The sequence below is a fragment of the Dasypus novemcinctus genome, chromosome Y (genome assembly GCF_030445035.2).
Source record: "Dasypus novemcinctus isolate mDasNov1 chromosome Y, mDasNov1.1.hap2, whole genome shotgun sequence".
Classification (NCBI taxonomy): Eukaryota; Metazoa; Chordata; class Mammalia; order Cingulata; family Dasypodidae; genus Dasypus; species Dasypus novemcinctus.
The window spans coordinates 13,060,925-13,205,103 of NC_092216.1; the positions used below are offsets into that span (position 1 = coordinate 13,060,925).

The window sequence follows — 144,179 nt, forward strand, 5'->3', positions numbered from 1 at the left end:
ATCCTTTCCAGTCCCCTGTACCTCCCTTAGCACCTAAAGTAATAATTTCCTGACTTCTAACCCTATACATTAGTTTATTTCTCTTAGGAATTAATATGAATTGAATCCTATATCATTATACTTGGTTGTGTGTGATTTCTTTTGTTTAATAGTGTTAATTTGAAATTCTTCTATTTGTGTATACATTAGATTCCTCCAGTGTACTCCATTACGTTTTCCTTTCTATTGTTGATGGACATTTAATGTCAGTTTGCACATTGTGACCTTGGCTTATAGAAGAGAAAGATTATTAAACAGAATGCAAAAAATAGTAACTACATTTAAAAAGTTGAAAATTGGAACTTCATTAAAATTCAGAACTTTATTCATCAAAAGACAGCACTAATGGAGGAAAAGGGCAAGCCAAAACTATGAATATATATGTTGGAGTCTCATATACAAACTGTATAAAGTGGACTGCAAATACTGAGAAAATATCCAGGCAAATAGAAAAATAAATAAATAAGCAATTTACAAAAGCACATTTTAAATTATAAATAGCTATATGAATAAAAGATATACACCCCTCATTACTCATCAGGAAAGTGCACATCAAGATAACAGAAATATTACATACCTGCCAGATTTGCTTATATGAAAAAGACAGAAAATACCAAGTGTTAGCCATGATATGGAGCAATCAGAAATTTCATAATGTTGGTGGGAATACAGATTTGTGCAACCACTTTGGAAAACTGTGAGGAATAGCATTAATACAATTCTATTATGATTTTGTAATTCCACTCCCAAGGATATGTATTCAACTGTAATATGCATCCAAGGGAACCTATGTAATAGATTTTTTATCCACCATTATCCATTAATAAAATGATAAAACTGTGGAACATTTTATATTGTTCCTTTTCCATCTTGAATCTCTATTTTTCTACTTGCCAAATAATTTTATCATAATTAGTTCATTTTACAACTGAAACTTTATTGTACTGTTCTGTAACAAAAATAAGTGTATAAATTGAAATAAACTTTTTTCTCAGATCATAGATCTTTGTAATGTTAACTTTTACTCTAAAATGTAATTAACTTACCATTATACTTATTTTAAGTACACAATCAAAACAACATTAAGTGCAATCTAAGAGAAACAATGTAATATCACAATAGAATGAAGGGAAGAATCCCACATCGTCATCTCAGTTGATTTAGAAAAGGCATTTGACAAAATCCAGCACCCTTTACTGATAGGAACATTCATAGGACTAGGAATAGAAGAGAACTTCTTCAGTATGATAAAAACCTCTATGAAAAGGCCACAGTTAAAATGGTACTTAATGGTGAAAGCCTGAAAGCTTTTCTTCTAAAATAAGGAACAAGATAATGATGCCTGTTTTAACCAATACTGTTTGACATTGTACTATTAGTTCTGGCCAGAGCAAGTAGGCAAGGAACAGGCTACAAGGAACATTCACAATTGAGAGGAAACAATATTACTGTTTCTGTTCACAGTGACAGGATCTTATAAATCTATAAATCCCAGAAAATCTACAAGAAAGGTACTAGAGCTAGTAAATGAATTCAGCAAAGTGGCAGGGCCCAAGATCAAAGCACATAAATCAGTAGTTTTTCTATTTTCAAGCCAGAAACAATCCAAAAAGAAGAACAAAATTCCATTTACAGTAGCACCTAAAGAATAAAATATTTAGGAATAAATTTAACCAAGGTTGTAAAGGTCTTGTACATGGAAAACTGCAAAGCTTCTTTGTTGCAAGAAATCGAACAAGACCTAAATAAATGGAAAGTGGGCCTATACCCTGGATTTTAAGACTTAATATTGATAAGATGTCAGTAATATTCAAAGTGACTTAGAAGTTAAACTTAATCTCAAGAAAAAGCCAACAGTCTGTGCAAAATGGGAAAACTAATTTTCAAATCCATTTGGAATGGTCTTGAAAAGAACAAAGTTGGAGGGGGTCACACTTTCTGATTTTAAAACTTATTTTAAAACTATTGTAGTAAAAGCAATTTGGTACTGGTATAAGGAAAGATGTATAGGCCAGTAAATAGAATTGAAAGTTCAAAAACTCACCTATGGCCAACTGATTTTGACATGTGTGCTATGTCCATTCAGTGGGGAAAGAAATGTCTGTACAAAAAATGATGCTAGGAAAATTGCATCTCCATATCCAAAAAGAATGAAAATGATGCCTTCCTCCTCTTATGTACAAAAACTCACTCAAAATGGACCAATGACCTAAGACTCAGAGCTAACACTGCAACACTTTTAGAAGAGAGTAAAGTTACTCAAGGACCTTGTAATAGGCAATGGATTCTTAAACTTCATAACAAAATCAAGAACCACAAAAGAAAAAATAAATACATTGGCCTTCATGAAAATTAAAACCTTTGTTGCACAAAAGAACATTATCCAGAAAATGAAAAGACAACAAAATGGAAGAAAATATATCTGATAAGTGTTTAATATCCAGCATATAAAAGACTACCAATAACTCAGTACCAAAAAGACAACCCAATTAAAAATGGTCAAGGAACTTAAATAGCTAGTCCCCTGAGAAGATACACAAATGCACAATAAGCATATGAAAAGATTTTGGACATCGTTAACCAGTAGAAAAATGCAAATAAAAATCACGAGTTAGCCTTCACACCCACTAGAATGGCCATTAAAAAAAAAAAGAAAAAAAGGAAAATAACTGCTAGCAAGGATGTGGAAGTTTAAAATGGGGAAGCTGCCTTGGAAAACAGTTTTATGGTTCCTTAAAATGTTAAACATGGAAGTTACCATGTGACCTGGCAAATCCCAATCCTGGGTACCTACCCAAAAGAATGAAAAGGAGAGACTCAGAAAGTTTTACATTAATATTCTTCATAACCAAAAGGTGAAAGTAATACAAATATTCACCAACAAATGAGTGGATAAACAAAGTGTGATGTGTACATAAAATGGAATATTATTTAGCTGTAAAAAGGAATGATGCTGCCCAGCATGAAAGTGCAGCCTGCCTAAGAATGGTCCTGCCCACACGGAGAGCTGACACAACAAGATGACGCAACAAAAAATAGACACAGATTCCCGTGCTGCTGACAACAACAGAAGTGGACAAAGAAGAAGCAGCAGCAAATAGACACAGAGAATATGACAACTGGAGTGTGGGGGGGAGGGGAGAGAAAGAAATATTAAAAAAAAATAAAAAAAGGAATGATGAATGCTACAGCATGGATGAACCCTGGCCATAATGTTGAGTGCAAAAAGGTAGAAACAATAGGACAAATGTGTGATTCCTTTTATGTGAAATACCTAAATATGCAAATTCACAGACAAAAAGAAGATTAGACATTACATAAGTGGGAAGAGAGGAGAGTTAGTGCATAATAGGTACAGGGTTTCTGTCTGGGGTGATGGAAAAGTTTAAATATTTCATATTGATAACATTACAAATGTTACTAATCCCATTTGTATATTTAAAAGTGGTTGAGATTTGAGTTTTTAGGTAGTATATAGGCTACAACAATTAAGATACTGGGTGGGTGGAGGGGACTGAAAAGACTATGAGAATTAAAAGTAATTGGGTAAGAAAGTGGATGTGGCACCTGCCTAACACTTGGAAGTCCTGGGTTTGGGTCCTGGTGCTTCCTAAAGAAGATAAGCGGATGCCACACCTGCCACAATGAGCTGGATGCTGTATCCACCACAATGAGCCAATGATTAAATGGGCAGATGCTGTAGACCATCACATGCTACAGTTTGTGTGGAGCAAATGTGGCTCAGGCTGTTGGGCAATCACCTCTTCCATGGAAGGTTCTGGATTCAGCTACCAGTGCCTCCTTGGGAAGGTGAGCAAACAATGAGCAGACAAGTGAGAGAACCATGGGGGAAGAGATGTATAAAAAATAAAAAATAAATAATCTTAAAAAACAATTGGATCTCATAATGGAGAAAATGCACAAAAGAAAATTACTGGGACAAATGAAAAAAGTTGCAATGAAGGCCATCTGCTTTATGTCAGTGTTAAATTTCTTGATTTTGATTTTTGCACTTAATGTGGTTATGTAAGTGAATATCCTTGTTCTTATGAAATAAATCTGGAAATGTGTATTAAATGAGTGTGATGCTTAACTCTACCGCCATCTTCTATATATATATATTTTTTAATGTTTTAGTCTCACTAGAGTTTGGGGCTTAATAGGTTTTACGAATATCGTTTTCACATTTGTTGCTCCTTTCTGTGGTCTGCTTGGTTTCTGTTATTATCTGTGCTTTTATATTTTTCTCCTATAGTTTGCCTATAGCTTTTCTAACCTGTTGAGATATAGTATTTAGCGTATTAATTTAGGCCTTTTAAAGACATGTGGAACTAATAATTTTACTTCTAAGAATTGTATTGCTTTAACTTAATCCTACAAATTTTGATACATAATATTTTTGTTATCCTTATCACTTCATATCTAATTTCTATTGTGATATCTTCTTTGATACATGTGATTGTTTAAAGAGGTTTATGAGTATCTAGACATATGGGGATTTTCTAGTTATACGTATTTTTTAAATGGCTTCTAGCATGACTGCAGTTCTTCATCAATATTCATTGCATGATGTCAAGGCTTTAAACTTCTTAGAACTCATTTTATGGATCAGCATGCATTAGGTTTTGAAAATGTCATTAGACTCAATAGTGAGTCCAAAGAGCATGGATTCTGAAGCTGTAAGGTACAGTGTGTATATATGTTTATTAATTAAAATTTTTAGATTTAAAAAAAATTCTCTATTATTGATTTTTTAAGTTGTTTATTCTTCCAACTACTGAGAAACATGTCAAAATCTGTCTCTGTGGTTGTGCCTCTATGTCTAGTTCTCTAGAAGAACTTTACGAAGGTTAATATCCATAATATAAAATTGACTTATTTTAAGTGTACCCTTAAATGACATATTAAATGCAAAGAGTTGTGCAGGCAGTATCAGAACATTTCCATCATCCCACAAATATCTCATGTGCCCTTTTGCACCTGGTTTTCTTTTCTTTCCAATTCTTAATCCCATGCAAGGACTAATCTACTTTCTATTTTTGACAGTTCTGGCAAATTTAGCTTTAAGATTTTGAGGCTGTTATACATATAATACTACCCATTCTCCCTTTTACCACCTCATTATTGTTGGTCCTGGTTTGTGGTAGATCTCAGCCAATACCAGGATGATGGGCAACCAGAGTGTCAGCCTCATTCTGTATGACTCTTTCTAGGTGGGATTGAAGAGTCTCCTTCCACTGATCCCTGCTTACACCAAGAGGATGTAGTCTAGGATCAGATATTACATACAGTACCATGTCTCTACCTCCAGTTATTTGGAATATTTTCCCAGGTTTTGTCATTTATTTTGTTGATATTTTTGATGATGCAGTCCTCCTTTTTGTTGTTGTCATTGCTGTCTTTCTACTTATCAAACACTTTAAAGAAGTATAAGTTCTAAAATAAAGTTTGATTACATTCCTTTTGTCTTACTTTCTTCCATATCAGTCAGCCAAAGGGGTTCTGATGCAAAGTACCAGAACTCTGTTGACTTTTATAAAGGATATTTATTTGGGGTAGAAGTTTACAGTCACAAGGCCCTAAAGAGTCCAACTCAAGTTACTTCCTTAGCCAGTCAGTTGCCATGAGTTGAAGCAAGATGTCGGGCAACATCTGCAAAGGTTCAGCCTTCTTCTTCCTCTTAAAGCACCATGAGCCCAGCTTATTCTTCTCTCAGTTGTAGGCCAGAGGCTTCATAGATTTCTAGACTCAACTGCTTTGTTCTCTTCACAAGGTCAGTTGTAAACTGTCAGGTGAATGGCTCATCTCTTCCCATGACTGAAGGATCAAAGCTGACAAGTTCTGTCCTCTTTTGTGTCTGTGGAGCTCTCTCTGTTCTTCTGTGTATCATCTTCTGTATGTCTTCTTGATTGAATGTCCATTTTTATAGCCCACAAAGGAGGCAGGGACCCAACCCTGGCTACCCCCTGATGTTAAATGAAAGTTCTAACATAAAAACCTTTGTATTTAAAACAATGAAAGCATATCACACCCAAAGGAACAGACCCGTTTGCAAACATAATCAGTATCTTTTTTTGGCATTCATAAATAATATCAAACTGCCAGACCTTCCATTGAAATAATTCATCTCTAGAATGGAATATGACCATCCACTAAAGGAAGGGGCAACCCAGGAACAAGTGCAACTCTCTCTTTATTGAAATCCTTCATATGATCTTGGGAACAGTATTTCTACACTGCCCACTGGTTTTCCTCATATAGTCAGAAAATAGCCTACATCTATATATAGGTGAGGTTAACCTATAGCAAAGAGTCATGGAATAATGGTGGTAACAAAGGTGCTTCCTTTGTTTGCAAGCCCTTCTACTAGGTTTAAACCTTTGCACGTAAGATTTTTGTGTTAGCCTGCTTCTTTTTCCTAGACTGAATCTACTTTAGCTCCATTTTTGTCTCTATGAGAGCAAAGGTAGCTTCCATTCGAGTGAGACCAAGAAGGAGTAGGCTTCTCAGTTAAACTACTATCCTATCAATCATTTTCCTCACCTATCTTGGGAACCCAGTTTGCTCTGCTATTGTGTGTTTTTATTATTTAGCCCAGAGTCTTCTCTCAACTAGAGGACTGGAATGTGAAATTTAACTCAATGAACATTTTTTGATAACTTGCTATGTGAAATACACTAAAAAAGAAAAAAGAAAACCTATTGTGTTGTTTTATTTTTCTTACCACCTGCTGGCTCTGGATAGCTTGTTTCCAGAAAAATATGTACAATTAAGTACTTTATACTTAATACTCAAGTCTAAGCCCTCTCTCTGTTTTTTTTCTCAAATCAGGATAATTTTTAAGACTCTGAATCTCTTTCTTAATAAACTGAACTTTTTATCCAACTATTGGAAACAATTTGATTTCTTTAAATTTCTGCAGAAATTCCTTATCCATTTTATCTATTGATGTATTTTTATTTTTTATTTATTTTATTTCATGTCATGCCATGCCATGCCATGCCATGCCATGCCATGCCATTCCATTCCCAGGGCCGGGGATTGAACCCAGGACCTCATAGGTGAGAAGATGGCTCTCAAACTCTGAGTCATATAAGCTTCCCTTTGTTGTTGTTTTTGTTTGTTTTACTTGTTTGGTTTTTGCTTTTTCAGGAGACACCAGAAATAGGTAGGACCTCCTATGTGGGACGTGGGAGTTCAACTGCTTGAGTCACATCTCTTGCCCTTACCACTTTTAAAATTGGTGGTTAGTTGTAGAGTCTTTCCACTTTAAATTTAGCAGTCAGTTATAGCCCTAGAATCTATTCTGATTCTATTCTTTTTCCTGTTGTTATTATAGAGCATTTATTACAATTGTTCATAGCATTTTTAAATTGTAGTACTTTATGAAAAATAGTTATCTTTGTAAAAATTAATGAAATATTGTTAAAATAGTTCTATTGTCCATTATTTACACTGGGTTTATTTTTTCTCTTGTACATTCCTAATATTCCAATCTTCAGTTAGTATCATCATTTGTTATTATTCATAAAAGAACATTTAAATCATGTACTTTTTTCTTCTTCTTTATTTTCTTTTAAATGTTACATTAAAAAACCAGGAGGTCCTCATATACCTCCCACCCCACCACTCCACCCTCCCACATCAACAACCTCTTCCATCATCGAGGCACATCCCCTGCACCTGGCGAATGCATTCTGGAGCACTGCTGCACCACATAGACAGTGGTCTACATTGTAGTCCACACTATCCCCTAGTCCACCCAGTGAACCACAGCAGGACACAACATCCAGGATCCATCCTTGCAGCACCACCCAGGACAACTCCAAATCCTGAAAATGCCCCCACACCATATCTCTTTTTCCATCTCCCTACCATCAGCAGCCTCCGTGGCACCCTCTCTACATCACTATTACAATTTCTTCCCTTACCACAATAATTCCACGGAAGAACACCAGTAAGTCCACTCTAATCCATACTCTATTCCTCCATCCTGTGGACCCTGGGATGGTTATGTCCAGTCCCCTCTACATCAAAAAGGGCCTTAGATTCCCCATGGATGATGGATGCAGTTCTCCTGCTTGCATCTGTAGGCACTCTTGGCTCCCTGGTGTGGTGGTTGCCCATCTTCACCTCCCTGTGAGCTGGTCAGGGTAAGTCCAATAAACAGAGTGTAGGAGCTGAAAGACTGCTGAGACCCATGACCTAGCCATCACATGGACTGTCCAGAGATTCAGGTCTCCTGAGTATACACCAACCCAAAAGCCAACCACAGATCCAGTAAAAGTAACAGAAGATGCATGTATAGAAAGGTCATATCTGAGTTCAACTCCATCACATTCAGGAACACAAACTCCAAAGTAGGGCCAACTGACATAGCCCTGAACTCCAGAGCCATCTGCTATGACCATAGAAGCTGTGGTTCCCTGCAGCTCTCAGGAGAACCAGCACCTGGGTTTCCACCTACCTTGACTGTCTCTGGTACCCTGCAGAAGTGTGCATAAGCATCATCCCTCTGATGACCTCTGACTCTTTTTTGGAGACTGATAGCCGTATAAACTCACATGTCCTTTCCATTTCCCCCTTTTAATCAAGTCAAAAAGCAGTTTTTAACACCTGATATTACATGTAGGCTGAGATATTCTCCCAGTCTGATTTGACCCCTTTATTCAAGGTCTTTTTCTAGCTACATCAACAGCTGGTGCTTGGTAGTAATCCTTTGGTGCCAGGGAGGCTCATCCCTGGGAGTCATGTCCTATGCTGGGCAGAAGGTAATGCATCTACATGCTGAGTTTGCTTTAGAGAGTGGCCACATTTAAGCAATATGGAGACTCTCAGGAGGTAACTCTTAGGCATCCTGCAGCTCTAATTCTAGTTCATATTTCAGGCATACAGGCTCATATTCGGAGCCATCTGGGTCAAGGGCTCATTGGTGGACCATCCATCTTTGTTGATCTTTGCTATTGCACTTGCGGGACTTTTGCTATTCCACTGGGGAATGTGATAGAGCTTCCCTAACCAGTAACTCAGCACTCTCTTGGCTTTATAACACTTTTTAGATTGATAGTACTTAAATAGCTTATATTTTTAATTAAAATTTTTTGATAGGAAAATATATTTAATACATGTTACAGATTGTTGAAAAGGTTGACAGATTTAAACTTTGTCTTATTGGATTTGGGTTTTTTTGTAACAATACTAATTAGGCCATTCAGTTCAGTGTAGAAAACATTAAATATAAAATTATTGGTCAATATATTATATAATAATGACTTCAAAATCTAGGTTTCATGTGAAACTCTCAAATTTAATGTTCCCTAACCAATTTTGTTTTCCTTTGGATATCTGTCAGGGTACTTTCTAGCTGACTCCCAATTGAATCTTTTGAACCAAATTTTCTCTTAATACCCACTTTTCCCCCTTTTATTAGCATGATTTTTAAATGAGGTGGAAAGAACCATATTCTTGATCTATGGTACTCTTCTTTTTAAACTTCAACAAATACATTTTCCTAATCAGAAAGTATCTTAAAAGGTGCGTAAATTTTATTTCCTAAGTTTTATATGAGGAAAGGATAGAAATTATTTATGAACTTGTGACAAAGTTAATTCTTTAGCTTTCCTAGATTACATTTTACAAAATTGTGCTTGACCTATTTACTTTCTCAAATACTGCAATTTACTCTTAGCCTAATATCCACTCCTTTGAAATCACTGTTTTAATGAAAGAGCACTGGTATTCAGGAAACCAAAAGTCTAGAACTAGTTCTGTTTAAGTTTAATGCTTATTGTTAAGCTGTTAACTTCCAGATTTGTCTTTCATCTCTGAATTTGAAATGAGTTGAAATTGTTGATCTCTAAGGCATTCCAGTTCTAAACTTACTGTAATGCATGTTGTGTTTTAGATTTCATCTGACTTGATTCTTCCTTAGGCGATGCTGAATATTTTCTTTGACCCCTATCTAAAATATAGTGTAATATATAGATAATATGATATGTAATGTTTGTTTTTGGATATATAGGAGAACAGGAAAAGACATGATAGTTGGAAAACTTCTGTAGGTTATTATAAAGGCAAATAATATGCATTTTAAAAAATAATTCAAAATTCTGTGTTTTAGTGGAAAACTTTTATAAAGCCTCTTATATTTTTTAAAAGAGAAAGTTTAATTAGTATGAATTTTGTTGTATGGAATTATGAAATTTTACATTTGTTTGATATTACTTATAATCTTTGTGTGGATATGTAAAAAAATTTCAAATCAATAAATGGTTTTGAAAATATACCAAGATACTCTTTAGTGGAAAAAGCTTTTGACTATTGAGAGGGCTAATAACTTTTATTAGAATAATAAAGATTAACTTTTTGGCTGCATTGTGAGATCATAGTTCCAATATAGACTTGTTTTTTTGCTCATTTTTCCTTTGGCACAAATATATCATAAAGGTGCTTTATTAGGGTTTTCTAGGAAAATGGAACCAAGAAGAGATACCTGGTAATAGTATGAAATTTTATAAAATTATCTCATTCCACCATGGGTTGCAAAGGTCCAAATTCTGTAGGGCGGGACACAAACCAGGGACTGGGATGAAAGGCCATGATGAATTCCCAGGGTGCACTGTCTGAAATAGAGATGGGAATTCTCCAAATGCTGAAATAACTTTCCTGTTTAAGACCTTCAGCTGATCGGCGAATGGCAATCCCCTCAGTTGATTGTAGATATAATCAGCCATCTAGGCCATCAATTCACTGATGTCCTTATTTTACAGTTAGCCCAGTGCTTGCTTGACCAAACCACTGTGCACCATTACCTGCCCAAGTTGACACATTAGCCTAACCATCATAAGTGTAGACAGTTAAAATTATGTTTGGGTAAATGTATTTTAAAAAGTATATGTTGCTTTAGAATATTGATTGTTCTGACTTGTAGGGGTTTCATTTTAATGCTTTGCTCTTTTGTGATTTCAGCATCTTTGGGAAACTTAATGGTAATTTCCACGTTTGCCAGTTTTAAATATTAGGGATGTATGTTACTTACAAAGATTAGTACAATTAATCATTGAGATGCAGCAAGTCTACATAGTCTTACATTTGGAGTGAGAAAACTTGGGATGGAGAAGCCATGTCCATGTGCCTATTTTTATATTTCTGTTGTAGCATCAAAGTACTAGAAATGTGAGCTAAGTGTTTGAAAATACTATGAATCCATTTGGACCTCCTTTTTTCGTATTAAGGTCTGTAAAGCTTAATATACATTTACTGTGTGACAACTTAATCTGAATAACTCTCACACAAGGCATTTTGTCAATGTTCTACAGATTTTGTCTTCGGAATAATAACAATCTTGATGACTTTTGCCAAGCCCTTTCCCAGGAGTAGCAAATGCCTGTATATAGAGTACTGTAGCCCAGATGACTCAGGAGATGGGGCTTAACTTAGTGGTAGTCAGTCATTTGTACATAGCTCAAGTGAAGGATATATTAATGCATAGCCTTCTGCAGGTAAGCAACTGATATGTTTAGTTTAGGAACTATCCTCATCCCCAACTATTTTGGCTGCTAGTCTCAAAGTCAATCATTTTTTTTTAAAACGAACGAATAGGACAAATTGCAGCTGCTTCTCTTCCACAGCCACCTCAACAGCCATCTTCCATGCAAACAAGAATGAGTCCTTCTGCTATGAAAGTGTCTTTACCACCACTGGCAACAATTCCTGCATATATGCATATACCTAGTGTGGAGTACATCCAATTACTGTTACAGTATCCCCAAACCACCCATCTGTGCAGACTGGTAGAAGGGATTTACAAATCCTTCCACAAATTCCAAACAATATGCATATGTCTCCTGGTTCTGTTGATATTAGACAGATATCCCAGAGCTCCTTAGAAAGACAGACTTCTCAGAGTATGATATGGTGGCCTTCGACACAGGGCCCAGTTCATAATTGTGGTCAGTATCTTTTACCTTTTTATCAATATCAACAGAACTACCAATCTCCTCAGTACTCTCCCAAACAACACCAGAATCCTCCATCTCCTTATCAGTCACCACCTCCTTCTCAGTGTCCTCATCCTTCATCTCTCCACAGCATCTGGTGCAACCTTCCCAGTTGGACCACCCAAGTTCCCATGTTTTTATGCCAACTGGTCCTTCAATTACTCTATCCCATCCATATCAACAAGGACTGCCTAGCTATCAGAAACAGAGAAATCAACCAGTAGCCTATCTCCCATACACAGCATCTAGCTTATCAAAACAAGTCCATCAAGAAGATAGAAATCACAATTGAGCCCTCTCAGAGAACTGGGAGAGCAATTACTAGGATAACCCATCAGTTATCAACCATTTTCATGAAATCAGCTCCCATGGTATACAGCTATCATAGCACTTTCAGGTTCTCTTTCAAGAGGAGTATCTAGTCAACCAAAACCTCCTTTTAGTGTTAATCCTTTGTACACTATGTATGCAAAGCCAACTGGACCTCCATCTGTTCCGTCACCATGTCCTTGGGTAAAACCAGGGTCAACTACAGTTTTTAAAATTACTGTAGGCCAAACCATGACTTAAAATCTCTTAAATTTTGTGGGTCAAGAAGAGCATTCTGCAGTACCAGAACCTATTCAACCTGTTTCAATAACACCAGGCTCTGGGGAAGAAAAGGGAAATGATAAATATCAGAGTTCTAGTGCTGGCTCTAATGACTATCCCTATACACAAGGTAAAATTTAGCTGTTTTATGAAACTTAACCTTTGTTTTGAAGTGGCAATCTCCTATTCAAAATAAAGTAATTTAAATTAGCTATTTAATTTGTTTTCCATGTTCAGATTATTAAAAACTGGGTAATAGTGTTGCATTAAAAATAAAGTTAATGCTTCCATGTCATCCTCAGATTCATCTATAGTTACCTACATTTTACTTTTGAAAATGTCAAGAAGAATCCAAAAATACTTTTTTAGGAAAAATGAGGAAAAAATAAACAAATATATATTTTCAAAAGTATGAACTACAAAGGAAAAAGTAGATATTTAGAGGGGAGATTTAATATACTTTGAAATGAAAGAATTTGGGTCTTTTTGAGTATGGTATTTATAAATCATTTATATTTAAAAGGAGTAGAATTAATGATGAAGAACATTGTTAGATTAGTTAATAGTAGGCCTAACCAAATATACAGAAGTTTATTTTTGAAATGTCTGTTCAGATTCTTAAAAGATATCTGATAATTTGTTTCAAAATTTAAGGAGAACTTACTATTTTAATTCAATTATGGCTGATATTGAGCCTATTTATAATACATGTAGATATAGCTAAAGAGAATCTTGGAAATTTAGGTTTGTCAGAACAAGATGGATGTATGTGTGATATAAAAATTTTTTTTGAGGTACTGGAAATAGAACCTGGGATATCATAGGTAGGAAGCTGGTGCTCAACCACTGAGACACATCAGAATCCCTGAGTTGTGTTTTCATTTGCTTTGCTTATTGTTTGTTTTGTTTTGTTTTCTCTATTTTTATTTAAATGTTACATTAAAAAAATATGAGGTCTCCATATTTGGTCATCATGGGACATTCATTGCATTTGGTGAATACATTTTGGAACACTGCTGCAGCACATGGATAATGGTTTGCATTGTAGTTTACACTCTCCCCCAGTCCACCGAGTTCATGGCAGATTCTATGGTCATTGTTCATTTTTGTTTCCTCAGGAGGCACCAGAACCTGAACCTGGGACCTCCCGTGTGAAAGCCAGAGGCTCAACTGCTTGAGCCACATTTGCTCCCATGATACCATTTTGGTAGCAGTTATTAGAGCTATATGAAAGCAGAAGGAGAAGCAGAGTAGCATTAGAAAGTCATGGGAGTGAATACCAAGTAAAGGGACAGCGGATATATGAGTATTTTAAACGTTAATATTATACATAGAAATTTCCAGGTTACTTGTTTATTGCAATTCTTTGAAATCACGTTAGGTGTAATACTAGAGCTTTACTGTTACATTAACAAGCAAGAATGGAGAGGTTAACACAGCAACTGAAACTTGAGAAAAATGAACTAGAATTGTTGAAGGCAAAAGTTAGTGGTATGGAGCATGGCCTGCTGCAGAGAAGGCTCAGAAGTGTCATCTGTAACAATGCAATCCCAAAGGTAAGTGACTTTTGGGATATGTTGAGGGGAATGTCGGTGAAATGAGCTGTCTGGCCCTGTACGTATGTTCCTGACATAGTGCTTGAAACAATGACTTTAAGGGGCTTTTACCTTTATGAGCGCTTGTCAAAATAAATTGCTTTATTTTCACTTGTGTGAATTCTAGAGACTCATCAGTTTTTTCAGATGCTGACTATAATCAAGGTATAGCATTCCACTTACTATAAATTGCTTGCAATCTAAATAGAAATGAAAACTGAACCTGGGCCTAATAGTTTGCTATTCTCTTTAAATTCATTCTAAGTACATTTTGTATATTTAGTCAAACATTTATAACTTATTCTTCTAAGTCTTAATGCAGATCAGTTAGAAATAGACTAGTGTGAATTTGGAAAAGTATTAACCATAGACACGTTCTAAGACTGGTCAGTTTCCTTAATTGTTGAGTAACTGTAGAAACTAGATTATAGTGTTGGAAAGTAGGGATATTAAGGGGAATTAATCTGATGAAAAAATGAGGATGAAATGTGTTTTTTCTTTAGATTTTATTGTATACCTTTATATATATAAGATAAAATTTGTGTTTTAACCATTTTAAAGTATGTCATTCATTAGTATTAGTTATCTTTACAATGTTGTGCTGCCATCACCACCAAAATTTTTTATCACCCCAACAGCAACTCTACCCAATTAGCATTGATCTCCCTTCTTTAAGGTCTTGGCATCCTCAGCTTTACTTTCTGTCTCTGAATTTGCTTGTTCCTGTAATTTCATATATGTGGAATCATACAGTATTTAGCCTTTTCTGTCTGATTTCATTTAGCATAATGTTTTTGAGAATCATCCATATTGTAGCATGTATCAGAATGTCATTCTTTTTATGGCTAAGTACTATACCACTCATTTTGTTATATCTAGTCATATGTTGATAGATGTTTGGGTTGTTCCTACTTTGTGGCTATTGTAAATTTTACTGCTCTGAATGATGATAGACAGGTAACTTTCAGTCATTGCTTTCACTTCCTTTGTGTATCTGCCTAGGTATGGTATTGGTGGATCATCAGTAAAATCTATGTTAAACTTAGAGGAATAACCAAACTGTTTTCCATAGCTGTGCTATTTTACATCTACTGTTGGAACCTCCAATGCTTGAGGGTTCCAGTTCCTTCACATCCTGTCCAAAACTTTTTAATTAAAAAATAATAATAATCCTTAGTTAAAAAGTAGGCATTTCATTTTGATTGTTTTTTGAATGACTAATGATGTTGAGCATCCTTTCATCTGCCTATTGGCTATTTGTATGTATTTTTAGGAGAAATGTCTGTTCAAATCCTTTGTCCATTTTTTTACCAGGTTATCTTTCTGTTGTTGAGATTGAGGGAGTTCTTTATATATTCTGCATATTAAAACCTTATCAGATTTCTGATTTCCACATATTTTCTTTTATGTAGGTTGTACTTTCACCTTCTTGATAGTGTCCTTTAATGCATAAAAATTTATAATTTTAAGTTCAGTTTACTGTTTTAAAAATTATTGATGTGCTTGGTTTCATATCATCCAAGATCATTAAGATTATTCCCCCAGGATTTCTCCTATAAGTTTATAGGTTTAACTCTTTTATTTGTACCACTGGCAACAATTTTTATTTTAACTTTGTTGTAAGTTTTGAGTTTAGAAAATGTGAGACCTCCAACTTTGTTCTTTCTCAAGATAATTTCGAGTACTGGGACCCTTGCAATTCCATATGAATTTGAGGACTGGCTTACCCATTTCTGTAAAAAAAGGGTGCAGGGATTTTGATAGGGCTTAAATTGAATCTGTAGAGTGTCTACGTAAAATATCATTTTACCAATATTAACTTTTCTAATTCATGAACCCAGGATGCCTTGCCATTTATTTAGGTCACCTTTAAAGTCTTCAATTTTGGTTTCCTTTAATTTTGTATTTTTCAGTGCACAGATATTTTACCTCCTTGATTAAATTTATCCCTAGATTTTTTTAAGCTTATTTTTTTTATTTATTTCTCACCCCAGTCCCCCTCGTTATTTGCACTTGCTGTCTGTTCTCTGTGTCTATTGGATTTCTTGGGTGTCACTGGACACTGAGCCTGGGACCTCCATGTGGTAAGTGGACACCCAATAGCTTGAGGCATATCTGCATCCCACCTAGTTATTTTATTTTTTTAGAAGCAATTGGTATGTGGAATTGTTTCTTAATTTCCATTACAAATTGTTAATTGCTGGTATATAGAAACACAAATGATTTTTTACCTTGCAACTTTTCTGATTTCATTATTTAGTGCTAGTAGCTTTCTGGAAGACTCTTTAGAAATTTTTGATGTGCAAGATCATGTCATCTGCAAATAAAGAAAATGTTACCTCTTACTTTCAAATTAGGATTTTTTGTTGTTGTTTTTTTGTTGTCTAATTGTTCTGGCTAGAACTTCCAGTATAATATTGAATAATAGTGTTGAAAGCAAGCATATTTTTCTTGTTCCTGATCTTAAGGGAAAAACTTTTAGTTTTCACCTTTGTGTAGGAAATGAACTGTGAAATTTTTATAAATGCTATTTATCACATTGAGAAAATTCTCTTCTATTTCAGGTTTTCTAAGTTTTTTGTTGTTGTTTTTTATATTTTTTCAATCATGAAAGGATGCAGAATTTTACCAAGTACCTCTTGTTGACTGAAAGGTCCTGTTTTCTTATATTCTGTGATGTGGTATATTACCTTACTTTCTTTTGTTGAAGTACCTTTGCATTCTTTGGATAAATCCCACTTAGTCATGGTATATAATCCTTTTAATATGCTGTTGGATTATGTTTCTACTATTTTTTTGAGGATTTTTCCATCTGTATCTCTAAGGATTAGGATATTTAATTTTCTTTCCCATAGTGTCTTTATTTGGCTCTAGTAGACCTATGAGCAGGTCTCATAGAGTGACCTAAGAAGTTTTCTTTCCTCTTCATTCTTGGGGAGAGTGAAAAGGATTGTATTAATTCTTTTTAAAATGTTTGGTGTAATTACTCAGTGGAACTACCCAGTTTTGCACCTTTCTTTGTTGGGAGGTTTTGACGACTGAATCAATCTCTTTATTTTCTGTTAGTATGCTCAACTTTTTCTATTTCTTCTTGAATTAGTTTAGGTTATCTATATGATGATAGATATTTGTCCATACAATTATTCATAGCATTCTATTATAATCTTTTAATTTCTGTCAGGTTGGTAGTAATGTCCTTCCTTTCTTATCTGGGTTTTAATTATGTGTGCTTTCTCTCCTTTTTTGTCAGTCTAGCTGAAAGTTTGTTACTTTGGCTGGTCTATTCAAAGAACCAACTTGATTCTGTGTGTTTCTATTCTATTTTTCTTTGATCTCTGCTCTACTTGTTATTTCTATTCTTCTGCAAATTTTGGGTGTTGTTTGCTTTTTCTTTGGGTTCAATTTCTCCAAGATATGAAATTAGGAAACTGATCTGACATCTTTTTAATATAGATGTTTACATCTATCACGCTCCTCTAAAAACACTGCCTTTGCTACCTTTCTTAAATTTTGGTACATTGTGGTTTTATTTTTTTTATTTTTTTGTCTCTAATAATTGTCTGAGTTCCCTTCCCATTTCTTTTTTGACTCATTGTATTTTTAAGAGTGTGTTGTTAATATCCACATATTTGAATTTTCCAGTTTTCCTTCTGTTATTGATTCTAACTTCATTTCATTATAGTCAGAGAGATACTTCATATGATTTTAATGTTCCTCAATTTAATTAAGACTTGATTTTGGGTACCTAAAGAATAATTCATGTGTATTTGAAGGGAATGTACATTCCACTGTTGTTAGAAGATGTCATTGAAAGTGATGAATTGAAATCTCCAGCTATTATTATACAACTGTCTATTTTTTCTTTAAATTCTGTCATTATCTTCATATGTTTTGTCCCTCTGTTGCCAGGAGTATGTTATGATTATATCTTCTGAATGAATTGACCTTATTGAAATATATGTCCTTCTTTATCTTATTTAACAACTTTTGAATTTAGATCTATTTTGTCTGATAGTGGTAAAGCTACCTCAGCTCTCTTTCGGTTACTATTGAATGGGATATTTTTTGCATTCATTCACTCTCAACCAAATTGTGTCTTTGGAGCTGAATTTCTTCTATGTCTGTATGATTTGGTAATTCTTTTTATCACTGAAAAAATATTCCATTGTATGAATATACCACAGTTTGTTTATTCATCTATTAAAAGCCATCTTGGTTGCTTCTAATTTTTGGCAGTTAGTTTGCTAGGCACTGAAATGCATGTACGATAGGGTGGATTGGCATTTAACAATGGTAACTCATTCATTTAAAAGCTTTTAGTTTTAAGGCTGAAAGAATGTCTAAATTAAGTCACCATCAAGCATCACCATATCTCCAAAGAGCAACTGCTGATGATCCTGTGTTCCTCTATTGTATGGCAAGGCACATGCTAGCATCTGCTGCTCTCTTCCTAGTCTTCCAGATTTTATTGCTTCCAGCTCCTTGTTTCCATGACTTTCACTTTGTTTGACTGGATTTCATTCTCTCCTAAAGTACTCCAGTGAGAGGACCAAGACCCACTCTGAATGAGGTAGGTCACATCTAAAGAGCCTGTTCACTAAAAGATCCTACTTACATTGAGTTCACACTCACAGGAATGATTAACTTTAAGAACCTACCTTTCTGGAGTGCATACAGGTGCAAACCATCACAATGGCCATAGCATGTATGTATAGGTTTTTAAATTTATATAACTTTTTCACTCATATGAGCAATTAATTAGGGGTAGTACATCTGCAAGTTCTTATGTTTAGCTTTGTAAGAAACTGCCCAGTTGTCTTCCAAAATGGCACAATCATTTCACACCAGCAATAAATAAGAATTCTGTTGCTCCACATTCTCATCAGCAATAGACATTGTCAGTGTTTAGGACTTTGGCCATTTAATGGATCTATCATGATACTTTGTTGCTATTTTAATTTTCAATTCTTTAAGTACTTAACGATGTTAAACATCTTTTCATACACTTATTTGACATCTGTATGTCTTCCTTACTGAAATGTCTGTTCAGAAATCTTACCATTTTATGATTTGGTTATTTGTTTTCTTGTTGAATTTTAAAAATCTTCATATATTTTGGATAAAAGTCTTTAACATATATGTGCTTTACAAGTATTTGTCAAATACAGTTACTCTTCTAATTCTCTTTCGTCTTCCACAGAACAAAAAATTTTCATTTTGATGAAGACCAACTATGAATTTTATCTTTGTTGGAGTATGTTTCTGGAGTTGTATCCAAAAGGTCATTGCAAGCTGCAGGTTGCCTAGATCTTCTCTTTGGTATCTTCTAGAATTTTATAGTTTTTTGTTTTATCTTGAAATTTGTGGTCCATTTTGAGCTAATGTCTATGAAAATTGTAAAGTCTATCTTTTATTTGAGATGTTTTGACTGCATTAAAGTGATTAATTATGTATTTAGATTAATATCTATTATAATTGTAACTACTTTGTAATCTTGGAGAAAGCTCTTCTCTTCTCTTCTCTTCTCTTCTCTTCTCTTCTCTTCTCTTCTCTTCTCTTCTCTTCTCTTCTCTTCTCTTCTCTTCTCTTCTCTTCTCTTCTCTTCTCTTCTCTTCTCTTCTCTTCTCTTCTCTTCTCTTCTCTTCTCTTCTCTTCTCTTCTCTTCTCTTCTCTTCTCTTCTCTTCTCTTCTCTTCTCTTCTCTTCTCTTCTCTTCTCTTCTCTTCTCTTCTCTTCTCTTCTCTTCTCTTCTCTTCTCTTCTCTTCTCTTCTCTTCTCTTCTCTTCTCTTCTCTTCTCTTCCTCTTCTCTTCTCTTCTCTTCTCTTCTCTTCTCTTCTCTTCTCTTCTCTTCTCTTCTCTTCTCTTCTCTTCTCTTCTCTTCTCTTCTCTTCCTTTTATCCTGCACCTGGAATTGAACCCAGGACCTCATAAGTGGGTAACAGGTGCTCAACCACTGAGCCAAATTTGCTCCCTGAATTTGTGTGCTTGTTGTGTGTTTTTGTTTTTAGGAGGCACTGGGAACTGAAACTGAGGCCTCCCATGTAGGAAGCAGGCACTCAATCACTTAACCCATATCTGCTCCCCAGTTTTTGGTTTAAAATTGAACATTTTATATGATTACATTTTCTCTCCTGTCTTAGCCAATTAATTTCACTTCTTTTAAAAAAGATTTGTGTCTCCCCCAGAGCGTACAAAATCCGTTTATATCTAATCTTGGTCCACTTTCTAATAACATTATATCACCTCATCAGGAGAGTCGAAAACCTAACTGTAATCCCAATTCTTTTTTTTTTTTTAAAGATTTATTTATTTAATTCCCCCGCCTTCCCCCGGAGGTCTGTTCTCTGTGTCTATTTGCTGCGTCTTGTTTCTTTGTCCGCTTCTGTTGTCCTCAGCGGCATGGGAAGTGTGGGTGGCGCCATTCCTGGGCAGGCTGCATTTTCTTTCGCGCTGGGTGGCTCTCCTTACAGGTGCACTCCTTGCGCGTGGGGCTCCCCTACGCGGGGACACCCCTGTGTAGCACGGCACTCCTTGCGCGTATCAGCACTGCGCATGGGCCAGCTCCACATGGGTCAAGGAGGCTCAGGGGGGTTTGAACCATGGACCTTCCATGTGGTAGATCGACGCCCGAACCACTGGGCCAAGTCTGTTTCCCATGTAATCCCAATTCTTTTGTCTTGCCTCTTTTAAACACTCTTGTCATTCATTTCAGTTGTCTATAATTATAATCACCTAATATATTATTTTTAAGAAACTGCCATATATTAGATCTGTTAGAAGAAGAAATAATTTTTTTTAATTTTACCTTCATGTTCTTTCTCTAACATACTTCTTTTCTTAATGTATATCTGAGTTTTTAACCTATATCATTTTACTCTGATGAACTTATTTGACTATTTCTGACAAGACAGAGTCCCTCAATTTTTGTATGTCTGAGAAAGTCTTTATTGTTGCTTCAGTTTTTAAAAATTAATTTTCATTAGAAAAGTTCTAGGTTTACAGAAAGATCATGCAGAAAACAGAGTTCCTATATAACCACCCCCATTTTAGCAGTTTGCATTAGGCTGATACCAATATAAAATCTGTTGAAAGAATTTATTATAATTGTACAATTAACTATAGTTGACATTACTCAAGTAAAATATATATACCTCCTAAAACTTCTCCTTCTAACCACATTCAGATACTATATATCCTTGAGTAGTGTCACAATCACCAGTATAGATTACTAAAAAATGTTCCATCATTTCAAACAGAATCTCTGCAAGATTACTTCACCATTTCTTCCCCCATCCCGACCCCTGGTAACCTATATTCTAATTTCCGACTCTGAATTTGCTAATTATTTTATATGAATAAGATAATACAGTATTTGTTCTTTTGTGTCTCACTTACTTCACTCAACATGATATCCTCAGATTTATGCATATTGTTGCATGTAACAGAACTTCATTCCTTTTCAGAGATGAATAATATTCTGTTGTATATATGGGGTTTCAAATATTTTCTCCCATTGTATTGCATATTCTTATTTCCTTGATAAAGCCCCTTGCTGCACAAACATTTTTAATTTGCATGGAGCCCCATTGTCTATTTTTTCTTTCGTTGCTGTATTTTTGGAGAAAAGTCTGAAAACCACTGCATAACACCGGATCCTATAGATACTTCCCTACATTTTCTTCTAGGAGTTTTATAGTTCTGGTTTTCATATTCTGTTTAGTCTTTGATCCCTATGAGTTAATTTTTATATATGGTGTCACGTAGGCATCCACCTTCCTGATTTTGCACATGGATATCCTAATTTCCAGGATACATTTATTGGAAGAAACAGTTCTTTCTCACATGAATTGACTTGAAACCCTTATTAAAATTCATTTGGGAGAGCAGATGTGGCTCAAGCAGTTGGTGCCTGCTTCCCACATGGGAGTCCTATATTTGGTTTCTGCTGCCTCTAAAAAATGAAACAAAACAAAACAAACAAATAACGAACAACAAGGAGACAAATGAAAAAACCAACTCAGGGGAAATGATGTGGCTCAGTGATTGAGTGTCGGCTTCCCACTTACAAAGTCTGGGTTCAATCCCCCACCCCTGATACCTCAAAAGAAACAGATAAATTCATATGGCTGTGATGTGAAGGTTTACTTCTGAACTCTTTGTTTGATTCCGTCAATCTATAAATCTGTCCTTGTGTTTGACCAATGCAATATTATTTAAGTTTAAAATTGGGGTTTCCTCCAACTTCATTCTTTTTAAGAGATGGTTTAGGCTATGTGGGGCCTCTTACTCTTCCATGCAGAATTTCTTTATTAGAGAGATTGTGGATTTACAGAGCAACATGCATAAAACACAGCATTCCTATATACCACCTTACCACCAATAACATCGTGGATTAGTGTGGAACATTTGTTACAATGATAATAGCACATTTTTATAGTTGTACTATTAAAGTCCATGGTTTCACTGTTTGTGCAGTGCAGTTCCATGGATTTTTAAAAAATTGTATTATTAACTTACATACAATCTAACATTTCCCCTTTTAATCATATTTAAAACATATATTTCAGTTCTTTAACTTGCATTCACAATAGTGTTCTCTCATCAACAGGATCCTACCAAAACATTTCTGTCACTTTAAACACTTCACTTCAAACAGGAATCCTGTGCATTTTAAGCCTTAACTTCCCATGCCCATCCAAAGTGTACACTCAGTGGCTCTCAGTTTCATCGCAGCGATGGTCTATCATCAGTTAGGCCATTTTAGAATGTTTTGATAATTCCAAAAGGAAGAGTCCTGTTCCCCCTTATAACCCACAGTTGTTGACCTTTAGTATTGATAGAGTTTCTTTGCCTTTACCACTAAACTATCACAATATCATAACTGTATCAGTTAAAATAGTCTTTCCATGCACCCCCACATTCTTAACACCTTGTCATAGAAGAACGTGTTTACATTTGTACTGCTAACCACAATCATATCCACCACTGAAATCAGTTATACAGTCCGAAGATTATCCTCTACCTTTCTTTAAGTAGAAATTAACCCCTCTATGCTATTCCTTTCAGCCTCATTCACATTTATAAATCAACAGTGTTAGTTATACTGCATGTTACCGTCAACTCTAAACATTACCACACATCACAGCCCCTGCTTACTAACATTCTACTTAGATTGAACATCAGCTCCTCCTTCTAATCTCTTAGTAACCTGTACTCTGAAATTTAATTCCATGAGTTTACTCTTCATATTTAGTTATTAGTGAGACTATGATATTTGTCATTTTTGTCTGCCTTATTTCACTCAACATAATTTCCTGAACTTTTATCCATGTTGACCCATGCATCCTAAATACCTTTCTACTTAGAGTTGAGTAGTATTCCATTATCTGCATATATCACATTTTGCTTATCTATTAATCAGTGATGTACATTAAGGTTGCTTCCATATTTTGGAAGTTTTGAATTATGCCACTGTGAACAGCAGTGTGCAAATGTCTGTTCGGTTTTGCTTTCAGTTTTTCTGAATATATTTCTAGTAGCAGTATTGCTGGAGAATGTGGCATTTCTATATTTTGCTTCCTGAGGAACCTCCAAACTCTCTTCCATGAGGCTACACCATACTCTCTTCCCACCAGCAGTGAAGGAGTGTTCCTTTTATTCCACATCCCCTCTAGCACTTGTAGTTTTCAGGGCCTTTTTGTATTGTTTTACTCTGTTCTTGTTTTTAATAATGGCCATTTATAAGATATTGTAGTTTTGATCTGCATTTCCCTAATAGCAGTGATGTTGAGCATCTTTTCATGTGCTTTTTGGCTGTTTATATCTTCTTTGGAAAAAATGTATGTCTCAGTCTTTTGCACATTTTTAATTGGATTGCCTTTTTATCATTGAGTTGCATGAGCTCTTTATATAAAATGGAGATCAAACACTTATCAGATATGTGGTTTCGAAATGTTTTCTCACATTGAGTAGACTTCTTTTGCTCCTTAACAAACTCCTTTGAAGGACAAAAGTGTTTAATTTTGAGGAGGTCCCATTTATCTATTTTTTCCTTCAATGTTCTGGTTTTGGGTGTAAGGTCAAAGAAAACACTATCCATCGGGGATCTTGAAAATGTTTTCCTAAAATTTCTTCTAAGATTTTTATGGTTGTAGCGTTTATATTTAGGTCCTTGAGTTAATTTTTGTATAAGGTGTGATATAAGATATTGACATGTTGTTCTCCCAACACCATTTGTTGAAAGATTGTTCAGACACAGCTGGGTTTTCACAGCCTTGTTAAATAATCAATTGACCCTATATGTGAAGGTATATTTCTGAACTTTCATTTTAATTCCATTGATCAATCTTTCTATTTTGATGTCAGTACCATTCTATTTTCTCTACTATATGTAAGTAATATAGTTTCAAGTCAGGAAGTGAGACTCCTCCAACTTTCTTCTTCTCTTTTAAGATATTTTTGGCTTTTAGGGAACCCTTCCTTCCAAACAAATTTGATAATTGGCTTTTCCATTTCTACGTAAAATCTATCAGATAGGGCATTTTTAGGGCATTAGAATTGTTCTGCATGATCTTGCAGTAACAGATATAGGCCATTTTAAATTTCATCAAAAATTGTAAAAGCGTATGATCCAAAATGCAAGTCGTATTGTAAACTGATGGCCATGGCTAGTAGCAATTCTTCAATTGTAACAACTGTACCATCCACTGATCCATGTAAAGTGTTATTAATAGGGGAAAGGGAAAAGGGGAGGGCTTTGGTTATATGGCAATCCCCCTATATTATCTAGTGACTTTTTTTATAACCTAAAGCTTCTTTGAAGTTAAAATGGAAAAACACAAGATACTGGGGAAGTAAGTATATGGAAGAAAATGTCATTGTACACACAAGACAACAGATCTTACAGTGATGAAGGTCAATGTCTAAAAAGCATTTTTTATTAAGATATAAATTTTTAAATTTTGTCCTTATTTAAAAGGTTTATTTTATTTATTTCTTCCCCCTCCTCTTGTTGTTTGCACTTGCTGTCTGCTCTCTGTGTCTGTTCATTTTTGCTCTCTGTGTCTGCTTGCCTTTTTTAGGAGGCACCAGTAACCAAACTGGGACGTTGCATGTAGGAGAGAGGCACAATCACTTGAGCCACATCTTCTCCCTGGTGGTTGTATCCAAATTGTGTCTTTTCATTGCATTGTTGCACCCACTCACTGAACCAACCCCTTGCCTCAGCTCCCTGTATTGTTCATCTTCTTTAGGAGACATCAGGAACGGAACCTGGGGACTTCCCATTTGGTAGATGGTGGCCCAACTGCTTGAGCTACACCTGCTCCCTGTATTATTTTTAAAAGCATTACTATTATTTCATCTTAGTTTTCTTTGGCTGCTCTCTTGGCTTCATCTTTGGAGAAGATTTGGGTCACAGAAGGGTCACTACTGTGGCAGGTGTGGGGTATCAGTGATGGGGTACGCATGGAACGGGGTTCTCCTGGGGCATGCCTCTGAGGCATGTGAATGTGTTCAAGGGTTCATGAGGCATTGTCACAGTGGGTCGAGATCCACACGATAACCAAAAGAATATTGAATTCCCATCCTGGGGAGATGTGTAACATTCTCTAATGGGAAAGTGAGAATCCTACAAGTACAGGGGCAGGGACTAGTGAGAGAGGATTGATGGTTGTGCCAACCCCTTGATGTCGATGATTGTACTCATGGAACTCTTTTTTTGAAATTGAAATTGAAATTTAGCCGAGTATTATATGTTGCCTAAGAGTTACCTCCTGAGGGCCTCCTTGTTGTTCAAATGTGGCCTCCTTTTAAGTCAAACTCAGCATATAAATGCACTCTCTTCCCCACAATGTGGGGCATGACTCCCCAGGATGAGCTTCTCTGGTACCAAGGAGTTATTACCAAGCACCAACTTGCAAAACCTGGAAAAAGTCCTTGAACATAAGTGGGAAAGGGTAAATACAAGTGAGTTTTCATGGCTAAGAAATTTAACATGAGTTGGAAGGTCATTCCAGAGGTTATGTTTATGGACATTTTGGCAGGATTTCATTGACTGCCACAGTAACTAGTGCCCCAAATAGCAGGGCTCCTGAGGGCTCTAGAAAAATCCAAACACTATAGGCAGGGCAGACCATTCAGGAGTTTGGCACTCTGCCAGTGGGCCTTACTTTGGAATTTATGACCCCAAGTGTAACAGAATTGGACTTGTCTGGGTTTAACTCTTCTGCCCTTTCTATTTGAACTTATGGTTAGTACTATACTTGGTAAGTACATGTCCAAGAGATTTAAATCTTTGGACCATCCATGCGCCAGTTTGGCCCTGAATCTCAGGAGAGTTTCAGAACCTACTCTTCAGTTCAATGGACTTATCCAGGAAAAATAACAAGGTGGTTATGTTGGACAATATCCTTGCCAAAGAACAGAGAGAGTCTAACTGCAAGCAAGATGGTTCCGTCCATCTGCTCCATGGAATCTAAGTACCCTCTCAATTAGAGGCAGAGTGGGCATTACCATCCTCAAATCCTCAAGATTGGGGAGTGAACAACTGCCTAAAATAGAGTTGTTAGTCTACCATTACCTTGTTATTATAGTAGCAATGGAAGAGCTTTTATCATTAATGTGGAGGCAGTAGCCACTGGAGATTCTGAGGGAAAGAAGAGGGAAAAATGGATGTAATATGGGGGCATTTTTTGGACAGTGGAATTGTCCAGCTTGCCATTGAGGTGACAGATACAGGCTATTATATATCTTTCATAACTTACAAAATTGCGTGGGGCAGAATGTAAAGTATAATGTAAATTATAATCCACATCTAGCAGCAATGCTTCAAAACATTCATCAACTGAAACAAATGTACCACACTAATGAAAGATGTTTTAATGTGGGAGACTGTGGGAGGGGAAGGGGAAAACACATATGGAAAGTCCCTATTTTTTTTATGTAACATTTATATAATCTGAACTTTTTAAAAAAATGATATTGGAATTTTTATTGGCATTGCATTGTATCTGTAAATCAGATAGGATAAAATTGACATCTTAACATCATTTGGTGTTCCAACCCATGAATATAGACGGTCCTTCCATTTATTGAGGTCTTCTTTGATTTTTTTTTTCTTTTTTTTCCCCCAATTTCTACTCAATTTATTCATTTTTAAAAAATGTTACATTCAAAAAATATGAGGTCCCCATTCACCCCCACCACCCCCAGCCCACCACTCCCCCCACAGTAACACTCTCCCCCATCATCAGAACACATCCACTGCATCTGGCGAGTACATCTCTGGGCATCGCTGTACCCCATGGCCTGTGGTACACACCATAGCCCACACTCTCCCACGTTCCATCCAGTGGGCCATGGGAGGACATACAATGTCCGGCAGTTGTCCTTGCAGCACCACCGAGGACAACTCCAAGTCCCGAAAATGCCTCCACATCTCATCTCTTCCTCCCATTCCCCGCACCCAGCAGCCACCATGGTCACTTTTTCCACATTTTCTCGATTATTAACCACCATAGTTCATGAATAGGATATCATTAAGTCCACTGTAATCCTTACTGTATTCCTCCTTCCTGTGGACCTTCGCTTTGTTGTGTCCATTCCATATCTATGTCAAGAGGGGGTTTAGATTCCACATGGATACTGGATGCAATCCTCCTGCTTTCAGTTGTAGGCACTCTAGGCTCCAAGAGAAGCTTAATAATTAGGAAAAAAGAAAAGAAAAGATAGGATGTAGAATTCTTTGGTTTCTTTAAGCAATGTTTTTTAGTTTTCTATGGTCTTTTATGTTCTTGGTTAAATTTATCCTAAGGATTTTTTTCTTTTAGTATTGCTATTGTAAATAGGATTATTTTTATGACTTCTCATAATCTTCATTAGTGATAGACAGAAATGCTACTGATTTTTTGCTTGTTTAATCCTACCACTTTGCTGAAACCACCTCTTAGTCCTAGTAACTTTGTTGTGGATATTGTAGGATTTTCTAGGTGGAGGATCATATCATCAGCAAATGGTAGAAGTTTTACTTCTTGCTTTCCTATTCAGGTGAATTTTTTTTCTTTTCCATGTCTAACTGCTTTAGCTAGAGCTTCTAGCTAAATATTAAATGATAGAAGCTACAGTGAGCATTCTTTTCTTGTGCCCAGTCTCAACCAGAAAGCTTTTAGTCTTTCACTGTTGAGTAGAGTGTTTGCTTTGGGCTTTTCATATATGCCCTTTACCATGTTGAGAACATTTCCCTCTAATCTTTAGACTGTTTTTTCAAGAAAGATTGTATTTTGATGAAAGTCTTTTCATGGTCAGTCAAGATGATTGTGGTTTTCTTCTTCAGTTTATTTAGGTGATGATTTAAACTGATCAGTTGTCTTGTGCTGAATGATCCTTGTATCAAGGGATAAGGCCCACATGATCACAGTGTGAAATTCCTTTACTGTGCTTTGGGTTTCAGTTAGCAAGTGTTTTGCTGAGGATGTTTTGCATCTATATTCACTAGAGAAATTGGTCTGTGATTTTCTTTTTCATTGTAATTTCATCCGGTTTTCTAGTAGGGTGATGTTGGCTTCGTAGAATGACTCTGGTAGCATTCTCTCCTCTTCACTTTTTTGTAAGAGCTTGAGCAAGATTGCTCTTTTATCTTCTTTGAATGATTGATAGAATTTACCTGTGTCACTTATGGTCCTGGCTATTCATTTTGGGGAGGTTTTTGATGATTGTTTCAATCTCCTTACCTGTGATTAATTTGTTGAGTCTTCTGTTTCTTCTAGGGTCAGTGTAGTTTGTGTGTTTCTAGAAATTTGTCCATTTCATCCATATTGTCTTGTTTATTAGAGTACAGTTTCTCATAATATCCTCTTATGATCTCTTTTATTTCTGTCATGTCAGTTGTAATGCACGCTTTCTCATTTCTGCAGCTTTTGTCCTTTTTTCTTTGTCAGTCTAACTAACGGTTTGTCAATTTTATTGATCTTCTCAAAGAACTAGCTTTTGGTTATGTTGATTCTCTTTTTTTGGTGGTGTTCTCCTTTCTCTTTCCTCCAGTATTTATTTCCATTCTTCTTGTTGCTTCCAGGATTAGTTTGCTGTTGTTTTTTTTAGTTCCCCTAAGTATGCAGTCAGGTCTTCCAATTTAGTTCTTTCTTCTTTTTTAAGGTAGACAATGAAGGCTATAAATTACTCTTTCTATACTGCCTTTGCTGTATCCCAAAGATGAATTTTCATTCTTGTGACCAACATGTGACCTATTATGAAGAATGATCTATGTGCCCTTGAGAATAATGTATTCCCTGCTTTTTTGGGGTATATGGCTCTATAAATTTTTGTTAGGTCTAGTTCATTTATCATAATATTCATGTTCTCGGTTTCCTTATTTATCCTCTGTCCAGATGTTATATCAAAGTCTCCAACTATTATTGTTGAGATATCTATTTCTCCCTGCAGTTTGCCATTGTGTGCCTCACATATTTTAGGTGCATTGATATTTATTATTATTTCCTCTTGATGAGTTGTCCCTTTTACTGTTTATCTCTTATATTAGTTTTGCATTTAAAATCTAAGTGTCTGAAATTAGAATTGCTACTTGAGATGTTTTATTGTTTACTGTAGATGTTTAATATTATTGATGAATTGCAAGGAGAAATGGATTATGTTTGTAATCTGATCTTTACCTGGCATGATTGAGTTATGATTAGGGTGGTTATTCCCCACCCCTTGGTGGGTGGGGACTCAGATAAGAGGCATGGCAAAGAACAGAATTGAGGTTTTCTGATAGAGTTTTGATGTTGGAATTTGCTGCCAAAGACTTAAGCTGGTGCCCCAGGAAGTAAGCTCACAGAGGGAAGAGAAGCCAGCCCCAAGAAGAAAGGAACCTTGAACCCAGAGAAAAACAAGTCCCAGGAATGTAGGAACCCAACAAGCCTGAACCCTTACAGATGTCATCAGCCATCTTGCTCCAAATAGACTTTGGTGAAGAAAGTAACTTAAGCTTTATGACCTTATAACTATAAGCTCCTACCTCAAATAAATATCCATGATAAAAAGCAACCAACTTCTGGTGTTTTGCAGCAGCACCCCTTTGGCTGACTAATACAGAAGTTGGTACTGAGGAATGGAGAAGCTTTTGTAATTACCAAAATGCTGGAACAGTTTTATAAATGGGTAAGGGATATTTTTTGGAGGACTTTTAAGATGACTGATGGAAAAGGCCTAGCTCAGTTTGAAGAGACTGTTGATAGCACTATGACTGCTAAAGAGATTTTTTATGATGCCTTTGAAGTAAATGATAAAACAATTATTGGAAACTGGAGGAGAGGTGAGCCATGTGATAAGTTGCAGAGAACTTAGCAAGATTAATTCCTGGTGTTGTATGGAAGGGAAAATTTGAAAATGGCAAGGCTGAGCATTTAGGTGAAGAACTTTCCAAAGTAAACTCTGAGAATGCAGCTTGGCTTCTACTTGCTGCTTTTAGCAAAATGCTGCATGAGAGAGAATAAGCTAAGTAATGAATTGTTTGGCAAAAGGAAAACAGAGACTGATTCCAGAAGTTCTAAGCCTTTGGAAATCAAGCTACCAAATGAAAGTGGCCCATTTCAGTACTTAACTAAACTTGGAACTGTTAATTAAGATTGAAGGTGTAGTTACCTAGGAAAGACTTGTGGAAAGTCTTACTGTCTGATGGCTTGGACCCCTGCCTCCAGCTAGCTAAACCAACAGTCTGTTTCAGAGTGCTGGATGAACAAAACCACTGTCAGCCTGGAATAAAAAGGACACGGAAAGGAGAGCTTGAAGGAGAAATAGCTTTAAGAGGAAAACAATGGAAGCTGAGATCTGGCATTCAGACATCACTTTGGGCCAAGAGAGGAACCCGACCCTTGTGTACAGAGAGGGTGAGTTTGTTCCCTCTTAGTGGATGTTCCTGTCCAATGTTCTGGGAGAGTTTTGCTGCCCCAGGTACATAGAGGGTGGGACACATACCCCAAGGATTAGAGTCATTAAGGACAGCACCCCACAGTTCTGAGTGGAATGGACCTGTCCCACAAAGGTTAGGGGAGGCCAGGTGGTCAACCTGTTACTCTGAGAGGGTTGAGCCCGTATGCAAGGGTTAGGGAGGGCCAGGTGGTCAACTCATTGCTCTGAAAGGGTTGAGCTTGTATGCCAAAGTGTAGGGGGAATATTGTCTTCACATCATTGTACTACGGGAGTTAAGACACTAACCCAAGGATTGGATGAAGAGTGGCTGTCACCCCAACACTCTTGGAAGGCGAGGTCTGGAGCTTGGTTGACACCCAGATGCCTAATGAGGGTGGAACCAAGAAAATGGCCATTGGGCAAGCATGTGGAAAGGGTGGGTTCCTATAAGATCCCAAGGAGAAGAAACCATCATCTTAAGAATGACTCTCAGACTTTAAAATCAAATAGAGGATGTCCTGCAGGTCTACTGAACTGCAGAATAACTAACTCATGGTTCCCTTCCAATTTCTCCTTATTGTAATGAAAATGTTAACCTTTTTCTATCCAGTTGTATATTAGAAGCAGATTGTTTTGTAATTTCAGAGGTCTGTAGCAGATATGACTTGTCCCAGTACAAACTGTATTTCTTTAAATTGTGATATGATTTATTACTTGCATTATAACGATTTGGTTTTTTTTTTTAATATTTTATTGTCTTTTGGAATTCAAAGGGTGGAATGTAGTTTAATATTATTGATGTATTCCAAAGAGAAATATTGGGTTATGTTTGTAATCTTATCTGTACCTGGCATGATTGAGTTATGATTAGGGTGGTGATTCCCCACCTCTTGGTGGGTGGGGATTTATAGATAAAAGTCATGGCAAAGAACAGAGTTGAGGGTTTCTGATGTTGGCATTTTGATGTTGGAGTTTGGCACTGAAGACTTAAGCTGGAGCCCTGGGAAGAAAGCATGCAAAGAAAGAGAAGCCAGCCTCAGGGAGAAAGAAACTTGAACCCAGAGAAAAGCAAGCCTCAGGAATGTAGGAACCCAGGAAGCCTGAATCCTCACAGACACCAGCAGATATCTTGCTCCAAGTAGACTTTTGTTGGGGAAATAACTTACGCTTTATGACCTGGTATCTGTAAGCTCCTACTCCAAATATATACTCTTTATGAAAACCAACCAGTTACTGGTATCTTACTATTTGTGTGAAATATTCTTCTAACTTTTCACTTTCAGTCTAATTGTATCCTTGCGTCTAAGGTAAGTCTCCTGTAGACAATATACAGATGCCTTTTTTTTTTTTTTTTTAATCCATTCTCTCAGTCTGGGTCTTTTGACTAGGGACTTAAGTTCATTAATGTTCAATGTTATTGTGGTAAAGGTGTTACTTACTCCATCCATTTTATCCTTTGGCTTTCCATTGTTTTACATTACATGTCATCTTAGCCTCTAGTTTTCCTTATTTATGATCTTCACTTCTACATCCTTCTCTGAGTCTCTCACCTTTGTCTTATCTTTTCATTCTAAGCACTCCCTTTAGTATCCTTTGCAAGATTTCTGGTTGTCTTTTAGTGAAAAATATTCTGTTTTTATTTGTGAAGAATTTAAATTTACCCGTTTTTGAAGGACAGTTTTCCTGGTTGAAGAATTCTTGGCTAACTGTTTCTCACTTTCAGTACCTTAAATATGTCATATCACTGCCTTCTTACCTCCATGGTTTCTGATGGGCATTTTTGTTACTGAACTTGTATGAGATACATTGTTTTTCTCTTGCTGCTTTCAGAATCCTCTCTTTGTGTCTGCCATTTGACCTTGGGAATAATAGGTTTATTCAGATTTATTGTTTGGAATGTGTTGTCCTTCTTCGTTATTGATATTTATGTCTTTCATAAGTATTAGGAAATTTTCTGTCATTACTTCTCAGATATTCTTTCTGTTCCTTTCTCTTCTCCTTCTGGGAAACCTATAACATGTTTCACAGCGTCATTTAATCCGCTGAGTCCCTGCTCAGTTTTTTTTGTTTTGTTTTGTTTTGTTTTGTTTTTTTCTGTTCTTTCTCTTTCTATGTTCCTGTCTTTTCAAATTTAGGTTATCTTCTAACTCACGAATTCTGCCCTCTGTCAATTCAAATCTGCTGTTACATGGCTCTAATGAATGTATTTTAAAATTTCAGACAGGGAGATTTTCCTTCTATTAGATCTATTATTCCTTTCTTTTCAGGGTTTCAAGTTGTTTTTTATGCTCACCCAGTGTTGTCTTAATGTCCTTTATCCTTTTATCTAGTTTTCCTTCAACTCTTTGAATTGGTTTAGGGGATTTGTGTGAATATCATTGATTAATTTTCTTAAATCCTGTGTCTTGTCATGGTTTTTTATTTGTTCCTTTGACTGGGCCATATCTTTTTCTTATTATGGTTTGTAATATTTTGCTAATGTCTGTTGATCTGATTATGCTGGTGAATTTACTCTGATGATCAAATTCTTCCCTAATGCTTTTGTTTCATGAATGCTTTTTGATTTTTATCTCATCTTATTTCAAATCTTTAAAATTGTCCAACTTAGGTTAATAAAGTATGGCCAGGGACTCAACTAAATGGGGCACAGACGAAATCCAGGGGTCCAGTGATTTGGGCAAGATTCCAAAAAGTTTTTTTACCCTCTTTTTGCAGTTTCCCTGCCTGCCAATAAGTCAACATTTCCATGAAGGTGTCTTTCAACCTCTACTTGCTGGGTTGGGTAGGACAGAGATTTCAAGAGGTCTTGGCTGTCCGAATTCACTGAAAAGCAATCTCTCTGCCCTCCACCACAATTTCCTTCTGAGTAAGGAAGACACCTGTTTTTCTCTTAGTTGGCCATAGGTTTTACCAAGCCACTTTGCCTTGAGAGTGGGGATGGGTGCCATTCTCAGGTGTGGGGATGAGTAGTACATAGTTTTCATTTCAGCTTTTTGTCTCTCTGTCCTTTTAAAGAGAGTGGTATGCAAAAAGATGTTATGCCTATTTCTTTAGGAATCTGTATTATTTGTGTATGTAAAAGTATAATAGTACAAGACAGTAAATCAGAAATGCAGTTTAGGTGTTTGGTAAAATATTAAGTACTTAATTTTCAGAAATAGAAACCCAGGCAACTCTTGAATTACAGAGATATCTCCATGAAAATATTCCATATTTTTGATAAATTGCTATTTAACTTTCAGAGATAGGCTTTTTTCCTTTGGTTTTATTAGATGCTATGAGCAGAATTTTGGAAACTTATTGATAAGTGCTTAGTGGTTCTCTTGTGGTCTTTGGAAATACCTCATTGACGATGACATTTTTTAAAAAGTCATAAACAAATGGAATTATAAAGTCTACTATGATAATGCCTTATCCAGGCCCACTGTTCAGCTTCATTATTCATTTCTGTCTAAAATATCTCTACCAAAAATACATAGGAAGGAAACAGAAGAGCTCCTTCAGGTACTTGCTTTTTCTGATATGGAAAAAAAGTGTTTTTTCCACAGGATCCTGAGAAAGTAGTCTTACTATTTAGAGCTCTGAAATAAATCACTAAATCTTTATTATAAAAGCTGAGAAATATGTTTTAAACTATTAATAAACCACGTTAATATCACATGACTTGCCCATAGGAAAGGAATATGTAATTCCTAATTAATATTTCTAAATGACTTTTCTCCTTAGCATTTTAAGGTATTGTAATTACTATAGTGTTAATATTTTGTCTCGTATCACTTGTTTTTTTTATTTCTTTTTTATTGATTTATTAGAAGTATCAGGGATTGAACCTTGGACCTTGTACATGGGATGCAAGCACTCCACCACTGAGCTACATCTGCTCCCCACATAACTTTATTTTATTTTGATTCTGCTAGTTCATTGGACATCCACAGTTACTCTGATGATACTGCTTAATGGCATATTACAATGCTGTGACTTAAGAAACCCTTTTCCTTCACTATTTTCCTTCACTATTACTTAGCATTCAGTTAACAAACTAAATTTAACACTTAACAAGCTAAATGCTTTGGCACAGGTATTATTATTATAAGGCAGGTATTGTTGAGATCTGCCTTACAATTGACTTAACCTTTGGCAGTCTAATGAGAGTATTGCTAAAAGCTTCATTATCCAAGTATTTAAGTTCTACTCCTTGACTTTATTGTTTACTATACAAATACAGTAAAGAAATAAAGCACACCAAGGAAAATAAAAAATAAAGTGAACTTTTTATCATTTAAAATAATTTCTATGATGATAAAGTTGATTAAAGTGTGCATGTGCTACATTAATTTTTCTTTTGATCTAGAAAAAGAAGACAAGAGAATTTATATTCATGTATAAATTCTGACTCAATTTCTTGTTTTATGACCTAGGGAAAAATATGTAATCTCTTTGTGCCCAAGTTTCTTAACCTACAAATTGGGGGTGATATATGTACCTACGTACACGATTGTTGTGAAGAAAGAATAAACAAATCTGCCACATACTAAACATTCATTAAAATAACTGCTGTTGTAATCATCTTCTTTGGTAATGCCAGTTTAAAAGTTGGTGTTATAGTTTCCCTTGCCATAAAACTATATAAAATAAAACATTAGTGCTCTGTGATTAAAGAAGTATTATAGTTTTTTGTATCATAGAACACTGGTTAATATAGCCCACCTCTTTATATGCATAGTTTGTTTTTTATTTGTGTGTGGTCATTTGGATATCCCCATTTTTCCTGTCTACCTCTTTAGAAAACAGACATACAGGACTTCTTAAACATACCCTAACTTGAGGCCAGGTTCTTGGTAATATTGAATTGGAATACTTAAGATGAAAACAGTTCTTAAATATTGGGCTTGATAATGCCTTAGCCTCAATTGTAATTTTGGGTCCTTTTTTTACTAGACTGAGGAAATGACAAGATTGAGAGGTATGAACAGACAACTGCAGATAAATGTATTCTGAAAGAAGTTGATCTCCTTCTTTCTAGAGGTATAGACTCTATTATTTGGTAAACCATACATAATAATATGATATTACGCTGCTTTTTTGGTTTTACAGATTTAAGAGAGATGTTACATGAGGTTACAGTTCTGGTAGAAACTTTCACTTCCTGGTCCTATATTAGATTTGGAAGATTAAAAGTAGTTTTACTTGGGCAAATTAATCATTAAGTTCTTACCTTGTAGGCTGTGTTATTGTCCTGCATTTTTCTTTTTTTAGTTCTTGATTTTGAATATTTCATAAATGGGTGGGATTTCAATTTTTATAATGTGTGCTTGTAACGTAAAATATCTATAAAAACAGAGCTTACAAATCATACTAGATTTATGCATTTTAAACTCATTTCCTCATGTCATTTTTTATACTGAGAAATATATCTTACTCTTTTAGTATTCTCAGTTTATTATAGCAGTACGCTGCAGTAGAGGCACTCATATGATTTCTCTTACTCAGCTCACCATTTTAAGTGGTATTCTTTTATTTACTTACTAATATATAGTTTCTGATGTTCACAGCATTAAACCCTCATTAACAATGAACCATATTTAGACATATACATATACTGTTGCTTCTTTTGGTTGGATTGTTTGCTTACACAGTCATTTGTCTAATCCTAGACTTGTTTATCCTAGTTTTATAACTTAGTAATTTAATGTTTTATAAACTGACAAGAATGGTGAAGAAGCTATCCTTTCCATAGAAGTTAAAGGGCAAATGCTTCAGAAAGACTTGTAAATGCTTTGGAAAGTCATAAAAGCAAATCACTAAAATATATAGATGCTTCTGTAAATTGGGTATGGGTGAAAACAACTGAGAAAACTGTAGGGTTCTGCCAAAAGGTTGCTTTGTAAGAGTCCTTGATTTTTTTCTTGCCCTGCTATAGAAGAAATCAAAGCAGGAAACTCAATGCCATCACTTGTATGGATTATATAAGATAGACAATACAGAATTCTAGTCAGCAGAGACTTATTTAAAAAAAAAAGACATTCATTAAAAGAATGATATTTATGTTTTGTTATATTATAAGACAATTTTTTTCATTCTCAATTCTTGGTTTTAATTGATCCTTTTTTATAATAACCTACAATTACTTTAGAACCATCAAAAGACTATCTACTGTAACATAGCCCATTGCCAGTTTTAGGTAAGATTAAATAGAGCAAATTTGAATGTGAAAGTTTGGCAGACTAGTTAGGTATACTTAAAATTACTTTATAAATCTAATCTTGATACAGTCTGCTAACTATAACCGTCAAGAGCATTACTGTGAATAATGTGGAGATTATACAAACTGTAGAATGTGTGTGTGTGTGTGTATTCTTTGAAGCATAACAAAAACACTAATCCAAATACTTGATTAGAATATTTCAGTGAGACTTATGAGATCTAGAAATGTTTAGAAAATTATTGGAGTCATGGACCTGAAGGGTATTGGGAATGAAAGACAAAGAGAGTTTGGGATCAGGGAATCTGGGAGCATTGAAGCCTCAAGCTCATCAGGAAAGTTTATTAATCTCAGGGGCTTCTTTATATACTCCAAGCAATCATGAAAACCAGCAAATATCCTAGCTAACTATTCCCATTATGTTAACCTATATAACACAATGGATCAAAATCTACAATTATAATTCAAAGTACAAAATTTCCATGTTCTATTATATTGTTGAGAAAGCATACCCATAAATTGTGTTACCCAGGTTGTCCTGTTCTACCTAGTCCTCATTTCACCTGAATGTACACATCCCCTTGCTAGATTTATGACCTGCACATATAGCTATGGAGACAGCATGACTCGGTGATCAAGGAAATAAATTGCTTCCATGGAAACAACATGCCTTTGTTTCCCACATTTCCCCCTTTTTGTTTTAGTCAGGGTGGCTGTGCCTGTCTTATGTTGCCCTCCTCTGAGAGTCTTACCTGTAATTCACTACCAGCCAAGCACACTGACCATGGGGTACTCATTGCAAGGTTCTTGCAAGTTCCAAATTATTGGCTTGTCCCATAGCATTCACATGGTACAAACACCTTGTCCCAGGCAGGCAGCAACAATGAGCAACAAGATTAACACACAAAGTCCTATTCCTAATGCTGATTTAAAAAAAATGTTGAGACATCCACCAATTTACTGGATTAAACTTATTGAAATGAGAAATCAAATCATTAAAGATATCCTTATCAGCTACATAAATATGATTATGAGACATTTCCAATATCTTTTTCTGTAATTCTTCTATTTCTAATGACATATTATTCTTATTACCTATCAAATGATTTTTAATCTTTTCCCAGTCAAACATAGAATTATTATAAGCAAGTGGAGTAATACAAAAAGTACTCTTCTTCCAATCATATCTTAAACCTCTAAGTAAATTTAATTTATATACTTGATCTCCAAGATGTAAAAATGCTGATTATAGATCATTAACTCTATTGTTTAATTCATCAATATGTTCTTGACTATGCCATAAGTCACTAGCATTCTTATGCCAATCATGCACATATTGCTATGTTTGCACAGTCTCATGTAAGGCCATGGTAGCTGTAGCAGCAGCTGCAATAACACCAGTCAGTCCCAATATGCCAGCTACTAACAGTCCCACAAATCACTTTGAGTACTTCAGGATTTCTTGAGCCATATGGAACAGCAGTTGACTCTTATGTGAGGATTGCCAAATTTGGTTCAGTCGCAATGGAATCCACACTCCCTGCCACCTTTGAGCCATTGTAATGAACTCTCCATTCTGTAAAATAGTCTCAAACTGGTATACAATGCCCCACTTTTATAAAATAGAGCATTCTTAGTTATAGTTTTCCAACCACAAATATAATGATCTCTTGTGATTGAAAATGATGAGTTTGATTTAAATGTAAATATTGACCATTCTTACTCTTATTCTCAATCCATTCTGTTGTAGGTGCTATTCCCTGAAAAATTTTCCACAAATTCTTTTGATTATGCATAGATATAATATTACACCATGGAGAAGGGATTCATTTCCCTTTATATTTCCAAACACTATTATTTTTGGTAAAAATTAGTTTTTCATCCAAATCAAGGGATTCATGAAAGGGATATTGCATATTACTAATGTGCTGTCCTTTACTATTTAGACCATACCAAATAAATCTGCCATTATATTTGGTGGGGATCCCCATAGGGGCACTTTCCCACACTATCCCATAGGAATAGTTATAGGTAGGTTTTTTAATCCCCATGTAATTATAAGAAAGAAATAATGTTACTAAAGACATAGTACTATTTTTTTTTAAAGATAATCATAGTCCAATTTTTAAAAAACATACATGGAAGATGGTTACCAAAGCATAGGGGTCAATAATCAAATGGTATTATGAGATTATAGATTCTTTTTCCTTCCTCATGGGGCTTAATTGGTAACCTATCATCAGTTGGTCTAGGGAATATATGGGTCTTATTCAGATAAATGGGAATGGATGGATCTTTCCAGGTTAACACTGTAAGTAATGGGGGGTTAGGTATATAGGCCCAATAGGTGTAATTACCCACAGCTTTCTCATTACTTATGATCACCATCATAAGTTGTAGGAGACACCATTTCTTCATTCCACAGCTTAATCCTCTTCAAGGTAGCCAAATTTGCTTTCCATTTTCTGAAATGACAAGAGCATAGTCTCACCTCCATACTTTAATCCTGTCTCTTTTCCATTCATTGCTTAAAATATCTTTCCAGAATATTGGTTGATCTTCATTTCCAGTGTCCACTGTAGATTTTTGATATTTTCCAAAGTGACATTCCACAGGTGTAAATGAATTATAAACATTAAGAAAATTTAAAGTAAGTAAGGCTTTTGCCAATTGATCGTTTGGTGTTATACCATCATCTCCTCCTTTTTGTTTTAAAAGCATAGTTTTTAGGGTATGGTGGCAGTGTTCAAATATGGCTTGACTTGTAGGATTATAAGGAACTAGTAACATGCTCAATAGCATACGTAGAACAAAAGGAAGCAAAAGGCTTACTTGTGTAAGAAGGGCCATTATCAGTTTTAATTTTCAAGGGACATTCCATCACAGCTAAAGTAGACCACAAATGAGAATGAGTGTGATGAAAACATTCACCACTTTGTGCAGTAGCCCACAAAAATGAGAGTGTCAGTACAGACATGAACATATTGTAATTTACCAAATGAGGGTATGTAACATCCATCTGCCACAGTTGATTAGGAGCTAGGCTTCTGGGATTAGTTCCAGCCTGAAAGGGCACTGTGGCCAAGGGTCCATAAATGGGACAGCTATTAATAATCTCTTGAGCTTGATGTTTTGTCAATTGAGGAAATTTATGTTGGTCCCTTATTAGTAATATGAGTCAATGCATAATATTTAGTTGCATCCTGCAAACATCCCACTAACAGATCAGCTTGGGCATTTTGGGTAGCTAGAGCCCAGGAAGGGAAGAATGAGACCAGATATGAGTAATATATATGGGCTGACTTCTTTGCCAAATGAGGGCTTGAAGGTCAGCAAAAAGTAGAGACAATTCATCAGGAATAAAAATATGAGCTGTTTCAATATGAGCTACAGTTTAACACACATATTTAGAATCAGAGACAATATTCAAGGGCTCCTGAAATGTTTGTAAATCCTTAATGATGGTTGAAAACTCTGTGCATTGAGCAAATGAATACAGAATCGGCCAAACCTGTTCTTTTTGAGAGGTAACATTGCTGCTTTTCCATTACTACTACCATCAGTAAATACGGTGTGAGCATTTTCAATAGGAACAGTTTCACAATTTTTGGTAAAATCCAAGTGGTTCCTCATAAGAACATTAACAGTTTGGAAGTAGGATAATGATTATCAATAATGCCTTGAAAATTATGAATAGCAATTTGCCATTGAGGATTAGTTATATATGTGTTCAATTTCTTTATGAGAAAGATCACAAATAATTCTGTCTGGATCAGACCCCTTTAATTGTAATAATCTAACAGCATTTTGCTAAATAATTTTTGGAGATATGTCTGCAATCTCTTTTATTATTAGGTAAAAAAAAAATTCTAATATACCTTCTTGCCAAAATAAAGCTGTAGGAGATTGAGGGGTTGAGAAATAAGCAAATCAATAGATTTGCCAGGTTCTATTTGTGTTAATTGCCCTTGAGAGATTCGATCCTCTACCAATGCCAATTCTTTTTCAGCCTCTACAGACAATGGTCTAGGGCTTGAAAGATCTACATTCTTTCTGATAGTGACCAGGCTTTGCACATTTAAAACAATTTCCTTTCTCTCCTCCTTTGAGATACCGTAAAAGGCTGTGGCCAACACCACCATCTGATGAGCCATAGAGTCAATATCCTGAGAAGCCTTAATATAATCTTGAGTTGAACCTCCTGCTGCCTTCAAGGGTCAAATTGCCTTTTTACATTCACTGTTAGCATGATCAAAAGCAAGCATTTACAAAATTACCTCTCTTGCTTCTGGAATCTTTATTGTTTTCATCAAAATGTCAGTTAATTGGGCTACAAATTCCATTTATATTTCATTAACTCCCTGGATCACTTTGGCAAAAGATTGAGCAGGTTTTCCAGGTGTACAAATCCATTTCCAAGCTGCCAAACATGAATTGCACACTTGTGTTATGGCCTGATCATTGTATTGGGGCTGTCTTTGAATTCCAGACTAATCACCAATACCCAATAATTGTTCAGCAGAAAGAATGGGAGGAATCTGTATTGTGTTACAGTGCACAATCGTATTGGCTTCTGTCCACCAGGTTTTAAATTGCAAAAACTCAGCCAAGCTTAAAACAGTTCTAGCCAGCATGTCCCAATCCCAGGGGATAAGTTGGTCAGCTTGAGCCAGCCCAGGCACTAGGCCAAAAGTGTAAGGACTATTAGTTCCAAATTGTGCACAGCCTTGTTTAAGTTCTTCAGAATTTTAAATGGCAGGGGTTCATGATGAAAATTATATCCCCCTTGAGGGCTGTTTGCATCTGGGTGAACTTGTTGAATGGTTACTGGGAAAGCTGTTAGTAATCACATTGCTTCAGGATCTCCCTGTTGAGATCCTTGCAGCAAACAACACATTAAGGAGTAGATGGAACTGGATTAGGTACATTGTTAGTGTAGGGCCTGGTGTCAATGGTATCAGTAAATATTCCCAGGGCTGTCGGCATTGTAATCAGGGGGACCGTAGGGGTTACATTACAGAAATTAGGGTAAATGCTGGCTTTAGAAATATTCAATTTAGACATCTGCTTAGGCAGAAAGGGGTGTTTCTTTCTCATTGGGGGGCTCATCCTCATCCTTGTCCTCTATTTCCTCCCTGTCCTCACTCAGATGGCCCATGTCAAGGGGCTCCCTGTAAAAGATGGTAATTTCCTCCTCCCCCACTTCAGACTGCAGCAGATCTAAGGCTGCTACAATCAGTTGGCCTAAAGCCCACAGCAACAGTGGTATAGTCTCTCCTCTCTGGTATGCGCTATATAGTGCCTTCATTACCTGTTTCCAATGTTTAAAATTTAAAAGACTTTTTCCTTGTGGCTGAAACCAATAACAGTGTTTTTGTTCTACAGCAAGAAGTTCAAGGAAATCAGCAGTTTTCACTGAGACTCTGACAGTATCTAAGAGTCTTTAGAACCTGTGAATATTCTTCCAGACATCCTGTTGATTTCCCATACCCTGATGCTAGTGGACAGCAAAATTAAGATTCTTACCACTGTATTGTCAGACTCGAGTCACCTTTCGATGGATGCCTCAACCTTTCAAGAAAGTTTTCAGTTTCCGTGTTTCTGATACTGCCATCTCTGCTCCTGTCACTTCTTCAGGCCCCATGTTGGGCACCAGATGTCAGACTTGCAGACCCAAAGGGTTTTGGGAATGAAGGACAAAGAGAGATTGGGATCAGGGGATCTGAGAGCATTGGAGCCTCAAGCTCATTGGACAAGTTTATTAATCTCAGGGCCTTCTTTATATACCCCAAGCAATTGTGAGAACCAGCAACTATCCTAGCTAACCATTCCCATTACCTCAACCTGTGTAACAAATGGATCAAAATCTATGATTATCACTCAAAGTACAAAATTTCAGTGTTCTATTATATTGTTGAGAAAGCATACCCATAAATCTTGTTGCCCAGGTTGCCCTGTTCTACCTAGTCCTCATTCCACCTGAGTGTACACATATCCTTGCTAGATTTATGACCTGCACGTGTAGCTATGGAGACAGCATGACTCAGTGGTCAAGGAATAACTTGCTTCCATGGAAACAACATGCCTTTGTTTCCTACAGAACATAAACTATAAATTAAGTTTTGAACAAATAACGTATGTGACATCCATCTTAAAAATTAAAAAAAAAAATAGTATAATGGCTTTGAAGTTCTATTTAAGAATAGTTTTCATAAAATTGTTTTAAAATAAAAGAGCTTATCATTCTTAAACTTTCATAAGCTAAGAACTGTGTTTCGAATCATGTTTGGCAATAAACTCTTGATACTTTACTATTTCTAAATTCCATTGTAAGTGGTCCAAATATAGTAATATAACCAACTTCTATGCCTACACTCTGAAAAACTTTTTAAGTGTCCAGTCTGTACCTACCAATTAAGACAAAATTCTAGGCACTTTTTGGACATTTAAACTAGATATCATCATTGTATTATTTGATGAAAAGCAGCTATATTGTTGGCTTAGGTGAGGAAAACTCCTTGAAAAAATATAACAATCAGGAGGTTCAATAAATTTCAATAATCAGTATTGTACAATGTCCTCTATAAAGAAAAATAGTTCGGGAACACCTCTTAAGATAGAGGTGTTCATAACAATCAGATTAAGATGATAGATGGGTAGAAGTGAAGATAGGTCTCAAAACCAGAACTTCCATCAAAACTTACTTTGGAAGAATCATGGCAGGACATGTGATTGAAATGTCACCAGTTTAGTTGGTGAACATTTTAAATAGATAAACTTTTTAAGGCAAGATTAAATATTTATAATTGTTATAACTTCTAAAATAGGCCCAATATCTTTTATCATTGATAAGTAACATTTAAAATAGCCTTTTCTGGACCTAAGATTGTCTATATGCTGCAGTTATTTCACTTTTGCCTAGACTGTTTAGTTCTTTCAAAGTAGAACTCTAATAAGAATAATCTTTATGATTTAGTATTTGCCTTCATAATCAAATTAATAATGGGTACAGTTGAGGGTAAATTATGAAGAAGTAAAGGTAATCTTTCACCATTTCAATCTTAAATAGTTCTCTCTTACAAAACAGAGAAAACAGCTCAATCATCCTATCATTTCTCTTCTTTATTTACTTCCCCCAGTGCCTTGTATGCTTAGTTCTGAGTACTGGCTAAGGCAATGAAACTTGCAGTTGGATAAATATTTCTGGGTATAGTAAATTATAGACAAATAATAGTGCATTAGTATAACCAAAACTTTAACTCAGATTCAATGAGAGAAGGATGGATAATGAGCTTCTTCAATCTTTTTTTTTAAAGATACATAGATCACACAAAATGTGACATTTAAAAATATAGGAGGTTCCTGTATATCCCACTCCCCACTCTCTACTCCCTGCCCCCACTCCCACATCATCAACTTCTTTCATTGTAGTGGCACATTCATTGAATTTGATGAATACATTTTGGAATTTTGCTACACTGCATGGATTATTGTTTCCATTGTAGTTTACACTCTCTCCCAACACATTCAGTGAGTTATGGCATGACATATAATGTCCTGCATTGTGACTTGCCAGTGGGCCCCACTTTGGAATTTGTGTTCCTGAGTGTGATGGAGTTGGATTCAGATGTTACTTCTATACACATGCTTATTCTGTCACTTTTACTGAATCTGTCACTTTTACTGTGTTGGCGCTGGGGTTGGTATATATTCAGAAGACTTAAATCTCTGGACTGGCCATGTGCCAGCTGGGCCCTGAGCCTCAGCAGAGTTGCAAATCCTATCTCAGTTCATTGGACTTACCCAGGTCAGCTAATGGAGGTAAGGATGGTTGGCCACCACACCAGGGAACCAAGAGAGTCTATCTGCAAGCAGGAGAATCCCATCTATCAGCCATGTGGGATCTAAGCCCCCTCTCAATTTAGAGGTGGGGTGGACATTGCCATCCCAGGGTCCTCAGGATGGGGGAATAATATATGGATTAGAGTGGAATAAGTTTTATTCTACTAAAGAATTATTGTGAATGTAGCAATGGGAGAGTGCCCATAGGAGTTGCTGAGGCCCGGGAGAGGGAAGAAGAGTTGTGATAGGGGGGCATTTGGGGGGCAATAATTGCTTTTTTTTCATGTTTTATTTCTGTAGTTTATTTTTTATAAAGTTAAATAACAGAAGAAGGAATCCTTAATTTCTGATGCCATTTTTTACAGGCAACTTTGATCCAAAAGCCACAAATAATTTTTATGACAACATTGAACCTTGCCCAGTTGTACCACCTAAACCCTCTAAAAAGACTAGTAGTGATATGTCGCTGACATCATAGAAATAAAAAGTATTCTTTGGAATTTCTATTAAAGACATTCATGAATTTATTCAGTGCATGTACACATACACACAATCTCTCTACTGATTTTGACCTTAATTTAGAAATGATGAAATATCTCCAAATTACAATTTTAAAAGGCATCAAAATTGCAGAATTCATAAATATGTAATTTCAAGAATGTACAAAAACAGTACAGTATGTGCAGTAGGTATAACATTCATTGACAGGCCATACAAACAAAAAACTTTGTATAGTCAAAGGTTAGCATAAAGAATAAGTGTCACAGAACCATTGTTTTGAACAACTAGTTTTGGTAGCTGTTACATAGGAATGATTTCCAATTAAAGGGTATTCAACCTGCTTTATTTTTATGTCACCAGTGTTTAATAGACATTTTAGTATCTCAACTGGTGAATTTCATTTATCTTTTATTTTATGATGAATAATTGAATTTATATTTACTTTTGTCCCATGTGTATAATTTTTGTTATTGGACCATGTGTTTATAAGTATCACTGTCAGAACTGATCTGGAATATGCATTTTGTGTGATAATCCCTTTTGTTTTAACCAGCACAATATAGGCTACTTGAAACTATATGTAATAGAAGAATTATGTAGAAAAATCATATGAACGTTAACTTTCTAAAATTTCATCAGACTTCATTTTTAAACAAGCACCATGTAAAATTTAATTACCTGTTCTAAATTACTTAATGTATTTCAAGCTCAGAACAGACTCTTTCAAAGTATTTTGTTTATGAGTAGTAGTGCAAATTTTTTTCAATTGTTTAGTGCTACCATGGATGCTTTATCTAGTCTGCATTTAAAGTAGCTGATTTCCAAAAATGGTACAAAGCGGTATCTGAATGACTGTCAAGTAGTAGCTGTGTCACTGTGACATATATACATTTCCAGGCTAAAAGTAACTGAGTTGTTTATTACTGATTATTTTGAAGTTTTTGTTAAATGATATATACATCTATGAAATTCATTTACTTGAGCACCTGGAAAGGAAGCATTAGGTTGATTTTCAGCTAACAGGTTTAAAGGTAGTCATATCACCACATTTAAGGAATGCATTAAAACTTATAGCCTAGGAATAGACGACCAAGTTGATACAGGCATACCTCATTTTATTGTAATTCACTTTATTGTGCTCTCTAGTAGCATGTGTGCTCACTCATGTCTCTGTCATATTTTGGTAATTCTCACAATATTTAAAACTTCATTCTTACTCTCATCTATTATGGTGATCTGAGATCGCGGTGTTTAATGTTACTATTATAATTGTTTTGTGGCACCACAAGCCACACCCATAGAAGACAGCAAACTTAATTGATAAACATTGTGTATGTTCTGCCTGCTCTACTGACTGACCACTCCCTGTATCTCTCTCTTGGGCCTTCTTATTCCCTGAGACACAGCAATATTGATTTAGGCAAATCAATAACCCCACAATGGCCCCTAAGTGTTCGAATGACAGGAAGGGTCTCAAAACCTAGAAATGATTAAGCTTAGTGAGGAAGGCATGAAGAAAGCTGAGATAGGCTGAAAGCTAGGCAAATTGCCTCAAACAGCCAAGTTAGGAAGTCAAAGGAGAAGTTCTTGAAGAAAATGAAAAGTGTTGCTCCATTGGGCACCCAAACGATAAGAAAGCAGAACAGCCTTATTGCTGAAATGCTGAAAGTTTCAGTGATCTGGATAGAAGATCAAACCAGCCCCAACATCCCCTTAATCCAGAGCAAAGCCCTAATGCTCTTCAATTCTCTAAAGGCCAAGAGAGGTGAGGAAGCTGCATGAGAAAATTTGAAGCTAGCAGAGGTTGGTACATGAGGTTTAAGGAAGGAAGTCATCTCCATAACATAAAAGTGCAAGGTAGAGCAGCACGTGCTGATGTAGAAGCTGCAGCATGTTATCCAGAAGATCTAGCTAAAAATGATGAAGGCGACTATACTAAATAACAGATTTTCAGTGTAGACAAAGCAGCTTTGTATTGGAAGATGATGCCGTTCAGGACTTTTCTAGCTAGAGAGAAGTCAAAGTCAGGCTTCAAAGCTTCAAAGGACTGGCTGACTTTCTTGTAGGGGCTAATGCAGATAGTCACTTAAGTTGAAGTCAGTGCACATTAACCTCTCCACAAATCCTAGGGCCCTTAAGATTTTTGCCAAGTCTACTCTGCTAGTGCTCTAAAAGTGGAACAACAAAACCTGGATGACATCATATGCTTTACTGAATATTTTAGGACCAGTCTTGTGAACTACTTGGGTCAGAAAAAAAGATTCCCGTCTAAATATTAGTGCTCATCTTGTCAGATAATGCACTCAGTCCCCCAAGAGCTCTGATAGAGATGTACAATGAGATGAATGTTGTTTGCATGCCTGGTACTGCCCACATGATCAAGGAGCAATTTAGATATTCAAATCTTACTCTTTAAGAAATACATTTTGTGAAGTTAAAGCTGCCGTAGTGATTACTCTGGAAAGGATTTATCATCCTAGATTCCATTAAGAACATTCAGGATTCATGGGAGGAGGTAAAAATATCAACATTGGCAGGAGTTAAAGGATGGCTTTAAGAGGTTCAAGACTTCAGTGGAGTAAGTAATGGCAGATGTGGTAGAAATTGCAAGAGAACTAGAATTAGAAGCAAAGCCTGAAGATGTGACAGTTTCTGCAATTTCATCATAAAACTTTAACAGATAAGGAGCTTCTTACAGTTTTACAAAAAAAGTGCGTACTTGAGATGGAATCTTCTGGTGAAGATGCTGTGAACATTGTTGAATACTGCATAAAATTAGTTGATAAAGCAGCAGGAGGGTGGGAGGATTGACTCTAATTTTGAAAGACGTTCTGTGGGTAAAACGCTATCAAAGAAAAGCATCATATGCTACGGAGAATACTGCGTAAGGACGAGTCAATCAATGTTTGTTCTGAAAATCATAGGGCAATTAAGGATTATGCTAAATCTACGTAGTGCTCTATAAATGGAACATCTAAGTCTAGATGACTGCATATCTGTCACTACTGTCTAATTTAAGAAATGGCCATGGCTATGCCTGATCAGTCAGTGACCACTGACATAGAGGGAAGACTCCCTTCCCTGAACAAGGGGATTATGAATCACTGGAGGCTCAGGGGATGATGAGCACTTTTAGCAATAAAGAATATTTTAATTAAGGTTTGTATATTATTTTTAGACAATACTGTTGCACACTTAATAGACTTCAGTATACTGTAAGTATAACTTTATATGCACCCAGGGAAAGGAAAGGATTCATGTGTTTGCTTTATTGCATTATTCACTTTATTGTGGTGGGCTGGACCTGAACCTGCAATATCTTGGGGTATGCCTATAGTTAATATTTGAGGAAGAAAACAATGCTTAAATATCTTTAATGAATGCTGAATTCAGTAAACTCCTTATGATTCTTAGTCAAATAATCGAACAAATTTGTAGATAACTTAGTTACCTGATTACTATTCCCTTTTTTTGGCCAGAGTAGTTAAATTTATTTTTCAGCTTTCTCGTGGGTTCCTCTCGAAGACTTGGAACTTATAAATATGATTTTAATTGGCTTTTGTCTAGGTTCTTGACTATGCTGCATAAATGAATTTTAAGAGCACAATATGTGAGTTAGGCTCGTATAATTTATTCAGGTAGGGAGGGAAGAGAAATGGGAGAAAATAACAGCTCGGGACTGAAAAGTAATAATGTGGGCTGATTTACAGACTAAATTTCCCCATTATAGATTACAAATGCCCAGTTTTTACTTGCTTGCCCATCATGGCAGCAGAAAAATGGCAAGAGGGGGGCACAGAGGGCAGGAACCGCACCAGGACTGGCACTGGGACAGGGCAAAGGCAAGACAGCACAAGAGACAAAGAAGTCTTCTCGTTTTTTTTTAAATGTATTTTTAAAATTTATTTTTACAAGATAAGTAGACCTCACAAAATGTTAAATTCAAAAATATAAGAGGTCCCCGCATACCCCACCCTTCACCCCCCATTCCACCCACATCAACAACTTCTTTTATTAGTGTGGCACACTCATTGCATTTAATGAATACATTTTGGAGCCCTGCTACACAGCATGTATTATAGTTTGCATCATAGTTTTCCCTCTCCCCCAGTACATTCAATGGGTTATGGCAGGATATATAATGTCCTGTATCCATCCCTGTAATTTTAATCATGACAACTCCAAGTCTCAAAAATGCCACCATATCACACCTCCTTTTCTTTTCCTTCTCCCTGCCTTCAGCAACTCCCATGACCACCGTCTCCACATCAATGATATAATTTCTCCATTGCTAGAGTCACAATAATTCTATAGTAGAATACCAGTAAATCCTCTCATCCATATTTTATCCCTCTATCCTGAGGAGCCTGGAATGGTGATGCCCACTTCACCTCTCAATTGAGAAGGGGCTTCAATCCTACTTGGCTGGTGGGTGGTACTCTTGTGCCTAGAGCTGTAGGCTCTCTTGGTTCCTTGGTGTGGTGGTTGTCCATCCTCACCTCCTTATCAGCTGACCTGGGTAAGTCCAACAAACTGAAAAATAGTGGTACAACTCCCCTGAGCCTCAGGACCCAGCTGGAACATAGACAGTCCAGAAATTCAAGTCTCCTGGACTTATACCAACCCCAGCAGCTACCCCAGCTTCAATAAAAGGGGCAGAAGAGGTATGTTTAGAAAGGTCGTACCTGAGTCCAACTTCATCACACTAAGGAGTACAAATTCCGAAGTAGGGCCCACTGACTTGCCATGATCATAGGACCTGGGTGTCTCCATAGCCCTCAGGAGCACCACTAACTGGGGTTGTATCTACTTTGGCTATCTCTGAGATCCTGCTGAGATGCGCATCAGCACAACCCCTCTGATTATCTTCCGACTCATTTTGAAGTCTCTTAGTCATATAAACTCATTTGTCTTTACAATTTCTCCTTTTCATTTAAGGTCTTTATCTAGCAGTATCACCAGCCAGTTCTTGGTAATAATCCCTTGGCACCAGGGAGGCTCATCCTTGGGAGTCATGTCCCATGCTGGGGGGGAAGGTAATGCATTTAGTTGCTGACTTTGGCTTAGAGAGTGGCCACATTTGAGCAACATGGAGACTCTTGGGGGTAACTCTCAGGCACCCTGCAGCTCTAGGAAAAGTTGAAATTTTAATCACAACAGGCTCATAAGCATAGTCTTTAATATCAAAGGTCTATCATTGGACCATCCTTCTTCACTGGTCATTGCCGTTGCACTTGGGAGATTGTTGTTGTTCCACTGGGGAATGCAGAAGACTCCACAGGATGGGAACCTAGCACTCCCTTTGTTGCTGTGTGAATCTCTACCCCCATGCCTGCTTTTTAAATGATTGGTTATTTCACTCCTTTACTAACGGCATAGGAAGAGTCTCATCTGTTTGCTCTTTTGATTGATTAGCCCACCCACCAATCCACTAGGAGGAACCAGTGATAAAGTCCTTGAGAATATCCAGGCCTTCTCCTGGTTTCCAGAGGAAATCTCATTCCAAATGGAAGAATTTCATGAGGTTGTTCAGCTGCCATTGGAGGGTACAGAAAAACACATGGACTTCTTGACAGGCTCCAGATCATCTATGGATTTCCTATCTAGCTTGTTTCAATCTCTCTCACACACGCACACCCTGCCAAGAGTTTGCACCTTCATTTTTAAAGGGGTACTGAAAGATGATGGTCTTTCTTCTGTAGTTACTTCCTACTGGTTAGGGGCCATAGGCCCTACCTGACAAGGTATCATACCTTCCTGCTCTTCTATCTTGGTTGGGAAAGGAATATGGATCTGGCATTCTGGGTGAAACTGAATGAAGTTCCCATATGGCTAGCAAGAAGATGTTGATTCTGGAAGAAATCAACATGATTAGAATTTTGAGACTCTGTGGTCCCACTAAGAGGGTACTGGGCCACAAAAGTAGAAAAGGCCAGGTCTCCGTAAAGGCTGCACTCTCACAAAGTTGGTGGGAAACTGTATTTTTAAGGTAGTTATTTTGTGCTATTGGTTAACTCTAGGGAGGGATTGCAGTAGGCAATTGTACTTGGTGTAAGTTACCAATCCCAGTTCCTATGGTAGAGGAGATGAGTGAGAAGAGACATTGCCTTTTTAGTTTTAATATAGGAGATGAAAACAGAAAACTTTTTTATAAAGGATGTCTTATTTTCTCTCCCCCAGCAATAGGCATTTGGTCTAGAGTTAGAGGTTATTTAGATCATCTTTGATTTCTTTTATCAATGCTTTGTAGTTTTCTGTGTACAAGTTTTTTTTGTTTTTTTGTTTTTTGTTTTTTTAACATCCTCGGGCATTCCTAGGCATGATTCTTTTAGTTGTAATTATAAATGATTTTTTCCCTAATATCTTCTTCAGATTTTCATTACTTGTGTATATAAACATTACTGCCACTTGCCAAATTTATTTATTATATCTAGAAACTTTGTTATGAACTTTTTGAGGATTTTCTGTATATAGGATCATATCATCTGCAAATGGGATGGTTTTATTTCTTTCTTTCCAGTTTGGGTATCTTTATTTCTTTTCCTTGCCTAATTGCATTGTCAAGAACTTCCAGTACAATATTAAATACCAAAGTGACAGCAGTGGACATCTTTGTCATATTCCTGACAGCTTTCAGTCAAAAATCATTAAGTAGAATGTTAGCGCTAGGCTTTTCATTTACGCCCTTTATCATGTTGAAGATTTTTTCTTCTACTCCTGGTGTACTAAGTATTTTTATCAAGAAGTGGTGCTGCATTTTAGTGCCTTTTCTGCATCAATTGAGCTAATCAAGTGGTTTTCCTCTTTGTGTGTTGTATTACATTAACTGATTTTCCTATGTTGAACCAACCTTATATACCAGTGATAAATCTCAGTTGATCATGGTAGATAATTCTTTCAATAAGCTGTTGAATTTAATTTTCTAGAATCTTCTTGAGGATTTTTTCATCTACATTCATAAGAGATAGTGGTCTGTAATTTTATTTCCTTATGGTATTTTTACCTGACTTTGGTGTGAGTGTAAAGTTACTCTCATAGAGTGAGTTAGGGATTGTTCCCTCCTCTACAATTATTTGGAAACTCTGAGCAGAATTGGAATTAAATCTTCTTGAAATGTTTGGAATTTATAGAACTCTACTGTAAAGCCACCTGGACCTGCGCTGTTCCTACTGGGAGGTTTTGATGACTGATTGAATCCCTTTATAGTAATTCATTTGCTGAATTGTTCTATTTATTCTTGAGTCAGAGTTGGTAATTTTCATGTTTCCAAGAATTTGTCCATTTGATCTAGGTTATCTAATTTATTGGTGTACTTAGTTTTATTTATTTTTTGTCTTTATTTTTTAATATTACATTAAAAAAAGATGAGGTCCCCATATACTCCCCACCCCCCTTTCCGCCACTCCTCCCCCCATAGCAACAATCTCCTCCATCATCATGAGACATTCATTGCATTTGGTGAATACATCTCTGATCACTGCTGCACCTTATGGTCAATGGTCCACATCATAGCCCACACTCTCCCACAGTCCACCCAGCGGGCCATGGGAGGATGTACAGTGTCCAGTAACTGTCCCTGCATTACCACCCAGGACAACTCCTAGTCCTGAAAATGCCTCCACATCTCATCTCTTCCTCCCATTCTCCACACCCAGCAGCCACCACGGCTACTTTCCCCACACCAGTGCCATATTTTCTTCCATTACTAATCACAATTGTTCATGAATAGAATATCAGTAACTCCACTCTAATCCATATTCTATTCCTCCATCCTGTGGACCTTGGAATGGTTGTGTCCACTCCACATCTATATCAAGAGGGGCTTAGATCCACATGGATGCTGGATGCAATCCTCCTACTTTCAGTTGTAGGCACTCTTGGCTCCATGGTGTGGTGGTTTTAATATCATCTTATAGTTCTTTTTATTTCAGCATGGTCATTGGCAAAGTCCCCCTTTTCATCTTTGATTTCAGTGATTTCTATACTTTTCTTTTCTCTATCAATAGTTGGTCAATTTTATTGTACATTTTTAAAGAACCTACATTTGATTCTTTCACTTTTTTTTTTCTATTTCATTTATCTCCATGTTAATCTTTACTTACTAGGGTCCTTCTACTGACTCTGGGTTTAGTTTACTCTTCTTTTTTTTACTTGTTCCAGTTTTGAGATTAGATCCCTGATTTGAACTCTTTCTTCTTTTCTGATATAAGCATTGGGAGCTATAAATGGCCCTCTTAGAACTACCTTGTCTCCCATAAATATTGGTTGGTGTATTGTGTTTTCATTCACATTTGAATCTCAAGAAATTTCTTCATTTCACCTACAACATCTTCTATAACCCATTGATTGTTATGAGTATGTTGTTTGCTTTCCATGTATTTCTTAATTTTTAATTTCCCCCCTTTTTACTGATTTCTTACTTCAGTTCAGAGCCTATGCTTTGTATGACTTCAATACTTCTGAATTTATTGAGACTTGTTTTGTGTCCTGACACACGGTCTATCCAGGAGAATAATCCATGTGCTCATGACAGGAATGTGTATTCTGGTTTTTTTGATTTATTTGTTTTGAATTAAGTGTTCTGTATATATCTTTTATGGTTTAGTTAGATTAGAATATCTTTCAAATCTGTATTGATGTTCTGATTAGGTGTTCTCTTCATTATTGTGAGTGTTGTGTTAAAGTCTCCTATAATTAATGTAGTTTTTGTTTAACCTGTGAGATGGAGTCGTCCTCCTTTGTTTTGGATATAGATAGCCAATTCTCCCAGCACCATTTGTTGAGTAGACTGTTCTGGCCCAGCTGGATGGGCTTGAAAGCTTTGACAAAAGTCATTTGACTATAGATGTAAGCGTCGTTTTCTGAGTTCTCAGTTTGTTTCCATTGCTCAATATCTTTAGGCCAATTTCATGCTGTTTTTACCACTGTAGTTATGTATATGCTTTAGAGTTATGAAGTGACAGTCCTCCAATGTCATTCTTCTTTTTTAAGACATTTTGGCTATTCAGGGACCCTTACCCTTCCAAATAGTTTTGGTAATTGTTTTTCCAACACTGCAAAAAAGGCCATTGGGATTTTTATTTGGTTTGCATTGAATCGTAAATCAGGTAGGTTAGAAGTGACATCTTTTTTTTTTAATTTATTTATTCATTTTTAAAAAAATATTGCATTCAAAAACTATGAGGTCCCCATTCAGCCCCACTGCCCCCACCCCTCCACTCCCCCCACAGTAACACTCTCCCCCATCATCATGACGCATCCATTGCACCTGGTGAGTACATCTCTGGGCATTGCTGCACCCCATGGCCTGTGGTCCACACCATAGCCCACACTCTCCCACGTTCCATCCAGTGGGCCATGGGAGGACATACAATGTCCGGCAATTGTCCCTGCAGCACCATTCAGGACAACTCCAAGTCCCAAAAATGCCTCCACATCTCATCTCTTCCTCCCATTCCCCGCACCCAGCAGCCACCATGGCCACTTTTCCACACCAATGCCACATTTTCTCGATTATTAACCACAATAGTTAATGAATAGGATATCATTAAGTCCACTCTAATCCTTACTGTATTCCTCCTGCCTGTGGACCTTGGCTTGGTTGTGTTCATTCCACTAGAATTGACATCTTAATGATATTTAGTCTTCCTAAACACAGAATCTTTCATTTAGGTCTTCTTTGTTTTGTAGCTTTCTGAATATTGGTCTTTTATGTCCTTGGTTAAGTTTATTTCTAAATATGTGATAATTTTAGTCGCCATTGTAGATGAAACTTTTTCTGATTTCCTCAGATTGCTCATCAGTAGTGTATAGAAACATTACTGATTTGCATTTTAATCTGTATCTCACCATTCTGCAGAACTTGTCTATTAGTGCCAGTGACTAGCTCTTTGTCATTTTTTCAGTATTTTCCATATATAGGACCATATCATCATCAAAAGTTTTACTTCTTCCTGTCCTATTTAAAGGACTTTATTACTTTATCTTGCCTAATTGCTCTAGCTAGAACTGTATCATGATATAAAGTAAAGGTATCAGTGGCTTGTCTTGTTCCAGATCCCGGTGGGAACGCCTTCAGCCTTTTACTGTTGAGTATAATACTTGCTGTGGATTTTTCATATCTGAACTTCACTGTATTGAAAAAGTTTACTTCTGTTCCAAAATTTGGAAGCTTTTCATCAAGAAAGGCTGCTGTGGGTGTCATCAAGGCAGTGGAAAAGGAGGCTGCTGGAGCTGTCAAGTTCACCTAATCTACCAGAAAGCTCAGAAGGCTAAATGAATATTATCCACAACACCTGCCACTCCAGTCTTAATCAATGGTGAAAGAATGGCCTCAGAACTGTTTGTCTCAATTGACCATTTAAGTTTAATAGTAAAAACCTGGTTAAAGATAATGGGTCGTAAAACCTTCAGAAGGAACGTTTCATGGACCATTTGTTTTGGTGTGGCAGTTTTAAGTTATTAGATTTTAAAATCAGTACTTTTTAAATGGAAACAACCTAACAAAAATCTGTCACAGGTTTTGAGACCCATTAAAAGAAAGCTTAGTCAGAAAGAAAAAGGAAGGAAACTGTATTTTGTCAAATACCTTTTCTGCATCAATTGAGAGGATGATTTTTCTTCAATTTATTAATGTGATTTATTACACTAATTGATTTTCTTGTGTTGAACCACCCTTGCACATCTGCGTTTAAAAAAAGTACATTTGATTGAGGTGTATAATTCTTTTCATATAGTTTTGGATACGGTTTGCAAGTATTTTTTAAAGATTTGTTTTATTTTGTCAAGGGGTGCCTATGCAAAGTACCAGAAAAGGGGTGGCTTTTATAAAGAGGATTTATCTGGGGTAAAAGCTTATAGCTCCAAGGCCATGGAAAGTCTAAATCAAGGCCCAATAAGAGGTGCTTTCTCACCAAAGTCAGCTGTTGACCCCAGCATGTTGCCACACGTGAAGCAAGATGACCATTGATCTCTGGTGAGGTTTCAGCCTTTGGCTAAATGCTTACCTTCTCCTCTTGAGCCACTTCATGGTCCCATCCTCTTGGGACTTAATACTTAAGTGAGCTGTAGTCCTCTCTCTCACATGGCAGGGTCAAACATGGTGGCTTTCTTTTCCTGTGTCTCTCACTGTTTCCATTTATATCAGACCCAGCAAGGAGGTGGAGATTCAACCAGAGTCACACTTCACTGACTACTCCAATCAAAAGTAATCAAGTCAAAAGGCCCTCAACCACATTTAATGCAAGCAAATGGTATCACACCCAGAGGAAAAGATAAGTATACAAACCCAATCTTCTTCTTGGGGTTCATAAAATAATCTGAAACTGCCACAGCATTTACACATCTATATTCATTACAGAAATTGGTCTCTAATTTTCTTTTTTTAATAAATGGCTTTGGTATAGGGTAATGTTGGCTTCACAGAATGAGTTTGGTAGTGTTCCTTCCAGTCAGCTTTTGGAAGAGGTTGAGCAAGATTTTATTACCTCATCCTTGAAAGATTAGTAGAATTCACCTGTGAAGCATTTGGTCCTGGGGTTTTCAATTTTGGGAGGTTTTTGATGACTGTTTTAATCTCTTTATTCATGACTGTTTTGTTGAGGTCTCATCTATTTTGTTGATCTTCTTGAAGAAACCAGCTTTTGGTTTTTATAATTTTATGTGGGTTTTTCCCCCTCAATTTCATTTAGAGCAGGGATAATGCTCTAAATCTTTATTATTTCCTTTCTTCTGCTTGTTTTCCGATTAGTTTGCTGTTCTTTTTCTAGTTCGTCCAGGTATACAGTTAGAAGTCTTCAATTTTAACTCTTTCTTCTTTATTGAAGCATTACAATCTATACATGTCCCTCTCTGCATTGCTCTTAGATTTTGATACATTATCAAATAAAATGTATCCAATAATATTCATTACTCATCCCAAGATCTTTTCTAAATGCTCTTGCAATTTCTTTGACTCCCTGATTGTGTTGTTTAATCTCCAAATATTTGTGAGTTTTCCCTTTTCATTTCTAGTGTCATTCCATTATGATCAGAGAAAGTACTTTGTATAATGTCATTCTTTTTAAATTTTTTGAGGTCAGGCTATCCTGGAGAAAGATCCATGAGCACTTGAAAAGTTTGTTGATTCTGCTGTTTTTGGTATGTTGGCTATTCTACAATATGTTAAAAAGGAAAAAGGCATCTCTTAAAGATTCAGTGATTATAATCACTTGTTAACTTTTACCTCTTGGTTACACTATCAGCAAGGTCGGCCTAAGGCTAATGCAATTGTAGGGCTTTCCCTGTCTTTCTGTGGCTGTGTCTTGTTTTGGTCTCTTGCTTGTTCCTTGTTTGGAGCTCCCCTGTTTACAGGAGTTTGATTGCCTGTCCCCCGTTTCCCAAGACCTCTACCAGGTGTTGGAAACTTGCAAAGCTAAAGCCCCAGACTTTCTGCCTCATAGTTTCCTACATTCCAGTTTTTGTGGCTGTTTGATATTATTTATGAGTTCCTAAAAGAGCTATTGATTATGTTTTTTGGGGCATAACCTTTAACTGATTTAAATTCAGAGGGTTTATGTTTACTTGACGAAATCAAGATTAGGGCTTTGATTTGATCACATCTTTAGATTATTCAGGGTTGAGTCCCTGTTCTCTTGGTGGGCTATATAACACTCAATCAAGAGCACAGAAGAAGATACAAAGAGGAATAGAGAGAGCTCCATAGTCATGGAAGAGGGGAGAACTTGTCAGCTTTGATCCTGTGGCCCTCAGAAGAGAGATAAGCCATTCACCTGATAGTTTACTGCTGACCTTGTGAAGAGAATACAGCAGCCGAGCCCAGAAAGATATGAGCCCCGGAGAGAGACAAGCCTTATGCAGCCTACACCTGAGACCAAAAGAAGCTTGACCCATGGAGCCTGAAGAGAAAGAGGAAGTCTGAACCCACGCAGATATCGGCAGCCATCTTGCATCAACCTATGGCAACAGAGTTTGGTGAGGAAGTAACTTGAGGGGGACTCTTGAGGGCCTCAGAACTGTAAGTTCCCACCCCAAGTATTTAACTTTGTTAGAAGCCAACAGATTTCTGGTACTTTGCATCAGCACCCCTTTGGTGGCCAAATACAGTCTTTCCAGGGAAAACAGGGTCAAGGACTCACAAAGAAGCACAGACCAGCTCCAAAGGGAAAGCTTCAGGAGATGCTCTGTTGGCCTGCCCAGCAAAAGCAGACCTTCAGTTAACTGTCTCTTACCACCCTGAGCCTAGCATCCTAAGCCTCCTCTGATTCATCTTTTGTTCTGGACTGTTGAAACAGCTCATCTTCAGAACAGAGCCCCCATGATCTGAAATTGCTAATCGAAAGCCCTGATCAGCATCTCATCTGCCATGCCCACCCCTAATCTTAGCAAAGAGGATTTTTATTCCCTTCCTGTCACTAGCAAGCTAACCAGGGGCTGGACCCCATAGTGGCTAGTTGGACTTTTTCTTGTTAAGGTGTAAGTCTCCTTTAAATGTGCTAGATCAGGAAGCGGACTTGGCCCAGTGGTTAGGGCCACATGGGAGGTCCGCGGTTCAAACCCCAGGCCTCCTTGACCCGTGTGGAGCTGGCCCATGCGCAGTGCTGATGCACACAAGGAATGCCCTGTCACACAGGGGTGGCCCCGCGTAGGGGAGCCCCACGTGCAAGGAGTGCGCCCCAAAGGGAGAGCAGCCCGGCGCGAAGGAAAGTCCAGCCTGCCCAGGAATGGCGCTGCCCACACTTCCCGTGCCGCTGACGACATCAGAAGCGGACAAAGAAACAAGACGCAGCAAATAGACACAGAGAACAGACAACCGGCGGGGGGGGAGGGGGGGAATTAAATAAATAAATAAATCTTTAAAAAAAATAAAAATAAAATAAGTGTGCTAGATCAAAGTCCCTTATTAGATATATGATTTACAAATTATTTTTTCCCATTTTGTAGGTTGTCATTCTACTTTCTTGTGACTTCCTTAGCTATAGGCTGAAATTTTCTGTTATTTTGTAAGTTTATAAGCCTTTGTCATTTAGGGGAACTTATTGTACCTATTATAAGGTCCAGGGACTAAAACTGGATTCTTTTTACCTCTTGGAGAATGTTTCACATTAGTCATACCAGTATGATGTAGTATGAACCAGAATTCAGCCTTTTATTTTCAAGTCCCAGAAATGTTTAACCCCAAACTGTAACCAATATGGCTTCCCCGGTTTCCGCTTTATGGTCTATTTAGGTAGCTTTCCTTATATCTTATCTCTTGGTCAAGAGTGATGATTTCCAATAAGGTTTTACAGATGACTTATCATAGTATTCTGATGTGTCACAGATTCTAGAATGAATTTGATTTGGATTTTGTTAGCTGTCAGTAAGGACTGTCTTGAAAAGTAGGATTTATTAATTTACTCGAGTGAGGAAACCTTTTGAAACACAAGGCTAGAGAGTATGAAGACATTAAATAGATAGAGGATCATTTTTTAGTTTGAGGATTTCACAGTTTGATGAAATCTAGAGAACCAAGGTAAGATTCACAGCATTTTCTATTATCAGTTATAGAATTAAAGCTGATACCTGAAGGCATATTACTGCCAAAGATATAGGTAAGAATCTCAGCATAAAAATAGTCTTTTATGTGGAGTAAGTTTAGCTTGCTGAAAAATTCTCTATAGAATATTTATGTTTCACTTTTTATCATACTGGTGAAAAACTTTTTTATGGCCTGTCACTGTAATTTATGAACCATTCGTGGTATATTTATACTGTAGAATTTAAATTCTCAGAGAAAAAGGCATACAAAATCAGATGTTTAATGCAGCATGGATAGTAAATTAGGAAGAGACAAGGTGGGTTGAAATTATCGGGGAAGACTTATGGAGGAAACAATAAATTTAACATACCATGGAACTTTCTCATTTTTTTCCTTTTCCGTAATATTGCATAACTATTTACTGTCTGTGGATAATAAATCAGAAAGGTAATCTATATTTCTACCCAGATATTAAAATAAGAAAAATAAAGTATTTAGAAAAAAATAGAAACAAATATCCCTAAACTTTTTGTTTATATGCATTTTCAGTAAATGTGTTTGCTAATTGGCTTACATACTGCTAGGAAATCAACTTCATTGATTTTTTTGATAGTATAGTTTTTAATTTCAGTGTGGCTTATAATTGGAGAAAGATTTATCTGTTTTCTCTTTTCAGTCCTGACTTCCCTTAGAACAGTCCACCAACTTAATTCAGAATCCTCAGACACATGTTCTGCATGAAAACAGTGAAGGGACTCTGTGGAACTGAAATAGTTGCCCCTTTCTAAATCACCCAGCACTAACTCATTGTGAGCAGTGTGTGATGCCCCAGTACACCTGAATTCAGAAGAGTCTGCCCCAGTTGATGAGTCAGATGTTTCTGTTTTCTTTTTTCCGTTTTTTCAGTTCTACTCTCTCTCCTTACCATGAACGTGAACACAGTGATTCCTGTCTCACACTGCCTGGTGCCGTTTTTTTCTTTGAGATATAAAAATTTCTGCATAATATGCCTAAAAATGTTAAAAAAATGTTTCTGAATGCCTTGGATTTCTCTATAGATATAGGATACAGAAAGACTGAAGCTGAGGAACAGAAATAAAAGTGTTGAAACTATGTTTCCTTATTTCTATTGGTATATCAGTGCTGTCAGCTACTAATTATTTTTCTACAGGTCATTAGATCAGTGATGCATATGACATTTAGAAGCACGTATGATTCAATTCTAAGAGTCAAATTTTGAACACCCAGCCCAGCCTTTTATTTTATTTTCCTATTTATTTATTTATTTATTTATTTATTTATTTATTTATTTATTTATTTATTTATTTATTTATTTCTCTCCCTTCCCGCCCCCACCCCCGTTGTCAGTTCTCTGTGTCTATTTGCTGCGTCGTCGTCTTTGTCCACTTCTGTTGTTGTCAGCGGCACAGGAATCTGTGTTTCTTTTTGTTGTGTCATCTTGTTGTGTCAGCTCTGTGTGTGGGCGGCACCATTCTTAGGCAGGCTGCACTTTCTTTCGTGCTGTGTGGTTCTCCTTATGGTTCTCCTTACGGGGCCGCACTCCTTGTGCATGGGGCTCCCCTACCCGGGGGATACCCCTGTGTGGCACGGCACTCCTTGAGCGCATTAGCTCTGCATGGGTCAAGGAGGCCTGGGGTTTGCACTGCAGACCTCCCATGTGGTAGAGGGTTGCCCTAACCACTGGATCAAGTCCGTTTTCCCTACCCCAGCGTTTTAATGTTAGATTGCATAGAGAGAAGGAGGAGTGATCTGTATCTGCTTGTGCTCATTAAAGGAAGCATAGAGGCTTTTTTCCCCCTTTCTTAATGCATGGCAGAGTGAAAGGTAGAAAAGCATACTTGAAACTGGGGAAGAATTCATTCCTGGAAGAATGTGTACAAAGATACTACCAAGGGGCCCTAAAATTTTAAACTCGAATTCTGTATCATGGCCTGAAATGTTACAGTTTGTACAGACTAACTGTAAAATACCAGGACAGACTTACCTGGTAAAGTTCAGGCTAATGTGTCAACTGGGCCGGGTAATTGCCCAGATGTCTGGTCAAGCAAGCACTGGGCTAATTGCAATACAAGGACATTTATGGAATTAAGTCACCAGTGAGTTTACTGCATGGATGGCTAATTACATCTAGGATCAGCCAGAGAGACTGCCATCAGCAATGATTGATGTTTTATTCACTTAAATGTCTTAAAAAGGAAAGTGATTCCAGCATTTGGAGAAAATATTCTAGCTTCATTTCAGACAGCCAGTTATCTCCCAGGAACTCATTAAGGATTTCATCAGATTTCGTAGGAGAACAGTTTGCTGCCTACTTACAGAATTTGGACATGTACATCCCTACGGACACATGAAAGAATTTTATAAAATCTCTTACTATTTACAGATATCTCCTGTTGATTCTGTTAGCCTAGAGAACCCCAACTTATACACCTCACAACTCTAGAAAACAAAGACTACCTTTCCTTTGCCTTTTGATTTCTAATGAAGGTGAGTTAAATGCCCCCAGAGTACCTTTGTTTATTTATATTTTGCAAAAAATTAAGGGCATTTTCATGTGTAATTCTAAATACACATATATATTCATATATATGCATCTTATATATGATGTATTTATCACATATGTTTTCAAAAATGATTCATAGCTGGAATTAGGCATAAAATTCCTTTTGTTTTAAAGTACAGTCAGAAGTGATAAGTTCATCAAGCTTTATCAATACTGGTAACTAGTCCTGACTAGGCCATATAATGACTCTATTGTTTAAGTTACGGCATACTTTCATTAAGCCATGTTTTAAAATTAAGAAGCAAGTCCCTACAAAGTATGACTCACTTCATAAATGACATTTTTGTCAATCTGCACTTCGCTAATAACAGGGTATACCACCTGTGAACCCATTCAAAATCCAGTGGGAAATCTAGAGCTCATAAGAAATGTGTGCAGTCCCTAAGCAGTCTAATTATTTCTGCCTTCTAATTTTGGAAGAATTCTTATTTATAGCAGAGATAGAGCACTTTGTGTCACCATCATAATTTAACAGAAACACAATGGTATAAGCTGTTCAGTACAGATTTTTTTGCAAATTTGTTAATTCATTTGTGTGAGAAAAATGCAGTTGGTCCCTATTGTAAAGTTGCACACTGGGCTTTATTGAGGAAAGTAGGATAGTCAGAAAATGTAACTAAGGAGGACTACTTTGAAAATAAAAGTGTTTCACATTCAACATGATGCAGTTAGCCATAAAATTGAGTTTCTTGAGCTACAGTAACTTTAGGATATAGGTAATTGAACATAAATGAAATGATATGAAACTTACTGCACGATCTGTGAATAAAATCAATACTAGCTTACTTGGTTAAGGAATGGGGTTTGTCGAATATTATCATACCCGAGAATTGAATTTTGGAATATCTACTCCTTTGCTTATAAAGACCAGAATTCTTAGATTTTTCTAATCCTAGAGAATTCTACCTGTGATTATAACTTTAAGAATATAGTCTCTCTTACAAGAATATAGACTCACCCCACTCTAACCCCACTCTCAGTTGCACACTGCTTATATTCTAATTAAGTAGTGATTGCTGATATATCTGGAAAAATACTTGATAGGCAGTACTTAATAGCCTAATGTAACTAAGGATGGACTAGATCATCATATTTTTCATCAAAAATAATATTTTCACATTCCATCTACAGCTTTGAAAGTTTTCTCATGTGTGGAAAACTCCCTGAAATTATCCCCTGTCACAGAATATAAGCATATTATTTAATTATACTGATAAGACTGACTATGCCAAAGTTTGTTTCTGTTGTTGTTGTTGGTTGTTTTTTTTAGGAGGCACCAGGGATCAAACCAGGGCTCTCCATGTGGGAAGCAAGCACTCAACTGCCTGAGCCATATCCACTCCCCAAAGTATTCTTAAAAAAGGCTTTGCAATACCATTGTCTGTCAATTCTCTATGTTCAGTAAGTATCACTCCTATTGTGCTGTATCAAAAATAATTAAGTAGGTAAATCATGTAGGAAAAAATAATTTAGCCAAGAAAGTTTTATCTGATTCAGAGTGATATTCTGAAGTGACAGCAGTTATCTTGGCGATTGACACCTGAGAATGAAAGTAGCACATATGAAAAGAGTCTGCTACTCTATTACACCATTATAGATGACCTTAGAATCACTGCATGAAAATACATGAAGATTGATAAGCCTTTATTACATGAGAGATGCATGTTTTCTCTCTTTTAATGACAGACCTAGCCAATCATTGTTTCCACCTGCAGGGACAAATGAGAGAACAGTCTATTTATAAGTGTGGAGGATGGATAGTGCGCATCAGAGAGTAATTTTAAGGAAGTTTGCATGTGTTCATTTCCTGGGTAGAGTTTCATGTACCAATACAGTTTGAATTGAGTTTATAAAATAGGTAAAATTATTTGTTACTGATAATTTGGTATCAAATGTTGGCCAGATTGAACAAGAATTCACCCAATTTTGGGGATGACTTTTTAAAAGGATCTTGTCAGAAATGGTATATTCAGGCAATTAGCAAAAAAATTATAGGCCATCAATGGATCAGGTATTTAGTTGACTGTTCTTGTCGATCAGTTGGTACACTTATTTCTTAGAAGAATTTTCTTTTAAAAATACAGCTAGTGGGATGCATCTGGTAGCATATATATATATATATATATACACACACACATACACACACACACACCTATACATATATTATGACTATATGTTTTCCGTTATTTCCATTGTTTTTATACAGTTCTCAAGTAGAAGTGTTGTTTTGTTTTGTTTTTACATTTTCAAAGGATAAAAAAGAGGAAAATATCACAATGATTAGACGTTAGATTCTATGTGAGTACTAAGTGTGCCTTACTCTAAAGAGTAAGAGTGTTCCAAGCAAAATTTACTTGAAAGGTAGAATATATTATAACCTTATGGTTTTCATTCCATTTCAGTAAGTATTTACAAAAGAATAAACCATTATTGTTTGTTATCTTTATGTCTTTTACAGCAAGTTTTTCAAAGAAAATAATCACAGAGGGCATTCCTACCTGTTTTACCACAAAAGTAACCACAGAAAATAACAGTAGATAACTTAACCCTTCAACAACTAAATGCATTTTAATTCCAAATCATTTTCACTAGATTTTTAAAAATATGAAAAATTACAAATAATTGTGGACAATTTTATAATGATCATTATTACTCATTATTCCTCCCTCTTCCAAGATTAATTTACCAGCAATCTTGTTTTAGCTATACAATACATCCAAACCTTCCACTTCATCTTACCTTTTGATTATTTTGACATAATACTATATAACACCAAAAATTAATAATATTTAATACTAAGTACCTGGTGGTAAAAGTTCCTATCTTAGTTTGTTGGGGCTGCCATAACAAAGTACTGCAGTCCAGAAGACTTACAACAATAGCAATTTTCTTACAATTCTACATGCCAGCATTCCAACTCAAAAGGCTGGCAGGGCCATACTTCCTCTGAAGTCTCTAGAGGTGTGGTGGTGATTGGCAATCCATGATAATTCAGTTAGTGCCTCTGTCACAAAAGTCATCTCTCTCTTTCCTACTGATAGTGTCAAAATTCCCTCTCCCTGTAAGAACATCAGTTGAATTGGTGTAAGGTCCACCCTAGATCCACTTGTGTGTTAGTTTGTTTTTTAACAAATCAATTTTATCATTACACATCAATAAAGCATACAGTTCATCCAAAGTATGCAATCGCTGGCATTTGCTATAATCACATAGTTGTGCATTCATCACTTCATAATTAGGGCATTTTCGTTATTTCGATAGTAATAATAAACAAAAAACAGACAACAAACAAGAACATTCCTCACCTCTAAATCTGCTTATGCTTCCCCACTGTACATAGCTGTTGTTTCTGACTATTTTATCCAAACTATATAATCAATGGCTTTTATTAAATCACAGTGTTGTATAGTCATCATCACAAAAAATGTAGAACAAATTCATTACTCTAAAAGGAAAGACCCCAAGCGCCTTAGCATTCCTTCCTCAGACATACATAACCACTAATCTCCTTTATATTTATAAATTGATTTATATTTACATTTTATATAAATGGAATCATACAATATGTAGTACTCTGATCTCCTTCACTCAGTATAATGTTTTGGGGCTTTTTTTTGTCTGATATTAACATTGTGTACTATTAACTTACATTTGTTCAGCTTCAAAGAAAAACAGTCTTGCGTAGGTAATTCTACCCGTATTCATATTTCACACAGTATACTTAGTTCATAATACTGCCATCATACATATTTGTCCTTTTGTGTCTGGCTTGCTTCATTCAGCATAATATCCTCCAGGTTCATCCCTGTTGTCATACGTTTCTCAACTTCATTTCTTCTTACCACTGCGTGATATTCCATCTTGTGTATACTTCATAATTTGTTTATCCATTCTTCAGTTGCTTGATAACTGGGTTTGTTTTAGCTTTTGGCTATTGTGAATAATGCTGCTATGAACACAGTGTGAAGATTCATATCATTGCTATCAGTTCTATTGGGTATATACCAAGTAGTGATATTGCCGAGTCACATAGGAAATCTATATTCAACTTTCTTAGGAACTGCCAAACAGTCCTCCACAAAGCTGCACCGTTCTACTTTCCCACCAGCAGTGACTAAGCATTCCTTTCTCTCCACATCCTCTTTAAAATTTACAGTTTTCTCACTTTTTAATAGCGTCCAGTCCAATCGATATACCAGGATATCTTAATGAAGTTTTGATCTGCATTTCCCTAGTGGCTAGCGATGTTGAATATTTTTTTCATGGATTTCTTCTTCTTTGTATTTCTTCTTTGGACAGTTGTCTTTCCAAGTCTTTTACCCATTTTTTAAATAGATTTTTTTAGAAAGTTAAGATACATAGATAATGCAAAATTTTACATGAAAAAAATATGAGGATTCCATATACCCGCATTCCCACTTCCACCCCCACTCCTCCCACATCAGCAAATTCTTTCATCTCTGTGGGACGTTCATTGCATTTGATGATTACATTTAGCAGTGCTGTTACACAGCATGGATTATAGTTTACATTGTGTTTTACACTTTCTCACAATCCATTCAGTGGTTTTGGCAGGATTTATGATGTCTTGCTTCTGTCCATGAAACATCATTCAGGACAAATTCGAGTCCTGAAAATACCCTGTATCACATCTCTTCTTCCCTCTCCCAGCCCTCAGCAACTCCTGTGGCCACTGTCCCCACACCAATAATATAATTTCTGCCATTGCCAGAGTCCAAGAGTCCTCCAACCTCACCTTTCCTTTTTAAGATATTTGTCTCCTTGGGTCCTCTTATCCTTTCAAATAAACTTAATAATGGTGTTTTCCATTTGTTCAGAAAATGATGATGCAGTTACGTGATTGGGTTTGGTGGTACTGGTCTGTGAGGGGAAGTAATGTGTGTGTGTGGGGGGTTGTGTTGAACTATCCATGGAACTGGGGGGTGGTTGGAGGAAAGAGCAGGTGAACTCTGGGGATTTCCAGGTCTGTGGTTAGACCTACACTGTTGGGATTGTTCCTTTCACAAATATGGCAGGGGGAGGGTTACTGGTGCAGGGTGTCGGGTAGATGGTGGTATGCAGGATAGGTCACACCTGTGGCATGCCTCTATGGAATATGTAAGTATTCATCTTTCATAGCGTTATCTCAGTGGGTGGAGACCCACATAATAAACATAAGCAGTGCCTAATAAAATAAAACAGACCAATATGTCAAGTCCTCAATATTATTGCAAGTAAATATGAATCTTATTCTTCAAAAATTGAAACCTAGTGGTTACCATAGTTTCTGTGGGGAGGGAGAGGGAAGATTAGAATAGATGGAATATAGGGCATTTAGAATTGTTCTGCATGATCTTGCAATAACAGACCCATTTTATGTTATTTTTTTTGGGGGGGGTGTCTTTTTTTTTCTTTATTTTCTTTTAAATGTTACATTTAAAAAAATGAGGTCCCCATATAGCCCCCACCTCACCCACCCCAACCCTCCCACATCAACAACCTCTTCATCATCACGGCACATCCACTGCACCTAGTGAATACATTCTGGAGCACCGCTGAACCACATGGATAGTGGTCCATGTTATAGCCCACACTCTCCACCTGTCCACCCAGTGGGCCAGGGCAGGACACACAATGTCCAGCATCCATCCCTGCAGCACGACCCTTGACAAATCCAAATCCTGAAAATACCCCCACGCCATATCTCTTCTTCCGTCTCCCTACCATCAGCAGCCATCGTGACCACCCTCTCCACATCACTACTACAATTTCTTCCCTAACTAATCACAATAGTTCCCCAACAGGACATCAGTAATTCCACTCTAACCCATACTCTATCCTGTGGACTCTGGGATGGTGATGTCCAGTCCCCCTCTACATCAAGAGGGGGCTTAGATTCCACATGGGTGATAGATGCAATTCTCCTGCTTGCATCTGTAGGCACTCTTGGCTCCTCGGTGTGGTCGTTGGCCCTCCTCACCTCCCTGTCAACCCAAAATCTATAAAAGTGTATGGTGCAAAATGTAAAACACAATATAAACCATTGACCATGTTCAGTAACAGTGCTTCAATATTTGTGATCAGTTGTAACCAATATACCATCTGCATGTAAAATGCTAATAGAAGATAGTAAAAATTTGGGAGGGCATTAAGTGTATGGGAATCCCCTATATTTTCTATGTGACTTTTCTCTAACCTAAAGCTTCTTTGATGATAAAATGGGAGGAAAAATAAAAAGATCCTGGAAGGAAGAAATGGTTAATGTACACATAAAATATTAGGTCTATGGTAATTAAAGGCGATGTCTAAAATTTTTTAGAATATTTCAAATTTAAAAGTTTTTTTGGTATTTTATTTAAATCATTTCATTTTCTTATTAGTTTTATTTGGTTACTTTGTTAGCCTAATTTTGGAGAGGTTTTGGATCACAGAAAGGTCACATCTTTGGCAGGGGAGGATCACTGATGCAGGATGTCTGTGATGGTGGGCTGTATGGGGAGGGGTGAATCTGGGCATGCCTCTAAGGTATATGAATATGTTCAAGTGTTTATGGGGCATGGTCTCCTTGGATAGAGACCCACACAGTAACTGAAAGAATACTGAGTAACATTTTATGTTATCTATTTACCTTTTTTCTATAAAGACAAAAAAATGCTAGCACATCAAAACAAACAAAAAATTACAAAAGAAAAAAAAAAAAAAAAGGTAAAATAATAATGACTTCCCATCCCGGCGAGTCCTGCTACATTCTCTAATAGGATGGCAAGAATCCCCCAAGCACATAGGCAGTGTGGACAAGGCCCATCCCAGAGACAAGAGAGTGCAACTGCAAACAAGATACTTCCATCCATGTACCCCATGGGATCTAAGCCCCATCTCAATTAGAAACAGAGTGGGCATCACCATGCCCAAATCCTCCAGACTGGGGAATGAACAATGGAATAAAGTAGACATTAGTTTTCTATTATAGATTCATTATTATTCTAGCAATGGAAGAATTTTTATCACTCATAAAATGTACTGGCCACCAAAGGTTTGGAGGGGAGGATGAGGAAACAATATGAAGCATTTTTGGGACATTGGAATTGTGATGCCTGACATTGCAATGATGGATACAGGCTATTATATATTTTGTCATAACCTACAATATTGTGTGGGACAGAAAGTAAACTATAATGTAAACTCTAGGCCAAAGTTAGTAGCAATGCCTCTCAATATGTGTTCATAATTTATAACATCATTTGTTACAAATGCACCATAATAATGAAGGATATTGTTAATTGAAGGATGGGAGTGTGGAAGGGGGAGGGAGTTGAGCATATATAAATCAACTATTTTTTTAAACAGTATTTTTTGCAATTTAAAGCTTCATTAAAAAGAAAAATGAAAAGTGTAAATACTGGTAGAATATTTATTGGGATTGCTTTGAGTCTGTATATAAATTTGGATAGACTTTATATCTTAATGATATTTAGTCTTCCATTCCATGATCATGGAACGTTCTCCCAATTATTTAGGTTGTTTTAAAATTTCTTTTAACATTGCATTGTAGTTTTCTAAATACAAGTGTTTTACATCCTTTGTTAAACTTATCTCTTTTTCTTGCCTGATTGCTTTAGCTAGACCTTTTATCATTGTATTCAATAATAGTGGTAACAGTGGGCATCCTTGTCTTTTTCCTGATCGCAGCAGAAAAGCTTTAAGTCTTTCATCACTGAGTACAATGTTAACTGTGGGTTTCTCATATATGGTTATTAGCATGTTGAGAAAATTTCCTTTAATTCTTATCTTTTATACAATTTTTATCAAGAAATGATACTGTATTCTGTTGAATTCCTTTTCTGCATCAGTGGATAGGATCGTGTGATTTTTCTTCTTTATTAATGTGTATTAGCACTGATGGACTTTCTGGTCTTGAAACATCCTTGCATGCCTGGTATAAAACCCACTTAATCGTGATGAATAATTCTTTTAATGCATCGTTAGATTCAATCAGCGAGTATTTTGTTGAGGATTTTTGCATCCGTATTCATCAGGGAAATGGGCCTGTAATTTCCATTTTTTGTAATATTTTTACCTGACTTTGGTATTAGGGAGATACTGGCTTCATAGAATGAGTTTGGTAGTGTTCCTGTTTGTTCTATTTTTTTTAAAAGAGGTTAAGTAATATTGGTATTAAATCTTCTCTGAATGCTTGGTAGAACTCCTGGGCCTTTCATTTTGGGAGGTGCTTGATGACTGTTTCAATTCCTTTCCTTGTGATTGATTTGTTGAGGTCTTCTATTTTCTCTGCAGTCAGTGTAGGTTGTTTATATATTCCTTAGGAATTTTTTTGTTTCATTTACATTGTCTACTCTTTCGGTGTACAGCTGTTCATAGTATCCTCTTATGATCTCTTTTATGTTTATGGAGTTAGTAGTAATGTCCCAGCTTTCATTTTTTATTTCATGTATTTGCATTTTCTATCTTTGTTCTTTTTCAGTCTGGTTAAGAGTTTTTCTGGCTAAAAGTTGAATAACAAACCTTTGATTTTGTTAACTCTATTGTTTTTATACTCAATTTCATTTATTTCTGCTCTACTTTTTGTTATTTCATTCCTTCTCCTTGCTTTGGGATTAGTTTTTTGTTCTTTATCTACTTCCTTCATCTGTGTAGTTAGGTCATTGATTTTAGCTCTACTTTTTTTTTAATGTAAGCATTGAGGGCTGTAAATTTTCTTCTGAGCACTGCCTTCACTGCATCCCACAGACTCTAGTATTTTTTGTTCTTTTCATTCATCTCAAGATATTTATTGATTTCTCTCAAAATCTTCTTTGACTCACTGCTGTTGTTTATCACCATGTATTTGTGAATTTTCCCTTTTCCACCCCTTCTTGATTTCCAGCCTTATTCCCATATGATCACAGAAAGTGCTTTGTATAATTTCGATCTTGTTGAATCGCTTATGATCTGCTTTGTGAATCAGCATGTGGACTATCCTGCAGAAATGACCAATTGAAAAGAATGTATATACTGCTGTTTGGGTGTGTGTGCAATGTTCTATATATGTCTGTTATGTCCATTTATCATATTATTCAAGCTCCCTGTTTCTGTATTGATCCTATGTCCAGATGTAGTATCCAATGCTGAGAGTGGTATATTGATGTCTCCGAATGTTATTGTAGAGACACCCATTTCTCTATTCGGTATGGCCACTGTTTGCCTCCTGTATCATGGGGCATCCTGGTTAGATGCACACATATTTATGATGGTTATTTCTTCTTGATGAATTACCTTTTCATTAGTATATAATGAGCTTCTTCATCTCTAACAGTAGGTTTGCTTCTAAAGTCTTGCTTTTAAATTCTTCCTCATCTCTAATAGCAGTTTTGCTTTTAAACCTAACTGCTCCAGGTTTGTTTTATTTTGCTTTCTTACTGCATGTGTGGAATATCTTTCTTCAGCCTTTCACTTTCAATGTATTGGTATCTTTGGATCTAAAGTGAGTCTCTCATAGACAGCATATAGATGGCTCATAATTTCTTATCCATTCCTCCAGTCTGTATCTTTTGATTGGGGAGTTTAACCCATTAACATTCAATATTATTACTGTAAAGGTACTTCCTATTTTACTCATTTTACCATTACTCATTAGAGGAGCTGACCAAAGCAGCCCTATAGGGCCATAACACTCAACCAATTCAGCTGCTGGCAGAGGAGGGAGCATTTCATCTCACTTTTACCCTGACTAAAGATTGTCTTAAGTAGCAACCCGGTCTGTCCAAGCCCCAGGTGGGTAGTGGGGGAGAGGAAGAGCTGGCATTCCTCTGGGTGGCAAGTGGCAACTATACTCTCCACCTGCCCATATCTGGGTTGGATTAGAAAAATGCCTACTTTTCTTGTATTGATGTAGAAACTCTATTTTCACCCAAAGACACTATTTTTGCAGCTGTTTGAAGTTTGTATATTTTCCGTACTGCAGAGCTTACATAAAAGTTGAAGAAGAATGTTAATGTTCAAGTTTTCTTATTCTGTGTTTAGAGGTTGTTTTTTGCAGATCTTGGTGTTAATAGACCAAATAAATAAATAAGTATTCGCAGCAAAAAAAAAAAAAATACATGGATTTTATGTCATACTTTATTTTAATCGTTTTACACTTTTAGTTGTTTTTGCTGATGTAATCTTCATTTCTAGACTCTTTTCCAAGCCCCTTTCTTCTGTCTTTGCTTTTCGTGCTGTACCACTCCTTTTATTATTTCCTGCAAAGCTGGTCTTCGTGTTATAAACTCTCTCCGTTTCTGTTTGTCTGTGCAGCCTGAATTCACCCCCATTTTTGAAGGACAATCTTACTCAACATATTTAAAAAGATTCTTGGGTGGCAATTTTCTCTTTCAGTATCTTAAATATACTATGCCACTGCACTCTTGCCTCCATGGTTTCTGATGAGAAATCAGCACTTAATCTTATTGGGTATCCTTGGTATGTGATGCATCACTTTTCTCTTGCTGCTCCCAGAATTCTCTGTTGCCTTTGGTATTTCACATTCTGATTAGTAAGCATTTCAGAGTAGGTTTGTTCAAATTTTATTTGTATGTGAATATATTGTGCTTCTAGGACGTGGATATCTATGTGCTACTATAGGACTGGGAAAGTTTCACCATTATTTCCTCAAATATTCCGTCTGCCCCTTTTGCCTTCTCTTTTCCTTCTGGGACACCCATGACATGTATGTTTGCATGTCTCTTGCCATCATTTAGTTTTTGAGAACCTGTTCAACTTTTCCCATTTATTTTCTTTATCTCTTCTTTTGGATGTTCACTTTTCAAGACCACATCTTCAAACTCACTGATCATTTCTTCTGCCTCCATGAATAGTCCGTCATATACTTCCAGTGTATTTTTTTCCCAATAATTCCTTATTCCGCTTCCCCCCAGATGGATACCTCATCTGTCTGCTCATTGTCTGCTCATCTTCCTCAGGTGGCACAGGGAACTGAAGCCAGGACCTCCCATGTGGGAAGGGAGTGCCCAAAACAACTATTTGAGCACTTCTGCTTGCAGCTCATTGCAGCTCATTGAGGCTTGTTAATGCTCATCATTTTTAAGAGGTACCAGCAACTGAACCTGGGGGCTCCCATGTGGGAGGCAGATGCCCAATTGTTTGAGTCACTTCTGCTCGCTGCTTGAGTATATTTTTTATTGCATTTATTGTGTCTTTCTTTCCCAGAAAATCTGCTATTTTTCTGGGTAAGCTTTCAAATTCCTCTGTGCTCACTCAGGATCTTTTTTCATATGCTTAATCTCTTTAGTCATCTCATTGACTTTATGAAGGGAATTTCAATATTTATGATGCTCAGATTCCTTTTTGTCATTTGGAGGCTTATCTTGTTCCTTCAACTGGGTCATGTATTCCTGTTTCTTGGTATGGATTTAAATTTTTTGTTGGCGTCTTTGCTTCTCACTTACTAGAGTATGCATTCTGGGTGAAGTTTCTCTCTTTAGTTTAGGACTTTCTTGCCCTTTCTTCCTTCCTGACTTTGTAGTAGGAGCTGAGGATGTAGTTCATACTGTAAGCTGTGGAGGTTGATGCTACCCTTGTTGCCCTGGGAACCAATACATCTTTTCCCATCTTTCTTCTCAGCCAGGGATAGAGATAGAGACAGAACCAAAAACCATGTGTATTAATTCAAGCCATGCAGGCCAAGAAAGTCTGTAGCTGCCTGGAGAGATTGATGAAGCTGCATGCCCGTTCCTCCATTGCCTGGTATGAGGATAGAGCTGTCGGTATGATGAGCAGCAAACAAAGCAATTTAGGTCAGAACCGACCACAATTACCAGGTAGAAAAACTTATCACTGGCTCCCCTCCTCCTCTGCCAGGAGTGGGGATGGATCCTCAACAAGGTCAGTCTAAAGCGTGTGACCCAAAAGCAACTGCAGTTGCCCAGGGAGGCTTGAGAATACTGTCCCTTTTGCCCAATAAGGGAGGTGGATGGAACCGCAAGTGCACAACAAACCATTCTCTGTGGACTGAAATCATCTGCAGTTGCCCAGAGAGGCAAAGGAAACACCATCCTCCTCCTTTCCTATGGGGAGTGAGGGTGGATCCACAGGCACCCAATGGTCCAGTCCATGAAGGCTGAAAGGACCTGACTTCCTGGAAAGGCTAAAGAAACACAGCTCCCCTCCTACCCTACTAGGGGACAGGGATGGAGCCACAAGTCTCTGACTATTCGATCTGTGTGGGCAAAAAGATGTGAAGTTGCCCAGAAGGGCTGTGGAGACACTGTCTCCCCTTGTCCTACTGGGGATGGGGATGGAGCCACAGGCACCCAACAGTCCAGTTCATGCAGACCCCAAACACCTGCAGTTGTCCAGAGGGCACAGGTGGAGTGGGGATGGAGTTCCAGGTCCTCAAAAAAAAATTCCATGTGTGCCAGAAGTGTCTGCCATTTTCTAGAGAGATCGAGGGAACACACTTGCCTCCGATCCTATTGGGAGGGGGGTGGCAGGAATGGAGCTACAGGTGTCTGAGTATCCAGATTGTGTAGGCTGAAATTGCCTACAGTTGCTCAGAGAGGCTGAAGAATTACCAGCCACTTCCTCTCTATGGAAGAAGGGGAAGGGATGGAATCAAAGATATTCAACAAACTGTTTATGTAGGGCAAAAGCACTTGCAGTTGCCCAGAGGTGCCAAGGAAACACAGTGCCCCTCCTATCCTATTAGTAGAGATGGATCCCCACGGGCAACCTATTCATTCTTTGCCAGTCAAAAGTGCCTGTACTTGCCCAGGGGTCCTGGTGCATGTCCCCCTAGTTTGCTCCCCACTTCAGGTGGGGCTGGAGCCTAGGTTAGAGCAGCAATCTAATATGAATAGAAAGAATGCTGTCCCTATTATCTCTCTGATTTTCCCCATATACCAGGGGCAGAGTTAAAATGGTGGCTACAGGCCTCTTTCTGATTTGGACAGTTTCAAACCTTAGCTGTTCTTAGGATTATACTTTAGTCAAATTTACTAATTTACTGAATTTACCAAATTTACTAATCAGTAGCTGAAGTCAATGCCTTCTTCTTCCCCAGGTTTTGTGAACTGGAGCTTCCAACTCTAGCCACAGAATAGCTCCCAAGGTGACTTACACCACCAGTGGAGGATGGGATGTGGAGTGCTCTACCCACAAATCTTCACCACAGAAAGGCAGTTTCCTTCTTCCATTCTTTCAAGGAGGTTACAGGATATCTCCTGGTCCCACCACACACAGGTGCTTTAGATAGCTCTGGGTGATTATTAACTGCTTTGCAGGACAAGCCAACTCTTGGAGCCTTACTCTGCTGCCATCTCACCCCTCCTCCTACTGGTACAAATTTTTGGCAGTGTAAACTGTTCACTCCCCAAAGAGACCTCGTCTTCCCATCATTTAAGGGGCTTTGGGTCTGTAAACTATCTCAAGTCTGAGAATTGATTAAAGGACCAAGACACTGTTTCTGTAATTGAAGTTATACTTTTTTTCACTCAACCTAGAACACTGCTGCTTATATATGTCAAGCACTCCTAAAACTCAAGAAAATTCCCAACAATTCAAGAGAAGGCACTAGAAATATGAATAAAGATGGGTGTAGGCAGCTTCTGACAGGGTGTCCAGTAATCCCCACCTCTGGTGTTCATGTCCCTGTTGGATCCCTTCCCCTTGAGCATCTATTGGACCTGAGGGCTTGCTTCTAAGTGAATATGGAAGCAAAAGTAGTGGTGGGATATTCTTTCTGGAATTAGGTTGGAAAGGACCGACTTCCATCTTAGTGCTCTCTCACCCTCTTGCTTGCTTGCCCTGATGATCAGCTGCTATGCTACTATGCTGTGAGATGCTCTGCGGCAAGGAACTGAAACCCCTGGCCAGCAGCTTGTCAGGCACTGAGGAACTGAATCCTACCAGAAGCCTCTGGTGGAGCTAGGAAGTGCTTCCTTCCCCAGTCGAGTCTTCAGATGAGAACACAGCTGCAGCCAACACTTTCACTGCAGCCTGGCAGATCCCCGGAATCAGAAGACTCAGCAAAGCCAGGCCAGACTCTTAACCATGGAAACTGTGAGATCACCAATGTGTATAGATTCAAATGACTAACTAAGTGTTGCGGTATGTTGTTACACATCAAGAGATGACAGGTATCACTGAAGAACTAAAAATAGCCCACAAACATTTGAAAAATGTCCAACCTCATTACTAAAGAAAATGCATATCAGGAAAGACACTGAGATATCATGTCCCACCTGAGTTTGAAGAAAAACCCAAACGTTTACAACATATTCTCTTGACAAGGTTGTGAGGAAGTAGACATTTTCATAAATTTTCTCATGGGAGGACAAAATGAATCACCCCTGTGGTGGAGGATTTAGTGATTAAAACACAGATTACAGAAGAATTGACCCTGTGATCCAACATTCCCAAACCTAGGAATATAATTTCCAAGAGACACTGACAAAAATACAAAAAGATATATGCATGAAAGCTATAATATATGCATACATACATTCATTCATACATACATGCATACATACATACATACATATATATATATATATATATATATATATATATATATATATATATATATACTGGTTGAATGAACTTGATAGATCCACACAATGGAACAATATGCAGCCATAAAAAAACAATGAGAAAGACCCCTACACATTGATATAGCATGATCTCTAGAAATACACTAAGTGAAAAAAGCCAGGTTACAAGCAATGTGTAAGCTATGAGAGCATTTTGTAAGCCACGGGAGATATATGAACCCATACTCCCTTATATTTGCAAAAGAAAACACTGGAGAACAAATCAAATTACTTACCTATGGTGAGAGGGAACAGAATGGGGATAGGGGCCACAGTTTATTCAGGTTTTTCTTTATAAACCTGGTCATGTAATTTTGACTTTAAAATTATCCAAATATTTCACATTTTCAAAAAGAAAACTATGTAAAAACAAAAGCTACTTTAAAATGCAAACAGGCTAAAATGAATGAAATTAATTGGTTATCAAGCTGGTGTTAAAAACACAAGAGGAAATAGTCATATCAAATAAGTTTAAAATACCATATTTGACTATATATATATTTAATACAATAAAGTTTGGAAACAGTGCTTTAATGAAACCTTTAAGTTTAATCAGCAGTCTTACAGTCAATGATGATGGGTAATATTTTAAAGCAACTCTCTACATTTTAGGAAAGGCAGATGAGCAATTATATTAATATAGGGTCTTCAATCTTGGGGAATAAATGCAGTATATAACATCAGCTAAATTAAAATTCTATAATTAAAACTGAATTTAAAATTCTATTTTAAGATCACAATTCAAAATATTATAATATCTGATTTCTCTCTTCTCAAAAATTCATATATCTCAGTTCTGTCCTCTAAAAAGACATAGCTGTCTCTTAGCTGAACTCAGCATGTAGATGCATTACCTGCCCCCAGCATGGGACATGACACCTGGGGATTAGCCTTCCTGGCACCAAGGGATTACGACCAAGCACCAGCTGATGATGTAACTAGAAAAAGACCTTGAATAAAGGGGTCACCTCAGACCAGCAGAATATTTCAGCCTACATGTAGTATCAGGTATTAAAAACTACTTTTAACTTTGGATAAAAGGGGGAAATGGATAGGACAAGTGAGTTTTTATGGCTGTGAGTCTCCAAAGAGAGTCAGGAGGTCATCAGAGGGGTGATGCTTATGCATGCCACAGCAGGGTGCCAGAGACAGCCAAGGTAGATGGAAACCCAGGTGCTGGTTCTCCTGAGGGCTGCAGAGAGGTTCAATGATCATGGCAGTTGGCTCTGGAGTTCAGGGCCATGTCAGTTGGTCCTAGTTTGGAGTTTGTGTGCCTAAGTGTGATGGAGTTGGGCTCAGATATGACCTTTCTACATATGCTTCTTCTTTTCATTTTACTGGATCTGTGGTTGGCATTTGGGTTGGTGTCCATGTGATGGCCAGGCCCTTGGCATCAGCAGACTTTTGGCTCCTACCCTCTGGTTAGTTGTAGTTACCCTGGCCAGCTGACAGGGAGATGAAGAGAGTCACCCACTACACCAGGGAGCCAAGAGTGTCTACAGCTACCAGCAGGAGAATTGCATCTGTCATTCATGTGGAATCTAAGCCCCCTCTTGATGTAGAGGAGGACTGGAAATAACCATCCCATGGTCCATCACAGTATGGAGGAATAGAATATGTATTCCAGTGGATTTACTGGTGTTCTGCTGGGAAACTATTGTGATTAGTTTGGGAAGAAATTGTAGTAGCGATGTGGAGAAGGTGGCCACGGTGGCTGCTGATGGTAGGGAGATGGAAGAAGAGATATGGTGTGGGGGCTTTTTCAGGATGTGGAGTTGTCCTGGGTGGTGCTGCAGGGACAGATGCTGGACACTGTGTGTCCTGCCCTAGCCCACTGGGTGGACTGGGGGAGAGTGTGGACTACAATGTGCACCACTATCTATGTGGTGCAGCGGTGCTCCAGAATGTATTTGCCAGGTGCAGTAGAAGTGCCGCAGTGATGGAAGAGATTGTTGATGTGGAAGGGGTGGGGTGGGTGGGTTGGGGGCTTTATGGGGACCTCATTTTTTAATGTAACATTTAAAAGAGAATAAAGAAAAAAACCCACATAACTGCAATGACCACGCAGTAGCAACGAGCTACACCGTGCCCATATTGTGGTTTCTGAAGATCACTTCCATTTCCAGGGCTCATTGAAGGCCTGGAATGTACAAGATGTACCCAGTATATCTTGTTGACAGAAAAAAGGAAGCAAGCCTCCAATACCAATGAGAAATGCTGATGGGTACAGGTTTTCTTTTTGGGTGATGAAAATGTTCTGGAATTAGATAGTGGCTACGGTCACACAATTCTATGAATATATAAAAAATCACTGAAACATACACGTTAAATGAGCAAATTTTATGGTAGGTGAATTATATTTCAGTATAACCATTAGAAACATATTATTTAAATAAAGTATTTTAAAAATCTTTATTTAATAAAAAATAAAATGTTTAAAAAACGGACTTAGCGACCATTGTTGTAACCACCATGCAAGCTATGAGGAGCAAGAGCTGACAGTTAAACTCTTAGGAAGCATCTCATGGCTGCTGGAGATGGTGCTGGACATGACCAGGGAATTAAACTATGAACCTAGGTGATGAAATGGGTCGGATCATTGAAATATTTGAACATGGTCCATTATGATATTCTTCTTACTTGCCATGGTGAGAAATATTAACACAATGCAAATGGCTCATGGGCAGACCGGGTATGTAGAGACTGTCATTTTACAAGAAGACTGATGCTCAGCTATCACCTTGACCTGAAAGCCTTAAAGAAAAGTGAAGGTGGAAGTAACGGAGCACGTGCTCTGCGTCCCCTGGCACGCGGGCGGCGGGGTGGGGACTGGGAGGAGAGGCGTGGGGCGTGGAAAGCGCCACTTTCCCGCCAGGTCGGCCAGGTCTGCGTCACCAAACCCTGCGCATGCGCCCAGGACGTCTCCAACGCCACAGGCTGCCGGGGCCCACCCGCGTAGCTAGGGGGCGCTGCTGTACCCGCGGGCGTGGCCTGGGGAGAGCGTGTGCGGCGTCCTTGCCTGCACCGGCCCGGGCCACATGGCGAGTGAAGCGGGTCCTGGCGAAGGCCCGGCTCCCCAGGCACGCTCAGAACACCTCGTTGGCCTGGCAAGCGGCCCTCTGGTAGGAGAGTCGCTGGGGCCTGCCGGCGAGCGGTCCCCACAGAGCTGCAGGGCAGGGGCGGAGGCACAGGCCCCAGCTGGAGGGAGGGAGAGGGGAGAGGCGCCCTGCGAGGAGGCCGCGGTGCTCTGGGTGGTGGAGCTGCCGGAAACGGCGGTGCTGGAGTGGAGAGTGGAGGTGGTGGTGGAGGAGAACGTGGTGCCACAGAATGTAATGGCGGTAGTGCAGGGAGTGGCCGAAGAGCAGGTGCAAGAGCAGGAGCGAGAGGCGGAGCAGAAAAGCCTGGAGGAGGGGCAGGAGGAGTGCGGGCGGGCCCAGCCAGGGTGCGATGCCGCGGAGGCCAGGACATCCCTGCAGGCTCTGGAGGTCCTGCAGTTAGAGCTGAGCAGCCTGCAAGCCCGAGCCAACCGGGCCCTGTGCCTGCTGAAGCGCAAGCTGAAGCGGAGGCTTAAGCCGCACCTGGAGCGCAGAAGCAGCATCATCGAGGGTATTCCTGGCTTCTGGGTCAAAACCGTATCCTTGTGCAACTGCGTTTAGCTAAAATCCAAGCGCAGGCAAAGCTCCTTTCTGGTGATAGAAAGTGCAGCTTTCTTAAGTGCAGGGAGGAAATTTGGCCGAAGAGACGCAAAGAAACTTTTGGGGGTGGTGAAAATGTACTAATTTCTGTTTTGAGTGGTGATTATGTGTGTGTGTACAGTTGCTGAAACTGAACAGATTAAGGGCTGTACATTTTATTATATCTTGATTATATTTTAATACAAAAAGATCATAAAAACCCTCCCCCAAAAAACGCCAAAAAAAAATACCAACAAAAAGTTATCCTTACTGCAATTCCAAGGGGAGTGGACTAGGGGTGAGGGTCGTGGGAGGAAGTCACAGCTGGGGAAGGAGGCAGTCCTAGTTGTGAGAGGCAGTGGTGCAAGAGGAAAGAGGTCCTGTTGAGGAAAAGGGACGGACACAACCACACACAGGGGTCTTGGGAGAATATGGATTCTGTGGGTAGTTTTGTCTTCCTTCTTCATGTATAGGATTTAGCATCTAGGTACTGCTTACTTAGGTGGGTACGTTCAGCACATGATGTCCTAAAAAGAACACTTCCACATTCTCACTGGGAACTCAGAACCTGCTTTCCATGCATAATTAGTAGCATACAGACCCCCACACACATATGTAAGATAGAGCTCAGGATCTCAGGAAACAGATTTTCCAAGTGTAAGAGCAGATGACTGTAGAGAAAGAGAAAGCCAAGGAAACAGTAGCCCGAAGGTAGTCTATGATGACGGGTCTGATTGAAGGAGACGGTCCAGCAAAGCTTAGAAATCTGGGAGGTGCACTACCAACCTCTCATTGCTCTGTGGACGTATACTGCTTGCATCTATCCCTTCCATTCCTAGCATGTTAAGGCTTCTTGACCCAGTGCAGATTCTGAACCACCCTCAGATGTCAGCCATCATCACTGACCAAGATGTGGACATGCTCAGCTACATGATCAATTTGGAGGTGAGTCTGGGAGCATCAGCCCTCAGGGATGAGCTAGCTATTGAGGGCAAGTGGTACTGATTCAGAACCGAATGAAGCAAAGTTTTGTTCCTTAGAAAGGTGTCACATTCTCTACCTTTCCCTGTCAGGTGGAAGAATTCAACCATCCCAGGAAGAGCTGCAAGATCACTTTTTCCTTTCGGAGCAACCCCTACTTTGAAAATGAAGCCATCATTAAGATTTATGACATTACCATCACTGGTAAGAGGTGGTTTTCTGGATGGGCCAGGCACGGAGGTGTTCAGGATCTTTTCCCACATCTTCCTCTTCTTCCAGGATACTGGGAATTTTACTCCACTCCGATCCAATGGTTCCACACTTTTGAACACCAGGCCTACAACCGCACTCACCACTGCACCGACTTTAAGCTTGTTAACTTGTTCTCTGACCACAACTTTGCAGAATCTAATAGGATTGCTGAGGTGAGGCCATCATGGGGAGCATAAGAAATGGCCTTGGAGGGCCTCCCAGCTACTTGGGTAGTGGGAATAGGGTCCATACCCTGGTCCCACCATTCTCTTTCCACTGCCAGATCATCTGTGAGGATCTCTGGCTGAATCCCCTGCAATACTACCCAAGGATGGAAGAGGCAAGAAGAGGGAACAGAGAGGCAGACAGGTGAGAATGGGATGCAGTGGGGGTTAAATCTGTGTGCCAGCTGCCTGGAACTCTCGGTTCTCTAGTGAAGGAACTAAGGGTAAGAGAGAAGCGGTGAGTAACCCCAGGTCTTCAGGGAGGTATTCCAAGATAGGAACCCTGGAGTAGTGTAATGCAAACAAAGTTGCCACTGGAGAAGCTTAATCCAGCTAGAGAGCATGTCCAGCCAAATACACTTAGATGCAGAGATAATCTTCTCCACTCCTAAGCATAGTAACATGGGCATCAGCCCCAGCCCCAGCTCCAACATTTTGGTTTTGCTCACCCTAAGATTCTTCAGTAGCCTTCCCTTAAAACTATACAAATCCTTAGGGATGAACTCACTCCAGTGTCCCATCGGGTATATTTTTTAATCTTCAGAGTGTTCCTTGATTTTTATATCCATTTCTTTGTTGTGAACAGCCATACAAAAACAGATAATATTGCATGGACAGTGAAGGCCATTTTGAACTTAAGAGTTAGAATTTAAAGACATCACAAGTGGAAAACGGTGTAGGTAGTGCAGGATCTAGAGAGTTAAGACCCGCTCTTAAATATCATTTAATAAATTCCATTTTTGATATTTCTTCGTGTGTGCATGTGTGTGTTTTCCAGGGAACTCTGGCCTCTAGACCTGCAGACAATGGAGCAGCAAATTTAAACAAATAGGACAAGACCACTTCAGCTATCAGAGATCAATTGACAACTTGCTTCTCTTGCAAAACTGAGAAAGGAAGGAAGGAATGAGTTGTGAAAACACAAAGAATGAGTTTGGATGAAATTGGAATGACACTAGTAAAAGAGAAATAAACACTGCCAAGTGTGTCACTCTGCATGTGTGTTTGTATGCTAGGTGAGAAGTGCCCTCAATGACAGCACAGCTCGTCACTTTAGGCGAGGGGTTCTTAATCAGAGCATACATGAGCTTGAATTGAAAACTGTCAACTTATCTTTATTTTCTCTGACCTGTACCTGAAATCCAGCATTTCCTTCACTTTTGAATGTATGCAGTAGATTACAGTATTGTTCATCTCATGTCACGTGACAGTTATTGCATAAGTTGAAAAGTCAGTAATAATTGTGCTCACTTACACATAGTTGTTAGACCTGACACTTGTTGAGTGTCTTAAAACTCTCTGAGGCTACATTCTGAGGAGACGTCCATGGTTTTCACCTGACTGGCCAAGGGGTCCATGGAACACAAAAAGTTAAGAATTCCTGTTTAGCTTTTTAAAATGGCTACATAAAAATAACTTATCTGTGGAAAGCAGGGCCTCTAATGGTGGAGTGAGGGGGTATAGCAGCCATGGAATTATAGTTTGGGGCACAGTGGTTCCTACCATTTCATGGATTAGGAATGATGAGAGAAAAGAGAGGCCAGTTAATTTGGGGTTATCATTTTTACAAGGGGGAAGAAAGGATAAAGGCTATAGTGAACAAGCAGCTCACGGGCTGGCAAAACCTTTATGTGCTTAATTTTTGATAAGTTTCACTTAATATACTTTCATCTTGAATATTCTTATGAGAATGAACAAAACACAAGAAGAAGGAACTCTTCAAACTCTTTTCTGCTAAACAAAATGTTTTCCAAATCTGTATTAATGACACAGTTCTAAATAGGGCAACTTGTCAAGATCAGTGTTTCTAAACAATAGTTTGGGTAATTCACTGTATTTAAAGATTACTGAGTCACTGTCTGAAATTTGGACTAACTCTGTGGACACACATAGATTTTGTTAATTAGTTATTTCTGAAATATTGTACAGAGATGAACACTACTGTAAATAAAATAAAATCAAGAATGTCAGCAGCTTACAACAAAAATATATTATGTGCTAATGAGGCATTTTTATTTACATGCCTGCATCAATAGGTGATAATAGTGTGTCAGCATGCATGTGTTACGTATAGTAAGTTCATCCTCAAAATTGAGTCTGATCTCAAATACCTGGATAAAATGCATATTGCTGAGTGCCACGTGGAAAATACTGACTCAGTTTAGCTGGGGTGAGGCCCAGCACTTTATTGTTTTAATGAGGTGCGTTTAATGCAGCTGATTTATGCAGAACACACTTTCAGAAACAATGGGATAATTGCTTGAATAAGCTCTGGGGCCAGGCTACTGGTTGTTCAGTTCTAGGCTTAGGCAAGTAAACCTACCTCTCCCTTTATTTTTTTTCAATGTTACATTCAAAAAACGGAAGAGACCCCCAAATACCCCCCACTCCCCTCACCCCTCTCCTCCCACATCAACAACCTCTTTCATCACTGTGACACATTCACTGGATTTGGTGAGTACATTTTGGAGCACTGCTGCACCACATGGATAATGGTTTACATTATAGTTTACACTCTCCCCCAGTCCACCAGGGGGCCATGGCTAGACTTACAATGGCCAGCATCTGTCCCTGCAGTACCACCCAGGACAACTCCAAGTCCTGGAAATGCCCCCACATCACATCTCTTCTTCCCTCTCTTTACCCTCAGCAGCTACCATGGGCCCTTTCTCCACATCTACGCTATAATTTCTAATTTCTGCTATTAATAATCACAATAATTCCATAGTAGAATATCAGTAAGTCCACTCTAATCCACACTCTATTCCTCCATCCTGTGGACCCTGGGATGGTTATGTCCACTCCACTCCACCTCTATATCGAGAGGGGGGTAGATTCCATGTGGATGCAGACTTGCAACTCCTACACTCTGGATTATTGGACTACACTTGCCTCTCTTAAACTGAGTCCTCTCATCTCTGAAAAATGAGCCATAATGATTCCTGCCTTGTGAAGTCGCTGTGAGGATTAAATGGGATTATGTATTTAAAATATCAATTGCAATGAATGACCACACTAATGAAACCCCCTGCCTGGCTTTGGTTAACTGCAATTTAGCCTTTGGTTTACCATCACCAGGACAGTAACCTTTTGGTTATAGTGGAAGAGAATCAGTACAAAGTTTTGGTTATACTGGGAGTGGTTTGTGGTTCTGAGTCCCACTCGCTCATTCACTTAAAGGGAAACCTGCTGTTTGCCTTTGCTTAACTTCAAGATAGCCTCTGGTTTACCTGCACTAAGGCAGTGTAGGTTTGGTTATAGTGGGAGAGGCTCAGAAAAGGTGTGGTTACAATGGGAAATCCTGGTGGGTCTGAGTTCACTCCCTCACTCCTTAAAGGGGAAGTCTTCTGTTTGGCTTTGTTTAATTGTAGTTAGCCTTTGGTTCACCCTCTCTAAGATAGTGAAGGTTTTTTTGACAGTGGTAGATGCTCCTGCTTTTGAGTCCCACTTCCTCACACCCTTAAAAGGGAAACCAGCTGCTTGAAAATTGGCTGACAGCAAGTTAGCATTTGGTTTACCTTGCCTGGTTCCCAAAGGTTTGCTTGTGGTGGGAGAGGTTCAGGTGTTTGAGCCCCACTCCCTCACAACCTCAAAGCCAAAGCCTGCTCTTTGTTTGGCCTTCTCTAGCTGTGAGCCTTTGGCTTACCTCCAGTAAGGTAAAGATTGGGTATAGTGGGAGAGGTTCTGGTGGGTTTGAGTCCCACTCCCTCACTCTCTTAAAGGGGAAACGTGCTGTCTGGCTTTGGTTAACTGTGATGCGGCCTTTGGTTTTCCTTCAGGTAGTGAAGGTCCACGTGGTTACGGTGGGAGAGCTCGTGGGTTGGCATCCCACCCCCTCACTCATAAAAGCGGACCCACTGCCTTTTATGCCTTTGTTGTGCCTGTCCTCTTTCTCTCTTTCTGCTGCCATGGGGAACAAGATATCAGTCAGTACGCGAGTGCTCATCACTACGATGCATCCTGAAAAGTTGGTCTAAGTATCAGGATCTGGTTTATAGGACCATAAATTATTTTTTATAATCAAGTTTAACCTAGGTATAAATTAAATGACACAGAAATTTGGCCATAATTATGGGTCTTTGAACTTTAACTGTATATTACAATTTAACTTGTTTCATAAACTGCTGGAAAAGTAGACAACAATCCCTTATGCCAAAATCTTCTTTGAGTTGTGGAAAGAAAAAGAAACTAAAAAGTAGTACATTACTGCTGTGTGAGCCCCCTACAGTCCCGGGCAAAGTTCTTAAAAGCAATAAAAAGCAAAGATGGAAAGTGAGCGAAAGCTTGGAAACCACCATACAAAAGGCGTAATTATGCACCATCTTAGGAAATTTTAAGTTTTTGTTGGTATCTTAAGTCTTTTGTGTTTTCCTGTTTATTCACTGTGTATTTTCATACCTTCATATGGTAATATTAGAGTAACAAATAAAATCATAAAAGAGCTCTATTGAAATGGCTACAAGAATTAAACAAGCGCTTGTGTTAATACAGAAATCAGACAGTCTGTTTCATCAAAGCAGATTTGTGTACTTTAATCATATCAAGTTCTGAAGCTCTACAACAGTTAATGGTTTGAGGGGTTGCCGGGGGTCCTGGAATCCCTTCATTCTTCATCCAGCTCAAATATGTGTGTGTTTATCAGAGAGGGTTGTACTCGGGATTGGAGAGACCCCAGCAAGCTGCTTTCTAAAGAAGTACAGAGAAGGGATCAGATGTACCTTGGTGGTTGAGTGCTTGCTTCCCATGTATGAGGTCCTGGGTTTGATCCCTGCTACCCCCTTAACAACAAGCAAACGACCACCAAAAAAATAGTAAAGAGAGCAATAGCACAGGCTCAAGCTGTAAAGGGGATGGACCCTGACCTACCCTGTGAGTTGGATGTGGCCAGCACCATTATTAGCTTCAGGTGGGGTCTGTGGCAGAGGCAACACTCTAAGCAAATACCCTTTGGGTTTTGGTCCCAGTTGTGGAAGGAGTCCAAATTCTGATGTAGTCCCTTGAGAGAGCAATGGTATACACATACCATGCCCGTTGCACATGGAGGGCTTAACTCAATAGTGTCCGGTCACTCTGAAAACCACCATTCCTATCCAGGGGTGGGCTGCAAACACTAGAAACAAGACAGGAACCATGGAATGCTGTGGCTGCCCTCCGTGGGGGAGACATGTGTGCAGGGACATCTGGGACACCTGCCAGCGGTGACTGCTAACTATCACATCCCCACCCACTCCTCTAACACCCCTCCTGGGAAAGGGGAGGCAGATACCCTTGCCAAGAGTTGAAACCTGAGAAGCAGCAGAGTAGCTCCACAGGAAAAGCAGGCATCATGGCTACGAGACCCCGTGGCAGCAATTCCAGCTGCCTGTTACTCACCAGCAGCTCGTGGACATCACCCACGAGTGCCCGTCATGCTCACTCCAACGACTGCAGCAATTACCTCACCGGATGGGACATACTGGCCGAGCACAGCCTCCAGTAGCACCACGGCAAGTGGATTACATCAGTCCCCAGCCACACTCCGAAGGGGCAAGGTATGCTTTCACTGCCACAGACACTCCCTCAGCAGGACTCCTGTAACCAGCAAGCCTAGAAAAAGTAATGCCCTAATCGGGGTGCCAGCCCAAACTGACTGTAACCAAGAAACCCCACTTCCTGGCCACCTCACACAGATTTCGGCGGTACATCAGAGCACTGTTCAAACTTCCCATCTGCCTTATAACCCCACTGGTGGGGATCTTAGAGAAAGGATGAATAGCCTTTAAAGGAGGAGACAAAAAGCAGTAGGGATCTTTACAACAATTCAGCTAAAAAGCCCTCTCCAACCGTAACCTGTTTAAATTGAGCACCTCAGGCTACAGCCCCTGCTCCAACTGAAATGCTAATAGCAAGACCCATGCAAACCTTGAGAATACAAATTAAAGGACCAGTAGCCCTCCAGCCCAAAGGGGAAGTATTAGAAATCTGTTGCTGCCGATGCCTCAAACCATACAAGCTGAGAAAATGAGGTCACCTCATGGTGGCACCCGCTGGTGCTGGTCTGTGCAGCCTCACTGGCTGGGAATCTTAAACCCTTGGGGAAGAGGAGTCACCCAAAACATTACCATAAAGCCACAAGGAAATTTAAGTATCTTTTAGTATTCGTAAACACCTTTTCAGGATGAGTGGAAGGCTTTCCCTTCTGCACAAAACAGGTTTCCAGGGTAAATAATTTCCTCCTCCAGGGATCATCCTGAAGTTTGGATGCCTTGAACAACTCAGAATAGGAACCTGCTTTTATTTCAGCTGTGGTGCAAGGTGTCAACCAGTGTCTCAGAATTAAGTGGAAACTGCATGTAGCAGGGAGACCTGAGTTGTCAGGAAAGTGGTAAAGGATGAACTATACTTTAAAGAAAACCTTGTATACTATTGGTCAAGAGGCACAGTTTTTCACAATTAAAAAATTGGCAAGGTGGGGAAGGGGCTGTGGCTCAATCAATTGGGTTCCTGGCTAATGTATGCGAGCCCCCAGGTTTGGTCCTGGGACCTCCTTTTGAAGGTAGGCTCACCCACACGCTGTGGAGAACCACCAGCACACATGCCACGGGGTGCTGCCCGGCCCACAAACACCACAGAGAGCTGACTCAGTAAGGTGACGCAACAACAAAGTGACACGCTGTGGCAGCGGCGGTCTGAGCCTGGCCAAGGGACGGGCGGCCTTGGGCCAGGCAACTCTTCCCGGAGGCAAGGGCGAGGTGGGAGACTTGGCCGAGTCTCCGAGTCTCCGGCGGAGGAGTGCAAGGTGTGGAGGGCGGCGGGGACGAAGGAGACGAGACACCCTTGTGGAGCTGTAACAGAGCCGTTTATTGGGGAATGTACAGAGATTATATAGGGCTGTGGCGGAGGGGCGGGCAGAGTTCTTGCTGGGATGCCGTATAAGGCGTGCTGGGGAGACTTTCGATGAGCATTGGTAAGGAGCAACACGGAACTGCTAGGAGGGGGGGTACGGGAAGGGGCGGGAATGGCGTCACAGCGAGGGGAGGCGGGAAGAGGAGGGGGAAGGGGGAGTGGGGGAGCCGTCCGGATGTTGCCTTTTGGCGGGAACAGTGGGCGTAGCCTAGATGACTGGGCAGGCTTTGGAGCGCCGCATACCAACGGTCTGAGAACGTGGCATCCGTACGGACCGCTTCGTAGTGGGCCTGGGCAGGCTGAGGGCTTGCGCCCTACCAGCCCTTCCCTTGACCACTGGCTCCAGGTTACGCGTCTACCTTCCGCCAGGGCTGGCCCCTACTGAGGAGGAGGCTATCCCACAACACGCAAAAACATAGAAGAGCACACAGTGAGTGGAGACACAGAGCAGACAGCAAAATAAGCCACAAGGGGGGGAGGAAGTAAATGAAAAATAAATACACAGAAGAATGCACAGCAAATGGACAGAGAGCAGACAGCATGCAAATGGCCATTAGGTGTGTGGGGGTAAAATATTGATTTAAAAAAATTGGCAAGATGCAGGAAAACACATTTCTCCAATAAAGTTCTTCAAATAAGATGCACATGAACATGATCAATGCTATTAGTCAAATGGGAAAATGCAAATCAAGCACACAATATGATACCTCTTCACACACAGTTAGTTGACTGTTTCTTTTAAAAGAAGGGAAGATACTTGTTGAGGAAGTTTGAAATTGAAATCGTCATAGAGCACAGGTAGAAATTTAATATGAGTCTTGGTTCTTTTAAATCGAAATGCCTTCGTAGTCATGAGGCCATAAAAAATAATGGAACCACTGGTAGCCAGCATTTTTATTATGGAAGAGAACCAATATAAACTCCCCTTTGATTTTCCTTCATTTGTGATGTGAATTTAATTATGCATTCTGCTTGTTCTTCCTTCTAGAATTCAAAGTAAACTTTCCACCTCAGTAAACTCTGCACCCATTCTACATGTCAGTGGATATTATAGTCTGCATGTATAACCCAGGATTTGAATTTTTAATTCTAAATTCTCTTCTAAATGCCAATGTCCTTCTCCAGAAGTGCACACATTTTGCCCTGGACTTCTTCCTTTTGTCATGGTTGTGAGCAATCCTTTTACACCATGCCTTCTCCCACCTTTTGTTGTTCTTGTCTAGGCTGGGAAGGCAACTTTTATTTTCATAGCCAGTGCTATAATTCAGGCCTCTTGTTTGTTGCCATGAGCAGACTGACATTTTAAGGCATTTTAATGCTAAACTGCCTTTGTTAAAAAACATTCCCTGTTTCACTTTTCTCTAACTACTCCTCTTTTACTTATAAACATTGTTTTCTGGATGCAAACAAGATTTCATTGAAATGCCCTGATATCATAAAGAAATACAAATATTTAACCTGCCTGGAGTGCTGGACTACATATGGGGAGAAAGGAAATGCAGTAGAAAGAGTTTTAGCAGGATGGTGAGAAGAGAAGATGCGGTAGGGACATTGCTAAGGTCTTCTAATCCTAAAACTAAGTCATGGATTAAACCCCTCTTTTCCCCTTCTCTCTCTAATAGGGAAATAAAATGTCAAGTCATTTGTGTTGTGTTACATGGGTCCAAATCCAAAGTATAAATGTGTAAGAGACCGGATGCTTGTCTTCTAGTACCCAAGGTCTCCCATCCTTGTCATCCGCTGAATTGGTGTCCTTACTTTCTTACCTTTTTCAGGAAGCCACCTGGCTAGTTCTCACCAGAGGATAGTGGATAAGAACGATGTTTACCGTGTACAACTGGCCTCCTCTAACCTTTCTGTCCAATTGCAAGCCCTAATTGTCCTCCACCTGCTTTGTACCTGCCAATGGCCTTCTCAGCCTAGGACTTTGTAGGACTCATTGGGACAGATGCCTGCCCCTCCCCAGTGCTCAGGAAAACACACATTGCTCATGGAGTTGAGCAGAGAATGACCTTTGTTGGGGGAGCCACAGATGACCTCTCCTGACCAACGCAATGATCACACCTGAACTTGTTTCTCAGCTCTCATATTCTGGGTAAGTCACTGTCAAACTCAGTTGACTCATTGTTTAGAGAGTAGTTGAGGTTACCTCTCCTCCTTTATATGTTGGAGGGAACCAGAGGCAATCTCTGAAAGTGATTATAAAAACCATCAGTTCCTAGAAAATATTTGGTTCTGATGTGGATATAACCATGGCTTCCTCTGTAATGTGATCTTGGTTTTGGGGCATCCCTGTCAACATCAAACTCTATCTGGTAAATCAATTTTGTCAATGTTTATTTAAAACCCTTTCTTTCTGCAGTTGACATTATCTCTTATATGCCTAGAAAGCAAGGCAATCATAAAATGGTTATATTCATGTGTTATGGTGAATGTTTCCTATAACTCATACGAGCTGAAAATAACTCAAATGAGTTTGTTTATTTTGGTTGCATAGATTGGTGTTGAATAAAAGCTCAATTATATAGATACAGATGTAGATTATAAAGATAAATACAGATAGATGATCGATAGAAACTAGATAGATATTAGAGATAGATGATTGATATATGAGACAGACGGATCGATAGATTGATCAATAGATAGATAGAAGATAGCTAGATAGATGTACAGCTAGCTAGCTAAGTATAGAAAGATTACTTTTCTTCCTGTCTTTCCAAACACTTGTTGTTTGGTTAAATGAAAATAATAACAAACTCACCACTCAACCTTACTTATTTCTTATAAAATATAACATTTGAGATTATTAGTTCCTAAAGAAAGGTGCAACTTTGTGAAATAATGGCAACATTATTTTCATGCAGTGAAATAACCTTTCTCCATGTATTTGTGTTTTAAACACCACCAGAATGACTTACCTTTCTCTTTTCAGTCTGATAAGTCCACACCGAATTTTAGAGACACCTGCATGACTGGGTCAGCTAGACACAGAACCATGGAACATTATTGGTGGGGCAACTTGTAGCACAACTTTCCTTCAAATAAATTACCTTCTTTGGAGTCTACGTCTCTTTCCCCCCGTTGCTATGATTTAAAGTAAACTGAAAGAAGAGACATCAACATGCGAAAGTTGTGATTCTATGGGAAAAAAAAAAAAAAAGACACAAGCATCACATGAGGTGAGAAGGCAGGATTAACTGTGTCAGTTTTCTTACCTTAAGACCTTAACATCTCATGATTGGCAGAAACAACTCTATCATTTAGTACTGAAGATGATAAAAGTGGAGAGCTGAGTTGTGATATAAATTCAATGGATGAATATGTCTCTCAGCATCACTTGGCTAAGCACTAAGGGCATTGGGGTATAATAATGCCCCAAGAGACTTCCTCAACCTAACCCCTAGAACCTGGGATGATGTTTGCCACATAGCAAAGTGAAATTTGCTGATGGGGATAGATGAAGGTTCTTAATACGGTGAGATTATCCTGGAAATGCACATTTGGGACCAGTGTCATCACACGTGTCCTTATAAGACAGAAGAGGCAAGGAACAGAAAAAGATTTAATGATGGGTGCAGAGGGGGGAATGATGCACTTTGAAGATGGAGGAAGGGACTGTTCGGGCCAAAGCATGTGAGCAGTTTGTAGAATCTGAAAAAAGCAAGGAAATGGACTCTCCCCCAAGACACTAGAAGGGATGAAGCCCTGCCAAGGCACTTTGTACAGCTCACTTCCAGATCAAGTAGATAATAAATGTTTTGTCTCAAGTCACCAAATGGTATTAATTTGTTATAGCAGCAATCAGAAACTCATACAGCACCTCAACAACCCCTAGGTAGTTCTGTTTGTATTCATCCACTGCTTACTCTTTTCCCTACCTTGTGCAGTGCTCCTTATGGGAAATAGTGCTTAAAACTTGAGTCCATCCTGTTTTCACACCAGTGTTCTATAAGAAAGAATCAAAATTTTCAAGACACATAGTCCAACTAAAAGGATAAAGAGGATGGTGATAGTGTTACCAGATTTTATCTAGGTTCTTGGCTATGCTGCAGAAATGAATTTCAAGAGCATGCCAGATGTGTTAGGTCAGTAATTTATTCAGGTAGGGAGGGAAGAGAAATGGGAGAAAATAACAGAACGGGAGACCCAGGTAGAGAGGAAGGGGTAAAAAGGGGTAAAGAGGGCTGATTTACAACCTACATTTCCCCATTATAGATTATGAATCCCCAGGTTTACTTGCATTGCCACATGGCAGAGAAAAATGGCTAGGGTGGTGCACAGAGGACAGGGATGGGTCCAGAAGAAAGAGAGCAGGGCGAGAGCACTCAGGCCTTGTGATCTGCTTTATAAACTATTAATTATTCCATTTGCTAATGGCATTCCTTTGCTAATGGCATGGCAGGGTTCCAGCTGTTTGCTGTTGGTTTGCTTTATAAACTATTAATTATTCCACCCCTTTGCTAATGGCATGGCAGTGTTCCAGCTGTTTGCTGTTGGTTTGCTTTATAAACTATTAATTATTCCACCCCTTTGCTAATGGCATGGGAGGGTTCCAGCTGTTTGCTGTTTTGACTGATTACCCTACCCATCAATCCCTTAGGAGGACCCAATGATAAAGTCTGTAGGGAACATCTGGGGCTTTCCCTTGCTCCCAGAAGAAGAAGTCTTTTTCTGGATAACAGAATCTTGAGGATGGGCATCTTTCAGCAGCCAGCTTGGGGGTTACTGATGTCACGTCAGGTTCCAGATCCATCCATTAATTCCCATATACTAGCCTGCTTTGGAAAGTGGGCCCCAAAAGGGCCATGACATAAAGGACCATAAGAGTGAGAAAGGCCAGGTACCTTCAGAGGCTACTTCCTCCCAAAGTTGATGGGAAATAGCACTTTTCCTGGACTTCTTTTATGCTGCTGGTTTACTCTAGGGAGAGGTTGTGGTAGACCTGCTGGGTTTGGTATAAAGTGCCTACCCCACTTCCACAGCAGAGGTTATGCTTAGGGCAGCTAGGAGAGGTGTGGAAACAGGCACTGCCCTAGACATAAACTCATAAAGACAATGTAGGCAGCAACAAGTCAAGCACACGGCAAGCAAAATAAAGACAATACTTAAGAGAGTTGTTCCTTTATCTTACAGGCACATTCCTTAACTACTTAGAAAATGAAGACTTTTAACATGTTCAGTATCCCTCTGCATATGATCTAGAATAGAAAAGATATCATCATAATCATCAGGCATACAGGTACAGCACTTAATACTAATTAATGCACAAGTTCCTCTTTGAGCTGTAGTTAATAGACCTAAGGTCCAGGTTTGCATATGTTTTCTCTCCATGGAAGTAGGCCATAATGCCAATTTTGCTTCAGTTCTGCTCACAGTACTCTGATGGTTATTGTTCCACTTGGTATGTCCTTCATGGAGCCAGCATGCTGCAGCACCATTGACCCAAAGAATAAGCTAGGAAGGTGGGCTCCAGTATTTCACTGACCTGGTGCCTAGTGCCCTGTGGAGCATTCTTAAAGAGAAGAGCCAAGGATTTGACTGTAGATGTTAACCACACTTACAAAGTCCCTTCTCAGTAATACCTGGATTCATTTTTGATTCATAACTAGGTATAAAGGCCAGTCAAGTTGAACATACAAAACTCACCATCTATTACCTTTTTCTTCCAACTTGCAGAACTCTTTTTAGCATCACTTGTAGGGTCAGTTTACTCTGTTCATCAATGTGCTTTCTGAACACTAGAGAAACAATTGAGTTAGTAGTAGGAATCAGATGAGATAAAAGTGTCTGGACAGAAGTTTTTAGGAATAATGCTTTGGTAACTTGTTGGGGTGACTTTTTCAGTTACCTTGATTTTTGAATTTGAAATGATGTTTCAATAATTTTAAAAAACTCACCACCACAGGTCTTAGGATAGAACTGCTCTACAAATTAGAGTTATAGGTAACAGGCATACCTTGGATGACCATTAGGGTAAACTGGAAAACAAGACTTGACAGCACACCTGAAACATTTAACAAAATTTCTCAGACAAAAATGGGGACAGATTTTGAAAATCAAGTTTTAGCATAGGTTTGAGAACCACTGGAATTTTGTTCCAACACTTGTCTTTCCCTCAGGCCTGAGTGGACTAAGCAATGCTGATGCCATTTTTTGGACACACACTGGCAGTAAGTCCAAAAACTGGGCATTCAGATTCTCAATCTTTTGCGTCTCTGCACTGATGTTTCTCTAACATCTAACTACAACCCGTAAGTATTTGTTTAGACCATTTTTAAAGAAAATGCTGAAAGTCTGGTTAGACACATTACTATATCCTTCCTTTGGTGTATAATCCCTCTTTACCATTTGGGAGGTTCCTACAATAGTAGCTAGGCTCCCCATTAAGGCTTTGGTGGGGTTTTCCTCTTCAGTGATCACTCCTAGGTCTTTGATAGACTGAAAAGGCAGATGCCTGCCTTTCCCCAGTGCTAGGGAAAACCAACTCATTCTCAGAAGTGAGCAGGGAATGAGCTTTGTTGGGTGAAGCCACTAATGACCTCATTCTCTTACGTCTTTTGTTTTTTTAATTTGTAAAAGGAAATGAGAGAAAGCTGTCCTTGAAATCCCAACACTGTTTAATTCAGGTATTATTCTGAAGTCATTCTTGCTTATTGGTTGCTTATTGGTTTGTACTTTGCTTCCCCATATGCACACGCTTGTAAAACTGGGGAGCCAAAAATGGAAAATCCAAGTTTCTTGAAGAGCAGTGTATGGCACATTCCAAAGGGATGAGGCTGAATTGTACCCTGTTTATGAGGGACCACAGCAGACTTTAGTCCCTTAATTATCTCCAGCCATGACTAAAAAGTGTTCCTTGCCCTTCAGAACAAGGTCCAAACACAGATCTCTATTTTGCTTTCCATTCGCAGGCCCCAAGATAATTTCCACACTTCTGACCTTCAAAAGTGAAACTGCAAAGAGAAAGGAGCATGCAATGACTTCCTTTCAAAGATATGGAGTAGGACTTGGACTTCCCTTTCTGTTTCAATTTTCCAATTTCATTCAGGGTTTAAGAAGAAAGTGTCCTTGTGGTAGTCAGACTAATGTCCACATCCTCATTCTGGAAACTGTGTGTGTTTTGTTTGTTTGTTTTTTATGTGTGTGTTTGTGGTTTTTTTTGGTTTTTTTTTTTTTGTACCTTCCATGGCACAAGAGACTTTGAGAGATGATTAGATGATGGTCTCGAAGCAGGGAGGTTTTCTTAGATTATCCAGGTGGACCCAAAGTCATCTCAAGAGTCTTTTTAGGGGGGAGATAGAAAGGTCTAAGAGAGATTTGAAGATGTTCAGCTGTGGGCTTTGAAGATGGAGGAAGGGACCAAGAGCCAGTGAATGAAGAGAGCATCTAAAAGCTGGAGAAAGTAGATGTTTTAGTTTCCTGGACTGCTCAAGTAAATGCCATGAAATGGGTTGGCTTAAACAATGGGAATTTATTAGCTAATGGGTTTCAGGTTGGAAACACGTCCAAAACAAGGTATTGTCAAGGTTATGCTTTCTCTCCAAGACTGCTGCATGCTGTCGATGACTGCTGGTGATGTTTGGTCCTTAACTTGTCAAATGGCAAGATACATGGTGACATCAGCTGGTCTCTTCCATGTTTCATTGATTTCAGTTTCTGGCTGCTCTGTCTGGTGTCTTCCTTTTTTTATCTACCAGATAGGAACTTGGCCATAGAATTGACGTGAATAATTAATAAGCAATAATTATTGTAATGATAAATAACACAATAATATTATACTTATCAACTACATTTATAAATTATAAATTAAGAATTTATAACTTAAGAAATTAATACTTCAAAGTGTCTGGCATTTAGTGGGATCTTACTAGGCTTTAGCAATCAATAGAATTGGTTATCCACTGAATAAAACTTTAGACAGTTATGAAGAGGTTGAGTGATAAAATGATTAAAAAAGTACACTCTGGATTTCTGCAATTTAAATTTCAAGTGGTTTTCCACTAAATTTGATTCTGCCCATTAACCAGAATATATCCAGGTTATACTTTGAAAGTATTACATACCTTCTAATTTCTCCTCCAAAATGAATACTTTCTTAGCTCCATCTGTAAAACTGCCTTTCATATCCACCTTTTGAACAATGTCACAATCAAGAAGTAGAAATTTTAATGCATCTTTTAAAATTATTTCTGAAAATTACCATTTGATATATGCTATTCATTCCAATCCTGCATATGTGGAGGTTAAATTATTTTCTGGAAAACTAAATGAATACTTTGAAGTTATTCAAATTCAAATATGCACCAAAGACCACTTCTGAAAAGATGAAGATTGAGATTTCAAAAAAATTACCGTATATTATGTGAATTTACTTTCAGTTTTAAGGAAAAATGTTAGTTTTCAATATTCTTCATGGCAGATTTTTTTCTACTTGCAAAATAAACTTAGTTCAAAATGAAATATATTATTTAGGTTGAAAGGCTTTTATTAAATTGGAAACAATGAATATTCAGTTGCCTGGAACCAGCATTTAGAGGTTAAAAGTCAATAGTCCTAGAAATAGTATGTTTTAATTCATTATCGTCAAATTTTAGGCATTTTCATTATTTCTTTATGCATATAAAAGCAGATGGGATACATTGAATAGTCTCCAACTTAAAAACATGGATGGAATTTACAGATCTCTAGTAAAGAAAACATAGCAACCGAAGCTCTGCTTTTTTCCTGAAAATGGGCTAGTGCTTTTTAGTAGTCCTGTTTCAAAATGAACTCTTTCATTTTTCTCTCTGCAACTTGCCTACAGAACAGGTGCTCAACCATTTAAGCTACATTTGCTCCCCTCAATTTATGCTTTTAAAATGAAATTTAAGCAAGCATTTAACATTCATCTAGTAACAAAAATGAAGAATACTATATTACCATACTTGCCATGTACTGTCTAGAACTACATTTGTATATATACTGCAAATACATACATATGTACCTATTAAGGAGTAACATGGTTTTTGTAACATTATAACACATTCCTCAGCAACCAAACCTGACTTGTAAATACCAAGATCATTCACTAGGACACCTGGAACCACAGTTAGAAAATGAAAGACTAAATGGATGCTTGGCATTGCTGGGAAATGGTACCTTTTACTCTACAGTCCTGTGCACCAGGGGTTGGCAGGCTGTTTCTGCAAATTTCCCATTAGTGAATATTTTGGATTCCCTAGTTAAGAGGTAAAAATCTAGGGTATTATGTAGACACATATATAGCTGCTGACAGCACAACCATTTGAAACATAAACCACAGCTTGTCCAAACTTCTTCTTTACTTATTCTGAGAATAAAGGTTTGAGACCTGAATGGATTTTTTTTCCCCATTCACCAAACCCTTCTGCAGCTAAAATCCTTGCATGCTCCGAAGCAGTAACCATTTCCAACCTATTCACGGACCTTCCAGACATCGGGTCACTGTTACCACTGGTTTCAGGGATATTGGATGAGACGTGAAGATTTGGAGGTCAGGAAAGGTGTTAGTCATAGAAACATATCTTTAGGGTGAGACTTAATGCTGCACTAGAATTCAACAGTGGGTCTCAAGGATGTTACTTTAGACAGAGGTTCTCCAGTGTCAGTGATTTTTTCCTTGTGTTTGCTTTTGTAATACGTAATTCTGTAGAATATAAATAATTAGGGATAGGGACCCCTTATTTCCAGGTCTACGAACAGTACTGAATAAAGAGTTTTAGAAGCACAAACCACGATTAAATATGTTCTCAATTCCCTGGCTCTGGGATAACGTCTCATTTTCTTAAGGTCCTTGTTAAAATCATGAGTAAAAACCCTGTTACAGAACTGCTGTGAGGATGAAATGATGTAACAGGAGCTCATTTGTTCAGTCCTTGTGGAATGAAAGTTTTCACAGACAAGATGCGACTTGGTTTAAGCTTGCTGGTGACTAAAAACGGCACGAATTTCAAGCAGAGGAAGCTGCAAGGAATGAAGGAGTGGATTAGTGGGGAGAGTGAGAATTTGTATTCTTGAATAAGAATCGGGGTTTTGAAAGTGAGACGGGAACAGCACCATAAGAGCTAACGGGATAAGTCCAGGTGACCCTGACAGTGTCACCGGGTGCATTTGGAGTCAGTAAATGAGCATCATAATCATTGGGTAAAAGAAAGATGTTAAGAGGCTCTTCAGGTTCCTCATCGATGAGAGGATAAACTGATTTTTCTTTAAAAAGTTCAAACCTTCTCCAACAAATGTAGACACGTTTCCAGAACCTGGAAAACACTCCCTGGTACCCCAGAGCTCTCCGTCCAATCTGGAGATAAGGGGTCCCAGGAGAGACTACAGGCACCTTGACCACACAATGCCCTCCCACTGGCCAGCGTGCCTGACCAGAGCCAGCCTCTGCCCGTCACAGACCCTCGGGGTCCGCAGTCAGGGAGTCGCCAGGCCCACGACCTCTCGAGCCTCTCTGACGGCAGGGAGGAGCCAGTGGATGAGGATGTGACACTGGGACTTGCGGCGTTTTCATACTGTCCCTTAGTCCGGGATGCTCCCCTCCCGCTGAGTTGAGCCTGTGCCCAGTGTTGGCCGGCATGTAAAGTTAATTCCTCGGTGGAGAGTATTCCTACGAATCTCTCTCTGTACTGGAAATGGTACTTCTGCTGGGACATATCCACTTGATTTTTTAGTCTCTCAGGGCTTACCTTCTCTCTGGAAAGAAATTGCTTAACTTCAAATTCCATGTGCCACTAATAAAATGTATTTTGAAAGAAAAAAAAATATATATATATATATGCTGAGACTTGGCTAGAAAGGCAATTTGGGGGCAGTTTCCCAGAGGCAATACCTGGCATGTGGCAGACACACAGAGAATGTTCTCTCAATCAATTGATCAATTCATTAATCAATGCTTGAAGAGATGGGAGGCTTGATCCAATCTCACAGGTCAACATGGAGTCACCCAAGTAATTTCAGGAGAGAAATACTTAATTACACATATTTTAGAAACACATTCCTGGTGGCATGAATTGGTGCCTGAGCACATATCCTCCCACAATCTTGGTGAGAAATCTTTAACCTCTGAACCTCTGCAATACTGAGGGGTGGAAAACAGGCCAAAGGAGGCCCAGTCCACAGGAGTTGTTAATTCATGTGCCATGAAAGGTGAGCTGAATGGGAAATCTCGAATGGTGCGAAGATCTCTAAGCTGGGAATCAAGATGAACTTGACATTAATTGAAATTTATAACCTCAGAGTAGGCTTTCAAGGTTTGATCCTGCTGGGGTGATAATGGGAGAATCATTTAGGAATGATTTGCCCTTGAGAGGCTCAGCTTACTAGAACTCACTTCGTGATCTGATCAATAAATGGCCTCATGCTCCAATCAAGTAGATATTGCACTATGCAGGTAGCAAAAGAGAATGCAATGCAATTTCCAGAATGCATCGGTGTGTGACAAAAGCAATATGCTAATGCTGCATATAGTCTAATAACTGATATGTAAAAATAAGACTAAATGAAATAAAGATATATAGACCTTCTTGTAGGTTTATGCAAATCCTAGGATGGAAATATAAGGATTTGGAGAACCTGAGTGGCAAGGTGAGAGGGATACTGAACACCAGTTTGAATCTTGGAATGCCGGATCATTTTATGGTGTTAAGTATTGATAAATTGTTATCTTGAGTATAAGAATTGCCCTTGTAGACATTTTTGCTGATGCCCCCATTGAATCCCCATTGACCCTTGCTCTGAGTCTTTGTGCATCTCTTTCCTTGGTGGTTTGTGGAAAGAAGTTGGGACAGAGTAATTCAGGGATGTGGCTGAGAAAATAGCTTGCCTACACCAAGTCCAAGCTGCTTACTTAGAACCTAACCTTGCAGGACCATGATGCTATCTCTTATGGAGAGATTGACCATATACTCCCCTGAAATCACCACCCAACATGGCAAAGAAAGGAACACTGTCCAGGGGAGAGGTAAGGAACGTGTAAATGGCAGAAAAAATAGAATGCTTGTGTGGATAGCAACTTCCAAGCTGCAGGTGGTTATTTCCTGACATCATTACTTAATGACTCAAGTTTCTCTGGCCATGCAAGGGGAGAGATGATTTCTACACCTCTGTCGAGAAGCAGGCAGCACTAGCCTTCCAGTTTTACTGTGGGTTGGTTTTTAGCCATGACTGGCCTGTGAAATATTGGCCGTCAAAGGAGTCTTTTATCTCAGAAGTTCTCTTGACTCTAGCACCATAGTTAGATAGAGTCAACTCTGCAAACACGCCATTCTAAGCAGAACAGGGTCAATTCCCTTTGGAATATCACGTTCTCTTAAATGCAATTTGAGGGTGTGCTTGCCACCTTTCTAAGCAGATGCTGAGTGGGAACTTAGAGACGACGTCAGCAAAAGAGAACTTTAAATGTGAACTTTGGCCTTGCAATTTTGAGGGGGAGGAGAGGGGAAAATACTTTGGATTGAGTTCAGATAATAGACACTACACCAAATTCTAATGCTGCGAAGTGCCTGGAGTTTAAAAACACCATGAACTTTAGCAATGTTCTTCTACTATCTTACTAGACTTAATTTTACCTAAAGTTAAACTTTTTCAGTGTGGTTTTAAATTAAATGCCTACTTAAAAATATGAAGTCTTAAATAGCAGGGTGCTAGGGCATATTAAAGATTTATAGCATGTCTCTAAAGCAAGTAGGCAGATTCCTCACACACACACACGAATTATAGCTTGGTATGATGTTTGGAAGGTATACAAAACAAAAATTAGACTTCTCCAAACCCATGGCTTTTACCAGAGGTGGAAGGTGAGGGGACAATATGTAGTTTGTAAGCAGGATGGTTTACAAAAATACACTAAATTTAAGATTACACCAGTTTGTGACATTCCATTAGAATTTAAATTAGCAAGCATAGCTTAGCTTTATGAAGAAGTACAAACCACAAAATGAAAAGCACCAGTTCCCTTTGTGTTTTATATTACAATGTTGTTTTCAAATAATCGTTCTAAGTCATTTCCATCTTTTTATTTTATATGTCAAGAAAATGTGAAAAGTACACAGAGTGTGAAGTAATAAAACAAACACATGAACCCATTTTCAAGAGTAAACAGAGAAGCGAATGAGCTCAATGATTGAGCACCTGCTTCCCATGTATGAGCTCCCAGGTTTAATTTCTGGTATCTCCTTAAAAAAAAAAAAAAGTTAATATTTTATATTCTTTGTTTCACATGGTTTTTGTTTGTTTCTTTCTTGTTTTTAATTTGTAAGTCTTTCTAATTTATAAAACTTAATATTTTTCCCTCCCCTCCCCCCCTCCCATTTTCCTGTAAGTCTCTAGCTCTCTGAGACAGCTTGGTTTGCTTATTTCATATCAGAGAGGTCAGGTAGTATTTGTCCTTCAATGCCTGACTTGCCTCACTCAAAGTAAGGGGGAGAATTACAAGGAGTGCCAGTATTTGGATCATGTGCAAGTCTTCCTGAACACAGGAAAATAGTTCCTCCAGGGATGACAGCTAGATATGGAGATTCTGGGCTCAACAGTATCTTAATCAGCAGCTTCTTTGTTGCTCTGAATCAGCAGCCATGCTGTGCAGAAGTTCAAGCCATCACATGGAGCCATACTGTGGGGAAGCTCAATCCATCACATGTAGCCGTACTGTGGGGAGGCTCAAGCTCTCATGTGGAGCCATACTGTGTGGAAGACCAAGCCATCATGTGGAGCCAAACTGTAGGGAAGCTCAAGCCGTCACATGGGGCCATACAGTGTGGAAGCTCAAGTCATATGTGGGGCCATACTGTGAGGAAGCTCAAGCCAACACGTGAAGGAGAACTACAACTTCTGACCAACAACCCCCCCCCTTGAGTTCCCTCTTGTAAATTTCTGCTGGATAGTGAGTAAAGCTTCTTTGGATTTTGTATTCTAGGTAAACCACCAGCTGATGCAGCTAAGTGAATGTCCCAATCCATCAACTTTCAGAGTAAAAGAACTCCCCAGCCTTATTACCTCAAATCCCTAAACCTCAGAATTGAGAGAAAATACTATCATTGTATACAGTTTTGATAACTGAAGCCATTCTATTGGAGATTCCATTGGAATTGCATTATATTATGAGATTTGGAATAAAGAGAGAATTATCTCTAAAATACTGTGATTTCCATTTTATGATAAAATTCTCCAGTAAAATAGATTAATTTTCTGTCCCTTTTACTAGATTTATAAATGAAACTACTAATCAACAAACTACATGAAACCTTTTATACATTCTAATCCTTTTTAGATTTTTTCTGAGTATTATGCAGTTCTTCCACTTGAAAATAATGACAATATTGTCTTGTCCTTTATAAACACACACACACGCACACGCACAAACACATATGTATTTTAATAAGTCAGGAGTCTAACTATTGAGTTATAAGGGTAATGAAAAGAATCTTTTTATTGTTTTTCAGTTTTAGTATGTGCATGTACCTATTTATTTGAATTTTTGTTAGGTATAAGTAGGATTACCACATTTTTGAAGGTTTGGTAAAACTCACCTCTGAGTTTTAGGTGAAGGAGAATATTTAACCATAAATTGAATTTTCTTAATGGATATTGGTCTCTTTGTGTTTCTTATCTCTTCTTTGATGCATTCAAAACATTTATTTATTATTTATTTATTGTTTGTAGCTGGGATAGATCAGTGACACCCTTGCCTTCATAGAGCTTGTGTTCTACCTGAAGACAAAGATCCAGGGGAGCAGATGTGGCTCCAATGGTTGAGCTCCTGCCTCCCACATGGGAGGATCCAGGTCAGTTCCTAGTGCCTCCTGAAAAAATAAAACAAAGACAACAAGCAAAACAAATGAAAAAGCCACCTCAGGGAAGCCAATGTGGCACAGTGATTAAGCACCTCCTTCCCACATACAAGTTCCCAGGTTCAATCCCCAGCTCTGGTACCTCAAAAAAAATCCAGTGGGCTACACTGGTGAGCAATATGATCTTTCAGAAGTTGATACTTGAAAATGAAGGAAGGAAAAGTAGAGCAAGAAAAGAGGTAGAATGTGCTGGAGAGGGATCACCAGCTCTATTACAGAGAGGGCAGGGTACACCAGCTTGGGGAGGGGGTACCTGAGTGGTGATTGGAAGTGGTGAGAGGCTGAGCAAAGTGGATCTCCAAGGAAGATTGCTCCAGGCAGAGAAAATAGGTGGAGCCAATGGGCCTGGAGAGTTTCAGGAACATCCAGGAATCCAGAAGGACTGCAGCCAACCAAGCACATTGAAGCTTTGCCGGAGATGAGAATCAACGGAAAACGGAGTATCAAGGTGGAGACCAAGCATTGTCACACTTTCATTAGCAGTCCATGTCACTCACATTCCTACTGGCTTTTAAAAAACAATAAATTGTACTTCCAACCAGCACAAAAAGTTTAGGGTGATGATTTCAATTAGACCGTTTTCCTCTGTGTGGAATAAATTTTCCATAAGATCTCCTATAAACAAATAAAAATTGTTAATTTTCATCAAACAAATAAGAACTGGCTGTATCTCTGCTTTTACACAGAAAACAAAAAGATACACGTAGATATGGGGTAAAAGTAAAAATTACTGTCTCTCCCTTCCCCCACAGGAATATTCCTATATGTGACTCATATTTCAGGAAGTTTTTAAAAAAAGAATTCCTTCAGGTCCTGCTACAGAGTAAGTTTTGGAATTTTGCCATGCGTATTTGCAAGGAATGTGTTTTATTTTGGGGGCCATGTTTTAGACTACCTTTGAAAATTGTGTAATTTAAATCCTCCATAATTTAACTATTTTTGAATTACCTCGAATTACAGTTTCTGAGTAGATTTTCCAATATCACCAAATAGAAATAAGATTTTGGCAATTTGTTCTCTTCTTTCTTTGCAGTGATCATCACAGGCCTGTTCTAGGAAATTATACTTCAGAGTGAGCTGTACATCTTAAAATTATAAATTTCCCCTTTTCTCCCTCAGGTGTCCATTTTGAGGTTTATCTGAATTTCATATTGCCATACCTGTTTTCTTTTTTCCTGCACTTACCTGGCATATGTTTTTTTTTCTATTTTTTTGTTTTCCACTTTTTCTTTCTTATTTTTCAGTGTTATTTCAGGTTCCTGGGGCTGCCCTAGCCTAGTACCGTGAACTGGGTCACTTAAAACCTCATAAAGGTAGAGGTTCTGGAGGCTGGAAGTTGGAAATCAAGGTGTGGGAAGGGCCATGCCCTGTGAAATCTGTAGGGAAGCAGCTGGCCTTGGGTCTTTCTTGGACTCGGCCAGGGCTGGAGAGCCTCGGGGTTCTCTTTCCAATTGTCACATGGCCTTCTATGATTTATGTCCAGGTTTCCCTATTCTTATAAGGACACTGATATATCTCTTTGGGAGATGTGATTCAGCCTATAAAGTTTCTCACCAATATGTAGCTTAATGGTGCCTTTTTAATCCAATGTGAGAGTTTCTTTATCATAATAAGATGTTTCATCTCACTTGCGTTTCCCAAGTTGCCTGTTCAGTCTCGTGCCCTTCATAACTTAATTGGCATATGATTGTTTTGTTGTCACTGCTGTTACTATTTGTCCATCCTTAATTTTTGCTGGATTGAGTATGGGAGATGTGCTTTCTTTCTTTTTTCAAATTGCCACATTTAAACTTATTTATATTGGCATCTGCCCTTTACACCTAAAATCAATCAAAAGTTAGATATTTTCTTTTAAAATATCCTTAAGGCTTTGTTGTTTCAGTAGTAAATGACTATGTATTCTTTAACTTGAAGATTTTTAAACAAAAATATGCCAAAATCCAATGAACTCTTAAAAATGGAAAAATGTACTAATGAATGAATCAATACTTGGAGTCAAATTCCTAGATAATTTTCCATTTCTGTCAGTATTCATTAGAAATAAATTTTAATATGTGTGTAACGCTTTAAATTAATCAGAACATAGAAACAAATGTGGTCTTGTCACTATTTTCCAAGTGGTCAGGGGAAGAAAAATTGGCACAATCAGTCAAGTGGTGGCAAAATGCAGGAAAATTAAGAGGTTGTTTGCAATGAACTTATTTTCACTTTCCCCAGCATTGCATAATTCAAACCCACTCTATGCTGAATAGGATATTTTCATCTTTAAAGCGAAGAAGAAATATATACCTTTTAAAAGCAAATCTTCAGGCGGAACTGTTAGTGTGTTTCCTGGAAAAGCCATTCATTTCTGCTTCAGCAAAGCAATTTGCAGAGGGAAATCATTTCCATCTCAGTCGGGAGATTGGAAAATGAAACTTTAAATGGAAGTTTTTCACTCAGATTCGCAGCAGTGGGGCATACCCATGGAAGGGGGAGCGAGATGATACTTTAGCCGCTTTTGAAATCCTGCTCTGATCTGCATGGGACGTGTTCCAGTTTCCTTCCATTTAGCTCTCTGGCTTGATACTGAATTTGGACGGATCTTTTCACAGAACAAAAGGTTGGTTTGTGAGTTGAACGCAGACACTTATTTTTAATGCTTCCCAAAACCCTTCACATGGAAAAGGTAATCATTTTGTTTCAGTTTGGAACTGATTTGGAGTTCACAGAAAACCATTCCCATGACTTTGTTTGGTTACCAGATCATTGGATGTCCTGAGTAGCATGTGTGTCTCAGAATATAAAATGAAATTGGATTATGCCATTCCATGTATGTATAAATTAAATGGCTACTTTCCTTGGCAGTAGAAAGGGAAAGTATTTGCTGTAAGAAGAGATTTCTCAAACTCCTTATAGAAGTCTCTTTCCTCTGTTAAATGATGAAAATATCTACTTTCCTGATAGTGGTTTAAAATATGTTGAAGAATTTATTACTTTCTTGAGCTCTGCATAAGAAGAAAGGAGCAATCTGGTATCAGAGTGGCACTGGTGAGTTTTGACTAGGAAAGGTTTTTCACTTAACTCCACTTACCTTAGGAAAACAAAAATTACCATCTGCACAAGCAGCCAAAACTCAGCAAACACCTGAGACTCATCATAGGGAAAGAGAAACTACTCTTAATATCTAGGTTCTTTGTTTCAGTCAAGCCATTTCACATCTCTAAGGTTCAGATAAATTTACAGAAAAGTGGAATGTTAGACACTTCAAATAGCTACAGAGATATGTTAGTATTTTGATTGCTCTTAATCCCCTAAGAAATAAATGGTCAGGATTAGAAAAGGCACTTTATGAAAGATATTTGTAAATCCGCTGCTCACTGAGACTGAAGTTAGCTTCAAGTTATGAAGCTGCTGGGTGGATGAAGAGTCCCATGATTAAGACTGGTTTTGAGGACCACCTTGTCACTGATAATGGACACAACCACAGGAGCAGTCAATCCCCGACACAGATGAATTTACCAGGGCTTTTCAAACCTAACATTTGACTCAAGGGCATCCTCGTCTCTTTGGAAACTGTTTCATACCACCAGCCACCTTCCTCAGACTGCTGCCTTAGTGTTCAAGTCTCATTTGGGATATTAATCTCAGCTGTGACAAAGTGAATAGGCGCTTCTCATAATCAAATGTTTTTCATATTAACCTGATTCCAGGAAATGGAATTCCTTGCATTTAGTGAGCTTGTCACTCTTCTTTTCCAACTTGCAGCTATAAGATTTTGTCCAGACCCAATAAATTAAAACACAGAACAAAACCACTTCAATTAGACACCTAACCACCCAACATTTTAATTAAAATTCATTCAGTCCATTCAACTGATTTTTCCCCTATTTCCTATTCAAAGGCATATTCACTACAATAATCCCAGGCCCTTTCACCCAAGATGGAAAGTCCTGTAACGGAATAGACAAGCAGCCAGAGGTCTCCCATCACAGCCCAAAGATTGCTTTTGGATCTTGGCTCAGAGCTACATTTATCACCTCTCTGGAAAGAGGCTTGATGAAACCAAGGAACCTTGCCCTCAACCCTAAAATAGCCTATGCCTGTCAGACCCCCTTTCTCTCTGCCCCCCTCACTCTCTGTTTCTCACTCTCACTCTCTCCCTCCTCCTCCATTCAGCTTATAAGGGACTCCAGTTAGCGAATGAAGATCACCATCATTGGGGTGGGTTATGCTTAAGCTGAGGGCTGAGAATCTAGTTTTTCTGAATAAGAAGACCAAAAATTCACCATGTCACTGTCCACTAATTGGCCTTTGACATGCTTCATAATGTTTCTTAATCAATTCAACCACAAATTAAATAATAAAAAGAGTCTGTGGAGAACCAGCAAGATGGCGGTGGAATAATAATAAACTTTGGTTTTAGACACGTTTAGATTTACAGAAAAATTCCAATGGAAATACCGGGAATTCCTGTCCCATCCCCTTACACACCCACACACAGTTTCCCCTAATATTAAAAGCTTACATTAATGTGGCCCATACCACAGCAAAGACCTGTACCATCTCCTTCCTGTCCTACCCTGAACACTGGGACATGAAAAGGTATCCTCATTTCCATAATTTTGGCCGACACAGGATTTTGTAAACATGGAGTCACGCATCATCTGTAACATGGGGCATTTCATCTGGTCCCTTGGCACTGTTCTATGCAGAGTCATCCTCAGCCCCTGGAGACGCAGCACAAATGGCCACTTTAAGCTCTGCTCACCTGCTTAACTGAATTTCCAAAGTGAGGTTGCCGGCTGTGGGACTAAGGGGTCAATATGTTAATCCCTTTCCTTGCTGATTACTCTTCCATGACATTAGGTGCCGTGGCACTTTTAAACAGTCACCATTCAAGAATCTTGGAGTTCTTTCCAGTGTTTGGCTTTTAAAGAAGAAGTTGCTATGGTATGCCTGTGCAGATTTATGGAAACATAGGTTTTCACATCTCCAGAGTAAGCTCCAGGCTGCAATTGCTGGGTTGTATGATATTTACATATTAACATATTTAACAGAAGACTGTTTTTAGAGAAGCTGCATATTTGACATGTGTGAGTGATCCTTTTCTTTTTCCCTAAAGTATAGATCTACGTGAGCTTTCCAAGTATAAAAACCCTGGAATCCTTCTGCATGGATACGGCCACAACTTTCTGGTGATATGGACCCTGTTTAGCTCATACCCTTTTCCAGGCATCCTTCCCTATCTAGGATGTGCACTCATTGCCTGTATAAACCCCAGACTCCTTGTCCCTGAACAGACAAGTGGGTTCTGCTTGAATAATCCCTCAGCCCCCTCTATGCTTCAAGGGATGTGAATTGGAATTTCTTGGCAGTATAAGTCATGGGTGTTTTGGTCTTTCTTTTTATTTCTTTTCATTTTTTTTTCTTTTTCTTTTTTGTAATAATGGAAATGGATGGGCAGATACCAAGCATATGAACTCTAGTCTCTTTGTCCTTTGTACAGCAGGCAGAACCATTGACCATAGGCAGGGCTGCAGTTCTTATTCTTTGCATGCACACATGGCTTATGCTGGAATTTTAAGTTTTAGCAAGTTTACACAAACAGCCCAGATATTCATGAAGAAACACACAGCCCCCACACATAGCCCATATCAGTAGCATGATAAGAACTGTAAGGGCCCCTTGAAATCTAAAGTTCTGGAACTGGAAAGGCCTCTGTCAGTCCCATCTGTGGGGTGAGTGATAGGAACAGCAGCCAAAGCTGATCTAGGCTTCTTTTCTAGAGTTTAAGCTTCCCCCCTTAAAAAGGGGGCCACGGCATCTTCTAGAATGTCAGATCCATAGAGGAGGTGATATCTAATGCTTGAGGGGCAGGGAAGATCCATGAATTCTGATATCAAATCCTGTGCCTTGACAGTGCTGCTGTGATACACAACATTAAGTCTGCCATAAAATTAGCAGGGGGGACAGAGTCGATATAGAGCCAGCAATGTCAATATAGTTATGGCGATGACAGAGATGCTCATGTGGACTCTTACCTGATCATGGGGAGGAGTTCCTGGGTGAAACAATGAATATCCATTTACAGTTATGGGCAGGGTCTCCCCTTTGTTGTTCCCACGGACTAGAGTTGCTTCTGGGAGGATATTACACTCTCAGGGAGGAAGAGCTGAAGTGTCTGCCCTTGCTGAGGGAGTTTTCCCAGGTGTGGGTCTTTCTGCAGGAGACCGTCCCATTCTTTGAATTTAATGCATTATTAAATGACGACATAGGAAAGGACAGGACCACCAGATGCACAAGCACTGGTTGTGATAGCAACTGTGTGGTGCACCGTACAATAAGTAGGAGACTTCTAATAGAGGGTTTCATGGCCAAGAAGTGTATTCACAGAGGGCATAGAGACCCCACATTTTCCTATGAACCACCTACTGCTGGGCTTGGCACAACACTTAAGCCTGCCTGTAGACAAGAGAGCTATTAACAGAGGTAAAATACCTGGTGTCATCACTAGGAATACCCTGGGGACAACCTTGCATCTGCATACTTGCCATTCCACCTTCTATCCCCAATGGAGAGGCCTGAGTAAAACAAGGAATTCAGCTGAGCCCAGGCAATTATGAGCCAATCTCTTTCTTTCCTATAGATCCCCTTTCCATTAGTTACCAAGATCAATGGCACCTTTACCACCTCCTCTCAGGAATCTACATTTCCTGCATTTTTTGAGACATACCTTTTAAAAGATACTTAGATTACATATATGTTACATAAATGAATGAATGCAGACAATTCCCATATTTCCCAGTCGCTACCCCTCCCACACTTTCCCACATTAACAACATCCTTCATTCGCGTGGTACTTTTCTTACAATTGATGAACACATACTGGAGGACACTATTAAGTGTGGTTTATAGTTTACATCATAGTTTAAAATCTCTGCCACACATTTTTATAAGTTATGGCAAAATGGCCTGTATCTGTCACTACAACATCATTAAGGACAATTCCAATGTCCTGAAAAGGCCATCATATTACAACTGCTTTTTTTTAAAAGATACTTAGGTCACATAAATGGTACATAAGAAATAGGGGATTGGCATATGACCCACTCCCCACACCTGCCACGTTTTCCCACATAAACAGTAACTTTCATTAATGTGGTTATTCATTGCAATTGATATTTTAAATACATAATCCCATTTAATCCTCACAGCGACTTCACAAAACAGGAATTATTATGGCTCATTTTTCAGAGATGAGAGGACTCAGTTTAAGAGAGGCAAGTGTAGTCCAATAATCCAGAGTGTAGGAGTTATAAGTCTGCATAGGAGTTATAAGTTATAGTGCAATAATCCAGAGTAGGAGTTGTTATAAGTCTGCACCCCTCTCGATATAGAGGTGGAGTGGAGTGGACATAACCATCCCAGGGTCCACAGGATGGAGGAATAGAGTGTGGATTAGAGTGGACTTACTGATATTCTACTATGGAATTATTGTGATTATTAATAGCAGAAATTATAGCGTAGATGTGGAGAAAGGGCCCATGGTAGCTGCTGAGGGTAAAGAGAGGGAAGAAGAGATGTGATGTGGGGGCATTTCCAGGACTTGGAGTTGTCCTGGGTGGTACTGCAGGGACAGATGCTGGCCATTGTAAGTCTAGCCATGGCCCCCTGGTGGACTGGGGGAGAGTGTAAACTATAATGTAAACCATTATCCATGTGGTGCAGCAGTGCTCCAAAATGTACTCACCAAATCCAGTGAATGTGCCACAGTGATGAAAGAGGTTGTTGATGTGGGAGGAGAGGGGTGAGGAGAGTGGGGGGTATTTGGGGGTCTCTTCCGTTTTTTGAATGTAACATTGAAAAAAAATAAAGGGAGAGGTAGGTTTACTTGCCTAAGCCTAGAACTGAACAACCAGTAGCCTGGCCCCAGAGCTTATTCAAGCAATTATCCCATTGTTTCTGAAAGTGTGTTCTGCATAAATCAGCTGCATTAAACGCACCTCATTAAAACAATAAAGTGCTGGGCCTCACCCCAGCTAAACTGAGTCAGTATTTTCCACGTGGCACTCAGCAATATGCATTTTATCCAGGTATTTGAGATCAGACTCAATTTTGAGGATGAACTTACTATACGTAACACATGCATGCTGACACACTATTATCACCTATTGATGCAGGCATGTAAATAAAAATGCCTCATTAGCACATAATATATTTTTGTTGTAAGCTGCTGACATTCTTGATTTTATTTTATTTACAGTAGTGTTCATCTCTGTACAATATTTCAGAAATAACTAATTAACAAAATCTATGTGTGTCCACAGAGTTAGTCCAAATTTCAGACAGTGACTCAGTAATCTTTAAATACAGTGAATTACCCAAACTATTGTTTAGAAACACTGATCTTGACAAGTTGCCCTATTTAGAACTGTGTCATTAATACAGATTTGGAAAACATTTTGTTTAGCAGAAAAGAGTTTGAAGAGTTCCTTCTTCTTGTGTTTTGTTCATTCTCATAAGAATATTCAAGATGAAAGTATATTAAGTGAAACTTATCAAAAATTAAGCACATAAAGGTTTTGCCAGCCCGTGAGCTGCTTGTTCACTATAGCCTTTATCCTTTCTTCCCCCTTGTAAAAATGATAACCCCAAATTAACTGGCCTCTCTTTTCTCTCATCATTCCTAATCCATGAAATGGTAGGAACCACTGTGCCCCAAACTATAATTCCATGGCTGCTATACCCCCTCACTCCACCATTAGAGGCCCTGCTTTCCACAGATAAGTTATTTTTATGTAGCCATTTTAAAAAGCTAAACAGGAATTCTTAACTTTTTGTGTTCCATGGACCCCTTGGCCAGTCAGGTGAAAACCATGGACGTCTCCTCAGAATGTAGCCTCAGAGAGTTTTAAGACACTCAACAAGTGTCAGGTCTAACAACTATGTGTAAGTGAGCACAATTATTACTGACTTTTCAACTTATGCAATAACTGTCACGTGACATGAGATGAACAATACTGTAATCTACTGCATACATTCAAAAGTGAAGGAAATGCTGGATTTCAGGTACAGGTCAGAGAAAATAAAGATAAGTTGACAGTTTTCAATTCAAGCTCATGTATGCTCTGATTAAGAACCCCTCGCCTAAAGTGACGAGCTGTGCTGTCATTGAGGGCACTTCTCACCTAGCATACAAACACACATGCAGAGTGACACACTTGGCAGTGTTTATTTCTCTTTTACTAGTGTCATTCCAATTTCATCCAAACTCATTCTTTGTGTTTTCACAACTCATTCCTTCCTTCCTTTCTCAGTTTTGCAAGAGAAGCAAGTTGTCAATTGATCTCTGATAGCTGAAGTGGTCTTGTCCTATTTGTTTAAATTTGCTGCTCCATTGTCTGCAGGTCTAGAGGCCAGAGTTCCCTGGAAAACACACACATGCACACACGAAGAAATATCAAAAATGGAATTTATTAAATGATATTTAAGAGCGGGTCTTAACTCTCTAGATCCTGCACTACCTACACCGTTTTCCACTTGTGATGTCTTTAAATTCTAACTCTTAAGTTCAAAATGGCCTTCACTGTCCATGCAATATTATCTGTTTTTGTATGGCTGTTCACAACAAAGAAATGGATATAAAAATCAAGGAACACTCTGAAGATTAAAAAATATACCCGATGGGACACTGGAGTGAGTTCATCCCTAAGGATTTGTATAGTTTTAAGGGAAGGCTACTGAAGAATCTTAGGGTGAGCAAAACCAAAATGTTGGAGCTGGGGCTGGGGCTGATGCCCATGTTACTATGCTTAGGAGTGGAGAAGATTATCTCTGCATCTAAGTGTATTTGGCTGGACATGCTCTCTAGCTGGATTAAGCTTCTCCAGTGGCAACTTTGTTTGCATTACACTACTCCAGGGTTCCTATCTTGGAATACCTCCCTGAAGACCTGGGGTTACTCACCGCTTCTCTCTTACCCTTAGTTCCTTCACTAGAGAACCGAGAGTTCCAGGCAGCTGGCACACAGATTTAACCCCCACTGCATCCCATTCTCACCTGTCTGCCTCTCTGTTCCCTCTTCTTGCCTCTTCCATCCTTGGGTAGTATTGCAGGGGATTCAGCCAGAGATCCTCACAGATGATCTGGCAGTGGAAAGAGAATGGTGGGACCAGGGTATGGACCCTATTCCCACTACCCAAGTAGCTGGGAGGCCCTCCAAGGCCATTTCTTATGCTCCCCATGATGGCCTCACCTCAGCAATCCTATTAGATTCTGCAAAGTTGTGGTCAGAGAACAAGTTAACAAGCTTAAAGTCGGTGCAGTGGTGAGTGCGGTTGTAGGCCTGGTGTTCAAAAGTGTGGAACCATTGGATCGGAGTGGAGTAAAATTCCCAGTATCCTGGAAGAAGAGGAAGATGTGGGAAAAGATCCTGAACACCTCCGTGCCTGGCCCATCCAGAAAACCACCTCTTACCAGTGATGGTAATGTCATAAATCTTAATGATGGCTTCATTTTCAAAGTAGGGGTTGCTCCGAAAGGAAAAAGTGATCTTGCAGCTCTTCCTGGGATGGTTGAATTCTTCCACCTGACAGGGAAAGGTAGAGAATGTGACACCTTTCTAAGGAACAAAACTTTGCTTCATTCGGTTCTGAATCAGTACCACTTGCCCTCAATAGCTAGCTCATCCCTGAGGGCTGATGCTCCCAGACTCACCTCCAAATTGATCATGTAGCTGAGCATGTCCACATCTTGGTCAGTGATGATGGCTGACATCTGAGGGTGGTTCAGAATCTGCACTGGGTCAAGAAGCCTTAACATGCTAGGAATGGAAGGGATAGATGCAAGCAGTATACGTCCACAGAGCAATGAGAGGTTGGTAGTGCACCTCCCAGATTTCTAAGCTTTGCTGGACCGTCTCCTTCAATCAGACCCGTCATCATAGACTACCTTCGGGCTACTGTTTCCTTGGCTTTCTCTTTCTCTACAGTCATCTGCTCTTACACTTGGAAAATCTGTTTCCTGAGATCCTGAGCTCTATCTTACATATGTGTGTGGGGGTCTGTATGCTACTAATTATGCATGGAAAGCAGGTTCTGAGTTCCCAGTGAGAATGTGGAAGTGTTCTTTTTAGGACATCATGTGCTGAACGTACCCACCTAAGTAAGCAGTACCTAGATGCTAAATCCTATACATGAAGAAGGAAGACAAAACTACCCACAGAATCCATATTCTCCCAAGACCCCTGTGTGTGGTTGTGTCCGTCCCTTTTCCTCAACAGGACCTCTTTCCTCTTGCACCACTGCCTCTCACAACTAGGACTGCCTCCTTCCCCAGCTGTGACTTCCTCCCACGACCCTCACCCCTAGTCCACTCCCCTTGGAATTGCAGTAAGGATAACTTTTTGTTGGTATTTTTTTTTGGCGTTTTTTGGGGGAGGGTTTTTATGATCTTTTTGTATTAAAATATAATCAAGATATAATAAAATGTACAGCCCTTAATCTGTTCAGTTTCAGCAACTGTACACACACACATAATCACCACTCAAAACAGAAATTAGTACATTTTCACCACCCCCAAAAGTTTCTTTGCGTCTCTTCGGCCAAATTTCCTCCCTGCACTTAAGAAAGCTGCACTTTCTATCACCAGAAAGGAGCTTTGCCTGCGCTTGGATTTTAGCTAAACGCAGTTGCACAAGGATACGGTTTTGACCCAGAAGCCAGGAATACCCTCGATGATGCTGCTTCTGCGCTCCAGGTGCGGCTTAAGCCTCCGCTTCAGCTTGCGCTTCAGCAGGCACAGGGCCCGGTTGGCTCGGGCTTGCAGGCTGCTCAGCTCTAACTGCAGGACCTCCAGAGCCTGCAGGGATGTCCTGGCCTCCGCGGCATCGCACCCTGGCTGGGCCCGCCCGCACTCCTCCTGCCCCTCCTCCAGGCTTTTCTGCTCCGCCTCTCGCTCCTGCTCTTGCACCTGCTCTTCGGCCACTCCCTGCACTACCGCCATTACATTCTGTGGCACCACGTTCTCCTCCACCACCACCTCCACTCTCCACTCCAGCACCGCCGTTTCCGGCAGCTCCACCACCCAGAGCACCGCGGCCTCCTCGCAGGGCGCCTCTCCCCTCTCCCTCCCTCCAGCTGGGGCCTGTGCCTCCGCCCCTGCCCTGCAGCTCTGTGGGGACCGCTCGCCGGCAGGCCCCAGCGACTCTCCTACCAGAGGGCCGCTTGCCAGGCCAACGAGGTGTTCTGAGCGTGCCTGGGGAGCCGGGCCTTCGCCAGGACCCGCTTCACTCGCCATGTGGCCCGGGCCGGTGCAGGCAAGGACGCCGCACACGCTCTCCCCAGGCCACGCCCGCGGGTACAGCAGCGCCCCCTAGCTACGCGGGTGGGCCCCGGCAGCCTGTGGCGTTGGAGACGTCCTGGGCGCATGCGCAGGGTTTGGTGACGCAGACCTGGCCGACCTGGCGGGAAAGTGGCGCTTTCCACGCCCCACGCCTCTCCTCCCAGTCCCCACCCCGCCGCCCGCGTGCCAGGGGACGCAGAGCACGTGCTCCGTTACTTCCACCTTCACTTTTCTTTAAGGCTTTCAGGTCAAGGTGATAGCTGAGCATCAGTCTTCTTGTAAAATGACAGTCTCTACATACCCGGTCTGCCCATGAGCCATTTGCATTGTGTTAATATTTCTCACCATGGCAAGTAAGAAGAATATCATAATGGACCATGTTCAAATATTTCAATGATCCGACCCATTTCATCACCTAGGTTCATAGTTTAATTCCCTGGTCATGTCCAGCACCATCTCCAGCAGCCATGAGATGCTTCCTAAGAGTTTAACTGTCAGCTCTTGCTCCTCATAGCTTGCATGGTGGTTACAACAATGGTCGCTAAGTCCGTTTTTTAAACATTTTATTTTTTATTAAATAAAGATTTTTAAAATACTTTATTTAAATAATATGTTTCTAATGGTTATACTGAAATATAATTCACCTACCATAAAATTTGCTCATTTAACGTGTATGTTTCAGTGATTTTTTATATATTCATAGAATTGTGTGACCGTAGCCACTATCTAATTCCAGAACATTTTCATCACCCAAAAAGAAAACCTGTACCCATCAGCATTTCTCATTGGTATTGGAGGCTTGCTTCCTTTTTTCTGTCAACAAGATATACTGGGTACATCTTGTACATTCCAGGCCTTCAATGAGCCCTGGAAATGGAAGTGATCTTCAGAAACCACAATATGGGCACGGTGTAGCTCGTTGCTACTGCGTGGTCATTGCAGTTATGTGGGTTTTTTTCTTTATTCTCTTTTAAATGTTACATTAAAAAATGAGGTCCCCATAAAGCCCCCAACCCACCCACCCCACCCCTTCCACATCAACAATCTCTTCCATCACTGCGGCACTTCTACTGCACCTGGCAAATACATTCTGGAGCACCGCTGCACCACATAGATAGTGGTGCACATTGTAGTCCACACTCTCCCCCAGTCCACCCAGTGGGCTAGGGCAGGACACACAGTGTCCAGCATCTGTCCCTGCAGCACCACCCAGGACAACTCCACATCCTGAAAAAGCCCCCACACCATATCTCTTCTTCCATCTCCCTACCATCAGCAGCCACCGTGGCCACCTTCTCCACATCGCTACTACAATTTCTTCCCAAACTAATCACAATAGTTTCCCAGCAGAACACCAGTAAATCCACTGGAATACATATTCTATTCCTCCATACTGTGATGGACCATGGGATGGTTATTTCCAGTCCAGGGGCTTAGATTCCACATGAATGACAGATGCAATTCTCCTGCTGGTAGCTGTAGACACTCTTGGCTCCCTGGTGTAGTGGGTGACTCTCTTCATCTCCCTGTCAGCTGGCCAGGGTAACTACAACTAACCAGAGGGTAGGAGCCAAAAGTCTGCTGATGCCAAGGGCCTGGCCATCACATGGACACCAACCCAAATGCCAACCACAGATCCAGTAAAATGAAAAGAAGAAGCATATGTAGAAAGGTCATATCTGAGCCCAACTCCATCACACTTAGGCACACAAACTCCAAACTAGGACCAACTGACATGGCCCTGAACTCCAGAGCCAACTGCCATGATCATTGAACCTCTCTGCAGCCCTCAGGAGAACCAGCACCTGGGTTTCCATCTACCTTGGCTGTCTCTGGCACCCTGCTGTGGCATGCATAAGCATCACCCCTCTGATGACCTCCTGACTCTCTTTGGAGACTCACAGCCATAAAAACTCACTTGTCCTATCCATTTCCCCCTTTTATCCAAAGTTAAAAGTAGTTTTTAATACCTGATACTACATGTAGGCTGAAATATTCTGCTGGTCTGAGGTGACCCCTTTATTCAAGGTCTTTTTCTAGTTACATCATCAGCTGGTGCTTGGTCGTAATCCCTTGGTGCCAGGAAGGCTAATCCCCAGGTGTCATGTCCCATGCTGGGGGCAGGTAATGCATCTACATGCTGAGTTCAGCTAAGAGACAGCTATGTCTTTTTAGAGGACAGAACTGAGATATATGAATTTTTGAGAAGAGAGAAATCAGATATTATAATATTTTGAATTGTGATCTTAAAATAGAATTTTAAATTCAGTTTTAATTATAGAATTTTAATTTAGCTGATGTTATATACTGCATTTATTCCCCAAGATTGAAGACCCTATATTAATATAATTGCTCATCTGCCTTTCCTAAAATGTAGAGAGTTGCTTTAAAATATTACCCATCATCATTGACTGTAAGACTGCTGATTAAACTTAAAGGTTTCATTAAAGCACTGTTTCCAAACTTTATTGTATTAAATATATATATAGTCAAATATGGTATTTTAAACTTATTTGATATGACTATTTCCTCTTGTGTTTTTAACACCAGCTTGATAACCAATTAATTTCATTCATTTTAGCCTGTTTGCATTTTAAAGTAGCTTTTGTTTTTACATAGTTTTCTTTTTGAAAATGTGAAATATTTGGATAATTTTAAAGTCAAAATTACATGACCAGGTTTATAAAGAAAAACCTGAATAAACTGTGGCCCCTATCCCCATTCTGTTCCCTCTCACCATAGGTAAGTAATTTGATTTGTTCTCCAGTGTTTTCTTTTGCAAATATAAGGGAGTATGGGTTCATATATCTCCCGTGGCTTACAAAATGCTCTCATAGCTTACACATTGCTTGTAACCTGGCTTTTTTCACTTAGTGTATTTCTAGAGATCATGCTATATCAATGTGTAGGGGTCTTTCTCATTGTTTTTTTATGGCTGCATATTGTTCCATTGTGTGGATCTATCAAGTTCATTCAACCAGTATATATATATATATATATATATATATATATATATATATATATATATATATATATATGTATGTATGTATGCATGTATGTATGAATGAATGTATGTATGCATATATTATAGCTTTCATGCATATATCTTTTTGTATTTTTGTCAGTGTCTCTTGGAAATTATATTCCTAGGTTTGGGAATGTTGGATCACAGGGTCAATTCTTCTGTAATCTGTGTTTTAATCACTAAATCCTCCACCACAGGGGTGATTCATTTTGTCCTCCCATGAGAAAATTTATGAAAATGTCTACTTCCTCACAACCTTGTCAAGAGAATATGTTGTAAACGTTTGGGTTTTTCTTCAAACTCAGGTGGGACATGATATCTCAGTGTCTTTCCTGATATGCATTTTCTTTAGTAATGAGGTTGGACATTTTTCAAATGTTTGTGGGCTATTTTTAGTTCTTCAGTGATACCTGTCATCTCTTGATGTGTAACAACATACCGCAACACTTAGTTAGTCATTTGAATCTATACACATTGGTGATCTCACAGTTTCCATGGTTAAGAGTCTGGCCTGGCTTTGCTGAGTCTTCTGATTCCGGGGATCTGCCAGGCTGCAGTGAAAGTGTTGGCTGCAGCTGTGTTCTCATCTGAAGACTCGACTGGGGAAGGAAGCACTTCCTAGCTCCACCAGAGGCTTCTGGTAGGATTCAGTTCCTCAGTGCCTGACAAGCTGCTGGCCAGGGGTTTCAGTTCCTTGCCGCAGAGCATCTCACAGCATAGTAGCATAGCAGCTGATCATCAGGGCAAGCAAGCAAGAGGGTGAGAGAGCACTAAGATGGAAGTCGGTCCTTTCCAACCTAATTCCAGAAAGAATATCCCACCACTACTTTTGCTTCCATATTCACTTAGAAGCAAGCCCTCAGGTCCAATAGATGCTCAAGGGGAAGGGATCCAACAGGGACATGAACACCAGAGGTGGGGATTACTGGACACCCTGTCAGAAGCTGCCTACACCCATCTTTATTCATATTTCTAGTGCCTTCTCTTGAATTGTTGGGAATTTTCTTGAGTTTTAGGAGTGCTTGACATATATAAGCAGCAGTGTTCTAGGTTGAGTGAAAAAAAGTATAACTTCAATTACAGAAACAGTGTCTTGGTCCTTTAATCAATTCTCAGACTTGAGATAGTTTACAGACCCAAAGCCCCTTAAATGATGGGAAGACGAGGTCTCTTTGGGGAGTGAACAGTTTACACTGCCAAAAATTTGTACCAGTAGGAGGAGGGGTGAGATGGCAGCAGAGTAAGGCTCCAAGAGTTGGCTTGTCCTGCAAAGCAGTTAATAATCACCCAGAGCTATCTAAAGCACCTGTGTGTGGTGGGACCAGGAGATATCCTGTAACCTCCTTGAAAGAATGGAAGAAGGAAACTGCCTTTCTGTGGTGAAGATTTGTGGGTAGAGCACTCCACATCCCATCCTCCACTGGTGGTGTAAGTCACCTTGGGAGCTATTCTGTGGCTAGAGTTGGAAGCTCCAGTTCACAAAACCTGGGGAAGAAGAAGGCATTGACTTCAGCTACTGATTAGTAAATTTGGTAAATTCAGTAAATTAGTAAATTTGACTAAAGTATAATCCTAAGAACAGCTAAGGTTTGAAACTGTCCAAATCAGAAAGAGGCCTGTAGCCACCATTTTAACTCTGCCCCTGGTATATGGGGAAAATCAGAGAGATAATAGGGACAGCATTCTTTCTATTCATATTAGATTGCTGCTCTAACCTAGGCTCCAGCCCCACCTGAAGTGGGGAGCAAACTAGGGGGACATGCACCAGGACCCCTGGGCAAGTACAGGCACTTTTGACTGGCAAAGAATGAATAGGTTGCCCGTGGGGATCCATCTCTACTAATAGGATAGGAGGGGCACTGTGTTTCCTTGGCACCTCTGGGCAACTGCAAGTGCTTTTGCCCTACATAAACAGTTTGTTGAATATCTTTGATTCCATCCCTTCCCCTTCTTCCATAGAGAGGAAGTGGCTGGTAATTCTTCAGCCTCTCTGAGCAACTGTAGGCAATTTCAGCCTACACAATCTGGATACTCAGACACCTGTAGCTCCATTCCTGCCACCCCCCTCCCAATAGGATCGGAGGCAAGTGTGTTCCCTCGATCTCTCTAGAAAATGGCAGACACTTCTGGCACACATGGAATTTTTTTTTGAGGACCTGGAACTCCATCCCCACTCCACCTGTGCCCTCTGGACAACTGCAGGTGTTTGGGGTCTGCATGAACTGGACTGTTGGGTGCCTGTGGCTCCATCCCCATCCCCAGTAGGACAAGGGGAGACAGTGTCTCCACAGCCCTTCTGGGCAACTTCACATCTTTTTGCCCACACAGATCGAATAGTCAGAGACTTGTGGCTCCATCCCTGTCCCCTAGTAGGGTAGGAGGGGAGCTGTGTTTCTTTAGCCTTTCCAGGAAGTCAGGTCCTTTCAGCCTTCATGGACTGGACCATTGGGTGCCTGTGGATCCACCCTCACTCCCCATAGGAAAGGAGGAGGATGGTGTTTCCTTTGCCTCTCTGGGCAACTGCAGATGATTTCAGTCCACAGAGAATGGTTTGTTGTGCACTTGCGGTTCCATCCACCTCCCTTATTGGGCAAAAGGGACAGTATTCTCAAGCCTCCCTGGGCAACTGCAGTTGCTTTTGGGTCACACGCTTTAGACTGACCTTGTTGAGGATCCATCCCCACTCCTGGCAGAGGAGGAGGGGAGCCAGTGATAAGTTTTTCTACCTGGTAATTGTGGTCGGTTCTGACCTAAATTGCTTTGTTTGCTGCTCATCATACCGACAGCTCTATCCTCATACCAGGCAATGGAGGAACGGGCATGCAGCTTCATCAATCTCTCCAGGCAGCTACAGACTTTCTTGGCCTGCATGGCTTGAATTAATACACATGGTTTTTGGTTCTGTCTCTATCTCTATCCCTGGCTGAGAAGAAAGATGGGAAAAGATGTATTGGTTCCCAGGGCAACAAGGGTAGCATCAACCTCCACAGCTTACAGTATGAACTACATCCTCAGCTCCTACTACAAAGTCAGGAAGGAAGAAAGGGCAAGAAAGTCCTAAACTAAAGAGAGAAACTTCACCCAGAATGCATACTCTAGTAAGTGAGAAGCAAAGACGCCAACAAAAAATTTAAATCCATACCAAGAAACAGGAATACATGACCCAGTTGAAGGAACAAGATAAGCCTCCAAATGACAAAAAGGAATCTGAGCATCATAAATATTGAAATTCCCTTCATAAAGTCAATGAGATGACTAAAGAGATTAAGCATATGAAAAAAGATCCTGAGTGAGCACAGAGGAATTTGAAAGCTTACCCAGAAAAATAGCAGATTTTCTGGGAAAGAAAGACACAATAAATGCAATAAAAAATATACTCAAGCAGCGAGCAGAAGTGACTCAAACAATTGGGCATCTGCCTCCCACATGGGAGCCCCCAGGTTCAGTTGCTGGTACCTCTTAAAAATGATGAGCATTAACAAGCCTCAATGAGCTGCAATGAGCTGCAAGCAGAAGTGCTCAAATAGTTGTTTTGGGCACTCCCTTCCCACATGGGAGGTCCTGGCTTCAGTTCCCTGTGCCACCTGAGGAAGATGAGCAGACAATGAGCAGACAGATGAGGTATCCATCTGGGGGGAAGCGGAATAAGGAATTATTGGGAAAAAAATACACTGGAAGTATATGACGGACTATTCATGGAGGCAGAAGAAATGATCAGTGAGTTTGAAGATGTGGTCTTGAAAAGTGAACATCCAAAAGAAGAGATAAAGAAAATAAATGGGAAAAGTTGAACAGGTTCTCAAAAACTAAATGATGGCAAGAGACATGCAAACATACATGTCATGGGTGTCCCAGAAGGAAAAGAGAAGGCAAAAGGGGCAGACGGAATATTTGAGGAAATAATGGTGAAACTTTCCCAGTCCTATAGTAGCACATAGATATCCACGTCCTAGAAGCACAATATATTCACATACAAATAAAATTTGAACAAACCTACTCTGAAATGCTTACTAATCAGAATGTGAAATACCAAAGGCAACAGAGAATTCTGGGAGCAGCAAGAGAAAAGTGATGCATCACATACCAAGGATACCCAATAAGATTAAGTGCTGATTTCTCATCAGAAACCATGGAGGCAAGAGTGCAGTGGCATAGTATATTTAAGATACTGAAAGAGAAAATTGCCACCCAAGAATCTTTTTAAATATGTTGAGTAAGATTGTCCTTCAAAAATGGGGGTGAATTCAGGCTGCACAGACAAACAGAAACGGAGAGAGTTTATAACACGAAGACCAGCTTTGCAGGAAATAATAAAAGGAGTGGTACAGCACGAAAAGCAAAGACAGAAGAAAGGGGCTTGGAAAAGAGTCTAGAAATGAAGATTACATCAGCAAAAACAACTAAAAGTGTAAAACGATTAAAATAAAGTATGACATAAAATCCATGTATTTTTTTTTTTTTTGCTGCGAATACTTATTTATTTATTTGGTCTATTAACACCAAGATCTGCAAAAAACAACCTCTAAACACAGAATAAGAAAACTTGAACATTAACATTCTTCTTCAACTTTTATGTAAGCTCTGCAGTACGGAAAATATACAAACTTCAAACAGCTGCAAAAATAGTGTCTTTGGGTGAAAATAGAGTTTCTACATCAATACAAGAAAAGTAGGCATTTTTCTAATCCAACCCAGATATGGGCAGGTGGAGAGTATAGTTGCCACTTGCCACCCAGAGGAATGCCAGCTCTTCCTCTCCCCCACTACCCACCTGGGGCTTGGACAGACCGGGTTGCTACTTAAGACAATCTTTAGTCAGGGTAAAAGTGAGATGAAATGCTCCCTCCTCTGCCAGCAGCTGAATTGGTTGAGTGTTATGGCCCTATAGGGCTGCTTTGGTCAGCTCCTCTAATGAGTAATGGTAAAATGAGTAAAATAGGAAGTACCTTTACAGTAATAATATTGAATGTTAATGGGTTAAACTCCCCAATCAAAAGATACAGACTGGAGGAATGGATAAGAAATTATGAGCCATCTATATGCTGTCTATGAGAGACTCACTTTAGATCCAAAGATACCAATACATTGAAAGTGAAAGGCTGAAGAAAGATATTCCACACATGCAGTAAGAAAGCAAAATAAAACAAACCTGGAGCAGTTAGGTTTAAAAGCAAAACTGCTATTAGAGATGAGGAAGAATTTAAAAGCAAGACTTTAGAAGCAAACCTACTGTTAGAGATGAAGAAGCTCATTATATACTAATGAAAAGGTAATTCATCAAGAAGAAATAACCATCATAAATATGTGTGCATCTAACCAGGATGCCCCATGATACAGGAGGCAAACAGTGGCCATACCGAATAGAGAAATGGGTGTCTCTACAATAACATTCGGAGACATCAATATACCACTCTCAGCATTGGATACTACATCTGGACATAGGATCAATACAGAAACAGGGAGCTTGAATAATATGATAAATGGACATAACAGACATATATAGAACATTGCACACACACCCAAACAGCAGTATATACATTCTTTTCAATTGGTCATTTCTGCAGGATAGTCCACATGCTGATTCACAAAGCAGATCATAAGCGATTCAACAAGATCGAAATTATACAAAGCACTTTCTGTGATCATATGGGAATAAGGCTGGAAATCAAGAAGGGGTGGAAAAGGGAAAATTCACAAATACATGGTGATAAACAACAGCAGTGAGTCAAAGAAGATTTTGAGAGAAATCAATAAATATCTTGAGATGAATGAAAAGAACAAAAAATACTAGAGTCTGTGGGATGCAGTGAAGGCAGTGCTCAGAAGAAAATTTACAGCCCTCAATGCTTACATTAAAAAAAAAGTAGAGCTAAAATCAATGACCTAACTACACAGATGAAGGAAGTAGATAAAGAACAAAAAACTAATCCCAAAGCAAGGAGAAGGAATGAAATAACAAAAAGTAGAGCAGAAATAAATGAAATTGAGTATAAAAACAATAGAGTTAACAAAATCAAAGGTTTGTTATTCAACTTTTAGCCAGAAAAACTCTTAACCAGACTGAAAAAGAACAAAGATAGAAAATGCAAATACATGAAATAAAAAATGAAAGCTGGGACATTACTACTAACTCCATAAACATAAAAGAGATCATAAGAGGATACTATGAACAGCTGTACACCGAAAGAGTAGACAATGTAAATGAAACAAAAAAATTCCTAAGGAATATATAAACAACCTACACTGACTGCAGAGAAAATAGAAGACCTCAACAAATCAATCACAAGGAAAGGAATTGAAACAGTCATCAAGCACCTCCCAAAATGAAAGGCCCAGGAGTTCTACCAAGCATTCAGAGAAGATTTAATACCAATATTACTTAACCTCTTTTAAAAAAAATAGAACAAACAGGAACACTACCAAACTCATTCTATGAAGCCAGTATCTCCCTAATACCAAAGTCAGGTAAAAATATTACAAAAAATGGAAATTACAGGCCCATTTCCCTGATGAATACGGATGCAAAAATCCTCAACAAAATACTCGCTGATTGAATCTAACGATGCATTAAAAGAATTATTCATCACGATTAAGTGGGTTTTATACCAGGCATGCAAGGATGTTTCAAGACCAGAAAGTCCATCAGTGCTAATACACATTAATAAAGAAGAAAAATCACACGATCCTATCCACTGATGCAGAAAAGGAATTCAACAGAATACAGTATCATTTCTTGATAAAAATTGTATAAAAGATAAGAATTAAAGGAAATTTTCTCAACATGCTAATAACCATATATGAGAAACCCACAGTTAACATTGTACTCAGTGATGAAAGACTTAAAGCTTTTCTGCTGCGATCAGGAAAAAGACAAGGATGCCCACTGTTACCACTATTATTGAATACAATGATAAAAGGTCTAGCTAAAGCAATCAGGCAAGAAAAAGAGATAAGTTTAACAAAGGATGTAAAACACTTGTATTTAGAAAACTACAATGCAATGTTAAAAGAAATTTTAAAACAACCTAAATAATTGGGAGAACGTTCCATGATCATGGAATGGAAGACTAAATATCATTAAGATATAAAGTCTATCCAAATTTATATACAGACTCAAAGCAATCCCAATAAATATTCTACCAGTATTTACACTTTTCATTTTTCTTTTTAATGAAGCTTTAAATTGCAAAAAATACTGTTTAAAAAAATAGTTGATTTATATATGCTCAACTCCCTCCCCCTTCCACACTCCCATCCTTCAATTAACAATATCCTTCATTATTATGGTGCATTTGTAACAAATGATGTTATAAATTATGAACACATATTGAGAGGCATTGCTACTAACTTTGGCCTAGAGTTTACATTATAGTTTACTTTCTGTCCCACACAATATTGTAGGTTATGACAAAATATATAATAGCCTGTATCCATCATTGCAATGTCAGGCATCACAATTCCAATGTCCCAAAAATGCTTCATATTGTTTCCTCATCCTCCCCTCCAAACCTTTGGTGGCCAGTACATTTTATGAGTGATAAAAATTCTTCCATTGCTAGAATAATAATGAATCTATAATAGAAAACTAATGTCTACTTTATTCCATTGTTCATTCCCCAGTCTGGAGGATTTGGGCATGGTGATGCCCACTCTGTTTCTAATTGAGATGGGGCTTAGATCCCATGGAGTACATGGATGGAAGTATCTTGTTTGCAGTTGCACTCTCTTGTCTCTGGGATGGGCCTTGTCCACACTGCCTATGTGCTTGGGGGATTCTTGCCATCCTATTAGAGAATGTAGCAGGACTCGCCGGGATGGGAAGTCATTATTATTTTACCTTTTTTTTTTTTTTTTCTTTTGTAATTTTTTGTTTGTTTTGATGTGCTAGCATTTTTTTGTCTTTATAGAAAAAAGGTAAATAGATAACATAAAATGTTACTCAGTATTCTTTCAGTTACTGTGTGGGTCTCTATCCAAGGAGACCATGCCCCATAAACACTTGAACATATTCATATACCTTAGAGGCATGCCCAGATTCACCCCTCCCCATACAGCCCACCATCACAGACATCCTGCATCAGTGATCCTCCCCTGCCAAAGATGTGACCTTTCTGTGATCCAAAACCTCTCCAAAATTAGGCTAACAAAGTAACCAAATAAAACTAATAAGAAAATGAAATGATTTAAATAAAATACCAAAAAAACTTTTAAATTTGAAATATTCTAAAAAATTTTAGACATCGCCTTTAATTACCATAGACCTAATATTTTATGTGTACATTAACCATTTCTTCCTTCCAGGATCTTTTTATTTTTCCTCCCATTTTATCATCAAAGAAGCTTTAGGTTAGAGAAAAGTCACATAGAAAATATAGGGGATTCCCATACACTTAATGCCCTCCCAAATTTTTACTATCTTCTATTAGCATTTTACATGCAGATGGTATATTGGTTACAACTGATCACAAATATTGAAGCACTGTTACTGAACATGGTCAATGGTTTATATTGTGTTTTACATTTTGCACCATACACTTTTATAGATTTTGGGTTGACAGGGAGGTGAGGAGGGCCAACGACCACACCGAGGAGCCAAGAGTGCCTACAGATGCAAGCAGGAGAATTGCATCTATCACCCATGTGGAATCTAAGCCCCCTCTTGATGTAGAGGGGGACTGGACATCACCATCCCAGAGTCCACAGGATAGAGTATGGGTTAGAGTGGAATTACTGATGTCCTGTTGGGGAACTATTGTGATTAGTTAGGGAAGAAATTGTAGTAGTGATGTGGAGAGGGTGGTCACGATGGCTGCTGATGGTAGGGAGACGGAAGAAGAGATATGGCGTGGGGGTATTTTCAGGATTTGGATTTGTCAAGGGTCGTGCTGCAGGGATGGATGCTGGACATTGTGTGTCCTGCCCTGGCCCACTGGGTGGACAGGTGGAGAGTGTGGGCTATAACATGGACCACTATCCATGTGGTTCAGCGGTGCTCCAGAATGTATTCACTAGGTGCAGTGGATGTGCCGTGATGATGAAGAGGTTGTTGATGTGGGAGGGTTGGGGTGGGTGAGGTGGGGGCTATATGGGGACCTCATTTTTTTAAATGTAACATTTAAAAGAAAATAAAGAAAAAAAAAGACACCCCCCCCAAAAAAAATAACATAAAATGGGTCTGTTATTGCAAGATCATGCAGAACAATTCTAAATGCCCTATATTCCATCTATTCTAATCTTCCCTCTCCCTCCCCACAGAAACTATGGTAACCACTAGGTTTCAATTTTTGAAGAATAAGATTCATATTTACTTGCAATAATATTGAGGACTTGACATATTGGTCTGTTTTATTTTATTAGGCACTGCTTATGTTTATTATGTGGGTCTCCACCCACTGAGATAACGCTATGAAAGATGAATACTTACATATTCCATAGAGGCATGCCACAGGTGTGACCTATCCTGTATACCACCATCTACCCGACACCCTGCACCAGTAACCCTCCCCCTGCCATATTTGTGAAAGGAACAATCCCAACAGTGTAGGTCTAACCACAGACCTGGAAATCCCCAGAGTTCACCTGCTCTTTCCTCCAACCACCCCCCAGTTCCATGGATAGTTCAACACAACCCCCCACACACACACATTACTTCCCCTCACAGACCAGTACCACCAAACCCAATCACGTAACTGCATCATCATTTTCTGAACAAATGGAAAACACCATTATTAAGTTTATTTGAAAGGATAAGAGGACCCAAGGAGACAAATATCTTAAAAAGGAAAGGTGAGGTTGGAGGACTCTTGGACTCTGGCAATGGCAGAAATTATATTATTGGTGTGGGGACAGTGGCCACAGGAGTTGCTGAGGGCTGGGAGAGGGAAGAAGAGATGTGATACAGGGTATTTTCAGGACTCGAATTTGTCCTGAATGATGTTTCATGGACAGAAGCAAGACATCATAAATCCTGCCAAAACCACTGAATGGATTGTGAGAAAGTGTAAAACACAATGTAAACTATAATCCATGCTGTGTAACAGCACTGCTAAATGTAATCATCAAATGCAATGAACGTCCCACAGAGATGAAAGAATTTGCTGATGTGGGAGGAGTGGGGGTGGAAGTGGGAATGCGGGTATATGGAATCCTCATATTTTTTTCATGTAAAATTTTGCATTATCTATGTATCTTAACTTTCTAAAAAAATCTATTTAAAAAATGGGTAAAAGACTTGGAAAGACAACTGTCCAAAGAAGAAATACAAAGAAGAAGAAATCCATGAAAAAAATATTCAACATCGCTAGCCACTAGGGAAATGCAGATCAAAACTTCATTAAGATATCCTGGTATATCGATTGGACTGGACGCTATTAAAAAGTGAGAAAACTGTAAATTTTAAAGAGGATGTGGAGAGAAAGGAATGCTTAGTCACTGCTGGTGGGAAAGTAGAATGGTGCAGCTTTGTGGAGGACTGTTTGGCAGTTCCTAAGAAAGTTGAATATAGATTTCCTATGTGACTCGGCAATATCACTACTTGGTATATACCCAATAGAACTGATAGCAATGATATGAATCTTCACACTGTGTTCATAGCAGCATTATTCACAATAGCCAAAAGCTAAAACAAACCCAGTTATCAAGCAACTGAAGAATGGATAAACAAATTATGAAGTATACACAAGATGGAATATCACGCAGTGGTAAGAAGAAATGAAGTTGAGAAACGTATGACAACAGGGATGAACCTGGAGGATATTATGCTGAATGAAGCAAGCCAGACACAAAAGGACAAATATGTATGATGGCAGTATTATGAACTAAGTATACTGTGTGAAATATGAATACGGGTAGAATTACCTACGCAAGACTGTTTTTCTTTGAAGCTGAACAAATGTAAGTTAATAGTACACAATGTTAATATCAGACAAAAAAAAGCCCCAAAACATTATACTGAGTGAAGGAGATCAGAGTACTACATATTGTATGATTCCATTTATATAAAATGTAAATATAAATCAATTTATAAATATAAAGGAGATTAGTGGTTATGTATGTCTGAGGAAGGAATGCTAAGGCGCTTGGGGTCTTTCCTTTTAGAGTAATGAATTTGTTCTACATTTTTTGTGATGATGACTATACAACACTGTGATTTAATAAAAGCCATTGATTATATAGTTTGGATAAAATAGTCAGAAACAACAGCTATGTACAGTGGGGAAGCATAAGCAGATTTAGAGGTGAGGAATGTTCTTGTTTGTTGTCTGTTTTTTGTTTATTATTACTATCGAAATAACGAAAATGCCCTAATTATGAAGTGATGAATGCACAACTATGTGATTATAGCAAATGCCAGCGATTGCATACTTTGGATGAACTGTATGCTTTATTGATGTGTAATGATAAAATTGATTTGTTAAAAAACAAACTAACACACAAGTGGATCTAGGGTGGACCTTACACCAATTCAACTGATGTTCTTACAGGGAGAGGGAATTTTGACACTATCAGTAGGAAAGAGAGAGATGACTTTTGTGACAGAGGCACTAACTGAATTATCATGGATTGCCAATCACCACCACACCTCTAGAGACTTCAGAGGAAGTATGGCCCTGCCAGCCTTTTGAGTTGGAATGCTGGCATGTAGAATTGTAAGAAAATTGCTATTGTTGTAAGTCTTCTGGACTGCAGTACTTTGTTATGGCAGCCCCAACAAACTAAGATAGGAACTTTTACCACCAGGTACTTAGTATTAAATATTATTAATTTTTGGTGTTATATAGTATTATGTCAAAATAATCAAAAGGTAAGATGAAGTGGAAGGTTTGGATGTATTGTATAGCTAAAACAAGATTGCTGGTAAATTAATCTTGGAAGAGGGAGGAATAATGAGTAATAATGATCATTATAAAATTGTCCACAATTATTTGTAAATTATTTGTAAATTATATGTAAATTATATGTAAATTTTCATATTTAATTTTTCATATTTAAAAAAATCTAGTGAAAATGATTTGGAATTAAAATGCATTTAGTTGTTGAAGGGTTAAGTTATCTACTGTTATTTTCTGTGGTTACTTTTGTGGTAAAACAGGTAGGAATGCCCTCTGTGATTATTTTCTTTGAAAAACTTGCTGTAAAAGACATAAAGATAACAAACAATAATGGTTTATTCTTTTGTAAATACTTACTGAAATGGAATGAAAACCATAAGGTTATAATATATTCTACCTTTCAAGTAAATTTTGCTTGGAACACTCTTACTCTTTAGAGTAAGGCACACTTAGTACTCACATAGAATCTAACGTCTAATCATTGTGATATTTTCCTCTTTTTTATCCTTTGAAAATGTAAAAACAAAACAAAACAACACTTCTACTTGAGAACTGTATAAAAACAATGGAAATAACGGAAAACATATAGTCATAATATATGTATAGGTGTGTGTGTGTGTATGTGTGTGTGTGTGTATATATATATATATATATGCTACCAGATGCATCCCACTAGCTGTATTTTTAAAAGAAAATTCTTCTAAGAAATAAGTGTACCAACTGATCGACAAGAACAGTCAACTAAATACCTGATCCATTGATGGCCTATAATTTTTTTGCTAATTGCCTGAATATACCATTTCTGACAAGATCCTTTTAAAAAGTCATCCCCAAAATTGGGTGAATTCTTGTTCAATCTGGCCAACATTTGATACCAAATTATCAGTAACAAATAATTTTACCTATTTTATAAACTCAATTCAAACTGTATTGGTACATGAAACTCTACCCAGGAAATGAACACATGCAAACTTCCTTAAAATTACTCTCTGATGCGCACTATCCATCCTCCACACTTATAAATAGACTGTTCTCTCATTTGTCCCTGCAGGTGGAAACAATGATTGGCTAGGTCTGTCATTAAAAGAGAGAAAACATGCATCTCTCATGTAATAAAGGCTTATCAATCTTCATGTATTTTCATGCAGTGATTCTAAGGTCATCTATAATGGTGTAATAGAGTAGCAGACTCTTTTCATATGTGCTACTTTCATTCTCAGGTGTCAATCGCCAAGATAACTGCTGTCACTTCAGAATATCACTCTGAATCAGATAAAACTTTCTTGGCTAAATTATTTTTTCCTACATGATTTACCTACTTAATTATTTTTGATACAGCACAATAGGAGTGATACTTACTGAACATAGAGAATTGACAGACAATGGTATTGCAAAGCCTTTTTAAAGAATACTTTGGGGAGTGGATATAGCTCAGGCAGTTGAGTGCTTGCTTCCCACATGGATACTATGTTGAGTGAAGCAAGCCAGACACAAAAGGACAACTACTGTATGATTGTGCTACTATGAACTAAATATTGGGACTTTGATTTGTCTTAAATGATATTGCAGGGTCAGATGCTGGACTCTATACATCCTGCCATAACCCACCGAATATACTGGGGGAAAGTATGAACTATGAGGTAAACTATTATCCATGTGGTGCAGCAGCACTCCAAAATGTGTTCACCGAGTGCAATGAGTGTGCCACAATGATGGGGGAGGTTGTTGGTCTGGGAGGAGTGGGGTGGGGGTTGGGGGATATATAGGAACATCTTATATTTCTTAATGTAACTTTTTTTATGATGTATGTATCTTCAAAAATATATAATTTACAAAAATGATGGGATGGGGAGTGGGTTATATGGGAACCACTTATGTTTTTTGTTTTTTAATGTAACATTCTTTGTGATTTATTAACTTTAAAAAAGAACTGTAAAAAGTATATTGTGTAACATATTGTATGATTACATTTATATAACATGTAAATATCAATCAATTTATAAAGATGAAATTAGATTAGCAGTTATGTACGGCTAGGAAAGGATACAGGGCTCCAAATAGCTAAAATGGTCTTGAAAAGTAAAAGCAAAATTGGAGAACTCACACTTCCTGACTTTAAAACTTATTACCAAGGTACGTTGGTCAAAACAGTATGATAACAGCCCAAGGATGAACATATTGACCAATGGAATCAAACCAGGAAATCAGAAGTAGACCCTCCTATCTATGAAAAATTGATTTTGACATGAGTGTTAAGATCACTCAATGGGGAAAGAATAATCACTTCAACAAATGGATTTAGGAAAACTGGATATCATCATGGAAAAGAATGAAGGTAGACTCCTACTTAGCACCGTATAAAAAAAACTCAAAATGTATCAAAGACCTAAATAGAAGAGCCAGAACTATAAAACCCCTAGAAGATATAATAGAGAAGCATCTTCGGGCCTTTGTGTTATGCAATGGCTTCTTGACTTTACCCTGAAAGCAGAAGCAACAAACCAAATATAGATAACTGAAACTCCATCAAAATTAAACACTTTGGTGCATCAAAGCACTTTATCATGAAAGTGAAAAGACAATCCACAGAATGGGAAAAAAATATTTGGAAACGACATATCTGATAAGGATTTAATATCTAGAATATATAAATAAATCCTACAAGTCAAGAACAAAAAGTCAAACAACCCTATTAAAAATGGGCAAAAGACTTGAGTAGACATCTCTCCAAAGAAAATATAGAAATGGCCAATAAGCACATGAAAAGAAGATCAACGTCATTAGCCATTAGGGAAATGCAAATAGAAACCTCAGTGAGATACCATTTCACACCCACTGGAATGGCTACTATAAAAAGAAGACAGAAAAAAACAAATGTTGGAGGTGATATGGAGAAATAGGAATTCTCAATTCATTGTTTGTGGGAATATAAAATAGTACAGCCACTGTGGGGCTTCATTAGGTTAAGTATGGAATTGCCATATGACCAGCAATCCCACTTCTAGGTATATACCAAAAACTGTGTAAGCAAAGACTTGAAAAGATATTTGCACACCAATGTTTATAGTGCATTATTCACAATAGCCAAAAGATGGAAGCAATCCATGTAGCCATCAGCCTATGAATGGATAAGCAAAACATGGTATAAACACACAATATCATACTATTCAGCCATAAAAAGGAATGAAGTTCTGATACATGTAACATCATGGATGAACCTTGAAGACATCATGTTGAGTGAAAGAAGCCAGACACACAGGGTGGGTACTATATGATCTCATTGATATACAGATCAGAATAGGAAACTAGAATACAGGATGCAGGGGTTGTGGTGAAGGTAGGGAGTGGGGAGTTAATGCTTAATTGGTGCAGAGTTTCTTTGCTGTGATGGACATTTTTGGTAGTAGATGATGGTAGCACAATACTGTGAATGTGTTGGCAACACTGAATTGGGTGTTTGAATGCCACTGAAAGGGGGAATTTGGGGTCCATACATGTTACTAGAATGAAAATTTTTAAAAAAACACACATAAGACTGTTGAGCAAAAACAGTGAAACCTCATGTAAGCTATGCACATGATTAATGGTATTATAGTGACACTGTTTTGTCACTTGTAACAGGGTGCTACACAGCTGCCTCATGCTGGTGGAGGGAAGGACTGTTGTGCGAGGGGGTTATTTGAAAACTCTATTTCTGCATGAATTTTCTGTAAATCTGCAACTTTACAAATAAACTAAAGGGAAGATGGATAAATTTGTGAAAAGAAACAAACAGCTCTATTTTTATTAGAAAATCTCTTAGGGATGGCCTATCTATAAATTAAGCCTCAAGTTTTAATTGAAACAAAATTATGAAAGAAAAAAAAAAGCTTTAGCATCATATCTTAGAACTGTTACTGCCTTAAATTAAATTTTTGTGAAATGGACATTAATATGTACTCTATAAAAATATTTTCCTTTAAGTTACAGTCCTCTTCCAAGCCAAACATGAACACACTGTTTGTACTTTCCTTAGCAGATCTCAAAATGAAGCTATAGCACCCCCATTACATCAGTCCTGACCTAAGAAATCAGCCATAGCCATACCATCCATCTCTTATGCAGTTCCTGCTTGTGCTGAAGGTCCTAGGAGAAAAGGAAGTAAATCCATACACACCGGGCATCAAAAACTTTTTCTGTAAAGAGCCAGATAGTAAAGAGTATTATTTTAGTAATATATTACTGAATTTGACCAGAGCTAGGTTCTCGCCCAATCTAAACCCCCTCTTGACAGAGATGTGGAACGGACACAACCAAGCCAAGGTCCACAGGAAAGAGGAATACAGTAAGGATTAGAGTGGACTTACTGATATCCTATTCATGAACTATTGTGGTTAATAATCGAGAACAAGTAGCATTGGAGTGAAAAAATGGCCATGGTGGCTGCTGGGTGCAGGGAATGGGAGGAAGACATGAGATGTGGAGGCATTTTCAGGACTTGGAGTTGTCCTGGGTGGTGCTCCAGGGACAATTGCTGGACATTGTATGTCCTCCCATGGCCCACTGGATGGAACGTGGGAGAGTGTGGGCTATGGTGTAGACCACTGGCCATGGGGTGCAGCGATGCCCAGAGATGTACTCACCAGATGCAATGGATGTGTCATGATGATGGGGGAGAGTGTTGCTGTGGGGGGAGTGGGGAGGGGAGTGGGGAGGGCAGTGGGGTGGTAGGGGTGGTGGGGGTGAACGGGGACCTCTTATTTTTTGAATGTAATTTTTTTAAAAAATGAATAAATTGAGTAGAATTTGAAAAAAAATGCTTCTGAAGCGTTTTCTATGTTGCTGAATCTAGTTCAGTACATGCAAAAAGATGCTCATGTTTAAAACAAGAAAGAAGGCTGATAGCTGAGGAAATAATGAATTTGGCTCTTCAACAGGGTGCCAGTTGCTTAACTGTGTTCATAGTGGCTGTAGTTAATTTTTGTGGGAAAGACCCTCCCTCAAGGAACTGTGTAATGCAAAGATGGGAGAGGAAATAAACTTTAAATTATTTGAATACTCACCTGGGTCAATCTTATTGAAATCCCAACTTGAATAGTCTAATGGCAATGCACTTGAACTGTTCTTAAAAGTAACAAGCTTTCTTGGCCATTAATTTAGCAAACGCATTAAAACTCTCTATTTTGCATTTTACTATCTCTGGAAATCAGCATACAATGAAATCTTTCTGAAAGCTGGTCCAAATTTTTATTGCGGTATATCACGGAGATGAGTCAACCAAGTCACCATATGGCTATGGCTAGACTACACATTACAGTAGAACAGCCCTTGGTCACCCATATGTTTTTAGCTACCAGTTTGAAAAAGGAGGAAATATGGGTTGACTTAAACAATAATAATTTATTGGCTCCCAGGTTCAGAGGCCAGAGGTCAGGTCATGATGTCACCAGGGCTCTGCTTTCTCCCCTGTCAGCGGGTTTGGGAGCTGGCTGACCGCCATCCTTGGGCATCCTTGGCTCACATCCTGCCCCTCCTTCCAGGGCCACGTCTTCTCTTTTCTGTCTTCTGTGGCTTTGGGTTCTCTTTCCAAGGCCTCGGTGGATGAAGGCCCACCGTCCTTCAGTTTCGCCCCTGCTAACTAGGGTCCTATCCACCAGGGAGCACACACCAGGACTTGCTTTAACATACCCAAAGATCCTGCTACAATGGCTCCACCCAGAGGACCCTGGGAGGAGGTAAAGAACATGCTTTCCTGGGGACACAGTTCAGCCTAACCCAGATGCTCTAAACACCACGCTGTCGCCTCCAAGCAGACTTCTAGGAAGAACTGTTCATCCACCTCAACTTCAAGGCAGTGGCACTTTGAAGAAAGTCTTAGGGGAAGGGGCAGGCTCAGGAGGAGAAAATAATAACTCACGCTGAATGAAGAAAAGGCCAGGTGGCATCTCACAGACATTTCTACATTTGTACATAGAGACTGGAAGTATATCACATGCACGGAGACATTTTAGAATGGACACAGATTTTATGTTTGAAATTCAATTCTCCTCCAAGTCTAAGGGCTGTGCTTTAGTCTAGTGAACACAGAACTCAGTGTAAAATTAAGTCTGTGCAAAAATTTATTTATGTTGGCATATTTTATGATGTATCTGTGCTAGATGGCACAGACTGATATCAGAGGGCCTGTTTTCAAATCCCGTTTCCCCCACTTACTAGCTTTGTGCAGTTCAGCATGTTACTCACCCTCTCTGTGCCCAATTATTTCTCTGTAAATTGAAGACATTATTGATATCTAAATCATGGAGTCATTATGGGATGAAGGTGATTTATGTTTTAATTAATATACTTTATATTTCAGAATAGCTTTACATTTACAGAAAAATTGAGCGGAAAATACAGAGTTCCCATGTGTCCCTCTACCTTTCTAAAAGTTTTCCTTTTGATTAACCTCTTTCATCAGTGGGGTACATTTTGTTACAGTCGGTGAACCAATATTAGGAACCAATATTAGGATTCACTCTTTGTGTTGTACAGTTGTATGTATCTTGACAAATGCATGACGTCATGTATCCACCATCACGGTGTAACACAGAGTAGCTTCGCCATTCTGAAAACCTCCTGAGCTCCTCTTGTTCATCTCTCCCTCTTGCCTCCAAACTCCTGGAAACTACTCATCTTTTTAGTGCAGCCTTTTCTAGAATATTATATAGTTGAAATCCTACATTATGTATGTAGCCTTTTTAGACTGGCTTCTTGGACTGAGCAATATGCATTTAATGTTCTCCTTTATCTTTTTGGGGTTCACATCTCTATTCTTTTTATCACTAAATAATATTCCATTACACAAATGTATCATGGTTTATTCATCCATTTGTCTATTGAGGGACATTGGACTATTCAGTCTTGGGTGATTATGAATAAAGATGCTATAAACACTTGCATTCAGGTTTTTGAAGGGACATAAGTTTTCAGCTCAGACAGGTAACAATCTAGGAAAATGATTGCTGGATCATATGGTAAGACAATGTTTAGCTTTATAAGAAACTGCCCAACTGTCTTCCAAAGTGGTTATACCATTCCCAGCAGCAATGAATGAGAGTTTCTGTTGCTCCACGTCCTCAGCAAAATTTAATATTATGAGATTTTTGTGATTTTTTTTGGTGGGGAGTAAGGCAGGGGGGTTTTAGCCATTCTAATAAGTATGTAGTAGTATCTCACTGGTATTTTTAATTTGTAATCCCCTGACATATTATGTTGAGTATTTTTTCATAAGCTTATTTGCCAGCAGTATATCCTTTTTTTTTTTTGTCTGTTTCTGTTTACATCCTTTGCCCACATTTTAATTTGGTTTGTTTTCTTATTGCTGAATTATAGGTGTTCTTCGTATATTTTGAAAACATGCAGATGATCATACATACATATGATCATATATGCAGTCATGCACACATGCATGTGACCACGCACAGGCACATGCATATGCTCATGCAAATATGCCTGTGCACACATGACTGCATACATGCCTGTGATTGTGCACATATGGCTGTGTATACATGCCTGTGATTGTGCACGTATGGCTGTGTATACATGCCTGTGATTGTGCACATATGGCTGTGCATACATGCAAGTGACTGTGCACACATGCATACCTAATTATACCGGTAATCATATACCAGCAGGGAAGTTAATTCAGTCTTCCATAAACTTGGTATGGGGAAGGGTTTCTAAACATCATTTAAGGTTCAAATGCAATCAAAGATTAATATATTTAACTGTATAAAATTGTAAATACTTTTGCAGGGCAAAAATATCCCCCCCCCAAAAAAAAAAAATCAAGAGGGAAAAGGGAAAGTGATTCCGTCCAGATAAGACAGCGGAGGACAGAGCAGTCCACCATGATCTCATCCATGGAAGTGCACTATCCGAAGTCAGAGCGGGCCCCACGATCGCCTCCAGCCCGCACGCCAGCTGATGACAGCGGATGGCCATGATGGCCTCCACAGGCACACTAGCCAATGACCGAGTGGGCTGCCGTGATTGCCTCCATCCAGGCGCACTAGCCAGTAACCGAGTGGGCTGCCGTGATTGCCTCCACAGGCACACTAGCCAATGACCGAGTGGGCTGTCGTGATGGCCTCCATCCAGGCACACTAGCCAGCGACCGAGTAGGCTGCCGTGATTGCCTCCACAGGCACACTAGCCAATGACCGAGTGGGCTGTCGTGATGGCCTCCATCCAGGCATACTAGCCAGCGACCGAGTAGGCTGCCGTGATTGCCTCCACAGGCACACTAGCCAATGACCGAGTGGGCTGCCGTGATTGCCTCCATCCAGGCGCACTAGCCAGTAACCGAGTGGGCTGCCGTGATTGCCTCCACAGGCACACTAGCCAATGACCGAGTGGGCTGCCGTGATTGCCTCCATCCAGGCACACTAGCCAATGACCGAGTAGGCTGCCGTGATTGCCTCCATCCAGGCATACTAGCCAATGACCGAGTGGGCTGCCGTGATGGCCTCCACAGGCACACTAGCCAATGACCGAGTGGGCTGCCATGATTGCCTCCATCCAGGCGCACTAGCCAATGACCGAGTAAGCTGCCGTGATTGCCTCCACACGCACACTAGCCAATGACCGAGTGGGCTGTCGTGATGGCCTCCATCCAGGCATACTAGTCAGCGACCGAGTAGGCTGCCGTGATTGCCTCCACAGGCACACTAGCCAATGACCGAGTGGGCTGCCGTGATTGCCTCCATCCAGGCACACTAGCCAATGACCGAGTGGGCTGCCGTGATTGCCTCCATCCAGGCACACTAGCCAATGACCGAGTGGGCTGCCGTGATGGCCTCCATCCAGGCATACTAGCCAGTAACCGAGTAGGCTGCCGTGATTGCCTCCACAGGCACACTAGCCAGTAACCGAGTGGGCTGCCGTGATTGCCTCCACAGGCACACTAGCCAATGACCGAGTAGGCTGCCGTGATGGCCTCCATCCAGGCATACTAGCCAGCGACCGAGTAGGCTGCCGTGATTGCCTCCACAGGCACACTAGCCAGCGACCGAGTAGGCTGCCGTGATTGCCTCCATCCAGGCACACTAGCCAGCGACCGAGTAGGCTGCCGTGATTGCCTCCATCCAGGCATACTAGCCAATGACCGAGTAGGCTGCCGTGATGGCCTCCATCCAGGCATACTAGCCAATGACCGAGTGGGCTGCCATGATTGCCTCCATCCAGGCGCACTAGCCAGTAACCGAGTGGGCTGCCTTGATTGCCTCCACAGGCACACTAGCCAATGACCGAGTGGGCTGCTGTGATTGCCTCCATCCAGGCACACTAGCCAATGACCGAGTGGGCTGCCGTGATTGCCTCCACAGGCACACTAGCCAGCGACCGAGTAGGCTGCCGTGATGGCCTCCATCCAGGCACACTAGCCAGCAACCGAGTAGGCTGCCGTGATTGCCTCCATCCAGGCATACTAGCCAATGACCAAGTGGGCTGCCGTGATTGCCTCCATCCAGGCACACTAGCCAATGACCGAGTAGGCTGCCGTGATTGCCTCCATCCAGGAATACTAGCCAATGACCGAGTGGGCTGCTGTGATTGCCTCCATCCAGGCATACTAGCCAGTAACCGAGTAGGCTGCCGTGATTGCCTCCACAGGCACACTAGCCAATGACCGAGTGGGCTGCCGTGATTGCCTCCATCCAGGCACACTAGCCAGTGACCGAGTGGGCTGCTGTGATTGCCTCCATCCAGGCACACTAGCCAATGACCGAGTAGGCTGCCGTGATTGCCTCCATCCAGGCATACTAGCCAATGACTGAGCAAACTGCCTTGACCCTATCTGTCTGCTGCAACAGTATATGAGTAAGATAGTGTGTGTAACCACCTCATCTGCAAAACCATCAAGGATGAGCAAGCTAGCAGTTAAGACTGTTACCAAGGTGACCTGTAGGGTGTCTGATTAGCAGATGACTGATCAGGCCACCATGATTGCCCATCCAGGCACACCAGCCGATTACCGAGTAGGCTGCCACGATTGCCTCCATCCAGGAATACCAGCCGATGGCCGAGCATACTGGAATGATTGTCTCCATCGAGGCATACTAGCTGATGACCGAGCACGCTTCCTTGACCCTATCTGTATACAAAAACAGTGAGTAAGATATTGTGTGTAACCACCTCATCATAAACTAGTCAAGGATGAGTGAGCCAGCAAATTCTTCTGACCAGAGAAGTCTGTCCATTACCAAGGTGGCCTCTCGAGTGCCTCCATCCAGGCACACTAGCTGATGACTGATCAGGCCACCATGATTGCCTCATCCAGGCACACCAGCCGATTACCGAGTAGGCTGCCACGATTGCCTCCATCCAGGAATACCAGCTGATGGCCGAGCATACTGGAATGATTGTCTCCATCGAGGCATACTAGCTGATGACCGAGCAAGCTTCCTTGACCCTATCTGTATACAAAAACAGTGTATGAGTAAGAGATTGTGTGTAACCACCTCATCGTAAACTAGTCAAGGATGAGTGAGCCAGAAAATTCTTCTAACCAGAGAAGTCTGTCCATTTCCAAGGTGGCCTCTCGAGTGCCTCCATCCAGGCACACTAGCTGATGACTGAGCAGGCCACCATGATTGCCCCCACCCAGGCACACCAGTCGATTACCGAGTAGGCTGCCACGATTGCCTCCACCTAGAGAAAACAGATGATAGGAGATGGCTTCCAGGATTGCCTCTGTCCAGGGAAAATAGCTATTGTGAAAACATCATGTTTTGCTCACCTTCATATGAAAAACGGTCATGGTTGGATTGCTGGCAGTATTTGCCCCCATCCATGGATGATTGAGCAAGGCACCATGATTGCCTTGTCCAGGCAATAAGAAGATGACAGAGGTCACAGTTATGACCATCTTCCTCCAAGTACAGCAGTCAATGACTGAGCAAGCCTCCAGGATATCTTCCAAACAGCAAACGCAGAGAATGACTCAGCGAGCATATCCATAGGAGAACCAATCAAGAAGCAGCGGGTGGCAGCAATACCCTCCATCCAGGGAACACAGCCAATGTCCGGGCAGGCGGCCATAATCACCTCCCTCCACAGAAACAGGTCAATGACTGAGATGCTGGGCATGAGCTTAGTCCTGGCAAATGTTTGTCCAAGGTCTACCAACCTCATGTAGGCATTACAGGAGTGAAATTGGATAATGCATTTTAAAAACTCTAGAACGGCGTATTGGTTTTCGTCTTTTTTTTTTTTTTAGATTTATTTTATTTCTTTCTCTCCCCTTCTCCACCCCCCTCCCCATGTGCTCTCTGTGTCCATTCACTGTGTGTTCTTCTGCATCCACTTGCATTGTCAGGTGGCACTGGGAAACTGCATCTTTTTTTGTTGCATCACCTTGCTGTTTAAGCTCTCCGTGTGTGTGGCACCACTCCTGAGCAGGCTGTGCTTTTTTTTCACACGGGGTGGCTCTCCTTATGGGGTGCACTTCTTGTGTGTGGGGCACCCCTACATAGGGGCACCTCTGTGTGGCACAGCACTCCTTGCATGTGGCAGCACTGCACATGGGCCAGCTTACCAAACGGGTCAGGAGGCCCTGGGGATTGAACCCTGGACCCTCCATATGGTAGATGGATGCTCTATCAGTTGGGCCATGTCTGCTTCCCTGGTTTTAGTCTTTTGTGGACCTTGGAATATTAGGTTCTTAAACCGAACATATTGTGAACCTCTGGATTGGATCAATTAAGGCCCACTTGATTAGATTGCTCCAGGAAGGTGTGACCTCCTCTTTCCAGATGGCTTTATAAATAGAGGAGTAAAAGCCACAGACACAGGGAAAAAGTTGCAGTGACAGAGAGAAGCCTCTAGAAGTTAAAGTCGATGGGCCTAGGGGAGGAAAAAAGCCACAGAAGGAGCAGCCTGAAGCAGAACTAGCAACATTGCCTGGAAGAGAAGGGAGAGACAAACCGAGACCACATTATACCCTGCCATGTGCCTGATCACCCACAGCTGAGCTCAGGGAGAAAGTGAGTGAGGAGGAGAGGGCAGAGCCCAGCAGACCACCATTGTGCCTTGCCACTTAGCAGGAGTCCAGGATCACCAGCTGCGGAAATGTGGGGAGGGATCTTTGCCTGATGTGTCAGTTGATACATTTTTCTCAGCCTCAGAAATGTAAGCTTTTAAATTAACAAATCCCATTGTAAAAGCCAACACATTTCTGCTATATTTCAATGGCAGCCTTTAGCAAACTAAAACAAGCAGCAACTACATTGCACATATATTAGCATTAATAATTTACTAAAAGTACAAGAAGTGAGAAATGAGACATGAGAGAGTCAAGCTACAGAGGATAGACAAGAGACCTGGTCCTATGAGCCTTGCATATTCCCAGATCCACGAGCACTTCCATTTCTGGAAGCAGAATGGGATTCTTACTCACTCTAGTTCTGCTCACCACTGTCTGCATGACTCCAGTCTACTGTTGTCCCTCAATGTACTTGGTTGAAACTGCCAATCTTGGGTAACTTCTTTATTGAGGCTCTGGTTTCAGTTCTGAGTGATTTCTGAACTGCTCAGAACTGAACTGTTCCACACCATCTCCACAGAGACTCTATGAGCTTCTTAAAGAAACCCTGTGAGCTTCTTAAAGAAAACTTTGAACAGGTAAAGCCATGTTTTCAAATATAAACTCATGAAAATTCATGAGGACAGGTATCCTACCTGTTGGCTTTACACTTCACACAAATTTGTCTCTTAGTATGATGCTTAAGAGAATG

General features: G+C 39.2%; 2 protein-coding genes, 1 long non-coding RNA gene and 1 pseudogene across 3 annotated transcripts; 3 read left to right on the plus strand and 1 right to left on the minus strand.

Annotated features, from left to right (window-relative positions):
- The first annotated feature begins 11,346 nt into the window (after window positions 1–11,346).
- On the plus strand, window positions 11,347–58,663 carry LOC139438253 (TGF-beta-activated kinase 1 and MAP3K7-binding protein 3-like; annotated as a pseudogene).
- Window positions 58,664–81,875: 23,212 nt separating this feature from the next.
- LOC139438254 (testis-specific Y-encoded protein 3-like) lies at window positions 81,876–86,939 on the plus strand. The gene is made up of 5 exons (XM_071213398.1): window positions 81,876–81,980; window positions 82,109–82,220; window positions 82,296–82,441; window positions 82,552–82,637; window positions 83,271–86,939. Exons 1-5 carry the CDS (start codon window positions 81,876–81,878, stop codon window positions 83,314–83,316), a joined length of 495 nt encoding a protein of 164 aa, XP_071069499.1. The 3' UTR covers window positions 83,317–86,939.
- Window positions 86,940–91,157: 4,218 nt separating this feature from the next.
- On the plus strand, window positions 91,158–92,442 carry LOC139438328 (uncharacterized). The gene is made up of 2 exons (XR_011648031.1): window positions 91,158–91,472; window positions 92,310–92,442. It is a non-coding gene; the product is annotated as an uncharacterized lncRNA (long non-coding RNA).
- Window positions 92,443–113,455: 21,013 nt separating this feature from the next.
- On the minus strand, window positions 113,456–115,047 carry LOC139438255 (testis-specific Y-encoded protein 3-like). Its single transcript, XM_071213399.1, has 5 exons — window positions 114,943–115,047; window positions 114,703–114,814; window positions 114,482–114,627; window positions 114,286–114,371; window positions 113,456–113,652 (listed from the first exon to the last, which is right to left on the minus strand). The coding sequence occupies exons 1-5, from the start codon at window positions 115,045–115,047 to the stop codon at window positions 113,607–113,609; spliced, it is 495 nt and encodes a 164-aa protein (XP_071069500.1). The 3' UTR covers window positions 113,456–113,606.
- Window positions 115,048–144,179: the final 29,132 nt, after the last annotated feature.

What these genes read in the sequence shown, in the direction of transcription:
- LOC139438254 (XM_071213398.1), top strand. Translation starts at nt 81,876, where the DNA reads ATGTTAAGGCTTCTTGACCCAGTGCAGATTCTGAACCACCCTCAGATG. An exon ending in GCTACATGATCAATTTGGAG is followed by an intron (nt 81,981 to 82,108) that starts GTGAGTCTGGGA and finishes TTTCCCTGTCAG; the next exon opens with GTGGAAGAATTCAACCATCC. An exon ending in TTATGACATTACCATCACTG is followed by an intron (nt 82,221 to 82,295) that starts GTAAGAGGTGGT and finishes CTCTTCTTCCAG; the next exon opens with GATACTGGGAATTTTACTCC.
- LOC139438255 (XM_071213399.1), bottom strand. Translation starts at nt 115,047, where the DNA reads ATGTTAAGGCTTCTTGACCCAGTGCAGATTCTGAACCACCCTCAGATG. An exon ending in TTATGACATTACCATCACTG is followed by an intron (nt 114,628 to 114,702) that starts GTAAGAGGTGGT and finishes CTCTTCTTCCAG; the next exon opens with GATACTGGGAATTTTACTCC. An exon ending in AATCTAATAGGATTGCTGAG is followed by an intron (nt 114,372 to 114,481) that starts GTGAGGCCATCA and finishes TTCCACTGCCAG; the next exon opens with ATCATCTGTGAGGATCTCTG.